General features: G+C 42.3%; 2 protein-coding genes across 7 annotated transcripts; both read left to right on the top strand.

Moving 5' to 3' along the window:
- The first annotated feature begins 2,986 nt into the window (after window positions 1-2,986).
- LOC125015341 (voltage-dependent calcium channel subunit alpha-2/delta-1) lies at window positions 2,987-62,913 on the top strand. 5 transcript variants are annotated; one of them, XM_047597101.1, is made up of 41 exons: window positions 2,987-3,307; window positions 9,857-9,938; window positions 10,124-10,240; window positions 24,411-24,470; window positions 25,233-25,268; window positions 26,156-26,285; window positions 33,034-33,165; window positions 34,034-34,103; window positions 34,543-34,593; window positions 34,799-34,898; window positions 38,900-39,058; window positions 39,799-39,903; window positions 40,306-40,384; window positions 40,830-40,879; window positions 40,980-41,069; window positions 41,169-41,246; window positions 41,360-41,440; window positions 41,781-41,855; window positions 45,726-45,797; window positions 46,068-46,139; window positions 46,755-46,816; window positions 47,150-47,226; window positions 48,078-48,089; window positions 49,431-49,439; window positions 49,707-49,767; window positions 49,858-49,949; window positions 50,922-51,003; window positions 51,550-51,612; window positions 52,222-52,325; window positions 52,784-52,873; window positions 52,962-53,029; window positions 53,137-53,175; window positions 54,178-54,249; window positions 55,300-55,452; window positions 55,643-55,695; window positions 56,078-56,133; window positions 56,264-56,393; window positions 57,013-57,125; window positions 57,868-57,950; window positions 58,307-58,386; window positions 60,919-62,913. In XM_047597101.1, exons 1-41 carry the CDS (start codon window positions 3,219-3,221, stop codon window positions 60,953-60,955), a joined length of 3,264 nt encoding a protein of 1,087 aa, XP_047453057.1. In that variant the 5' UTR covers window positions 2,987-3,218; the 3' UTR covers window positions 60,956-62,913. The 5 variants fall into 5 exon arrangements, with proteins under 5 accessions (XP_047453057.1, XP_047453059.1, XP_047453060.1 ...); XM_047597103.1 differs by lacking the exon at window positions 48,078-48,089; XM_047597102.1 differs by lacking the exon at window positions 58,307-58,386 and having other exon boundaries at window positions 2,988-3,307.
- Window positions 62,914-72,201: 9,288 nt separating this feature from the next.
- LOC125015538 (hepatocyte growth factor) lies at window positions 72,202-90,241 on the top strand. Of its 2 annotated transcripts, none has more exons than XM_047597498.1 (18): window positions 72,202-72,399; window positions 74,035-74,194; window positions 74,508-74,620; window positions 75,173-75,287; window positions 76,903-77,051; window positions 78,311-78,431; window positions 79,373-79,491; window positions 81,789-81,954; window positions 82,052-82,185; window positions 83,041-83,134; window positions 84,277-84,407; window positions 85,310-85,339; window positions 85,876-85,981; window positions 86,868-86,942; window positions 87,187-87,336; window positions 87,446-87,552; window positions 87,873-88,015; window positions 88,540-90,241. In XM_047597498.1, the coding sequence occupies exons 1-18, from the start codon at window positions 72,348-72,350 to the stop codon at window positions 88,717-88,719; spliced, it is 2,145 nt and encodes a 714-aa protein (XP_047453454.1). In that variant the 5' UTR covers window positions 72,202-72,347; the 3' UTR covers window positions 88,720-90,241. The 2 variants fall into 2 exon arrangements, with proteins under 2 accessions (XP_047453454.1, XP_047453453.1); XM_047597497.1 differs by having other exon boundaries at window positions 74,032-74,194.
- Window positions 90,242-121,896: the final 31,655 nt, after the last annotated feature.

The following is a 121,896-nucleotide window of genomic DNA, read 5'->3' as shown; positions in this document are numbered from 1 at the left end:
GGGAGCAGTTTAATCATATTTATTTCCAAACAGTATTCCTGTTATTGAATCAAACAAATCAACAAACACACAGTCAACAGTAACTGTGTGCCTATTGTCCCTCACAAAAAAATAAATCCACTGCAACACTTTACTCATTATCTTTGAAGCAGTTTTAATTCCTGTAGGTGCATTTAACAGTTGACTGTCTGTTCTCAGTGGACTCTTGCTCTGCAAACAGCCACTCACAGTAAGCATCCACAAGTGAACAGCTATAAAAATTATCCAGAGTACTTGAAAACCCTGCATAAACTGGCTCATGTGCACATGGAGTGGAAGATTTGCTGTTAGTTTGTGGTGGTGTAGTCTGTTCTTAAAATTTAATTGAGATTTTAATTGTGTTATAAGCTTTATACTATTGTTTGTATCATTATTTTCTAATTTTTCGGTGGAATTATGTTTAATTTCACAAGGTTTCAGCAGATTTAGCAACAAGAACTACATTCAGTGTGCTGCACACTGTTTACTACAGTCTATATAAGAACCTGCGATACACGCTCCCTTGGTCATACATTTGACTTATGTGTATTACAGGACATGGCCACTGAGGGGCAGCATTGAGTCAAGCTGTTGTACAGAACAGTGGGACGTCATCACAGGTGCTTCTTAATAAATTACAACATCATCGAAAAGTTTTTTCAAGTTATACCAAGAATTCATAATATATAGATTCATTATAAACAGTGTGACACAGTGAGTGATATATTTCAAGTGTTTTTTTCTTCTAATTTTGATGATTACGTCTTAAAGCTAATCAAAGGCTTACTGAGCCTTTACATGGTCTCTAAATATGGTTCAGTCGGCTACACAATCATGGGGAAGACGGCTGACTTGACAGTTGTCATTGACACCATTCACCAGGAGGGTAAGCCACAAAAAGTCATTGCAGGTAAAGCACAGCTGCACCTGCACATGTGACCTTTAGGTGGCAGTATCACCTGACACTAAACCTCAACATCCACTGATCCGATATTCCTTTTTTTTTTTTTTTTTTTTTTTTTGCATTTTATTCCACTAACATCATCACAGGTTCGGTAGATATTATAAAAGGGTACACACCACTACACTGTTGCCCATAAATGTGTAATAATTTTGTTTTTATAGACATTCCTCTTTTTATTACTATTTATATAAATCACAGTCATAATAATTTTACGAGGTAAAAAAAAAGTATTTATTACAAGTTTGCAGGCAACAGTGTAGTTAAATGTCATGAATAAATAATTGATATTGATCTTCATTTTTAGTTTGGTGTAAACAGTAAATGTAGATAAACCAAGAATATCTGTTGTTTTGTTTATTAGATGAAATTAATTATGTCTTACCTGATCTAACCATATAGACTACACTACACTGGTATTCAGACAAAGATACACTGTCAGGATTTGTCTCAAAGATTCAAATTTTATTCTGGCTTTCTTAGGCTGTGTGAGGAGAGGTGCAGAAGTACAGGTAACAGTCACGCTCATCCTCCTATTCATAATGTGGTTTAATATGTGCTTAATTAATAATTAAAAAGAAAAGTAGAATACTGAATGGGAATTTCTGCAGAAGAGGCCTCCGCTTCTCCATCCTCTCCACGCTATTATGTTCCCCCCTTCCACGCCAGCTCCCTAGTTCACACCATTCACTTATTTTTTTCTTTTTCCTCCATCCCATCAGCAGGTGCATCTAGTTCTCTGCTAGAGGAAAAGAGAGTGTGAGAAAGAAAGGTGTAGATGGAGACGATGTGGAGAAGGTGACGTGATGGGGAAGCGAGGAGATGAGGATATAGTGGAGGGGGTAAGAGCAACAGTGCAGTACAGTGAGAGCAGTGGATAGGTGGGGAGGGAGAAACAAAGAAAGAAGGGGGGAGGGAGGAGGGGAGGGTGAGAGGACAAGAGAGACGGTGTGTGGTTGCCAGGCAACGATTGATAACCAAATCCCCAAGCATCCTGCTTGTGCTGCCCTGCCCTCCCTCCAGGTCTGAATAACACACACAAGCACACGCACACACTCTCCCAGGGTAGGTTTATGGTCTTTTGTTGTTTAATTATTAAAGTGTTGATGCTCTTCCATTCAGAACATTGGCGGAGTGTAATTTTGTGTATAATTTCGATCATTTAAACAGTCGCACAGGGATGTGCAACACATCAAGCCACAGAACTTATAAAACGTGTATGACGGATGGCACTGAGATTTATTGGACCTTTACTACACTTTGCTCATAAGGTTTTACTCCGCGCGTGCGTGGAATCAATATACCTGTCACTCCAGCAGTCATTCTCGTGTGGGACGGTTTTCTTTGCTCGCTGCCTCTCATGCCACCGGGATAACTGATAACGATTGGCGAGGACCGTGCAATCAAAGCCAGTAAATTCTCCCCTCTCCACACCTCCAGCCAGGCTGTAGGCACTGGAAGGTTGGGAGGCATTTTAAAAAGCAAAGTCCGCATCTGTATGCAGCGTGCGTGCACTTGTGTGGGTGGTACCTGAATACAGACCCTCCTTTAAGCAGGTGTTACTTTGTAGGGAGGTGAAAAACTATTTGTTACTCTCAATGTGGGGAGAGCAAGAAATGGGAGAATAAGATTTTATTGATCTTAATGAACACTGATTGTGTGATTGTTTATTATGTGCCCATGCACTTATGTTTTACTTGCATGTTTTCTTATTTGATTGATTCACTGTGTTCACTGTTTTCTCTGAACTGTGAATCTATATAAATACAGTAGTGGAGCAAAACACATGTCTGAGATCATTTTGAAAGATCAGAGAAATTAAAGTGTAAAGTTGTATTTTGTATTTGTATAGGTTATGAGGTAGACAAAAAATATTGATATTCGAAATTTAAAGGAGTTAATTAAGGCACAAATGAGAGAGCTCCACATATGAGGGTGAGGAGAGACAGAGAGAGACAGAGAGAGAGAGACGTAGGGAGAGAGAGAAGGGGAGAGAGAGAGAGCGAGAGAGAGAGAGGCTGATGTATCCAGATCCAGTACCTGTTAGAGCGCCGGATGGCCGAGTGATCAGATTAGAGGTGTCAGGGTTCGTTAATCTGTGAGGGAGTGACAGACTGCCACACACGCCGCTTGCGCACATCGCTCCATTCATCGGAGCGGATCGGATCCTGACGCTCGTCGGGGAATTTCCCCCCTTGTTTTTTTTTTCTTTCTTTTTTTTTTCTCCCCCCTCCCCATAATGGATACCTGCACGGTTCGAGTCTGGGTGTTCCTGGTTGTGCTGTGGCACAGAGGTTGTTTGGCATCGCAGTTTCCGACACAGCTCATGTGAGTATCGCCACTGTAATCCCATATCGGGCAGAAGATGTTTCACGTGCTCATCGGTTCCAGACATTTATATTTTATTCTATTTTATTTTATTTTTAATGAGCCACTCACGGAGTGTATGGAGCTGCGCGGTACGTGGGTGTGAGAGTGGGGTGGGCAGGTCGTTTCATTCATGCGCCGTTGGTTATCTTGAGGGAGGCTCATTGAAGGTAGATTGAAGGTGTTTTATCCGGCCTCGGTCTGTTCGCTTGCAGACGTTGATTAATTAGCAGTTTTGTCGCCGGTGGCCGCAGATAGCCGTGACAGACCCTCTATGAAGTTGTAGAGGAGTTGCCGTGGCTTCGCTTGGTCCCACTGCTTTATAAAATACGATGAAAAGTTGGCCATTTAATATGGTTCTCACGAGATTGGAACGAGCAAACCTAGTGGTTGATGAATTCCCCTGTATAAATAAAATGGATATGGTAAAATAAGCCAATTACTCTTATTTAATAAAGTAATTTCACATAAAACCTTTATGAAACGCAGTTCAAATTCAGTGATGTCCAGAACTGCCTGGAACCAAAGGAGATCCCACTACTTTTAATGCAAGGGTGTGAATCCCAGATGGGAAATCCACATTCTGGTTTTTCAGTCATCACATTTAAATTCAGTTTGGGAGACAAACGACCTGTCAGTCCACTTAGGAGCAATGGCTGTTGGTCTGAAATTTGGTAAGACTGCAGCTTTATTTATTTATATATGGAACAGTGATTAATGCAGTCACAGCAGCCAGCCAGAAAAAGTGTTTTTATTCGTTTACGCGAGTTAAAAGTAAGTTTATTATCTTGTCAAACGTATTTGCATCACTAGGGGGAAACTAGATATTACAGATGCAGTGTGATTCGGTAGCACCCAAACATTGTAACTACTCTTGCTTATAATAAAACTAGGGCCGTCAAAATGACTGCGTTACTGCAGATTAATCCATCATCATGATTAATCTGATCAAAAATGTTCATGGAATTAACCCATCTCCAGCACAGAACAACACTGAACATCTCTGACAACGCATTTCAGGAAGTTTGAGTTAGAGTTATTGTCACCCATCAATGGGCAGTTGATCCGGTAGTGATAGGGAGCAGAAACAAACCGATAAAGATGGAAGATGTTAAACAGGATGTTGGCTCTCTCCGAGGAAAATTTGAGCACAAAAAACACAAGACTGAACAGCTGACCAACATAAAATATTGTGCACACTCCGCAGGATGGAGTTCTCTTTTCACTGAAGCATTTACAGCTTAAAATACCACATTAACGGAAAGCATACGTTTGTCAGGGATTCTGCTAGCACGAAGGCTAACGGGTTGGCCAGCTTGAGCCAAACCAAGACAAAGACAAGTCTGTTCCCAGTTGCAGGCAATATCGTAAATAAGAAGCGGCTGGCTCTCCTCTTAGACAATGTCAAAAAGTTAGGCTTAGTAGCTGAAGAAAGAGGAATAACAGGGCCACATTAAATTTTGCTGAACCTCTTGAAGGTGTTTAATAAATATGTTAAGTGCATATACATTCCCTTCTTTCTTCAAAATGTTTGCTCATGCAAAATGAAACGCGATTAATATAGATTCAAAATGAATGATATTTAATTGTGATTAATCGAGATTAATCCACAGAAACCCTGTAATTAATCTGATTAAAATTTTTAATCGTTTGACAGCACTAACTAAAATCCACACTAATAAGTTCAGTTGCAGATGGCGCTGCTGAACAAAACAGACATGCCTGGTGTAGCCAGTATTTCTGCAACTGAATGGGCAAAGCAAAGAAGAGCTCCTCGACAATGGCTGTTAATGTAAAATTTCAGGAGAAATCTGCTCACTGTATAAGGTTGCAAAGTCAGTCAGGCAACTGCTTGTCATCTTGCAGGTAAAAACAAAGAAGTACAAATGTCATCAGCAACCAAATGAGTAAAAAAAACCTCATGTTGCTCACGTTTCATCTCACGTTCTCCAAGTATAACAAACAAAGACTGGCAGTCTGCTTTGGGTTTGCTTTGGCAACCATTCAGTCGCTTCCCATGTTTATATTTCCACAGCCTCACTTCTCTTTTGAACGGTTGCTGAAAAAAATATCTATTAGAAGTAGAGGAGGTTATGAGGGTTTTTCTTTTGAACGTTCTTTTGAATTACGGCCTACCGGGAGTTCTTGTTTTTTATAAGAAAAAAAAGATACTATGATAAGATAAGATACTAACAATGAGTTAACAAACATGAAAGTAATCGGAAAATATATGACTGCATCCTGTGTGGGATGCAGGTAAGGAATAAATATTATAAAATGTGTTTACTCAACCGATATGCACAAACAAATTAACTACGAACATCCACCAGCTGACCAGCTGTTTTAGTTGGGAGTCGCTATTGTGTCCTTATCTGTGTTTCAGATAAAAGGTTTTGGCAAGAACAGCAACAACTGCTTTCCAGTCAATGTGCAAGTTAAAAGTCATTTGTTTGTTTTTCTAACTAAATAAATGACGCAAATCTCTATTAACATCATGCTGTAAGTGAGTGCAAGCAGATAAATAGTATAGCTTACAATCAGCACTTTGAGCCATTGAAGGTCAATTATAGCACCGTTTATATTAGGCAAACTGTAGTGAAGGCTATTGAGGGGAAAATGTTTGAATAAAAGTTTAAAGTTGGCTGCTATGTTAATTTAGTGGTGAGTTAACCGAAGGGACTACTCAAAAAATAATCAGCAGATTCATGAAAATATTAATATAAATCTGACTTTGTACCAGTCCTACCATGAAGTCCTGCACCGACAAGCATAATCTAAGGGGACAACTGTAGGAAAAAGGACCGAGGGTGATGAGATGATCAAAGTTTGCTCCTTAATTTCGTATCAAGGCACTGTTTAGCTCCTCGGTTCATGCAGAACAAGAAGTGAATCGGCCACCTGGGTGTTAGTGTCGAGGCTACAGAGTGTGAGCAGAGCACCAAGGGTTGTTTTGGTGCATTACCAGTTGGCGTTTCCGTGGCTCATCCTGTTCTTTCTGTCTGGGCTTTGCCGCTCCTGTCTCTTGCCTCTGTAATGATGTGCAATTAGACTGTAGTTTAACACAGACGCCCATCGAGACGCACACCGTGGACCAGCTCATTACTCTCTCTAGTCCTAAAGTGATTGTTCCACAACATCTGGCTCTCTTCCTTGTTTTGTCTCTCTGCCTGTCTTTGTTTTTGCTCTCATCTGCTCTTCTGGTGTCTGTAAAACAATGTAGGGCAGTGTCTGACCCAGTTGCCATTTGTATGTGCTTATATGTGTGTGTGTGTGTGTGTGTGTGTGTGTGTGTGTGTGTGTGTGTGTGTGTGTAATTACCCAGCATTGTACCACAGGCTGCAGTAATCAAAGCACAGCAACCAGAGCGGAAAAAAATAAGTGTTGCTAACTCAGCTTAACAACACTGACTTTATTACTGTATATCACAGGCATATCTGCATCACTGTGTTATTTTAGCCACTGATAAAAGCTTACCTTATGACATCTGTGAATAGTGTGAAAGATGAAAAGATAGTAAGCAGCTCTGTACTCTTCCTTCAAATGAGACACCTCGAAAGTGATCTGGCTTCATCCGGTGTGATGATTTGAGAGCAGGCCTCACCTCTCGGCGTTTTATAAAGCATTGCTATTAAACACTGCTAAGACTGATACTTCAAGGGATACTCATTCATAATTTGAGGAATTGAGGGTGAGGAATTCAGGTGCAGAGATTTCCCGTGCCTATAGATAACATATCTGATCGCTTAAAGATTTGACTACAAGTATCCCTGTCAAATAATAGACTTATGGTTTCGCAAGGTACGATTACGTTCCATTCCACTCTCCTTTACTGTAGATGTAATAGACTCTGCACTTAAAGCACGCAAAGATAAAAGCTAGTGAGTATCATGTGAGAGATGGGCCGGGGTAATCTGCAGAGGAACTTTTAGGAAGAACCTTCTTTCAGAAGAAAAAGCAAAAAGTACACGTCTTCTTAAATTAGATGTGGAGAAAAACACATGCACTAGCACTGCTACCTGCTGTACCGCAGCCTGCGTTGTCTCACGTCTTTCTTAGGACTTGAGAGTTGTTGTTATGAAGATTTACACCAGCAGCAGTAGATTTCACTGAAGCTGGAGAGGTGACCCTGTACTTCTCAGAATCTCATGTCCATGGAAGTGCTCAATTTGTTTCACTGACTATGTTGCACTGAATAATATTTCTAGAGCCACATGAGAGAAGTGTAAATTAACAGGTTAAAAATGTGAGTAATACACACTATAAATAATAAGATTAAAAAAAAATTCACACTACTTCTTCTGTGTGGTCCAAGAAACACTGTCTGTGTGTAAATGTGGGCGAACCCTCTGTAGGCTGTAGTATTTCTCCTGTTTTTTTTTTTTTTTTCAGCCTCAGAGGTTGCCCATTGCCTGAAACGTATCTGAAACACCTGCCTCTGTCAGTGTTCAACCACGTGATAACTAAACACAGCTATTTCAAAAATGACAACCCACAGACCATTTAAAACTTAACGTATAGGCATTGTTGTATAAAGAGACGTCCATCTTGAGCATTTTAGAATAGAGCTGCATCGTCTAGTGATTAAAAATGCAAAACAGTCAGCCACAATATTAAAACTACTGATAGGACGAGTGAATAACATTGACATTCTGGTGATAACGCAACATTCTGCTGGGAAACTTTTGGACCTGGCATTCATGTGGATGTCACTTAGACATGTAGCACCCACACCATAGCAGTGACACTCCTGGATGGCAGCAGCTGTCCCCAGGAGGATGCACTCTGACACAGACACACACACAAAAAAACCTGACCTCCAAACTCCCGAGATCCCAAACTGATCAAGTATCTGACCTGATCCACAGAGGCCCCTCCCCTCAACCCACTGGACCCAAAGGCTCCCACTAATAACAATCTGTTTCCAGACACCACAGGACACCCTCAGAAGACTCATGTCCGTTCTCTGATGATTCAGAACTGTTTCAGACACACAAGGGAGACTTACGCAATATTAGTCAGGTGGTCATAATGTTATGCCTGATCAATGTATATCTGTTGTTGAAATTGGGCCATACTTTTTTTCCACACTGGATTGCCCCTACTGGCAAGTTCAAGAAGCCCAAGGTCAAAATTAAAGAAGCGATGATCAAGATATCCACACTTTTACTGGTTTAGCTTTTTCTAAACTATTTCACACTGTGTTGTCCCCTCTGGTATTCACTCTCTTGTCTCATCTTTCTCCACAAGTGTACTTGCTCTGAGTTTTCCTCATCCACTGTGGATTTTCCGTCCCTGGTGCATCTTCCCTATTTTTTCACGGCCATTTGATCTTCTGTAAACAGAAGATTTTTCTCTACAACAGCCTCTCTTAGCTGTATTGAGAGCTGATGTTTTGCACAAAATGTGAACGGCGTGACTTTCACTGCGCTGCTTCAATGACAGCTTTGGAGAATATATATTTTAAATATCTCTTTTCATAAATTTATTCCACTGCGCATATGTATGTATGTCATGTACCCCGTGCTTCTGGGGATGATCATAACTGAATCTATGCTATTGTGGATGCAGGGAAGTGACAACATCTGTATTCTTTGCCAACCTGTTATCATTCTCATACAATATTAATAGCACGGTCTCATTACGGGCACTCACATAAACCCGCGTGTGTATGTGAGTGCATGGCAGCATACAGTACACGGTGAATTAATCCAGAGCTACCCTGCGAGACGAGTCTGATTATTCTAACAAGTCATAGTGTCGCTCAGTGCATAATGTCTAAGGTCTTTGTCATTCTCCTCTTGCCTGTCCCTACCCATGGACACTTTACTCAGGAGCCACACAGTGATACATCATGTCAGTACGCTGCATGTTGTGAGCTTATATTGTTTCGATAAGGCGACAGGAGGAGGATCCTCATCCTCCTCCTGTCGCCTATAACTTAACGCGTATAACTTAGTTATGTGGCAGTGTGTGGCACAGACATGGTTGGAGCTTTGCTTAACCAGTCCCAGACTCTAGGAAACGTATTTGTTAGCTCACACCTCGGATTAAACATTTACTATAGTCTGTAATGTGGTTCATACAATACATCCATGGCCCCAGCAGGGCGGCGCTGATGAGAGGACTGGTCCTTGGCGACCTTCCACCTCTCGCCTGTCCGCTCACATTGCTGTCAGCAGCCGCAGCACCGGGTGACGCGTCTGATTGGTTGACTTCACGTTTGAACTCTTGATAGTCACTGGCTGACACGCGGTGACATGTGTTTTATTGGACGATATTGCATTTGTTCCCGGTGATTCAAGTTCGATTGGTTCACGTTTTGCTCGACCTGCGCCAATGATTCTCTTTAGCCTTGTTTGTTTTGCTGCCATGTTGTGAGCGAGCGGGGTCGTAACATGGTGGATGTAAGGGAGCTTGATTGACAGTTTAATTTTGCTGCGAAACGTGTGTGATGTCTCTCGGTTGCGTGTCAGTTACAAGATCGGCTGTGTGCATTGCTTTGTCCCACAGGATTAAAGAATGGGTTGATCAGATGCAGAAAGAGCTTGTCAGCCTGGCAGACACAGCCACAGCTGGGAAGAGCCTCACCCAGGTATAAACACTCAAGCTCTTCACATACATGCACAGAGAGAGCGTGTTTAAAACAAACCTAAAACTGCTAAGGATACATACATTCACCAGTACATCTTGAACAAAGACATTTTGCAATATGTCACAAATCAGTGCACAATCCACTTCCTATCTCACGCACATTGTGTTCTCTCTTCGTCTGTCTAGATTTTTTTGAGAAACCAAAACCTCTACACTGTGGAGCAAAATGATGCAGAGGAGCTCGTGGCCAGAGCAGCCAGGAACATAGAACAGCTGCTGCGGAAGAGGTCTGCCGCCTTGGAGGTAAGACTCACTCCTCTCAGAGGAACTAACTGTCAGTTTGTAGTTTTATGTAGCTTTTGATACTGTGCAGGACAAGCTCTTTATTAACACGGGCCGTGACGGAGAGCAGTTTTCCATCTGTTCTTCATGTAGACTTGAATACGCATACACAATGACAGAAGTGCAACGGTAAAAATGTTGGAGATATAACTGAGTGCAGTGGGCGTGCTAAACATATTGACAAATGAAACATTTCAACTAAGTATTTTTTAGAAGTTTGGTTCGCAATAAGCCACTTATTAATTAATAAAGAGTGCAGTGAGCTCAAGTGTGGCGTGCGGACTTTATTTGCCTACATTTTGCGCCACAGACAGTGTTCTTTGGCTGACAATCCAACCATTAGTTATCCGATTGGATATATTTTTAGTTGGAGAGATGGAATAGGGTTAACAAGGACAGATTTAAATGTTCAGACGTTCCACTGGAAAATATGCCTGTTGTTCTTGGCTGTTTGACTTCTAAAAAGGGCAGGCCTGAACTAAACTAACAGCACTGAGCTGCTGTTCCTCAGACAGTTTGTGTTGGCGAAACTTCTGTGAAAAATGTAATCATACTGTTGAGACCAAACACCTTCATATCACGCATTTTCTTAATTTCTTAACTTCTATATAATGCGTTCAGAAGGAAGATGTATCCAGATAGGGAAGTTAAATCTAATACCTCTCAGCTACAATACAGTGTTTGAATCTCTTGCATAACCTAAAACAACACAAACTATCACTGTTACGCAATCATAGATTAAACTCAATCATATTCTAACTAAAACGGGATAAATCACAGTAGAATAATTATGTAAACAATAGTTGAGAGGCCCAAACCGAATAAAAATGCCCTCAATCAGAACAGACAGGCCCAAACCGAATGGAACTTCATACAGTTTCACAGGGGTACAATATTCCTTTTCCCAAACCAATCAAAAGTCATGTAAATGGCCCTAATGGTTGGAGTGTTAGCCAAAGAACACTGTCTGTGGTGCAAAATGTGGGTCTGTACACTGCACGTCAGCTAAATGCACTCTTTATTAATTAACAAGTTGGCATTCAGAAGAAGAAGAAGAAGAACAGGATGTTTTCATCGATCTCCACATGTCACACGTCTGTAAAACGGCCGTTCCGATAAAAAGTATTGGTACATGTAAACATCAGATCGGAACAGATCACCTCACATGTAAACAGCCGACCTGGAACCTTCAATCGGAATGAGAATGAATGAGAATGATGAATGAGAATCGGAATGGTCAAACCACCATCTGCATATTGTCTATTTAATTAGTTTTACAAGTGGAATTTCTGAGGCTTTGGTTGAAGTCCTTTTAAATAGAGAAAGTTTTTTTGAACAAATTAAAATGTGTATTTTTTTTTCTTTTTTTTAAAAATTATTTTGCTTAAAGAATGTCTGCCGCTTCTCCACGCTCACAGGTTTCCTCTGAGGGGAACAAATATTAGGAATTAACTGAAGTGAGGCAGAAAACGGTTTATTTGACAGAAACTTTGGGTTGGACAGCGATTGCATCATGGGGACATAAGAGAAGAGCGCAGGGACTGAGATCCGTCTTCTGCAGGACTGAATGTGATAATGAGGGCCTTGACCCTGGGGAGGTTCTTTATTTTTCCCCCTCTCTTCCCCCTCTGTTTTTTTTTTTTTTTCACTCAGAAGTGGGTCAGGGATGCTCGTGTATATCAGGAGTTTGAACTGTTTTTATACATTCACCGGGAGTTCACAGCGTCCCTTACTTTGGCTTTATAAGGCCTCACCATTGTTGTCTTATTAGTAATGGAAAGGGAGTATTTATGAATGTTCATAAACACATCTCCTGCCAAGTGTCTGTCTTGTGTATGTTAAGTAAAGACCGTGGTGTTCTTATCATTTTTCCGAGGACTGGTGCCACAAGATGCGTAAGCCTCGAAGTGAGAATTGGCTCTGGTGCAGGAAGTGATAGAAGAGAGCGACGGTCGCGAGGTTGGGTCAGCGTGCGACAGCTGATCCAACCTCCAGACATCGATCACTTCTCCCACTTTATTGTGTCTTTGTGTCTCACCCTTTCCTAGTAACATCGAGGCACACTGATATTGGATTCTCTGTTTTGAGATGTATGGATGGGGAGATAAATGGACGAATGAATATTGGGAAAGAAGGGCAAATGGACATGGACATGATGGATATGTGGACTGATGGACAACAATAAGGAGGGTGGTTGAGAAGGATGGGACAGTCTGAGTGGCTGAGAGAAAAAAAGAAATTTCTGAGCTCGTGCTGCAACAGTTTTTTTTTTTTTTTTCAATCTATTAATTTGATGATTGTGTTTTATTAGTTGATTAATCTGCCTGTAATCTTTTTGATTAATCTGTGGATTATGGAGCGGTTAATTGATCATTTCAAACTTTAATTTTACCTAATTATACATTCATCACAAACGCTAAGGTTAATGTAGTGTAGAGCTAAGTAGGAAAGGTGGGGTTTAGTATTTTCTGCTGTTAATTAGTATAGATAGTGTGAAGAAATGCACCTGTATATTTATGCGCAAAAGATTAATTCCATGGACTTGGATCATAACATTAATGGAAATCACCGTTGCTTAGTTCCTGTTATAGACGCCTACACTGGTAAGCAACTTTACTATGGTAACAGTTAGCATCTGCTCTAGAGAGTCTTCATCAAATTCTTGCCTGAAATGCAAGAGATGCAGACATGATGGCTTCTAGCAGACAATGGCTACTGTCCAAGAATCGGAAAAAAACCTCATTGCAATAGTCCAAACACTACCCAGCGTTTTCCTACGTTGAGATGCTTATGCACAGTGGCTGTGTTATACATCTTTCCACGTTTGACGGCGAGGTGCATCCCTTTCAGATAGAGTCTCATTTCTGGAACACGCCAGGAGCTGACATAAATGGAGATAAACATAAACAACAAAAAGGTGATGCTCCGCACAAAGTGATGTATGTAATTTACATTCTGTACCACACAGTGAGAGTGACCGTAAACACCACATGTTAAAAGAAATGCTTAAAGAAGATTTTCGCTGAAGTTAAGTGCAGGGTTTTCGGCCACAGAGTTTATTAGAGGGAATACAGGAAGAGGATCTTCATTGCAGCTGGGGCTTCTCTTTTTTAAGCGCCTTTGATATAAGGTTGAGATTGACTCGCAATGTCAATATAATTGGAGATCGCCCAAGGCACGCAAGTCATTTTCACTCAGCTGTCAAACAGTTTCGAACTTTCATCCTGCCTTTGCCTTTCGTCTTTCTTTCTCTCATCCTCGCCCTTCCTGTGTCTGATCTCTAACTCTGCAATGATGGATGACCTTCCAGCGGCCACAGTTTACCTAGCCACAGGTGTGTGAAACAAGTCCGCGTTCACGTGTGTGTGTGTGTGTGTGCTCGTGGTTTCATAAATAAAGCGCGTGGCAGAATGTAACATGCATTATTGATGAGTACTTGGCTGCCCACTGTTAGGAGAGATCGCTTTATCAAAGGTTTACAATGTATACCGTGGCTTGAGCTCAACAGGGAACACTCACACACACAAACTTACTCACCAACTGGGACACAACACATAGAAGTTTTAGTGGTTCTCCCTTTCCCCCTATCAGAGTGTAGTGCCCCTCTTGACCAAATTAATAATTATCACCTAATTAATAGGTGCGAAGCATACGCCAGATGGTCCAGTTTGGCCAGCAGGATGAATTTGCAAAGTACAGAAATTACATTGAAGACATTAATTGCAATGCGTCAATGACATTAACTGCTATTCCTAATTTATCCACTAGGAGTTCCACATTTTTTAGCAAGAGTTACGGACGCAACATGTAAACTGAGACCCAGAAATGAACAACACAGGGCTGCAATGTACTGAAATTTCCTTTTCTTAAAATAAACAAATAAATAAAAAATAAAGACATATGGGACTTGTTTGCATTAAAGACACAAAGGGAAACATTTGGAGTTGTGGTTAGATGAAGGTTAGTATGTTGCTGGTCTGGCCTGCTTGAAATCAAATTGGGCAGTAACTAAACTAAACATGAGTTTGACACCCTTGACCTAATTCATAGGTCTTCCAGAGGGGTCCGTGGAGGTATCTCAGGGGGTTGCTAAATCTTGGTTGATTAGACATTTTTATATACAGTATATTTTTTTAATTTTCCCACACATATTTCAATTTCTTTAAATACACATTAACATGAATACAACATATTTCAGTAAAGGGATAAATGTAGCCAGAAGACGTTATCCTTCACTCAGCACTTCAGTCAGTTTCACACGGAGCACCACACTAGTCGAGACCTGTGAATCTGAGCCTCCTGTACACAGTATGCCCCGCCCCTATCGCTGCTGAGCCAATTACAAGGCCATATATTACAAGCTGTCAAGTTCCTGCAATTGGCCAAGAGAGCCTATTCAGTCCCCAGGTGAAATTAAAACTTGAATCTGTCAATTTTTTCTCTATCTCTCAATTGTGTATACTAGTCAGTATGTATATGTTTAGGGCAGTTGCACCGTCACCCTACTGTTGCACATGTTTGAAATAAAAAAATGAATATTTAAATATGTGTGTTATTTGAATAGCTTAATATTAAATGCAAAATTATAATAATAACGCATATTTATAAATAGCACTAGTCCAAGCTTAATATAGAACACATATAGTAGGTAGGGGGCCCATATGTAATCTCTCTATCAGTTTGGGGGTCTTTGGCCTGAAAAACGTTGAAGACCCCTGACCTACAGGAATTGTTGCTCGTGGCTAGCTCAAGTTGGACAGGTAACTTATTTCTAAAGAAACAGTAGCAATACGTTTTCTCTCTCTCAGTGACCTAGTAGTCACAATTACATGTGATTATCTCTCAGCTCAGAAAACTTACTGTAAATTGGCAAAACAATGTTACGTTATTATTCCTATATATCAAAGAGTGCAGCGCGCATCTTTACACAGATGTGCATTACAATGGCTTTATCAGAGCTACCTTGTCAATGGCAGGAAGGTCACTTCTTACATGAATTACATCTCATACATAATACACACATGCAATAACATAGACACGCTTGCTGATCATCTCACAGTGTGGAACTGGCCAGAGTCAATATTTATTATTAGTCGGAGAGAGATGACCCTGAAAACATTTTGTCAAATGTGGTTGACCACTTAGTGAAAGCATGCAATGAACTCGAGGCTAAATCCAATTACTTCAACACATCTCTCCCTTTCACATCTCCAAACTTTTCTCTCTTTGTCTTGCTGTGTGTACACTGTAATTAAAAACTTAATTATTAATGCTATGGAACATTTAATACAAAAGGTGAACTAATAAAACCCCGAAGAAAGATCTCTCTCTCACTCTTTCTCTCTCTCTCTCTTTCTCTCTCTCGTTTATACCTCATTAACTGAACCATGAGAAGTGTTAGTTAGTGATGGTGAAAACAAAGCCTTCCGAATCACTTTGAAGCAAACGTGTTGAAAATAGTACACTGTTTCATCTCTAAAGTGTGCTAATGATGAGGCTGGGATGAAACATTATTTTTTTTTTAAGGAAAGCGATGTTCACTTCTTATAATAACAAGAAGATCCCTGATACAAAACCAGTGTGACACTAGGGTGATGCAAGGGTGTTAGGGTGGTGATGTGGTTTGTGCCTTGTGTATTGGGACTTTGAAACATTCAGCCATTATAATTGTACTGTTCTGAAAGGTCAAAAATGTGTTGAGAAGTCTACTGCAAGACTTATCACGAACAGAACCTGGTCGCTAAGGTCATCACGTTAACGCCTAATAGCCAGACGCACACAATATGTGGCTTCACATTACAAACTACATCCGCCATATTTATTCCCACTAAAACGCTTCAGTGCTTTTATTGTGTTCGATGGGATATCTACAAGAGCAGTGTGGCTGCTTGAGGTAGACGCAGGTTGTACTCACATTTTATCTGACTGGCAACAATAAGGGTTTGACTCATGCCCAAGAGTCCAATTTGGGTTGAACGCTGAAAGTCTTTACGTCCGGAAGCCACATTCCGGCTGCAGCTATTTGCTTTAGCTTGAACTGTCTGCGTGAGGTCAAAGTGTGTGTGTGTGTACAGAATGTGTGTGTTTGTGCAGTTCCTGTCTTCTTCCTATGGTGAAGACACTGGGCTCTGTCCAGTGACTAATGAGGCAGTCTACAACATTACTTAGAGTGATACCTAAACCAGCACCTCTAAAGCTGTGCCAGACACAGGTGGTCCATTAGCCTGTGTGTGAGACGGTACACTATGGGAAGTCTGGAGGCACATCTACGCTTTGTGGGTGAAAGTGTGTCTTAACAAAACAACATATCTTCTTTCTTCAACATTTGCATCATGGTAACTAATTTGCATTAATGTTACTGGATTGATCTGCCTTCAGGAAGATGTTATTCATGAACTCATGATATTTCAAAAAGCTGAAAATGTGTCTCCAGTAATGTGTTGCTTCACCTTCAAATTATTTTTTGATGACGGATTCCTACAATTGTACAAATTGAGACAAAGAGAAAAAGATTTTGATGACATTTGAGTGATCTGACACTGCTTCAGTATTCTGTATAATTTACGACATTTTGGTTGTTTAGAAGAAAAGAAAAAAAAATCCAAATCACACATAAAAAATTCTCTGTTAACACCTAACTTCCTCAAAGCTCAAACAGTTTCAATCCTTTCAAAGGTTTCATACCTACATGCAGCATCTTATACTAAAGCAAAGAAATTTCAACATCACGTGTTAGGTGGAAGCACGACTCATTCTTCTGGCTGCTATTCAAAAAAATAAAAATAAAAATCTTGCCACTTTGAAATCATGACAAGCTCTGCCCTCTCTCCACTATATTTAAATTAAGGAGGAGATATATACAGGTACACTCTGAAACCCAAACAAAGCATCTTATCTCATTTGGGATGTTACATATACGTGTGTGTGTGTTTATATGTGCTGGGGGTATATGCTGGATAATACTACCGAATTGTGAAACAATGCGATACAATACGATACGATAGAAAGGGATTTTCACAAAACTAATTTTGTAATTGGTTCCCATAGTGTGTGATTTGTTCTCAGAGGTGGATCCTCTGTCAAATTGTTGATCTTCTTTAAACATGGATAATTGCTGCATGGACTCGCAAGACTCGTTTTGCGAGACTGATTTAACTGCAGCGAGCGTCCAATGATAGGATGCATGAACTGGCATGTATTAATAATAATAATAATAATAATAATAATAATTATGAGAGGGTTTTATGATGCAGTGTCACAGGCTTTGCTAAACATCTGTAAAACTCTTTCACTGGATAGGGTAACGTAATTTTAACTTTGATATTGCTTTAGATAACTTCCAAAAAAAAATCTTTGCCTGAAATGTTTGCATTAAATTGCCACATTACATTAGGCACATTCTTTGTCTTTCTACTTAAGGTATGACCCAAGAAACATTAGTCCAGTAAATCTTCCAAAACGTAACAATTTGATTGAACATAATCCTCAGAAATATACGCTGTCTGCAAGGTATTTAGCCTTGATTTTTCCCAAAGCAGTGGATTCCGTGGACTTTATTGAACATCATGTGTACAGCTTAGAGGATTTTGCTTTGCAGACTGTTTTCTGTTGTATGCACAGGGTGTCACAGCCACCAAAAGGCACTTCAAAAGCAAAGCAATCTGTTTTATCATCAAGGCCCTGCCTTACGTGTGCTTTACATGACACAACCAGACACATTGGTCTTCTTCCTTCTGATTTGCTCTGCCCATGGTATTGTCCCAGTAATACGTTTTTTTCTTCCTCTAGGGCTTCTACTTATGAGCTCACCTTGAAGTCTACATTAAAAATGAACATAACGTGAAAAACTTTATCCTTGCATTAATCGAAATCGTACATGGTATGTGGGCTCTTTTATATAAATAGGTGAAGCATTTGTACAATTTCACAAATTCCCTCCAGTAACTGTGTTTAATAGACATCTTTCAAAACATTATCCCAACACTATAATCAAGGTGCAGTAATATCACTTTCATATTGGAATGACATCAACAATTACATGGTTTAATGGCTGTGTTTATGACAGAATCATATCCAAGACTCCCAGTACGTTGATAAACAACTCTATTATCCAGATTAACACACATCTTTACTGCGTTATTTTTGCAGCCTATGAGTCTATGTGCCCCAGGTGTTGGACCATATTTGTATTAATCTGTTGCCTGCTGTCACAATGTTGGGATCACAATAATGAGCACAAGATGTGACACTGTGATGTGTTCATGTGCGCCAATGTTCCGCAGTAATGAAGCGGGGCCTGTGATACGATCAGAGATATTCCGGTCTCCAGAGCAGCTGTTACTCAACCTCCCATCTCCGCTCCACACTGATCATATTAAGCAGACAAGAGGTGTCTGAGTGTGTTTCTGTCTGCACGCTCGCAGAGAAGGGACGGGGAAAGAGGAGCGCTGATGGGCAATTGTAACTAGACTTATGGTTGACGAGGGATGCGTGTCTAATGCATTCATCAAGAAGAAAGACAAACTGCGTTGGTAGACCACGGCATGTTTCGGAGTTACAAACTTTTCAGTGTCGAGAGATATAGTCTCTAGATATCTGATACTTTTCAGAATCAATATTGTCATACAATGTTATAATCACAGTATTCGTTTAAGAATTTGGTTCTGCTGTCTTGCGTCACTCTGAATCTCTCTGCCACGATCGACTTTGTTGTTTTCTGACACTTGTTGCTGTTTTCATTTCCATCCAGTCTCTCTGTTTTTCTATCTGATTGACAGCAATCGAGGTCCTTTCCTTGACACTCTTGTTATCGATCCACATACATGATGTGGATGGTGATGGTAGCATGGCCAATAAACGCATGCAAACAAGACTTTTCACGACCTGGAAACTCAGTCATTCGTCCAATTCACTAATACAATCCATTATCCAAGTCACAAATTATTAGCTTTTATATTTCCGTCCAGCACTGTTCTTAATGTCTCTGCCTCGTAGTGTGGACACACAGTGTGTCTTGGGTCACATCAAAGACCTCCTACTCAACAGGGGTGCCCTGCCTGAAAATATTTAAAATATTCTGTCCTTGTAGCTGTTAACTAACCAAATAATGAATACATCTGAACTCAAACAGACAAATGAAAGTATGTAATGTGACTATATTGTGTGAGACTATGTCATTAAATAACGTATTGGCATGTGGTTAATTACTGATGCGATCGTGTTGCAATATAATGAGCCGGGTGAAGTGAAGAGTATTTCTTCAAGCTCCTAACTGACACCTGGGCAGATATCAAGTAATCATAACTAGTAATAATGTGTGTGCCCAAGTTATGATCCACACACACACAGAAAAAAAAGCACTATTTGTGGTTCTGAAACAACAGTAGAGACCGATTCAGCTGTATTCCAAATTCCAAATGTTGGAGTTCATTTGCAAACAGAATGTGACACTGAGATGGCGAGGACACGTGTGGAGACGTACGGCAATGCGTGTGAACACAGGCACTGAGAGCTGGCTGCGTGCAATCGGATTTCCCAAGACGGATGTTAATGTACAAGGCCAATGTTTCAGTGCTGTGCCCAAAGACTCCCTTTGAAATTTGATCAGCTGATCACATCCCTGTGAGATACATGAGGGCAAATGAGATGGGGAGCAGCTGTAGAATTACCATTCCCAACAGAGGGTTTGGCCCCTGAGAGCGGTCATATGGAGCAGCGAGGCCCTCCCATGGGCTCTCACAGCTGCAGATACCTCAGCGCTTTCATTTTGCCTCATGGTGTCTTTCTCCCTTTTACTCATCTCACCTTGTTTTGTTTGGATCCGTGCATCCCTCCTACACCTTCTGTTCTCTGTCAAACTGGAATTTTAAACCCTTCTTTATCTCCTCTGACCCCTTTCTTGTGATATTCTTTTGTTGTATCTTTTTTTTTTTATCACTACTTTCACAGTTCCTGTTCTACTTTAATCTCCCAGTCTTGTGTTGGTCCTCTCGACACACACAAACAGGCTTCTTATTTATTTAGTAGGTGTGGAGGAGGGTGCATTTTTTTTGTCATATTCGCATGACGCAAACTGATGCACCGCTTGATAAAGCTTCCATGTTCCATCCCCGTATACGTCTCTCTGCATTGTCCCAATGTTTGATTTTCACAAACTAAATTTTAATGAAGCTAACTTTGAAGACTGTGATCATGCTGAGTCAGAGTACTGTTCTCCATTTTTTTTTTTGATACTGAACGTCTATAATTTATGTCCAACCCGCTTCCTTCTCAATGCTCCTCTCTCTTGTATTTCTTCCTCATACTGACCCCTCATACGTCCCCAGACTTCCCTTTACGAAGGGACTCATTACGGCAAATAGAAAACTAGTACTCGTGCACGTGGAAACATCAGAATCGGGAAAGGGAAAGACTGGATGTGGGTGTTAATGATCTTTTAGACCGTTACTACTCTGATGAGTATTGCTTTGTTGTCTGCAGGAGAGGGGCAGTGTGCTCTGAATGGCCCATTGATTTTAGGCGTGTGGAGCCTTCACACGAGCACACACACACATACACACACAGGGAGTCTGGGATGCTCTGTGAGGCTTAGCAAAGCCTGTCTCATCTTCCCTGTCTATCCTTTAAGCTGTGCTCTGCTTTCTCACTAAATGCATGGAGGGCTATTGGTCTGCCCTGGCAGAATGACAACTAAGACCGGTGAGAGCAGGGAAGAAATCCACTAGCAGGACTCGAATGCCATCCAGAACTCAGGCCTACCTCCAGGTCATGCTCTCGGTGGCAGCATCGTAATAGCCTCATACATCAGTGTGCGCGAGCGGCGGAAGGTTGCACGAAATGTTGTATGTGTCCCATTTGCCTGTTGGAGTATTGATAGGCACAGCAGTTGTTGCAGTCATCATTAGTTCCCTTTTCTGTTGACCTGGGATTAAGATATAGCAGACCATCAGCTTTCTACAACGCTGCTTCCGGACATTATTGAGGATTTGTGCTGTATTCCATTATTCTTATGAATTTCTCCTCCTCCGTGTGCCCTTTTCTCTCCGAGCCACCTCATTCTAAAAAAGCAGTCCACTTCCGCGCAATCACAGACTCAATTCCCAGTCTGCACGCAGCCTTCTTCCCCAATAAGCCTGCAGGGTGGCTCTTTTCAGGTCTCTAGTGGTCATCCAGTAAAAGAGTGGACTCATTACGGTGCAGGGATTTCACAGTAAGTGAAAGTGAGACTAATGAGCAGTTGCATCAAGCGTGTTATCAAGAGTGTTATGAACTCACATTAAGGAAACCATTGTAGAGCTGAATTTGGGTTTCAACAGAGCAACACTGCCTTCTAATCAATTGGTAGAGAGGCCAACTTATGAGAGAGGTTAGCTGTCTCTCATGGAGGTTTCCCATTAAATCTGGACTATGCGTTTTGGATTTGACCATGCCTATGCTTTTTTTTTTGGGTGGGGGTGGGGTGGGTATTCTGATAACCTCCGTGTGCATATGTGTTTAACAAAGAAAGACAGCGGGGGATACATAGAAAAACAGAAGGGTAATTAGGTATTATTCCTTGCACACCCATCTCCCTCCCCCCATAACTCCCAGAGGAGAGAGGAGCCACGTCAAAGCCCTGTCATGAATTTTTAACAACCCTGTCGGTCTGCTCTCTCAGGAGCCGCGTGTGTGGATTTGCATGTTCCTATACAGTAAGTGCGAGGGGAAAGGGCATTTTCGCACAAAATGTTGTAGCCTTATATTATCCATTAATGTCACACAAACTGCTTAAGTATGATGTATGATGCATCAAGTATTGAACAGATGTTGCTTATATTCACGTATCATATCACAGGCAACGCTGTGCCGAGAGAGGAATCCAGTAGCATAGGAGGGATCTGTAATCAATATCCATATGTTCATCCACTAACTTAGGCGTCTGTTTCTGCGTTTAGCAGATTGAACATATTTTGAGGGATGGCCATGATTTATACGCTCAAGCAATAAAGCTGTGTTAGGTCAATGATGTTAACTTAACATGTAGCGATGTTTCACTGCCATCGTTTGACATTAACCTAGCATGTGAAGTGTACCATTTCACCCTCAGGAGGTGCATTATTACAGTCTGAAATGATATGTTTCCCATGACATAATCGGAATTGTTAAATTACGTTACCTCAACTGCTTAGAACAGGTTAGAACAGTTAGAACAGGTTTTAAGCATATTTAAATTTACTAGTACACACATTTCATAAATGTCCCACATTACATATAGTGTGTTTATTATATACCACACACATTTCACCTGCACATATGCGTATAGTATATACACACGTGTCCCTACTCCTGCACTGTATCATATCGTGTCGTGTCGTGTCGTATCGTATCGTATCGTATCGCATCGCATAACTAAATCTGTCTGCCCAGATCTACTGAGGATTTATTCAAATACCCGCTTCGACTAGGATATGATTTTTCATATGGATATACTGTCTATGTACCATGAAAGGATGTGCATATAAGAAATATGACTACAAATCAAACGGAGTCTGTACACATCAATGTCTGGGGAAATAAAAACTCATTTAGTAATTGACGCAATGATAGAATATTCTATTTCTGTGCATGGTGTGAATTACGCATAATAACTTTTAAAATTACTCATTTGTGTTGCACAGCGTGTGTGTGTGTGTGTTTATGGCTGGAATAGGGTGTATATTTAGCCGCTGACATCCAGTGCAGAGGAGGTGGAGACAGGTCTGGAACAGAGCCCAGGACTGGAGGCCAAAGGGATGGGACTGTTGATCAAGAATGGAACCATTGCCGACAGCAGACACATGGTCACAGACGCACGCACGCACGTTCATACACGCACTAAGTAAAAACACAGAGTGACAGATACTATAAGCATCTCATCCAGATCCGACATGCCTGTTATACTTTCCTACTTGCACAGTCCAACAGATGGATGTCAGATGACACGGCTAAAAATACAGTTTGTCGTTATCTTTTCTAATTTATTTATTTAAATTGCTATGTGGAGTGGAGTTTCTGAGGCTATTGTAACCTTGAGACTGTGCAGGAAGTGAGTGAGGTTTATTTAAGGAAAATCCTTTCCTCCACGGGTTTTCATTACCCGGTAAAGTGCAAGCAGGGCAGGCCAGGGCCAGGTTAAGGTTCGCTCTGTGTGCATTTACTTTCATGAGCATATTCACAGTCTTGTGCAATAGTGACTGTTTCTGTTTGTTACTCCACCTGCTGTCTGCCCTGGGGATCTCAGTGTAATTTTATTCTAGCCACGTACCAATTCCATCTCAGTGCACATGATATTAGTAGAGAAACTTTCAGAAGGAGCTTTAAAAATGTATTCAGCAGCGTCAGAACTATTTTACACGTCATCATGAAGAATGCTGAAATCTGGTATCTGAGTCTCGTCCCTTTTTGTATGAGTCACGGTGTTCCTGTTAACACTTAACGCTTAGTTTTGCCCTCATTTGCCTGAAACATAAAAACTGAAGATTGAATCAAACTGTTCAAAAATCATGAAGTAAGCCAGTTAAGATATTGCTCATGTGGTGCAATATAGTGCAATAGTTTTTGCTTTCCCTTTTTAATATTTAGGGAAAAAAAATGTGATGAGTACTGTATTTCTTCTAATTGTGATTTTCTTTGTGTGCGCATGCAAAAAAGATGTGTGAAGCACAGTTGTTGAGGTTAAGCACATTTCTATCCCCTTGTTATTTTGCAGTATCCTCTGTGATTGACAGCCTCTCGGTGGGCAATCCATTTGCTCTTGACTTTACTCGGTGATCTGCCATTTCTTTCGGGGCCGACCTCCGTCTTAATTTCCCTCTGTGTTTCACTCTCGGTCTCGCTCACACATTCAAATCCACAGCACTCTTCCACAGTACAACCTTTTCATTTTGATACTTGGCCTTTAGTGGGCAGTGAATGCTGCCGGACCATAGTAGCCCTATGGTTTGGGCTCTGCGAGTGAGATCATAATTATTTCTCTGTGTCTGGGATGGTGTCTGTCAAGCTTTTTTAACGTACCCTTCGTTTGTTTGTGTCTTGTATAATTAGACAGATGCTGCGCGGAATGCATACTGAGCGCAGTTTCTGATATGGATCCCTGACATTTTTCTTTCTCCAGAAACTGGCTACAGCAGCTGAAAATTTCCAGTATCAGCATAGCTGGAAAGACGAGTTCGAGGTAAGAGAGAGAAAAAAAAATAAAAAATACAGACAGACACACAAACACACACACTTACAGGATTATCTACAGTATATGTGTGTCTTTATGTATGTGAACTATACTGTATATACTATGCAGTAGGGAATATAAAACACAAGACTGTAGTCATGCTTTAATTTCATTGTCTGAACAGGTTAATCTGTTCCAAGCTGTCTGTCATTAGCAGTGATTACAGCTCCATTAGAAAATAGGTTGAGTCCTCAGTATAGGGCGTGGTATGACACGTCGTGGCCCACATTTCAGATGACAGGTACTTTGCTTTCGAAGAACCCGTTTGGCAGACAATTATGACAGAGAGGGTAAAGTAAAGGGTAAAGCGGTGGTCAGGAAAAATACTTGTCACCGAGGCTGTTATATATACTCTATGTGTCTGAGCTGGGAATTACCATACTGTTCTCTCAGTGGCAGGAAAACACTTTCCTCTGGAGTATTGCAAATTGCTGAAGGCACACGGGCCCAAATGTAAAAAAAAAAAAAAAAAAAAGGAAGACTGCACACTCAGCTTAACTCATACAGTATTAATTCAGCTCGAAACACAGACGAGTGTCTTAATTAACATAAAACTGGAGAATTAACTAATGGTGTTGCCTGCCAACAAAATAAAGAACTGTTTAGAGAAGGATTAGGCATTTCGTGATTACGTAAATGTTACGCTTCTTTGTGTGACACCCTAGAGCATCCAAATAGTGATATTTGTGCTTCTTTGTGCCGTGTTTACAGGATGACGAAATTGCCTACTACAACGCAAAGGACAATGTGAGTGGGTCTATTTGTTCTTCTTTTCTTTGAGCCCTTGTAAATACACACTCAGACATGGGCCAGTAATATGGTTTTGCTACACAGCACCCACCCTCCCATCCTCCCCCTTACTGCCTCATCCTCTCTCCCCTCTATTAGTTTCCCTCACATATTCACTAAATGTATGTCTTTTTTTAACCCTCACTTTCTATCATTGCCTCAGCTTTATACTGCAGTACCCCCCTCCCTCCGTTTTTCCTCTTCTTTGGGCTTTTCTTCCCAGGTTGCTTCCTCTCCGCCATCCCTCCTCCCACCCCCTCTCAGGTGAAGAGGTCTCTGCCATGTTTCTCCTCTAATTGACAGATGAGATGTATGAGCTGGCTACGCTGTTGCTTTATTAGGAAGCAACTGTTCGCACCCCCCCTCCTCCCCCTCCCCCCTCTTGCTTTTTCTGTCCCTCTCCCCCTCCGCCTCACCACCCTGCATTCTTTCATCCATATCTCATCATTCTTTTCTTCATATATCTGCCTGTCTCTACTGCTCTCATTGATGTAAATTGGCGGATGCACGGCAGGAGTTATAAATCTCCACAAGGGGTATAGACAATGTGGCTGTCTCCTGCTCCTCCTCCCGAGTGAAGATGATAAAAAGGGAAAAAAGCAAGACATCATCAAGCAAACAGTCGCCACGTTTTTTTTTTAAACAAGCTGGGTGGGTGCGAAAAGTGCAGCAGACACATTAGTACATCCATCCTTGATGTGGATGCGTAGTCGTTGACTGTCGCCAAGGTCTTGTGCTTTGAAATAAACTGACAAACTGCTTCATATATGCTACGAGGCTTCTGCAAATAATATAAACGGGGCTCAGCCAGCACTACAATTTGCATCGGGATCTTCTTCCCACAGCTGGATGTGAATGAAACCGAGGGAAGAAAATACAGGATCCGGCCGGACTTTAAAGAGGACCCTACATTCAAACGTTTGACCGACCATAACCACACGGCCGTGCACATCCCCACCGACATCTACGACGGCTGTGAGTGCGCACGCACACACACGCACACACACACACAAAGTGTATTACCAAGTGGTAACCATGGATACAACTGACACACCAACCCATTATAAAATGTTGTTTACAGACTGTGCCTCTGGCAAACTAGCCCGTAGCGAAATGTTGGTTCAAAAAAAAAAAAAAAAAGTGATACAGCATAGCAAGATCTCCTCTGCTGTGTCTTGGCCAAGGGATGTAAGTGGAAATAAGACCCTCTAACTAGAATACATTTCTGTTCTTTTTTCAGCAAAAGTTTTGACAGTGTTTACTTTGATTGGCCATGTTTATTGCACTGCGGCTTTTAATTTATAGAATAAATCACAAACAAACAAACAAAAAGCAAGCCGAGCGACACCGTGTTGGAATGATTGCATCACAGAGATAAGGTTAAACCTGTCTTAGGCGTTCAACTTTCTGTGACAGCATGAGTTTCCTCCAGGTGCTCTGGCTTCACCACGCTGTCAAAAGGCCTGCGTGTTAGGTCGCCTGGATGATTCTGGGTATAACTGAAGGTGTGAGTGATTGTCTGTGACAGTGACCTGTCCAGGTTATATGCCCCTCTTGTCTAGAGTCGACTGATAACGTGATTTCTATGAATGAAGAACCCACTTTAAACTTGAGTTAAAAAAAATAAATAAATAATAATAATAATAATAATAATAAGTAAATAAATAAAAATAAACTTCAGGTTTTACCAAACGATACTATTCAACAAAAGTCCAGCTTTACTGAGCGTAATTACTTAAGGTGTTTTTACGATATTCATTAATTAGCATACACCAAGTGAACTGAACTTTAGTGGCTTGTGCTGATTGTAATTGTATATGCATCAATATTATCCTTTAGAGGTTCACCATTCATACTCGCATCAACTGTACATGCATGTCTGTCTAGCAGACTCAGGGAAAACATGTACTGTAAACTCCACATAGAGAAACCTACGTTAGCTGCGATGCTTACCACTGCTAAATGTTGTTAAAACCCACATAGAATAGACATGGACATTTGCATTGTTTAGTTTTGGAGGTCTATTTATGCAGAAACAATCTGCTACAACTTGTGAATGTGCTGGAAAGCGGCGCTGCCATCCTAGTGATTAACATTGTGGTATTTAAGTCGTTGAGAAGTTATTGCAGCCCTAGATAAGCGGTTATAGACAGTGGATGGATGGAGGGAAAAATCTGAAACAGTGATCCCACATAATACGTTTTTATATTTAATGTCTATTTATACAATTACTAGTGGATGACACATTTCGGAGTGCTGTATCTCTGGAATATATTGCACATTAAGTGGAGGTTTGGTTCCCGTAGTCCAGATGTTGGATGCGTGATGAATGGGCACATGGTGCCAACTAAGCAACTCCTAACAGCAGACCGCTCTTTCCTGTGGGTTGCTCCTAGATGCCGACGATCTAAGAAGGGACGAACTGTGTACCAAAAACACGTGTGTTGCTACAGAGTGTTTTTGCCCTGTTTGTTATAAAAGTACATTTCTGATCATTTCATCATCATGTGCTGACATTTACCTTGAGTGGTTCAGTATAATTTGATTCTCTAGTGTCTCTCTGACATTAACACAGCTCAAGTTGAATGTCAATGACTTAAGGATGGTCTGTTGAATAGCTTAGCTTTGGTCTGAATTATGTTTCATACTTGAGTGACTTTTCTTTTCTATTTTTACATTTTAAGCTCGGGGGTATTGGTCTTATTATAGTGTGACGTGCAATGAGAGCAATACACCAACCAGGGTTTCTTTTTGCCAAGATATATCACTATAGTACAGGTTCTGAATGAGCTTCGATTACAATAATCACAAGAGTGCAATGTAACTGTCTGATGTGTGCTTGTGTACCTTTATCTGTGTTCCTGTGACGGGATAGCTGTGTGTTTGTGTTTACATATTTAGCAATTAGTGTGCAGTGGGTTGCGTTGTGCGTCAGCAGTGACTTGGAGGCACAGCAGGATGAAGTGACTTCCTCAGCGTGGACATCACCCTGCTGGGAAACCGTCTGGCCTCAAGGTTACAGGCGTCACCTCTCAGCTGACCCCAGACACGGGGTCAGAAGTGAGGGACGGGGACGGGAATGGATAGCTGTCAGGTTTTGTTATCTGTAAAAGTGGACGTCTGGTTTATTTGCATGATTCTGAACTCCGTGTCATTTTTTCCCCCTGCGACACATCTCTAGCCATAATCTGGGCTTGGTGCCACGAAACTTTTTCTCTCAAGGATGCCGTTTATTGGTTGCCTGTAATGAGTATGCATAGATACGCTGAACTTCAGGGACCTATTCAGGGGTGAAACCTGATCTGAGTGAGATGAAAGAAAACATTGGTGTGTATGTGTGTGTAAGTGGTGGGGAACAATCTCTGTTATGGAAATGAAGATCCATTCCTGGCAGGTGTATTTTGAGGCTGAGACAAGGTTTTAGGATTTAGGTTTGAATAAGATTGGCTGGCTAGGACGAATTAGAGAAAAAAGCAAGAGCGGGTGTGGTACAAAATAGTTAAAATATTCAAAGAAGAATACGTGTGAGGCTCATATATTGTTCGAGAGATGGACACACAGAGTATGTAGTTTGTATGTCAAAAGGGAAAAAAAAAAAATAGAAGATTCATACGCTATTGAGGTTTCAACTTTCCAATTTGATCTCAGCCCTATAAATGTTCCAGGAATAGCCTTTGCTCAGCTAGAGAAAATTGGATTTTCTGGTTAACGTGGGTGGCAAGTTTATGAAATCAGTATCACGTGTGTGAGATGGGTGTTGGAAAAGATACAGACATTGGGGTGACAGAAAGCCAGATCTGTTTGTCTATTGAAGGGCACGGTGTATAGGAGGAAGACAGCGACACAGAAGAGAAAACAGTTTCCATTTTGCAATAAAATGACATACAATAAAATCCCTCATTATTAACACCCCCTACAGCCTTGCTATATAGAAAAAATCTGAGCTGTAGGCAGGTAGCTTCCATAGCTTACCTAAAGTGTGCCTTCTAACACTGTAAAGAGGGGAAACAATATGTCCAGGCACAGTTTTTAAAAACAGAGAAATATGACAGCGAGCTGCCCACCCACGTATCTGTCGCTAGTTTGGCCCAACTTTCACCGCCTTAAATTCCACACATTTTTATTATTGGGTTTTTTTAAACTAGCTTCCCAGCCTTAGGCTTGGTCCACTACGTATGTGTGTCGATATAATTAAGTTCTGGGGCATAAGTGTGCTGGCAGGGCTCTGGGGAGGGCTTCTCCTCAAAAAAAACAAAAAAAAAACGCTGCCCTTGGGTTTTTCTTGTCATGACACCAGAATATCAAAACATCATACTGCTAGTGGGTGATGTACCCACCAGCAGCATTCAGTGTCCAGCTTGTGTGCTCCCACAAATGGACTGTTCTGTCCTTGTTGTGGTCATTTCAGTTTGAGACACACTACATAGGACCAGATAGACAGACAGGACCAAAACGGTCTTCTTTTCCATGTCCTTGGTTACCAGGTGACTAGTTCTGTTCATGTGATTGACACCAATGTCCATGCCAGGACTTATTTTCTACTGAAAACCCCCCATCATCGCAAAGGGCACAGCTAACAGGGACTGAACCATCTCTGCTTTCACCCTCATTGTTAATGTGTTCCACTCGGCCACCATAGCAGGCGTGGAAGCACTTGTGACTGAAACAAATAAATCAATTAATGGATTTGACCACACACACACAACGTCCTGTTATGCAGGGTTTTCGTCCAGCACTTCTCTACATTAAGGGGGCTGCTGGGTTTGTCTATTTGATCAGCTTATTTACAGAAGCATGGCATTTCCAGCAAGAATGTGAAACAGTATTTCCCCAAACTGGTATGTCTGTGAGCCCTTCAAATATAAATGGTCTATTTAGTAGCCCAGAAGACTCAAATCAAGCAACTACCCACATGCAGGATAAAATCGTGATGAGGCTGGGGTTCCAAATAAATGTGTTAAATAACACAAAAACAGAAATCCAACAAAAAGCGCTGCAGTGGTGTCGGGACGATAGAAATGAAAAAACATGGAGGGATAACAGAAAACCGAGATGACTAATCATGAGTAACGACATGGAAGGGAACAAACATGGACTACATTCTATCCATTGGTCTTTTAATACTTTGAATTTAGCCATTTGAAAATTTCCTTTGTTGAGCTCTCTCCATATCAATGGTGTTTTGTGCTGGAGGCCAAGGGAAGCCATGCATCCTTTCTTTCCGTCTTTTTTTTTATCAGTGTAGCTGACATTAAATAAAAACATTCTTTTTAACAGTTTCATCCATTTTCTGTCGTGTCACTTTGTTTCTTCCTTATTTCTCTTCTGTAATTAATGAGGATTTTACAACGTGTAAAACAGCGCCCCTCTACATGTTACGTAGCCAAATACGGTATTGCACCGTTGTCTGGTGAAGAACAGGCTGCTGCCATGATGCTACTCACCTGTGGCCAGGACTGTTTCAAGGGAGGCCAGCCACCCGTTGGCTTCCCTGGGACTCAGGCCAACATAATACCGTCATCAGCCATTGAATGAAATAACACAAGATTAGCAAGTCTGTGTTGACATTTCGTTAGAGGAATGAGATGAGGATTTGGTATTTAGTGAAAAGCTATTTTTGCAAAAGTGCCTGTACAGGTTCTGATTTTTGAATTAATATTTTTATCACTATCAAATCTGCACTGTGCTTTAATCAGCGGTTGTGGGCGGCTGAGGAAACTAGTTATTTAAAAGTCAAGTCAAGAGGACGATGCATGTGTGCCAGTGGGGGGGAGGGTGTGTGTTGGTGTTCAAAGTTTCAGTTAGATAACATGAAATAGCAGCATACTTACATACACCCTGTATGTACATAGATTATAGTTTTTGTCTCACTTGGCTTCCTCAAAAAACAAAATGTCACTGTTCCTTATCAACAGATATCTATATAAACTGTCTTACCTTAGCAGCCTTCATGTCTACAGAAATAAAATACAAAGACCATGATGTGTTTGTGTGTTGTGTTTGTGTAGCACTTCTTGATTGGCTTCGTCAAAACCACGTAAAAAAATAATGGACTCTTTCATGTTCATGAAATTTGTTAATACATGTCGTTGTTCTCACGGTGCAGCCCTGATATTCCGCTGAGATGAAGTCTTCACTAGGTGAAGATTTATTGTGGCATCAAAGCCACTCCGAGTGCAGCCAGGGAATTCATTAGTGTCAGTGGCAATATGGGCAACCAGAGGATACTGTATCCCTTATGAAGCAGCAGTGGAGTTTAGCTTAAATATTATTGCTAACTGAGGAATACTAAATACATATGGAGACACTGAAAAGCAACACGTTTTACTTCTGCTTGCCCAGATGATGAGCTGTGTGTGTGTACATCTTCTTGATCAAGCTTTCTAGCTTTTTGCCTTTGAAGTAGTTAAATGAGTGGACTCGGTTGGAGATACTTAACTATGTGCCTACTTATCTGTCCTCATCAGCCCTCACTCAAAAATCATACGTGCCGGCTGCAATTTTCTCATTATTTGACAAGTTCTGTGGTTTCGGGGGGTTATTTCTTCTCCCCTTTCCTTTAAAAAAATCTGCGCTTAATGAGAGAAATATGCATAAGAGATTTTTTTTTCTTTCAATAATAAAAAAAAACAAAAAAAAAAACATGCACTCCTGGCAACCAAGGCTTCATTAACTCTCCCCTCTAGAGGCATGCATGCAAATGAACAGTGTTTGCTTTGCACATCAATGAGCCACGTCAGAGTCGACACAGACCCACACACATCTACCCACACGCGTGTGTATGTATGTATGCGCAGTCACGCAAAAACATATAAAGTATCACGTTACTGTAAAGGACAGGAAAAGAATGAATGGAAGATGGCGTGAAAATAATAAATAAAGGGGAGTGGCGGAGGGACAGACGGAGGAAAGACAGAGTTGGAGCAGCATGTGGTGTGTCTCCATCCATCATGGTGATTGTTATGTGGCTCTGAGCTGTCTGGGTGCTGTGTCATTACATCCATAATGCCTGTTGCCTCTCACAACACACACTATCAATCACACGCATACACACACGCACACATATAAGCCTACACATTCACGACTATATGGGGGGTTGGGGAAAAATTAAACCTAGTTTAATTTTCTTCTGTGTAAAGCTATTGCTTCCCTGAGAAAAAAATTCCTCTGTGTTTACCACTAAATATGGACACAATCTGGTCGCGCTGACCCATTGTTTACTCGGGTTTCCTGCTGGGCAAATGGACTGACACTGTCTGGGTCTGTGTGTGTGATGCTTAACGCTCGGTGGTGTCCACATGTCTTTGACCCTCTCCAAAAGTACAATAGTATTCTAACCTTTATGTCGTCTGGACATTATTGCAGCACATATGCCAATCAGGCATAACATTATGACCACTGACGGCTATAATGCAGACAATGTTCTGCTGGGAAACGTTTCAACCACCCACCTAGACCACACCAGACACCCCCACCCCATAGCGACGACACTCCTTACAAAAAAAACATGAAAAACCGCACAAGGTGTTGACGTGGCCTCTAAATTCACTAAATCCCAAACTGATCAAGTGAGATGCACTGAAACAAGCTCTGATGAGTCACAACTGTTTAAAAGGCACAAGGGGGAACCACACAATATTAGGAAGGTGGTCATAATCTCTCGCAGATCTAATCCAATCACACCATATGAGCTGTGTGCGTGCTTGTCTGTTTGGGTTTACAGCCACCATCGTGCTGAATGAGCTGAACTGGACCGAGGCGTTGGAGGACGTGTTCAGAAAGAACAGGGAGGATGACCCGACCCTTCTCTGGCAGGTGTTCGGTAGCGCGACGGGCCTGGCTCGCTACTACCCAGGTACAAACATAAATAACTCACACACCACTGTCCTCGCCTCCAAAAGTTGTTTATCCGCTGCTCATATCACACTAAAGCTGTTCGCGCTTCCTTCCTTATCAGATCACAACACGAGCCGATTACTATTCGACTGACCTGAGATAATCCTAATATTTTTTCACACATCACTTTGTAAACAAGCTCAGTCTTGTGCGGATTTTATGTGTGCTCACCGACTGCAGATCGCACTGTCTTGAAATGAAACGGTCTAGCGTTGCTGTTTAGTGTTTTCTTTGGCGAGCTATTTCTATTCATGAGATTCGCTGTCATCATTGACTCTACATAGCTTTATGGGAAGTGTTTATATTTAATATTCATATATTTGCGCTGGGCTTGAATGTATTCCCCTCCAATTCTTTTCTTAATTTCTTAGTATGCATGGCAGGCAGTCACACATTCTTGTAATGGCTTGTTTTCATGGTATCCTTTACTAGTAGTAAATAATAGGAAGAAATCAAGTGATAATTGTCAAAGCAAGTAAATCAACTGCTCTGCTCTTTGCCACTGGGATGAATGTTTTATCTTATTCTCCTCCTGCACGCAATATTTTATATTTTTTCACGCCGGTGTCATCAGTTTAGGATTCTATCCAACAAGCCAGCTGTCATTTTAAAAGAAAATGTGTCTTTTCTTGTCTGCAAAATGACTGACAGTGATTTCGCACCGCTGAGCTGAATGTGACATGGGATTTTGCCAGATACTGGAAGATGAACACCTCAGTCTGGCAGTCAGATGTGTCAGAATAGAACCAGAGTGGGAATTAGTGTTTAATCCCTAGTAATTACCATATAAAATAATATTTAAAGATGTGCCCGATCTCCTTCTATAGCTTCGCCCTGGATGGATGCCCGCAAGACTCCAAGTAAAATTGATCTGTATGATGTTCGCAGGAGGCCATGGTAAGAACAACTGTCTTGAAGAGCTCAACTGATGGAAACTAAAGTGTTTTTTATTGTGTCAGAAGGACTTCATATTAGCGTTTATGGAATAAGTTTGATAAATTCATCATGGCATTTAGTTTGAGCAGATATTTGGTCCAGTGTAATACTGTCGGACCGGAGCAGAACATCATTATCGCAATATGCATTAACTGTTTATTGTGCAAGCAATTCTAATAATTGGGAAAACAGTTTTAAAGGTCAGTTCTCTGTGATATACATAGTTTATTACATTTAACACCAGTTTTACCCTTTTCACCTTCCATTTACCTCAAAATGTGTCCTTATTAACAGCGTGATACTAAGTTAATAAACCTAACCCTATATAAATAACTGTGTGACCCCAAGCATTTAAAATTATATGAATATATTTATATATATAATATTAATATCCGTCTAGGTACATTCAAGGAGCTGCCTCGCCCAAAGACATGCTAATCCTCGTGGATGCGTAAGTTCCTCAATAATCTCATTGATCCATAACCTTTTCACATCATTCATGATTTCCCCTGATTATAACGCACGCCTTTCTAAATCTGACACATAATGCATTTCCCAAGACGGAAGCAGCTCTAATTACATCGAGTAAAATCTCACAGTAGAAGCTGAGAAGCTGTCAGGTATTTCTCTTTTTTTTCTTCTTCTTCTTCTTTTAGGAGTGGGAGTGTGTCTGGCTTGACTCTCAAACTGATCAGAACCTCTGTCAGTGAGATGCTGGAGACTCTGTCTGACGACGACTATGTCAACGTTGTTTATGTGAGTATTCTTAAAGCTTCCTCTCGCTGGATGTTTGCTCGTCTGTTTGCTCGAGGCGACCGGGGTCGCGCTGAGAAAAGGGACGGGGAGTGAAAGGTGCGTTCTTTTAGGCCGCGCTAAAGATAGGCTTCTGAATTTACACAAGCCCTCGCATGCGTTCGGATTTATTTTCACATGCCTGCACATACACAATACACGCCCGTACACACACACATATGTTTACTGGGAAAGGCAGAGAGCTGGATGGCAAGTAATGAAATATGGATTCCTCTCAGGTCTGGCCACCCTGAAACAGACCTTTAATGAAATACCCACTGCTCTATTTGGTGTACAGGATTAAAACTCTGCACTACATGCCCCCACCCACCCCAACCCAACCTCCAGTATGTATGTGTGTGTCCATTCCCACTGCTCCTAAAGGAATTAAAGCCTCTGACTGGAGTGAACCCCAGGAAACACTCATTCATCACCCTCCTGATCCCTCCATCACTTGTTTCTTTCATCACTGAGACGTGTAATTCCTCTCAGCGTTTCGCCACGTACCTCTATTCATCTCCCCGTGTCAATGAATGATCTCCCGGCACACTGTACACCTCTCGTCTTTTAGACCCGGTACGGCAAGGAACTTTTGTTTTTTCACTTTTCACCTTCTCTCCCTTCGTTTTTCCTTTTCGAGGACACCAATCACTTCCCTCGTTCACACCCTACACCTCCGTTCTCCGACCATCTATTCTAGGCCCTCCTAGTGCTTGTGATTACACTCAGAAAGATCCAATCAGGAGATGCCTAGATGGGTGTCCGTGGAGGTGTTTATTGAGATCGGTCTTTATAGAGATTGAAGCTGTCTGCGTTCCCCTTGCACAAAGACAGCCATTCAGACTCTGTTTCCCCTCTCTGGGGACCCTTTGTCTTGGACACAATGTATTCTGTTTCATGGTGGACTTGTGATTCGGCAAAGATGTGCAATTATCGGAATCTGCTGGAGAGCTCTGAGTGTGTCTGTGTGTGTGTGTGTGCTTGCATGCATGCATGTGTGTTTGAAGACAGAACCAGAGAGATTAGTTCAAAGAGTGAAATCCAATTCAGTTTCGAGTTGGAACTTTTGAACTTTTATTTTTTTTTGGAATCCTTTAAAACTCCAGAGCCGTGGGTGTGATATATTAATGGCCCTACGAAGCTGCAACGCACGGATGTATTAATGCGTGAAAAAGATACTGAAATAAGTGTAACACATTGTTATAGTTACAATGAAGTGTAGAAACAAGAGCAGCAAGACTATTAGATCTTAGAGTTATAAACAATTAAGTCAACAGGATAGTCATAGTATGCAGAGAATGTTAATACGCAACATATTTTAACTTTAATCCAGCCCTCATGAACTTTAGGTAGCAACCAAATGAATGGTATAGCGGGGGAGGAAACCTTTATGGAAAGGGGGCAGTTGAGGTGGTTTGGGTTGTATCTGCTGAGGATATCACCTTGGGCGTCTCCCTTTGGAGGTTTATTGGGCCAGCTAGGAGAAGACCCAGAATTTGCTGCAGGGGCTGTGTATCTCAACTGACCTGAATCTGAACTGGAATGATTGCTGGGGAAAGGGACCTGCTTAGTGTGTTGCAACTCTGACCTAAACTCTGATTATCGATGGATGGATGGGAGTCTTTTCAGAGCTCGGGGCTACTAGGGATGTAACGACGTGTCGCGATACAGTTCAAAATTGACAAAATTAATCGCAGTGCCCTTTTTAAACAGCAGAGGGCAGAATCTAGTTTTGAGTTCACTTGATTGATGTCATACACATTAGTTTGTTTATTTGAAGAGATTTTGTTCATTTGTATTATTCATTTACTTTGGTGTGGAATTTGTAGTAACAATCCATTTTTTTGTTTAGATGAAATATAATTTCAGTTGCACTTTTAAGGCCATATGCATTGTATCGTAGAGTTGATGCTACCTCAGAGAAATAAAGAAGGGCTATATAAAAAAGGGAGAAAATATAATTTGTAGCTTTTATATATCTAGATGTTTTTAAATATGCATTCACATGGATATTTTCAGTCATAACTTGTTTGCAAGCTCATTCTATTAAAAAAAAAATCGTATCGTTAATCAAGTATCGGAAATCGTATCGAATCGTGAGTTGAGTGTATCGCTCCATCCCTAATTACTACTAATAGTAGCATACATCCAAAATACAAAAATTTGACAAGGTACTGCTCCAAAAAAAGCCATTATGCTTTCTCCATGTCACCCTCTCCCTCTCTCTCTCTCTCTCATGCACACACACACTGCCCTATGCCTGGCCCTGGGGGTGTTGTTACCTGTCACTAAATCATTAGCCTCTGATATTACCCATAAATCCCTCCTCATTAACTGGAGCCCAGGGACTAAGTTGGCATTTGGTCACGGAAGATGCTCACACTCTTCCTTAACAGCTGGGCAGGTCAGAGATTGCTGATGGCTGCCTTTCTGCCTTTTCTTTCCTCGACTTTCCTCATCCTCTCCATTTACTTTTTTTTTTCATGCTCGTCTTCTCGCTTCTACCCCCGAACCTCTCACCTCACCGAGCCTCTGTCACTTTCATCCAGCCTGTTCAGCCATGCTAGCCCGTGTCAGTGCTGTTAGGCGGCGTCAGTCCAGTGGGCAGACTGAGTACTAAACCAGAATAGCAGAGTCCGGTGGGATTAGAGCTCGAAGATTAGCCTTCTCTCTTGTGTCACTGCTAATCCGTTCCCGAAGCCCTGGACCATCACACACACATATGAGAGCTGTTGTAATAGGATCACAAGAGAACAGCAGAATTTTCACTAGATTGCATTCAAATTTGTATGCACGGACCATCTCACAAAGCAAGAGTGTGTTCTTTTCGGTAATCAACACAAAATGTGCCGGTATATTGCTGATGTGTCACATAGCATATGTGCGCTCATTATACATGAGATGCACCTTCACAGATCCGTGCTCCTTGCATTCACACCATCCCCCCTTCTCTTTTGTGTCCTCTTCCTCACACTTTCTGCTCCTCGCCCTCCCACATTTTTGGTCTCACCTTCCTCATTTCTCCTTTTAATAGATTATGTGATATAAAGATCCGTCTTCGTGGGCAATTACATGAACTCCCATTAGGTTTTCATTTGCGCGTGCAGCCTCCGTGTGCCTCGCACGTGTTTACGCGTTCTCGTCTTGATTGAGTCCTTTTGTCGAACCGCACTCAAGGTGATACTGCCTTTCCAGTAGAGATGTGTCTGTTATTGTCATTATAAAAGGAACTTCAAGGCTACATACCCATGCACACATATGGTGAGGGCTCTGTTTGCCTCCCTGCCTGTCTATGTGGATCACTACCGGCCATTTCACAGAGACACATTGATTAGTGGAGATCGATGAGGTGCAGTATTGTTTTAGAGGAGTTCTGCAACACAGTAGATGTGCTGGTACATGCTCAGCTGTCCCATGCCTTTCATGGTACTAATATCACTATATATTCTTCTCTGTTATTGTCTGGGAGCTCTTTGAAATTACCCTTTCTTTTCACTCAAGGCCGATCTATATGGTTTGATTCATAAATTTGCTAAAAGAAACATGGAGCATGAGCTTAATTTGGAATGCAGCACAGCATGGAAGGCTTTTTTTTTTTTGGTAAATGTTGGCTGGAGTATTTGTGCATACGTGTCACGTGAAGTGGAAATGAGGAGGTCTCACCTCTTACAAAAAAACAACACAAAAAAAAAAAAACATGGTGTTGCTGCCTAACCTCGTTTTTATATAGCAGAATCTTGTTTCCATGGGTACCGAATCGTTGAGCTTCCGAGGATGTGAAGCAATTAGTGGGGCTTGATGAATGTGTCTGTTTACCACTGCCTGATAACAGCCAAGGCTAGGTGGGAGTGTTTTGAGTGTGTCCGTGCGTGCACATTTGTCTTATTTCTTACACATATGCGCGTGCACATGTTGTAATTATGTGAATAGTTCGCAGGTCATAACTCCTCGCCTCTGTTCCCCAGTTTAACACCAGGGTGAAGAAGACGGCGTGCTTCGACCATCTGGTTCAGGCCAACGTGAGGAACAAAAAGCTGCTGAAGGATGCCGTACAGAACATCACGGCAAAAGGGATCACAAACTACACGAAGGGCTTTGAGTTCGCTTTTGAGCAGCTCTCCGCAGTAAGCAAAGATTACTGTGTCTGACTTAGGTGTGACTGAGAGCATGAGGCGTAATACAAGTTCTGAATGGATGTTTCTTGTGATCCCTTGAAATTCCAGACACATCAGATTGTTGTCTTTCGCTGCCATCTGCTGGCAGAATGTGTCACCTCAAATCAGCTGTTTGTTGTAGATGAATGAGCACTCTCTGACCACCCCCTCGTCAACTCTGACCCTCTCAAAGTTTTTGTCTGAATTTTTGTCTGAATATAAGTCATATAGTTGGTTTAATTTACAGTAAAATTATATATATGATTTGAATTAAATCTAAGACAATAGCTTTGAGTAGCTACAGTGTCCATTGTGTCTGTGAAGGTTCTCAGTCATCCAGGTCATGGTATTCCAAAAAAGCGGAAATTCTACAAGTCCAGCTGACCTTATTACCGCTTTTTTTGGAATACAGTGTCCATTGCATCCGAAAGATTAAACTGGATCAAATAAAACAAATAGTGACACTTGGTCAGGATAGATGGATCATAGAAAGTGGCTGTAACTATGGGTTTAAACAATTTGTCTGAATTCGTCTGAATTCTTTAAATGGGACAACCTCAGCAGACAGTAAGCCAAAGTTAATGGCAGTGTGAGACACATTTTAAGACGTCAAACGTCAGACATGCCAATTGACCGATTCTGTCCTCGTGTGTGTGTATGTAAAGTGTAATGCCGTAATCATACAACCTTTGTTTTGTTTTGATGACCAGACTAATGTGAGCAGAGCAAACTGCAACAAGATCATTATGCTGTTTACTGATGGAGGGGAGGAAAGAGCTCAGGCCATACTGGAGAAATACAACGCTAACAAAAGGGTATAAAGGAGACACACACACACAAACTCCCACACACTGACACACATGTGGCCATCACTTCAGGGTACATTACATCGGCTTACATTCATTTCCTGTCTGTCTCGGCGATGTGACTGAGTAAACAGATTGTGTGCCCAAGACATGAATAATACAAGTACTGCCACACACACACACACGCACACACGAGTGCGTATGATACCTATCGGGACTCCTTTCGGATTGTGCACATCCTCTTTACCCGAAAGCATTTAGCATATTATATCAAACAAATCTATCTTCTTCTACCTTCATCAAATGCAAATGCACTCACAAGCTCATGCACACGGCAGTTACAAATGTGCACTTACACAAAGTTGCACGCACACTTTAGCCTCACTGTCAAAACGTCTCTTTCTCCTGGAGGTGAGGATCTTCACCTTCTCAGTAGGACAACACAACTATGACAAAGGACCCATTCAGTGGATGGCCTGCGCCAACAAAGGTACAGCACACATCACAACACACGACCATTCCAACAAACTCGGGGAGGGCATAGTAAAGTAATTCAAACGGTTAAGGAATTTTATAAGAGGGGTGACGAGAAGACGATAGCGGAGTAGCTGCCTTCAAGCCCCTTCATCATCTGCCCTTTTAAAACATCCTCTGCCAGATGTTTCGAACAGGGTTGACTGCACTTTAATTACGTTGTGGAGAAGTGCGGGGAGGAGAGGAAATTTTTATGGGCGATTCAGTTAAACTCCATCACACACACACACACAAGCAAAAACACCAGCTGGCAATTATTTCAGTTGTTTTTTTTTTTCTCCCAAATAACCCAACACAATGAAAGATTCATGATGCAGTTAACCACGACACCAAATGTCTTCCCATTAGATGCTTCTTTTTATCCATACGTGTAATCTACTGTTTCCTAATCCCATTGCTAGGATACTTCTATGAGATTCCTTCCATCGGAGCCATCAGAATAAACACACAGGTGAATGCATTGTTTCCAACATTTCTCTAGTGTTAAAGAATTCTTTCTATCTATATTGAAGGAATCTAACAAATGAGATGGTTTTGTGTGTCCTATCTAGGAGTACCTGGATGTCCTAGGGAGACCAATGGTTCTGGCAGACAAGAGGGGCAAACAAGTCCAATGGACCAATGTGTACCTTGATGCTCTGGTATGACAACATGCCATTTTTTTGTTAAGAATTCATAACCTTCAATCAAAAGAATTAACCTGTTTTCTCTGAAATATCACTGCTTTCCCTCTCCAACAGGAACTGGGTCTTGTCATCACCGGAACGCTACCAGTCTTCAATAAAACCAAGACCAGGGATAAATGGAAGAATGAAGAGGTGCAGTAAATACACCCATGGGCGCATTATGTGTGGAGCTCGATGATGTTTTCTTTTTTGTTGTTGTTGTTTTTTTTTTTTCCCCTCATCTTTTCTCTCATACTTCCCATCAGCACCAGAATCAGTTGATTCTTGGCGTAATGGGGATTGACGTGTCTCTTGATGACATCAAGAAGCTCACGCCACGCTTCACAGTGAGTTTAACACCCATATGTGATCACAAGCCTCCAGACAAAACCATCAATCACACCAAGTTTTCTAACTTGCTCAGTTATAAAGCACTGGTATGTCACCATTGGAGATGTTAGTAAAGAATCATTGGAAGCCAGTAGATGATTCTTTTCTGCTGTCTGTTCAAAATCACCCACCAGAGAGCACATCCTTGTATGTAATTGCAGCACCTCTGTCTCATGTTATACTCATGTGTTTGGTACCACTGAGGCTCTCCTTATTACACCAGGCACGTAATGGTACCAAGGAGTTTTCTCGACACGAGAACTAATGTCCTTCTCCCCCGTTCATCTTTTGCATCAGATTGGTCCAAATGGATACTACTTCGCCATTGATCCCAACGGATATGTCCTGCTGCACCCCAACCTCCAGCCAAAGGTATGGCATCTGGCCCTGCGCATCACCTTGTGCGGCTCAGCAGGCCCTTGTCTTGAAGCATTATATAATATTCTGACGATTCCACGTGTCGTCTCAGTAACTGCTCGGCGAATAATACAGGGCCTAGCAGATGGTGCAGGCTCTCTCCAAACTTTTTCATATACAGTCACCTCATCAATCTTCATAAAGAGAATTCATTCCCTAGTTAGACTATGACTTGATATCATCAGCTAGAAGGTCACTTCTGCCATATGGGATCGAATAGATATGTAGACCTGGCAGTGAACTGGCATATATGTTTAAGAATGAAGGATATAAAAAGAAGCACCGCAGCATAATGTGTTTTAAAGAGAAAATAGCACGAACCAGACTGTAATTTTATTTTCCACTCCACGAGAATACATCATGGTACTGCTATTTGTCTTTTACAATTGCATAGATCAGGTTTTAAAGATAAGATATAGAAAGGGCTTTATGGAGAGGGTTTATATTCGGAGTGAACAGATTTGTTTTCATCATAAGCTGAAATAGCAAGAGTTCTAGCCACTGACCGGTATTAAGATGCAACCCTCCATGAATTAGCCATGACCCGACAAGAGACGCCTGTCCACTTTTGAGCACACCCCACTGCAGCTCATTGCCTTCAGCCCGAGGCAAGATAGCGCTGACAGGCTGCATGAGGGGCCATGTGGAGCCCAGAACTTCAGAACCCCCCTAGATGTGAAACTCTAGATCCTTAAAGGCACACACTTACATCCTATCAATCAATGCACCTCTCCCCTATCAAATCCATGAATTTTCATTTTATTAGGTTTTATTGATGTGGTAATCCACATGAGACCAATGCACATTACATTGGGTTTTGGTATATAACTACAAACCTATGCTCTTGGAAGTAACATAAAAAGAGATGTGAAGACTGGTCTGTAGATAATAAAGAAGGAAGTGTTAACCAGACACACCTATATATCTCTGTATGTTTATATGTTTTTGGTTTGCCCCATGAATACAGTGGCGGAATATACTGCGATATTACCTTTTTTCTTTTTTGTGTTGCAAATACAAAACAAGTCCTTGTCCTCAGACTGGAAGATTTGAATCTGTTAGATTCCATGTGTTGTAAAATGGTCACCTGGGCATCACCTGGGCGTGTAACACCTGGGTGTACTGTAAGCATTTAAAGTACTTTAGTGGAACTCGGTTCATCACAGTGTATCTCTTTATAATTTTGCATTTTCCCAGAAAAGGATACGTAACAGGAAGCTCAGGCTCAATAATAAGTATGCTGTCACTTTCCACGAGGTGAGATCAAGTAGTGTAAGTAGTGTACTCTAGATAGCAGAAGTAGTTTGTACAGTAGTGCTGTAGTTTTCTATTGCAGTGACACAGACATAGATTTCATTTTAATTAGATAAATAGTAGTAGGAGCACTTAACTATCATTCTTTCACGCATATTTCTCAGGGTATGAAGCAGGGATCTGTTATCTTTGAACCCGTTCAAACTTTACTTTACCTGGTTAGGGAAAACTGTGACTGTTTTGTAATTTCTCATGTCTATACGGGTATATTTTAGAGTGGTTTCTAAGAAAATGTGCGTTATATGGGGCGATCATTGTCCTAGTCTCAACCTAATATAATGTATTGCAGCTCTAATCAGTACTTTTTTGAGAGGAAACCTGACACAACAAATGCATCAAATCTCAGTATAGCATTCAACTTAACTATTTTTCATAGTGACCTTGTGCCCTTTCAGTAGTTCCCTCGTTAGTCTCTCTTTCTCACTGTACATATTTTGTATTCGTCACACAAAGCTCCCCGGCTGCACCAGTGTTTTTATTTTGTTCTCACACCCGACATCACCTCAACACATCTCCAGTGGACACGCTCATTCTTTCTTCTTGCACTTATTTTCTCACCCCTTATTTCTCACTTGATCTTTTTTTTCTCTCTTTGCCGCTTCCACCGTCCTGTGTTTCCATTTTTATCCTTCTCATATTCTCTGCCGTCTCACTGTAGGCTTGATGTTTCGTTCTGTATCACCCAGTGTTGTGCCGCTTGATCTTTTATTCTTTCTTTTCTCATTTCCATGTTGTGGTGCTTCATCTTCATCATCCTCCTTTGCTGCTTCATTTCATTTCACTTACCATCAAATGTAAGGAACTCAAGTGTTGCTTTTCTTAACTTTGTGTTGTTTCCATTTTCATTTATTGCAAATTGATTTTAAAACCGTTAGAGGACAGATATTCCTCTGTGGTTTTGATCCTTCAAAATCAAAATGCGTATTCTTCAAGCTGCTGCTTGATAATTGTGAAAGGCACCACGTGGAACCCTGGTATGCTCTCGGTGCGCTGCGCTACATTCTGACTGAATAAACACTGTGTAGGACAGCTCGGTATCAGATTCCATGTACCGCTGTTTTATAGAGCACCACTAGATTACTGCTACTATTTTATGCCACCATAAAGCCACTCGGACGTATAGGGTTTTTAAGAGTGGACATTAATAGAGTTCAGTGTCACTTTTTATCAAATCGGATTCAGCTGTGCGTGGTGTCAGATGTGTTGTCAAAACGTTGCCACATGGCACCCTCTGTTTTTAACGTGCTGGATCTAATTAGACTCATGTGTCAAGGAAAATGACTGTCATTGCTCCTGAACTGACTACAAAAGAACATTGTGGAACGAATACTGAGGTCGTCGCCCCAATTACATATTAAGTACTCAAATCCCTGGCATTTGTCAGATTATTAGGCTTTAATACTGCACTGAAAAAAAATCTGTACCTAAAAACAATGTAAAAGGGCTGCTGGCTAAGTTTATAACAATATGCTGGATGATACTGATAAATGATGAGGTGCAAAATCATTTACAGTTTTATGTCGAAGTGGTATTACTTGAGTGTTTCGGTAATAAAGTGCATTGAATTTGTTGTCATAGTAACGTGCCGTTCAGAGCTACATTTTCTTAAATGACAAAGGATTTCGATGAAAACAAACATGAAAACGAAGATGTACTCAAGCATACTTATGATGAGAAATCATTCTGCAATAGCATAGCTTTGACCTCTTAAAGGTGGTTAAAATAATCGTTTCCAATAGAAGTTAGGACTAATGAGGGAACTTTCCCCCAAAAACAAACACGCATTTAGATACTGTGATCAGAAAAGAGGTGGCATCACTTCCCACGGCTGATTAATACTCCTCCAACCTCAAAAGCTTTCAGTGATTAACGGTTATCCACGAGAAAGGGAACGGGACTGGTGATTACCCAGGGGACTAATTTGGGCAGCGTCACTCAAGTTACTGTTTCAGACTGTGTGCAAGATAAAACAGTAAAAATGTCAAAAATGAAATCTATGGAAACATATTCTTTTCATTTATGAAACTCTGATATAACTCTGATAAATTCTGATATGGTTACAAGCAATACGTTTTTTTTTTTATATGGCTCAACCTGCTTTATATCAATGCCATGTCGCTAGCGACCCAATGTATGAAACAGTCTCAACAAATGACCCATGGATTTAAGGGTTAAATACATCGGCAGTACTAAAATGCAGAGGAATAAACCTCTCCGTGGTCGACTGATGATAGGAACCCATCTCTTTACAACTGTAAAACGGTCCGTTGCATTTTATAACCCTTTCCTCTATCAACTCAGCAGGCTTTAGATGAAGAGATATAAAAGAGGGGGTTTATGTAAGAAAAACTGCTCTGGGCTTAACTCGGGATAAGCTATAAGTAAAGGGTCCTTTTCAATTTGATCCTTTTATGTGTCATTACATTGGTTTGTGTGTAATTTTCAGAAATTGCGCCACACTTCAGCGTGAAACATTTCCTTTCACATATGTGGAACATATCCTTTCCACAGAATCCTAAATTCCAGGAGCCCGTGACGCTGGACTTCCTGGATGCAGAGCTGGAGAATGACATCAAAGTGGAGGTAGAGTATTTGATTTATTTATTGTTTTTATCAGTCCCTGCAAGTGATTTACTGTTCCTAAGTTGCAAGTGTGAGTTTATAAGACAATAAGTAAATGGCTTGATATAGAGATTTTCTACCAATTGGTATTCCAAGCACTTTACAGTCACAATGTCACATTTACCCACTCCGTTCCCAAGAGCATACTGAATGCACTAACCCTCTGGTTCCTGGGCAACTCGCTTTACCTACTGAGCCACAGCTGCCCCCCGTTTGTTTCTCTACCTGTAGATCCGGAAAATGATGATTGATGGTGAGACAGGGGAACGCACCATTCACACGCTGGTAAAAACTCAGGATGAGGTGAGTCAGGCAGTGTGTGAGTGTAGAGTGTAAGTACTACAAATGCGGTATGCTGTTTATATACCGTCATTATAATAACTAAGACATACTCACATATTAATACAGCAGTTAGCGTAAATAAGTATTACCTGGGATTTGTCTAAAATTTACCAAAATGTTACGTTACAACACATTCAGATTTATGTTACCATGTACAAGGACCCAATGTTTGCCTCTTGCAGTGAGAGTTGATTTTACCAACAGTATCGAGCTCATTTTAGTTCAGGGCCACATTGTGAAAATTATAAAAAAACAGAAATTTCTTAAGAAAACTAAGTGGAATTTTTGCACCTTGCTGCCATCTGCTGCATAGTTCAGTGTCTCAGTTCAGAGCGTCGTCACATCCGCTACTCTGACTAAAACAGTGCAATCCTTAGTGGAAAAAATTAGGAAACGGTGATCGTCAAGATTATACCCTCTGGTGGGCCCATTTTGGCCTGCAGGCCAGATGTTTGACACCCTTGCGTTAGACCCTCTATCCGCCGACACCGAGTGAAGTCACAAACCAGCTTTCAGACTCCCTCATTTGGGAAAAACAATAGCAATAACATTTTTTCTGTGTATCATCTTTGGCAGAGGTATATAGACAGAGGGATCAGGACTTACACGTGGGCGCCAGTCAACGGAACAGATTACAGGTGAGACATCTCTTATCTAAAAAAAAAAGAGCCATCCATTTTGTAACGCTTGTTTAGCGTTCATCAAGCTCAACTCTCTGCCGGTTCACTCCCACTGACTCCCGTAAGCGCTTGAATTGATGGAGGATGCTCTTTAAACCAACAGGGGTCACTCTCCTGTTTCTTATATCACACTGTGGTTAGTTCATTGAAAGCATATTTGTTTCTTTTTATTTTTGCATTTGCATGAATATGAGTTCAAGTTTGTTCATACTTCTAAGAAAACATGTCTCGATTTAAATTATATTTGAATAACATCAAATACAACTGTGTCTGTCACTGTGTTTTCTGTAGTCTGGCACTTGCTTTGCCTAAATACAGCGAACACTTCATTCAAGCCAAACTGGGGGATGATATCCAACAAGCCACGTGTGAGTATGACACATGCACATGCACAGAATGCAAACTAATACAAACAAGCATACTTTCTTGGGCTTGTACTCTTGAGTGTCTCTGCTTGCTCTGTATTACCCGCTCCTAGCTGGAACCACGGCCACTCCTTTGTGTTTGCTGCTCAGATCAGCGAATCCCCACAGTGCCTTTCTTTTGTAGTGTAACCCACTGGTCAGTCGCCTTGCACTCCCACACAAACTCTTCCACATGCTTTCCCCCTCTCCCATACCCAGCCCATGCACTCGATCTTTTGATCTTGTCTGCAATTTGCTCCTCTGTCTCCCCGTCCTCCCTTCATCTGGCGCTCCGTCTGGCTAAGGAGACGAAACCTCCCTCATCTCCTCATTACCACCTCTATTCTTAAACATCTCTTTTGCACTTTACCCTTTTAAATATATTTCTACAGCCTGTTCCGTGTGCCGTCATGTCTCTTCTGTTTAATGAACTAGCTTAGTAGGCAACATTACTGTTTTCTGTCTGTCATTCTGTTTTTCCTCCGCCTCTCTATCTAATCTGTAAACCTGTCCTCACCTCATGCTCTTTATTCTTGCTGAAGTCTCTCTCCTCCCTTTGTATGCTTCTACTTCAGCCTATTCATTTATGTATTTTTTTCACCCAGTTTCCTGCTCCCAAGGCTGCCTCGCTGTATGATGCGGCCCCAACAGCCCAGAATATAGTGAATATAATGGCTGCTTGTGAATCACATGCTCAAAGCTCATCTGTATAGACAAACAGTGTATGCGCAGCTTCGCTCTTTGTTGTACTTTGCATTTTTATTCTGATGCATCTTCTCCTTCTCCTGTCTCGCTTCCATACTGGACCTTTACAGCTTCTTATTGGGGCAAGTACTCGCTATTCTGTGTCCTCCGCCTTCACGTTGCACCGTGATGCTCCCCCGCTGCATAAGCATGTTTGTTTTCTATATGTTTGCATTTCACACACTTCGTTTCGAAGTAAGGGACGGGCGGATCGCTGTATGAATGCTAATGGTGACTTCATAGAAGCATGGGTGGGCCTGATCAAAGGATATAATTAGCAGAAAACACCGCATTCAGCGCGTAACCATCTGGCCTTGGTGGATTTTTCATAACTTTGATGTGACGCCACGAAGCGTAAACAACTAATGGCGCAGTTATTTCAACAGATGAGATTTTGACTGAGTGTTTCAGCCCCTGCATTGCTCCCTCTCCGCCATAACGAGTCTGTCACTGTGCCATAAAGGCTGTCAGAACGTTTACAGGCCTGTTAAAGAAAGTAACACACCATGCCTTACTGCCACAGACTACTCCGATAGGGAGTTCGGGACCGTAAAGTTCCCTGTACAGCCATATAGAGTTTCACATTGGAGCCAGACCACCAGAACCTCAATCCATCTTACCACGTTCCCGCAGTAGGCGGATTATGCAGCCACTTGTCCTCCTAATGCATTAGGGAGCGTCTCTGGCCAAGGATGGACATATAGGACGAACGTTGTATTTGTTGGATAAATGACCTAATAATGGGTTGAGGAGATGGTGACGGATAAAGAGCAAAGACAGATGAGGAAGGATGGCGCGGAAAGCTGCTGGACATATAGACACCGCGCTCAGTCTATAGAGACAGAGCGACAATGAATCTGCTCGTTACGTTTTATGCGAAGGCCGTCGTTTCATCCTGCACCAGATTTCCACGACCCAGAGGGAACCCAGTTCTCAGTAATTGTTTTTGCAGACTGCACCACACGAGTCAGTATATCTTAAAGCCAATGTCCAAGAAGCCTTCATTTTAAGAGGCCAGTGAATGATAGCCATTGATGCCTGTCATGTCATTTATGAGATAGGAATTACCAGAAAGTATTTTAAATGAAAACCAGAGTCCGGGCAAGTGAAACACTGAAATGCACTGAAGTTTCTATAATGCTGCTGTGTATTTACATGTTCTTTTCTTTGCATACCCATGCACCGGCTCCTCTTTCATCTTTTCATGCTTTTAAATAACAATTAATCTTTATATATTTCTGGCTTGACATAATATTTGTTTAAAACTTAAGTATTTTATCAGCTACTCTAGGACATGTTCAAAAAAATCTATTTCTGCATATTTTCCCAGACATCATGCGCCGAAACTGAATGTATTTTTATCAACCTTTGTCTTTCCCACTTTCGCATCTCCCCAACACTTTCTCTCTTTGGGGTCACAACAGGGCAAGAAGGCAAGTATTTCTCAGTCAGTTATTCTCTCATGCCTCCCCACTCCATGCGCACTCTCTGCCTTAATCCATCACCTCATATATCACCTCCATGTATCAACCAACAGACTCGTTTATACGACCATCTGCTTGTGTCACGTCATCTCACGGCATCATCATTTCATCAAGAGCGATCACACTCCTCGCACATCCTTCTCCTGAACTACGGTTATAATATAGATATTATTTTACTTCTGAGCGTAAACCAGGCATTTTGTGTTCTTTTAAAAGCCATGGAGACCATACAGCTGGAGAAGTTTGATGAGTTCGGTTACACCTACATCGCTCCAAGGTAAGTGGCCCGCACATTATTAAACCCCAAGTTTAACCGTAAAGGAACAAACACGGGACAGATTCAAACTGATCAATGCCTTTTGTTCAGGGAGTACTGCAAAGAGCTGAAGTTGTCACTCAACAACACCCAGTTTCTCCTCGACTTCAACCAATACATTGACAGGAACACTCCAGATGCATGTGAGTCATGCATCTTGTTTTCACTTGACACATTTTAACTGGTTGTTTTCTTCACTAGACAGATAAGGTAGTACCACTGACGCACACAGTTTCGCATGTACGTACGCACACGGGCATGGTATATTTCCCTATAAGTCCCTGTGAAACTTTCCACTGTGATGGCCGGCATCTGAAGGTCAGAGTACGACTTTGGTCATTAGCTAAGTAGGCACTAAGCAGGGTGACATCAGACTGATCGACTGGGTTTCCTAGAAGCCCGATGCTGTCATGCTACACAATGAGTCATGATCTTTGATTTGTCATCATCTAATGGATCTCACCTCTGGTATGGCTTACCACCATCATCCAGCTAATGGATGCCTGATCCATTTTAACACAAGGTCAAGTCATATACTTTGGCATTAATGCGTTTTGGGCAGTATGCTGAGTCTTCATACAGATCTGTGACTGTAAAACTATAACCATGAGATGACGTGTTGAACCTCAGCGGATACTTTGGAAGAAATGAGCTTTATTTTTGAAGAGTACTTTTCTTGACATTGTACCTTGAGATGACCTGCCTCCTAAAGCTACAACAACCAGTGCTTGACAGTCACAGTGACAGTGGACACACAAGCTTGCAGAACGATTTCCTGACAGAAGTTATGAAAATCTGGTCAAATTTAACCAGAGAAGAGAAAAAGGCCTACCAATCTTGCTCTTTTCAGACCCTAAGTTTAACCTTCTAGTCTCCCTGGTAATCTCACACTTAGCCAATGAACTACTGAAAAATGCTGCTAATAGTGCATTGGTTACTGAGACTACAGCGATATTTCTTCTACAAGACAAAAACGTAACTTATTCCTATCTCTACCCAGATTTGTAAACAATTGCCTGTCATTGTTTCCATTATAATCATTTTCCTACAAAGTCTGTTACTGTGTTGTAGTAATGTCTGCAATATGTGGAGCACATCTTGTCTTTAATCCACAGGTAATGTGTCCCTTGTGAGTCGACTGATCTTGGATGCAGGTCTGACAGCTGAACTAGTTAAGCTTTGGAACGAGCAGAAAGTGTGAGTGCCAAAACTTGTAGCTTTTCTCTGTTTTCAACAATGCACATATGTATTATTTCCTCCTTGCCATAAACATAAAATATACTGCTGAAACAAATAAATATGTCTTATGTAAAAGGTCTGCGCTGCTATACCCAATGTCTACTTCATGTACGGTTTATTGACTAACTGAGCCAGAGTTTTTGTTTTTTTTATTTCTTCTCTTCTATGGACGATTTGAAACACGATGAAAGCACGGTCCAAAATGCATATCACACCCAGCCATACTGAGCTCTGCCAAGATGTGTTGTTATGAGTAGAAAATAAAGTAATTACATCAGTGTGTGTCCTTTTATAGTATGCCCACTTGTCTGAAATAATCTGATCACACGTTTACACACAGTGAAGGGTATCTGTTTATCATTAGGGCCTACAGAGACAAGTGACCAGGGCATAAAACAATTTGTGTGTGCAGCCTGGTCTTATGGTTCAAAACTACTTTTTTCTGTTACTTGAGAGCGTGATTGACTACATTGTTTGACTGGCTGTTGTTTTCCATGTTCTCAGGGATGGGATAGTTGCCAGATTTGTAGCAACAGATGGAGGAATTACAAGAATCTATCCAAGAAGGTACTATTTCCTCTTTTCTCTCCGTTTCCCTGTTAGAGTTAACACTGATGTTGTAAGACGGCATGGCAGGCGTTTCCCCAAATATCTGGTGGTGTAAATGTGTGAGATGAAAACGGATACGCACTGCAATAGTCATAGGTTCAACACTTCTGGCTGCTTTACTCACCTGCTCCACTGGGTTATTTTTCCACAACAGAGAGGATTAAGCTCTTTTAGTTGAACCCCCAGAGCTTGCCAGACCAGTACAGTACATGGGTCAAACCCACAAATGCTGCAGCCAAGTGCTGCAGATTTTCCACAGTTCCCTCACTGTTACAATTTGAATGAGCTACATTTGGCGGTTCCACCTTGTCTAGGTCCAACATGCTAACTGCAAATGGATGGACATTTATTCTCACGACAGAACATGAAATACAATCAGTTGTTGCTTTTACTGGATGATGTCCTTGTCATATATCAGCTGAATTGGGTGTGACTCTTGTTTTTATGACACACATTTGGCTTTAGATTAAAATATGGATTGTCTGGACAGATCAAACACATTTTCTTGGTGTTTTATGACCATAATGGCCCATATATCATATAACAGGGCTATATTAATGTTTTCAGTGCTGGGGAAGATTGGACTGAGAATCCTGAGACATATGAGTCCAGCTTCTACAAGAGGACCCTGGACAATGAAATTTATATTTTTACAGCTCCATCTTTCAACAGTAAGTTTTCTGAAAGATTTGAATATGTGTGCACTTTTCTGTACGTGAGGATCTTCAGTGTGGTCTGGCACTGAGCCTATTCTATTCTCTGCCTTTGGACGACATCCCAAACCTCCTGGCAAAGACCAGACTCTCAGGCCTCTGATATCACCCTCTTTATCCTTCTCCTTTTCCCGCTGTGTGTTTCAGTTCTCATCCCCACCCTCCCTCCTGCCCTGTATACTTCCTGTCATCTCCACTGATCTTTCTAACAGACATCAGGACAGGCAAACGTCAGTGTAATGTAGCCATGCTTACAGCTGCAGTACACTTGACCGGATTAACACATGTACTGGCTTCGCAGTCTCCACTCTCATAAATTACAGCAGCTAAAAATGCATGTTTTTTTTCCACAGAGCGTAGTAATTACTCACATTTAACTCCACGTCTTCCCTTGTGTATTTTCTTCTGATTTACAGCCGAGGGCAGGGAGTCGGCGTCTGAGTCAGGTATTCTAGTGAGCAAAGGAGTGGACGTGATCATCGATGAAGTCACACTCAAACCGGCGGGTCAGTCTCGCTGATACCAGATTGATTTCTCCTTGTGATGAAGAACACATGAAAGATCTGTCTGTCTGTTTTGTGGTTTGTTCTGTAGTGGTGGGAGTGAAACTCAATGTCTCATTCTGGATGAACATTTTCATGAACGCTACAATGAAACTTAATGTAAGTTGGGCTAAGAGATTTAATTTGTTCCGTATGCAATATCTCTAACACATTTGTGTGTTGCTGTGCAACTCAATATGTATTTATCTGCCCATTTTACTTTTTAGTGCAAGGATGAGATCTGTGGCTGTCTGAGGAATGACAAGGTACAACAATGTAGAGAATTTTGTTGTTTCTGTAAATATTCCCTGACCTGCAATGTTACTTGGGTCTCTCAGTTTGATTATTTATTCACGTCTGGTGGCATGGAAGCCAAGAACACTGGCATCCAGCGGTCTAGGTTCTGGGGGGCCCCTGGCAAATATGTACGTGTGCTTTCCCCAAGTCTAAACTAGTAAAACCTGTTGAAGGGTTTAATGGGGTTTATGGGGTTACATACTTACCGTATGCTTTAACTTAGTTATGGGTTCTCTACAAAATTTATGACAACAATCTTGGTGGTATAATTCAGGTGTGACCAAATGTACAAGACAATAACTTGTCTGTGAACGCTCTGAGTCACTGAAGAGTTTCTTGTTGATGATTCGCCACTCATTCATGTAGCTTCTTCACTTCTACGTCTTCAGGTAACTCTACAAATCCAGTCGCCTTCTTAAGTTCTTGCAAAAATAATAATTAATAAATAAGCATCCCAACCTTACTGGAAAAATAACAGTGGTCAAAAATTTAAGGCGATTGAAACAACCATTCTGTACATAGTTGTGCAGATGGGAGGAGTTTGCCTTTAAACATCTGGTTAATGTTGTAAAATGTCTTTTTAAATCCACTCCATTATCTTTTTTTTTTAAAAAAAAATACCTAAGTAATTTAGTTTTTTTTTTTTTTTTTAAACTAAGGAGACTGAAAACAAAAGTGAAAAAGGGGATGATCAGTCACTACATGCAAACGCAATAGTCAACACAAAACACAATGGGCCCATATAAGACATGAACCCCAGTTTCCTGTGTGAGAGTCTCCGCCGTACGTGGACGTGGAGTGTCGGTTTTTATACTACTTCGTCCAAACAATTCTATATGTCGTTTATGTGCAGCATGGTAGTTCTGAGCTTCCATATGATATAACTGTTTTTAAACTATTGACACGTTATTTTCACATCTGTAAAGTCTGTCTTCATGGCATGTGCAATTGTATGTCGTCTTATCCTATAGCACGTAGACTGTGTGATACTGGATGATGGGGGATTTCTTCTCATGTCCAATCAAGATGATTATATCACCCAGGTGAGTTATTATTGGCACTAGTCTTTGCATTATGCTATGGCTCATTTCGGGCACATCTATAGTCGCAAAGTGGTCAGTAAATCATCAATCAAAAAAACATCTGTAGTGGCACAATCAGAATAGGTGAATTCGCAGGCAGTCGTATTTCTTATTCCTTCTCTTTTCTACCTCTCTCTATATACATAACTCCTCTTCCCTTTGTCACGAGAATTCATCAATCTCATATTGAGGTCAAATAAAGGACTTTTGACTCGGCTAAGTTATGGCCCTATCACTGCAGTACACCCATGTCTCTAGTAAAGCAAAGCCCTCGCCACTGGAGAAGGATCAAAGGAAAAGCGCTGATGGGTTTTAGGCAGTCATGGTAGCTGTGCTGAAGGGTGTCCCCTGTGTATGGGAAGGCTGCTCTCCTGCGTTAAGTCCACCCTCGTACGCTGGCTTCAGCCTGCGTCTGTCAGTGCTGGGATATACAGTCGGTTTGGAAACATTTTATGCGAGTCGAGACGGGACATCTGCTGTCTTTGATCAATCCTACCGTCACAATTTCTGACTAACAGTTCATCGCTTCAAGCAGCAGAATAAGCATCGCGGTGCCTTTTTCACCTCGTGATACACTTGGTGCCTGCAGGGAACACGCAGAATGTTTTTTTTTTTTTTTTTTTTTTTGCTGCCTTTGTGCTGTCGAAGAACAGCAGTTATTTATTGCAACGTTAGTTCTAAAAGCACAGCTGGAGCGCTTTATCAGGATTAAGCCGCTCCTCTTAAACACTTTTATACACATAACATGATAGGATCAGACAAAGTGGCACAATACTGTTTGTTAGATAGATCTAGTCAATAAACTATAATCACTGTACTTGTTTCTATTGCCTTAAGTATAACATACAGCATACAGCAACATTCCCAACACATTCCCTTTAAAAATAAAATTAAATGAAAACATTATATAAAAGGGTTTGGGTCATTTTGGGACAAAGTAACCCCAATTTGACACTGCTGTTACTGACTGTTTTGTGGTTTTCTTGTGTGCATGTGTGTCAACTCATCTAGATAGGTCAGTTCTTTGGTGAGGTGGACCCCGTGCTGATGATCAACCTGGTCAACACCTCTCTATATTCATTCAACAAGACCTACGACTACCAGTCCGTCTGTGACCCAGAGAAAGACAGCAAGGCTGCAGCAGGACCCCGCTCCGTCTTTGTGGTTAGATTACTCACATACGCTTCAGACAGCTATCTTTCTCTCTCTGAGATTAATATGCATTTGGAAAGATTTGCAGCCGCAACATAAAATGGCCCAATGGAAAAAGTCATGGCTGAATTAATTTGTTATTCCTTACTGGCTTTATTTTGGAATTCATTCCACATAAATTTGTTTTCCTGTCCTTCTCCAGCCTACCATTGCGGACCTGCTGAGTATTGGCTGGTGGGCCTCCACCGCTGCCTGGTGAGTGTACAGGTTTTGTTTAGTGTTTTGTTTACGAGTGTGTGGACTTCAGCGTGGGAGTACTCCTGTTCTTTTTGGTAGGAGCTTGTATGGGAGTGGACTTGGAGGTCGTTGAGGGATAAAGCTCTGTCACTGTTTGACAAGGGCAGTTACACAACATTCTACATCATAACTTGGAGTCCAACAGCAATATAACAACCTTTTAAAATAGAATGGTTGATACTTCCCATGACATTTGCATCATCAGCAACTCTAACCTCACACAGATGTGTTGCTTTTACTAAACAGCAATTGGTGGATTATTGTAAATAAGTTTAAGATGTTCTGAATATCCGCTGACTCACACGTGTGACTCATTTAGCCTTTTTCTCTGTTTGCCCAGGTCAATACTCCAGCAGCTCTTCTTCAATCTCATCTTTCCTAATCTTCTAGAGGCAGGTGAGCAAAATAAGCTGTGACTTTACACAACCACCAGCCTTGTTTAGATTATCCTTTTCTTTAGCTGGAACGTCACCACTTTCTCACTAATCCTTTTCCTGTAATCTTTATTAAACCTGTTTATTTCCAGCTGAGTCAGCAGATGAAGACATACCAGATGCCATGTTTAAAGAAAGCTGTATTACGGAACAGACTCAGTACTTCTTTGACAATGACGAAAGATCCTACTCGGGTGTCCTGGACTGTGGAAACTGTTCCAGGTACCGTGTATCCATATAGACTCCAATCTCAGTGGCCATTTCCAAATGCGCTATAAAGGGGCTGTGTTGTTAAAGATTTTCCACCTTTTATTGTATCTCCTGTCTGGACATCCTTCTGTTTATCGGTCTGCGGGGATTGCTCCATAATAGTTTCAGTTTCCTGACTTCTTTCTGTTTTGCAGCCTGATTTCAGGCAGCTGTTTTCTGATGAGTTCTGATCAGCCACAGATTACCTTGATCTGTCAGTGACCGGAATTGCAGAGGGAAGCATAAAAGCTCTTTTATCTGTTTTTCTTCCTCCACTCGCTGGCCGTACTTCAAACTCCCTAACGCACACATTCACAGACCACAGCAAATTTACTTTGCTCCAGCTTCCTTGTGTGTCAATTTGAGCTGTCTGAGGGGGTTAAATATGGCTGTAATTACAGGGTGTTACGAGTCCCACGTGTCTGAGGCTTTACTCCCCAAAAGTTAACAACTGTAGGCAAAAAAAAAAAAAAAAAAAAAAAAAACTTTAATGACTGCTATTAAAAGGTAAGAGGAGATATCAATTTGTTAGGATTTAGTACTGCTGGAACTACACGAGTACAGACTGTTTCTATTTGTGTGTGTTTTGCAGGATGTACCGTGCCGACAAGCTGCCGAACACCAACCTAGTGTTTTTGATCACTGATGCCAGGGCAACATGTTTGTCGTGTGACCCAAGGCCTCTACGGCAGGCCGAACAACCCTGTATCCTTTCACTCAACTCGTAAATATCAAACGCAGTGCTACACTTCCTTTTTGCTCTCCAATCCCCCATCCATCACCCGTATTACAGCGGCGCTTTAAACTGCCAATACAAGGACGCACACCTAAGGAGGCTGCAGTAGGTCCCCCGTGAATGTTCACTGGTGAACAGTAAACCAGATGCACGGTATATGAAAGCTGGTCTCCTGTTACTGCGGGATTAAATTTCTTTGCTTAACCTCATCGGGGCTGCAGGCTGCCATCAGGTTGAATTAGGGTCAAGAGCAGGGTGTGTGTCGGCGTGTGTGGACAGTGTATGTGTACGTGTGTTCGGGATATATGTTGGACAGATGTGTATTGAATGTAGATACCTGCTGATGTAACGGTAAAGGTGTCATTATCAGAGGTCGCTGTGGGGTCACAACAGGGGCCTTAAGCTATTAATAAAGATCCCGCTCAATTCATACATAGAACACAACCACAAGCTTCAAATAATTCTAAATACGTATGCACAGATTAATTTAAATTTCTTCATAATAATGCAGTGTTTATGTAATCACAGACACAATGGCAAAATGACTTATTGGCTCTCCAGTATTGCTGGTCCACAGAAAGATCTGGCTACAGAAGAAAATCAGGTATATCTAGCCAAGTGTAATGAGTCTGAACTACATGAGGGTTTAATCGCTTGGTGTATTCCAAAATAGTAAATCATATTTTCCTGAGTGCCCTCCCCCCCATCCAGCTGAAGGTCCAGATCCATGCGAGCTGGCTCAGAACCCCAGATACCGCAAAGGGCCGGACGTGTGTTTTGACAACAATGAAAATGTAAGAGGAACAACCGCACATGTGCCTTCGTGCCGAGGATAACGTTAGAAACAGCTCAGTTACTGACAGTACAGTTATCGTCTCAATTTCACTCTGGTTTCCATCACTTTTGATTTCGGTGTAGATTCAAACAACTGTTGGCTGCACTTCTGTCTTTTTTTTTTTTTACTTGACTTCCTTATCATCACTCATCATTACTCATATTATCAAGAATTTTGAAAGCCTTCTCATTTATTTCTTCACTGTCTTGCTTTGTGGTGTCGTGTTACTAATCTTGTTTCATTCTTGTGTTTTTGTTTGTTTTTCTTTTTTCTTTTTGGTTGTGCATCCCAATGTCTGCTGGTCTTGCATGGTAGGATGAGCCCTTGTGCCCAACCAGCAAAGACTCTTCACTAAACTCTACACCTTTCTTCTTGCTTCTGGTTCTGACTTCAGGGTCAGTGTCAACACGAAACCCCATTACTGACATATTAAGCACTGTAAACCCTTACAAGACCGTGGCCATTGCATTGCAGGTTTTTCTAATATTTCACATTTATTTATCACACATATTTAATTGGCGAATGTACTTGGACATAAAAGATGGCTCATACTGAAGTAAATGACACTTTAAAATATGCACAACAATCAGCCACAACACTGAAACCACTGTCAGGTGAAGTACATAAAAATTTGACCATCTTGTGACAAAACAGTGTTCCACTAGGAAACTTCATGTGGATGTTGTACCACCCACCTAGACCAGACACCCCACCCCCATAGCAATGACACACACACACACACTCCAACTTCACTAGATCCCAAACTGATCAAGTATCTGTGGGATGCACTGCCCCCTCCCCTCAACCCATAGGAACCAAAGACCCACTAACAACGTCCTGTTACCAGACACAAGGCCCATGTCCATTCTCTGATGAGTCACAACTGTTTTGGAGGTACAAGACCTAGACCTACTTAATATTAGGGAAGATGGTTATAATGTTATGCATGATCCGTGTAGCAATATAACAAATTGTTGGTGGATTTGTTTCTTTGCATGCATGTTTCACTAACAGAATGCTTCATCTTTACCATTTTGACCTTTTTTGGTTTATTTTTATTTTTTACTCCATCTAAGAGAGCAGTTTAATACCTGACAGATAAAATATCTGATGATTCCATCCCTTCCTTAAGCACTGCTAAATGCCATGACATTCAAGTTTAGAAGAATCCTCTAGGACTTTCTGTATAACAGAAAAGCATATCATGAAGATTCCTTTGGAATGTTCCAATGGAAGTTCAAGTTCATGTATTGTGCCATTTGTGATAAATCAGTAAAACAAAGGGGTAAAGGTGTATAAACTCAATGTGAGATCACTGCATCACCACCCAACTTTGAACAATTTGCAAGACGTCTAAATATTTGGAAAAAAATCTTTTCCATATCTTTGTGAACTCTGCCTTTCATTGTGTTTTAAAGGCGTAGATCATACACATAACAGGCCACCAATTCATGTGCCTGCGTGTTTATATTAGAGAGAGGCCATGCAGGGAAGCAAAGGGGAGGGGAGGAATGGCTGAGGAAGTAGATGAACAGAGTAGAAGTAGGCCGTGTCCCTCTCCCTCTTTCCAGCTGTCCCATTACTTTTGGCTCAGCTCCTCATAGGAAGAAAGTTTGTCTCAGGGCCAGTCCATTTTGTCACTGGAGTAAACAGAGGAAGCTTCACGTGGCTTTCCTGCCCTTTGAATGCAGAAGGTTCCCACCTCTTTTTCCTAGGCCTTTGGCATGCACGGATATCCCGAATACTCCCGAATACCCATCAAATAAAAAAAAAAAAAAACGTCACACACTGAGGTGGGCAGGTGCATTTATACAGACATAAATGCACAAGAAGCAGAGCATTTAAAATATATAAGTTAAATGAGAAAATTGACTTGATACCAACCACCAACAGACAAATAGCTGACAAGGACAGGACACAGAGAAGAAGCTAGCTTGCTCTGCCCATATCCAGCTAGGAAACACTGCAGACATACTTTGCTAATTGTAGTTAATAATAATCTGTGAATTCTAATTCTAGCAAACCACCTCCTGGCTTAGCAGACATGAGTTGGCAGATATGTAACACACTGTTCTTGTTCTACTTTCTGCAAGAAACAGAAAATTGTAGTTACTAAAATGTCCAAATATACCTTGAATGCAATGCGTGAGGAATCCCATATGACAGGTTACAGTGCAATCACAAACTGCTCGTCATTGTTAGTGGCAAAAGTAACAATGACGGTGGTAGTTAAGGGTGCTCCGACCAATTGCCGGTCACCGTTCATAATCGGACGTAATGGCCGATCCAAAAAATAGATCGGATGACAGAAGATTTGCGAGATGATTTTACCAGCACGCATTCCAAATTGACTCAAGCCCCAGAGACTCTGCTTGTGCCGTCATGTCCTGGCCGCTGGACAGGAGCAGCAGAACGTAGCGGCCCCCCCCGGTCCCAGACATCATCTACCTATTGGAGCCAGTCGTCCCTCAAAGCAGACAGCCGCTTGTTTTTTTGGCACAACAACAAAAGCTGCTCTTCCACTCTGGCCCAGGCAGCAACTTTTCACTACGCATTGCAGACAGGAAGATGAATATTTTTGGTTTCTTTTATCAGCCTAGTGGAATTTAATTGAGGAAGGAATCAATAAAGACTCTCTTTTCATTATTCTGTCGGCCTACTAGAATTTAAAGAAGTAAACATAACACAACATAATACTCTCTATCAACCAAAAACAACGAAAAGACAAAAAACAAACACATTGTAGTGAGATTTTAAAACCCTTATTGTGACCATCAACTGAGTGGACTGAGTGCAGACGTTGTGACTGGTGATCAGTGATCAGTAGTGCTTCCCATGACCAACCATCAGCTGCCATAATGCTGATCTGAATTTCAGAAAAAACGTCAATTACCGACATTTACTGACAAGTCATTTTGTTCCAACAGGAGGATGATTCTGATTGTGGAGGAGGAACTTGCCTAAACCAGAGTCTTTGGCCAGTGTTCGGACTCCAACTGCTGCTGCTGTGGCTGATCACATCTTTACAACACTCATGACCCCTACACACACTCCTACAACTGATCATCATCTCATTTCGCAGGAGGCCAGAAGACGCTCCACTTACGCCATACAGGATGTATGCAGAATATTTACAAGACTCTTTTCTTTTTCCTGACAGTACGAGTATTTCCATTCTCCAATGCCAAAGGGTGCTCATTCATTTCCTCCTCATCATTGTTTCAAAAATAGAGACAAGTTTATTGCGCACTGCTGCACTCATTTCCACGATTTAATACTCTACAATGGTGCAAGAGTAAGAGCTAACCAAACCCTTTAATTCTGCCTCATTTGTTTCTGATTTACTTAGCGGAGGTTGAGGAGCTATCCCACTATGCCAACTAAATATCATTCAAAGACTGTGTGTGTTCACTGACAGCATTGATTCGTGTAATTGTCAATATTGTTTGTTGCTTATTCTATTTATTGCGTATGAATCCTTATGCTGTAATGATTGTTCATTTTGGCAACTAGTGCAACTATTGGTTTGAGTGTTTTTAAATGTACTTTACCTATCTATCGTTTTTATTTTCTTTTTTTTGTATTCGAGAGTCAACTAGCATTTTGTGACTAGCTGGGTGTTGTATTGTAGCAGCATGTGCTCGGTACAGAGCAAAAGACAACACCAACACTTTGACACCAAAGCTCCACTCAGTATCAAGGACCACAAATACACAGAAACCTAGAGAACCTGCAGGCTAGTTCATTTTAGAGATTCCTCAGATGTGGGTGTCCATCAGTATTCAAGTTACGGCGCAGGACAGACAGTGAAGTCCGGATGCACCCAACGTGAAAATCTATTAGGATATAACAACTGCAGATATGTTTGTACTTGGTCTGACAGCCCTAGTTGTCTTCAATTTGATGCATCAATTCCCAGTGCCTACACAGTAGCTCAGACAGTCTGGTATCTGAATGAAGCAATGCTTCAGGGTTGTATTCTTACCATGTATGCTTCTTGGTGCAATATGGAGTGGGTAGCCCTTGTAGTAATGTGATATGGAATGAGCTAAATCCTGCTGCAGTTGTTCCAATTCATGTGGCCAGGGCAACAATAGAAACCACCGGAGATTATTGGAGAGGAGTATTATTTTTCCTCCCTGGTCAAAACAAACCTAAACCAGGATGGAGCTTGTGTTCCAACACCTCTTTATTAATCCTGTTTCTGTTCCCTTTCTGGATCACCAGACTCAGGAGCCAAGATGACTTGTGAATGAGATCAGCATATCAAAATGACTGTTTCTTTGCTTTCTTCTCCCAGCTGTTCTCTTCCTTATGCTTGTTTCCCCTTTGTGTTGCTCTATAAGTGCTGTGAAGCAGACGCTGAAGGCTCGGCGTCCAAATGCTGCAATGTCATGGGATGAGCTTGTTCTGTGTTTGAACACTGTCTAGGCCTATGATCAGCATCAGGGCCTGCTGGAGAGAACTTTGAAAAAAACACTAACAGTGGGAATTTTGCATTGCCTTACTTTACCGTCCGTCACAAAGATCACACAAAGGTTGAGCCTTTCCTTGATTTTCTAGCTGTTTTGACAGTAACGCTACGTTCTCTCCACTTCGCCTTCATGGTGATATGCTGATGTTGAGTGATCAGGTTATGCTGTCTATCAAAGTCGCGTGTTGACTTGTGTTTTACCCCGGAGGTCCTGTGTCGATGTGCAGGCATGTGTGTGTCCCTCCGATATCTGATTGTGCTTTAATACCGTACATAAAATACTCTTTTGTGGAACTTCACTAGCCTGAATAAATTTTGTATACATTTGTACACTAATACTATTTACTGTATAAAAGAGAAAATGAAGGAAAAGAAAAATGTTTATAATATGGTGTTGATTATTGTGCAAATATAATATATTCACAATAAAAGTGTCGTATTGTTATGACCTGAGCTTCTCAGTTTTAATCGCATCTGGCCAGTTCCTTTGCCTCCTCTGGGAGGAGACGAAAACATGTCGTCCTTCCTGCTGAACGACACAGCTGTTGGAAAAGGACGGAGCGTTATCACAAACCCTCCGTGTTGTCAGCTAGAGCACTTCTGAAGAGCGGTTTTGAAGCTCAGTGTGAGCGGCTCTGTCCGTCGCCATCTTGCCAGTGCTGAACTCTGCCTAACATTTTAAAATATTGTGTTGAGTTATATGAAGAGTCACCTTCCATACAGTGATTATAAAAGGGCCAACGTGCTACAGATACCAAAACTGTTTCTGTACCGGGCTTTTAACATTTCATTTCTAGTTTCTAGTTTCTGGTTTCATTTCCTCAAGGAACTGCAGTTTTTTGGTACTCTAGCTTCGATTTTCTGGCAACTTTTTTAAATTTACGGGCAAAATTTGGCCATGATTCATAAGATATTATCGTATGTGCATTTTTACCACGATATTAAAATGTAATCTTTTAATACCACAAGTATTGTTAATACCGGTATACCGTGACAGCCGTAATCTAGCAGGTTTAATGTCTGTGCCTATCTACCGGTCCAAATACTTTCCCTGCGGCACAATCTTGTCTGCCCGTGTCTCCACCATTTTCCTCCTCTGTATTGTTTTCTTTTTCCTTCCTCGTTCTTTTGATGCAAATCACCACGCAAACCGTTTCAATCGCATCCACTGTTAGACGGGAGAGCTCTCATCTCATGCGGCAATTTCCTCATTCAGGTGTCAGAAGTCTGGCAACACCGGATCTGATGTGTTTTTGTTGTTAAACACAGTTTGGAGACCAGAAAGACGTGAAATCTCTTGCCAAGTGCCTGTTACAGGTCACTTCTGTAATATGCAAACCTCAACTACAAGAGGTCAAGTTCCGGCCCAACTACACCCCGTGCAGTGTCGACGTCACTGCAGGGATGTCACAGCTAAAGTCCTTGCTGCTGAAGGTTAACGCTTAAAAGCGTGCACAGTACGTAATTTCATTTTCCCACATTATATAAAACACAATTTTGTAATTTTATAAGTGGATTAGTTCCATGCGCACACACACACACACACAGAAAATCCCTAATTGCTCTTTAAAAGAGAATCCAGGAAGTAGGTATTTCCTGTTCGCTGAGACTCTTCCATGCATGGGTAAAGGCAGCTATAAACACATACACACGTACACATGAGAAGCGCAACACAAGTTCCCTCAAAATATAAGGCGCAACTGTGTGTTTGATGACAAAGAGGGTGGCAGACAGTTCCCCAGTGAGGTCCCATCACTGTGTTTCTAATTTGGCAGTGCCTGATGTAACATAACTGGCACAGGAAGCTCAGCTATCCCCTGCCTATAGAGCAGGAGTGGAAAGCCACATTCTAACACCGGAGTAGATAAGTTTCCTCTTTACGGGATGGTATTTGCGCTTATCTGATGGTAACCTTAGGACCAGCAGGGCCACAGTTCGGAGTGGTAAGGATGTAAAATTGTTTGTTTTTTTCTTGGAGATGTGTCAGACTGGGAGGTTTTTGTTTGTGTGCTATCGGTACAGACATTATCTAGAAGGCAGTTTGTAATGGGATACTCTTGTAAAGGGACGGGGTCATGCCCTTTAACATGCCTGACTTAAGAAGTTACAGACACATGAAAAGAACAAGAACAAGTTGTACATCTCCTTTCAATTTGCAATTTGGAATAGTTTGAGTAAAACACTCAATGAACTTCCCTGTCACCGATCCCAAAACAAATCCATATTTTTTTTAATATTTTTTATTTTCTGCTTTAGCTCAGTGATAAACACGTACTGCACACATGTGCCCTGTAGAGATACAACTCAAAGTTTATTTACATTGGATTCTTTAGCCCTGGCTCTACACCCAAATGATTTGGAGACTTTGATAACTCGGTTAAATTTGGGATATGTTTAATAGTTGTCCGACTGGGATTCTCCATTCTGACTAATGCTGAAGGAAATTTGTAAAAAAAAAAGAAAAAAAAAAACAAAACAATACTGATGCAATAGTGGTATGTCTGTTTGAGCTGTGGGTAGTTATTTTCCTTTTCCTCAGTTGAAACAAGACTCTTATATGTGAACAACACCATTAGTGTTAAGTTCCCCAAAGAAATGCATTTCTTTGAATCTAAGGCCTTTAAAGCTTGAACTGCTTGACTCACTGGTGGATAAGTTGAAGTCTCAGAGTGCCTTTTTGGGTTTGTTCCACTAACAGCAGGAAGTGACACATGAGAATGATGCTGCATCAACAGCATGACCCGTGACTGGAAATGCAAGGATCAGCATGTCATTAGTGAGCCCTTCTACAGCTGATTAACAGTACTGTGTTGGTACTATAACATCCTTTTTGCGCAGACATTTTATCAGCACATGCTATTTTTGGGACAGCATTACAACTCACTGACACTAAGTTTTGCTTCAACACCCACAGCAGCCTCTAGGTCATGAAGCTCTCGGGGCAATCAACCCAAGTCTGAATAAACTTCCCTGAATCTGGTAACTATAATGTGGTTTACATTAGCCGCTGCGTCTTTCATTGGTACCAGTTGTTTTTACTATTAAAAAAGTGCACTTCCTGTAAGCAGTGACAGAGAGGTCACAGTTTTTCCGTCACCATAAAACATTGCAGGGCAGGGGCAACAGGGTCACTATGGTTTTGTAGTAGAGTGCTGACATCCCGTAAGAAACAGTATCTTCTGTAATTACTTAGTGCGTGGGTACATTTACACTGGGTTTTTTTTTTGTTTGTTTTTTTTGACAGTTTCCACAAGCTTGAATCAAAGAATGTAGTTAGACAAATCTTTACGTCTTTGCTAACCATCATTAAAGGGCAAATGGGTATCATATGTGCAAAAGGAAAATACAGATAGGGTTGAATAAGATGTTAATCCCAGAAAAGGGCCATAATTAGGCTTAAAATATTTTGTGTTGTTGTTCAATTTTGTGCACCTGTTCTTACAAACTCCCACCTGATCCCTCAGCCAAAGAGAACCCTTAAAATATATTTGATGAGAGGGAGAGAAAGCCGCTTAAAGACAATCTGAGGGTCGGGAAGAACACCAAACACACACTTGGAATGTATCATCAGGAAATGCCACAGTCTTTTCCAAACCCATAAACATGACCACACTCTTGTCAGTTCTTACTACCTTGATTCCCCCCCCCCGCTTCTCCCCTCTCAGTTTGTAAATGTGCTGTACTCCGTGCTTGTGTGCATGTGCGTGCGTGCGACTGTCAGACGTGACACTGGAAAAATATGTCCAGGTGAGCAGTCTCACCAAGACACATTCCTTTCCTGTCCAGATCGGGGCTTGATTTGTGGATTTTCTGTGTGTTTAGAGTGGGCCGTTACATATATTAACTGGTAACATGAGGTGTTAGGTTTGTGGAGGGGCATGTGCATTCACAGAGGTTAAGGAGTGCATGTAATGCTTTGTACGGAACCAGGTAGTCTCCTTATATAATAGAATACATTTTTCATGAATGGCAGTGACACTAGAAGGTTTGTATGTAGTAGTGTAGATCCTTGTTTATTTTGTTAATATGGTGCACTTTCGCTAGGACATTCCTGAATACGTCTTCACATAATTAGAGATATTGGTGGTGGCGCTGAGGCGCAAAGCAATGTACACCTCACAGTTAAGGAATGGGACTGCAGTTAGGTTGCACGAACGAAACAAATACAATGCAATCTTTCAGGAAAGATTACACATAAGTATCTGGTTGCTAAACACACTCTTCAAGTGACTCTTAGGTAGGTACCACCCACAGAGGTTCCTAATAAAAACTCTGGACTACTGAAGCAGCTTTGAGGCTGTGAGGTCACAAGTTCCCCTGTGTACAGAGCTGCCAAGTTTAGGCCCGAGACACTTTAGGACAAGAACTTAAACCCCTACACTGCACATGTAGCAACAAGTGTACACACTGCTGTGTAAAGGAATAAGTGTTGATCTCTGACCAGACATAGCATCATGACCATCTTCTCAATATTGTGTAGTCCTCCCTTGTTCCTCCAAAATAGATGTGACTCATCAGAGAAAGGACATTGGCCTTTTAAGGGTACCCTTTTTGTGTGTGTGTCTGCAGGCTGCAAACTGCTGAGAATGAGTGCTGTCATCGAGGAGTGTCATTACTACGGGTCTGGGCCTATGAGCCGATGGGTGGTACATGTCACCCAAATGAAAGTCAGGTCCAAAAGTTTCCCGGCAGACTCACTTCTCCTGTCAGTGCTGATAACGTTATGCCTCGTCATTGTTTCACTGACCTTCAGTCACCCAAGTGACGAAGGGACCACTGGTACTGCTTTGACTAAAATTGATATAGCATTTGCTGTGCGTCATTTCTGCTGTATCAAATTTTAAAACAGATTCAGTGACATCAGTGTTTACTGACTCACTGTCTCAATGTTGTTATAAAATTGCATGTTTACTCCATTTGACCATTTATGTTCAGGTTTTCCTAAATCTTGCTTGTATCGAGTGGTGAGCTGGGAGACTTCCAAAGTTTCCCAACAGTACCCTATTCATAGAGCTCAAGATTGTTCACTTTCTCCATTGTGTTGCTGTTGCTTACTAAATATCCAGCCCTTCCCAGATTTTTGTCTGCTTATCCAAAGCCATGTCATGGTAACATCAGGTTAAGCTAGGGTGCATCTGGATCAGGTGGCCAAGCTGCATCCTTTCAATGAAAAGAGGTGGTCCTGCTTCAAATTCCCTAACCCAAGTATTTCAATATATCTGAGGCTGAGCCCAACCACCCTGTGGAAGAAATCAATCCCAGCCTCTTCGATCTGCAATCTAATTCTCAGTGAGAGCAGGAAAGCTTTGCCTCCCCCACCTCTTTACCTCAGCTGTTCAATAAAACAGTTTCGTCACTGCCATCAGGAAGGCATCTGAACCATATCAAGCTAAATCTGCAGCATGACAACGGGTCTAAATATATGGCAAGTCGTGAAGAATTACCTTCAACAACAACCGGAATGGCCCCACATGAGCCCTGATCCCAGACAGCCTGGAATCACTTGAAGAAATAGAAGCAACAGAGACAAGGAAAATCCACACAAGCCCTCCTCTAAGTTCTCCAAGATGTTTGAAACGAGCCGCTTTCCAAGTACCTTGAAAAACTGTGTTTTGTGAGAGCATCCGCAACTTTTCATTTAAAACTTTTGGTGACCCGTGCGATCACAAAACAGGCAAACAAAGTGTGAAAATTAGATGAATCAACGGGAAGGAGAGAGAGGCAGTGAAAAAGGTAACGGATGTAGAAACTTGAGTGCAGTCCCACTGGCAAATTCGGCGTGCAAGCCTTATGCGAAGAGGGGGTGGAGGAGTACAGTTTAAACAGTTGGTGCCAGAAGACCTTACAGAGCTCATTTGTGTGTGTTTGCTTGAGTGTGTTCATGCTTCATGTTACTTGCGTGCGTGTCTGGCAAATCACTCAGGTGGGCTCTGAACAGGCGGGCTGCTCGCAGTCTGGGGCTGCCTTATGCCATGTTCACCATCAACACGTTAATTACAAGTATGAGATCTGACACGGACATATGTGGGATGAAATGTACCTGCAGCCCCAGAGCAACGGCCCCTCCCCACCCGATCGGTTCTTTAATTTTACCCGACCACCTTTCTCCCCATGTGCGTCTCCAGTTCTACGTGAATCACGCGGGGGCAAATTAGCGGTAAGCAGCAGAAAAAGAGGAGCTGACTGTTAGCAGATGTGCAAGAAATGAGGAAACACAGGTTTAAGCACTATTTTAAAACCTGCTCTCCCATTTACCCGTGTCCCGAGGCAGTGTTTGGTTTCCCACCTTGGCCGTGTGTTGTGATTGTGCAGCGGCAATTCTTTTGTAGTGAAAAGATGCTTGGAATTTGTGTGTGTTTTGTGCATTGTGTGCAACTGCAATGCTGAAACAGTAATTACTGTACTGAATTACCTGGTTACACTAGAGTTCATGGAATTTAACTAATCTGAATTTCAAGCTCTAATTAAAACGCCCTAAAGGGACGCACAGGCACAACTATAGGCCTTCAAGCTCAGGATGTTGTTTCAGAAATAAACATTTGTATCAGAACGCAAGACAAAATAGTCATTACTGCACAATAAAGGTTGTGTGTGTGTAAACATGACCCATTTGTGTGCATTTTCCAGTTTCTTTCAGTGCACTTTTGCGTGGCCGCCGTCAAAGGGCCGGCACAATAGAGTGCGTGTGGGATGTTGACGTGTTTGTGCGACACCATGCTAAAGGATGTGTCATTTAAACAGTTATGGTTTGTGTGAATATACAAACTCAACGGGCCATTTTGTTCATGAATTGTTCCAAGGTTCAGTCTCAAATGTTCACATCAACACCCATAAACACAGGAGGGAAAGACAAAAGGCAGAACAAGGACTGCGCAATGTGACCTGAACGCATTCTGCTGAAATGTTTAGTATGTGTTCAGACTTAATATCGTTCAGTGTAGGAATTAGCTTGACGGACATTTTCGGTTTCAAAAGTTGCTCCCTGACAGGAGATGGGCTGCTGACAACAGAACATTTCTTTTGCTTGTTTACCAAAACAGAAGTTTAAAAGGTACATTTGCTGAAGTTAAATGATGACTCAGATCATCATAAAGGTGAGTCATCATAAAAACCTTGGTCTCTAATTTCTGTAATCAATAAAGATCCTGTATATCACTGACTATGACAGAGGCACTTGTTTACCGTCAGAAGAGAGTAATCTGAGATTAATTAGTGGTTTACATCTGCATTAGCCGCTGATTCTCTTTAAATCTATTTTTTCACCACTCTCCAGAATTTCTTTTTTCCCGCAATCAAGCTCAGAAAAAATAAATACAAATTGACTACAGGGCTGCGACAGAAAAAAAGTCTGGTATTGCACTGTGAAATCAAACTGTTTGTACAGACAGATTGTGAGTGTGCGCAGTTTATTTGTCTTGCTCGTAACTCTCAGCAGATATCAATTACGGGCAGTGACTACAAACACATGCACTGACAACAGGAAGTGTGTGTTTGTTTAAAGGAGGATCTCTTGACACAGTATCTGTGTTTACAGTGTCTAGGCCCACCACTGTCATCGCTACCCCAAAGCACACTCACACCAGAAACAACCCCGGACGTCATTGTTTTCTCATTAGAGTATAATACCTGCGCCACATCTACTCCGTACGCACACAATTCCTCATTCTGCGTCCCTTCCTACTTTACTCATCTCTCTCTGTTCCACTCACGCTATTACGCCGCCTGCCCCCTCGTTCCTTCCATCACTTCTTTCTGTTTCCACTCCGTCCGCTTCTTGTAAATAAGGTCATACGGCTGAAATCTGGTAGAGAGGCTGGAACAATTAGAGGTCATGACGGGGTCCAACTAATTTGCCGCAGATGAAAACGGGCGCATGCGAAAGGCACGCATACACACACACGTGCTGAGAAATAATAGTATACAACGCAAAGCGCTCAAGACTTCCATACAAATCTGCAGGAAGTCTAATAATAATACTCCACGCAGTCCACGAATAGGCACGCGGGCAGACCGAACGCCAGTGCTCTGCTCTGCATTGTACCTCGCAGTAAAAGCATTTTCTCACGCCGCTCTTCACCCACTCTGTCCATGTCTTCATCCTCCATATCACCTCCATCTCCCATTGAAATTCCTCCCTCTGTTACCAGCTGCATGAAGATGGGAAGTTTCTGGCAATAACCAGGCGCAGATGTGAGGAGTCTTGAATGGTGACGGCACTCAAGCGAGCGAGGCAGCGGGCTACTGGGTCTCTCTAATTTCCATCTTCCAGCAGAAGCCGCGGCTCTCAGACGCAGCAAAAAAACACCCACTGGATTCTTGCTAGGAGAGTCAGTAATGAGATTGTGGTGCTGAGGGCTTTTTTGTTGCGAGCTCCAACTGTTGAAGGTTATCCAGTCATCTGCAGCTCGTTATGTGCGAGCATGCTGCGCTCACACGTACGAACGCGGGGATAAGATGCATGTTTGCCTGCAAGAGATGTGGTTTTTCGTTGCATGTGTGTGTAGACAAGGAGAGGTAGGAAAGGGGAAAGAGAGGGGAAAACAGGGAGACTTGCGCTCCGCTCCAGTGAAAGTATCTGACTCATGTGTAATTGTTTATTATTGCAAATGACTCTGTAGTCCTCTCAGGAAGCCACAGGGGCATTACTCACTGAACGAGGGAGAAAATAGAGTCTGTCTCCTTTTACAGATTTACACATCTATTGCTTTGTTTTGCACACATGGTGCAAAACAAAAATACCGGGACAATACCCGGAATTCCCTGGATGCAGTAAATCGCAGCCCGCGTCGTGATGAACTAACACAATTTCAGTTTGCTGTGCTCCCCATCGGCCCCATCGGACTGTCGCCGCGGGACCGGAGTGATGCTCTGCAACTGCTCTCCGTCAGGGATGTTTAGAGAAAATGCTACGGCCAGCTAAGTGTCAATTCCCGCTATCTCGTGCTGTCATCACTGGCAGCGGAGTTGACACTCGCGAGATGGATTGGGATGTCTTGTCCTTGTCCACCCCCTACCAGTAACTTCACTTCTTATCTGACACAAGGGGAAGAAGAAGTAGTAACCCCCCCACCGCCGCCACCACCACCACCACTTTACATCCCTGCTGATTTTCCCGTCGCTGACAAGTGCCTGCCAATATCTGTCTCACTGTATGCACTGGTGAGCTTAGTAAAAAAACAAATAAATAAAAAAAAGACACAACGGGATGATTGAGTGGAATGCTGCCCTGTGATGGCCACACAATCTGCTGCTGAATATGCATGCACTGTTATTGCAATTGTCCTCTAATCATTCCATGATTTGCAATGAGTTTCTATCTTATTATTATGATTATTGTTGTACAGTGTACAACCCAACCCAATCACTGTTTGCAATTCAATGCTTTTTGTTGCAGTTCAATACTTTACATTTGTCATTCAATACTTTTTGTTAGATGCAGTTACTTTTGTTGCAATGCAATACTTGTTGTATATATGCCAATACTTGCACATTGTTTATTCAAATCTCTGCTTTTCCTTAAACTATAATTGGTTGCATGAAGAAATAAACAGAAAGAAAGAAAGACGTAGATTGGTTACATTATGCGTGAAATAATATATATATATATAAGTGAAGATTGGTGTGGGGCGGGAGGGTAAGGACAGAGACAGAAAAGAAAAGAGGAAGAACAAGAAAGAGTAAGAGATAGGCGTGCAGCGAGAGAGTGAGAGAGTGAGAGACGGGGGAGGAGGAGGGGGAGGAGGAGGAGGGAGAGAGAGGCGAGGAAGTACTTAGAGAGGAGACGCATCCTCTGTGCAGTGGTAGAAGCTACATCTCTCGCTTGAATTCCGACGGCAAAGAAAGCCGCATTTCCAGTTTGCTCCGCTGTTGCGTGGTGAGGCCATGTGGATTTACGAGGTCATTGTCGGACTCGTCCTGGTCCTCGCTTGTTCTGGTAAGTTTGGCCGAAACTATTTGAAAGTGCTCGGGTCGCTGATGTCCTGGTCGCCACCGCGTCTGAACGCACTGGTTTGCGCCCCGTGCAGAGCGGACGAGATTCTCATACACGAGTTAAGAGAGGCTTGAACTTTGTCACTGTTGCGTGCGATATACGTGTAGGCTTTTTGCTCTGTGTAGGCTTTTGTCTTAGCATATAAATATATATATTATTTTATTTTTTTATTTTTTTTACGCAAAAACGCAGCGTGGACTAGGTGAAGTGTTACTCGTGTCCGCACACTGCCATAGTAATGCGCTCCTTACACAGCGCAGGGACGCACGAACGCATAGCCTACCTGTCTGGGTAAGTGGAGGAATAAATGATGACTATGGTAAAGTAAATAACTCACTGTACTGCAAAACGAGCAACTAATATGAAATTAATCGTCCAGCCCTGGCTCTAACGGAGCGCAACCTTCGCGGTTCATCGCTTCTTACTGGCACCCGGGCAGAGAAACTGCTGCGCCTGTCAACTCAAGTTGAGAATCGGACAAACAGCCTCTGGTCCTCTGTGATCCCCGGTTTATTGGGCATATTGGAAACCATTCAAACTGAAAGAAAGAAGAAAAAACAGCTCTGACTCCTGTTGCTTACATGATCATTTGGTGATTGCATTGTCTTGGTGCTTCTCGGGAACAACAGACTCGGCAAGTGATTTAGGTTGCGTGGTTGTGTGTTGATGAAAGGATAAAAGCACTTAACTCTACTTAAGTGCATATGAGCTGACGGTTAGTTGAAATAGGTAGGAGGAAGAGAGAAGGAGGGAGGCCACGTGATTGTTCTCTCTAAATGTAAATGTGTGTCCAAAGTGTTTCTCTGATTATGCAGAGGAACCTGCCAACAACTGAGGCAACATTGACACCCTGCAGTTATTACCCCCCACTTTGTGTGTGTGTGTGTGTGTGTGTGTGTGTGTTTATTTTACTGAGGGTTAATACTTGTTTAGACTTGTTTAGACTTGGCTATGGGGTAGTTATTACACTTAGGTGATTGTTAGGCAGTTGGTAGAGATGATTAGTTAGGGAGGTGCTACTGATTCCATTATGCCAATAAAAGGTCCCCATGCACATAGGAACAGGTTAGTGTGTGTGTGTGTGTTGCATTTATCTGGGGCCAGTGAAAAATGACCTAGACCTAATAAGGATGCAGAGTCAAGGCAGACTAATTCACACATTGTAATGTTGATAATGTTTGTTCTAGCTGGACTCGTTCGCAGATTGTACACGATGTCTACCAGAGGAGAACTTGTTGTCTTATACGTGTTTGTTATAAATACTAAAAAAGATAATAAATATTCTTTATATATTATAAGGAAGGGGGTGGGGTGGGGTCTGTAATAATAGTAAATGCTAGAACACCTAATTGCTCTCAGAGTTATGGGCCTTGCAGTGGCAAGTCTGTCAAAACCAGTTGCCGTCGACTGCTTCTGTCATTTTCACTTTCTAATTTGTGTTAAAAAAAAAAACAAACACACACAAAAACCAAAAGAAAAAAAAAAAAAAAAAAAAAAAAAGGTTGACATTTGATATGTAAAATGTCACATTTATCCCCGGATGAATGGGCATGACCTTGTCTTCTAAATGTTTAGCAGAGGGCCGGAGAAATGCCCTTCAGGACTACCAGAGAACTGATGGCATACAACTGCTCGCCTTGTCTCCTGATTCCTCACACCTGACGAAAAGCAGAAAGCTGAGCCTGTCCAGGTGTGCCAAAGCATGCAGTCGCAACAGAAAACTCAACTTCACATGCAGGTTTGTCTAGTGGAACACATTACTTGTTCATCTGCAAGATTCTTTGGTGTCACTGTAAAGTAAGACTGTGTGAAAGCGCTGGTGGCTCCACGACTTCCTTCACTTTGCTGACATAATTCATTGTCGTTTTTCTGGTTGAGCAGGCCTCTAATTTGCATGCTTCTGTGGGCCTAATAGTTTTGTCAAAGTGACTGGTGAACTGTTTGTTTTTTTTTGTTTTTCGCCTGTTTGTTTTTTTTTTTAAACTAATCATTAGAATCTTCTCTTATCTTCTGTTCCATCTGCCTCCACTCCCTGTCCCTGCATTCTCTAGAGCGTTCGTGTATGATCATAAAAACAGGAAATGCGAGTGGCTGTCATTTGACAGGAACTCACCAGGAGCTCAGAGTCACCAGAACGTCAACTACCAGCTCTATCAAAAGAAAGGTGCCCTCTGCTGTTCCTCCTTTTCTCCATGTTAGCCAGTGCTAAACTAGTGTCTCTCACAGTTCTCATCACATTTCATCAGAAAAAACCTCTATATAGTCCAGCTTCCAAAAAGTAACATTGTTTCAGTGGAGCCCCTGTACACAGGAGAGCTGACTTACTATATAAATACTCATTTTCAGGGCAATCTTAGCTTTGTGATGCTTGCGACCCTCAGGGGGATGACAAGGAAGGGCATGGACCATTGTCGTGTTTGTAGTGTTGCAGCACATTATGGTTCATTTTCTGTCATTAAGCGCCGTTTATGAAAACAGTGGAAATTCCCACCCCATTTCAGTCCGTCTGAGCACAACAGCGAGCGTGCAGGTTGTGTAAGCTAGCTCGCGGATTCCAAAATTTGGAGATTAGGAAAACAGATTTGATTTTTGGCATTGTCGTGTCCTTGTTAAGGCTCAGCATTGTGACTGAACATCTCCTTCTGGCTGTTTTCTTCATCATCCATACGCTGGCTCACCCATTTTCTATTGTGTCTCTTTGTCCCCCATCTTCCAGACTATGTTAGAGAATGCATAGTGGGAACAGGTCAGAGTTACAGGGGGCGGAGGTCGGTGACAGTGACTGGGATCCGGTGCCAGGCCTGGGCCTCTCCTTTTCCTCATGAACACAAGTAAGAATCTGATGTATTTTCCAGCACAATGTCAAACAAACTGGTGTTATAAGCTGCTTCCTACTCTTACTGCTGGCCCGTTAGTGGTGCAATTAGGTAGTAGCTAGAGGCTACCCGTGTCTATGAGCGTATGTGTATATGAGTATGATATATTAGTGGTTGATTAGGCTCCGGGGAGCAGTCATTCATCAGATCTGACCTCATTGTAACGCTTTACAGAGTCACAGATCATTTCCTGCTGCGGCCCTACTGTTTATCTAGGTGTGTGAGAGTACAAATGTGTGTTTTGCTGGGATTAGGATCATATCTAATATGCAGCCTTTTGGTTTAACTCTAAGCACATCAGCCATCTAAATTTCCAGATAATTATTTTTCAACATGCAGGCAGACTTCACAATGTTTCCCAATAGGAAGGGAAGCACTGATTTCTGGTGGTTGACCAGTAGGGAATGAGATAACTGCATTAGCGGTCGCAAAAAAAAAGTACTTTCAGTGAAACGTTACCATCGTGGTTTCTGAAACATGACACAACTATCTTCACAAACACTAATAATGCAAATTGACCCAAGGTAGCCAAAGGGTTCTCTTTAGAAACACCATAAATTATTGGCTCATCTTCTAGTATATTAAAGTTTTATGGTGGTCATGCATTCCTGGGATCAAGAAACTGAGAACTGAGAAATAAATACTATTGAACAAAGTTTACTATGGGCCTGATGTCAAGCATCATCTATTTTTTGTTTGAGCGAACGCTGTGGGCTTTCTTTTCATCATTGACCTTCATTATTTAGAAACTGCTTTATAAAAATTGTTTAATATTTGCAAATAACACATTTAATATTTCCATGAGAAGGAAAAAGAAATCCAGATCCCTCTTTCCTCAGAGGTATTAAATGACTTTGAAAAGCTTTGTAGTGAGCAGCAGACGAATCAAAGCAGGCAGTGTACTTTTGTACCTCCAGTGAACCTGCTTTATCAGGCCGCTATTAATGCCTCTTTAAATCAGGTAATTAAACCCAGGCACTTTGTATGTTTTATCAGTGGCCTCACAGACATGGGAAACTGACACACAGACAAGAACAAATGGCATTTTTATCAGTGAAAGGTTTCCTGTCTTTTTTGATTGCCCAGCCAAGGCCTTCTCGTTCCTGTACCTGTCATTACGCACTCGGCTCGAAAGACCACGTCGTAGCTTTATCTTTTCATCATCGTGTGGAAAAACACAGCCTGACTCAAAGGCTGCGCTCATGTGCCGATCATCTTAACTGGTGACCGCAGCCATGTGCGAGCCGGGTGGAAAAAAACAAGCCAGTCATTTGTCAGTGTGTTTACACGACCAACTTATGAAAAACTAACATTGCTTTTGAGTATTTATACATTTAAATATCGTGTCATCAGTGATTCAGTCTCACTTCAGTTACTCCCACACTTTTCATTCGTCATATTACAAGCAGGTTTCAGTCCATCAGCAGCGCTCTTGTGAAGGAGAAAGGACGCAAACTGTGGCCTTGAGTGTTTTTTTTTTTATATTCTTTAAAAATATAGCTTTACGTGTGCCGTTTATTACTGTTACTGTCAGGTTTTTGCACATACTTTTTTTTTCTGCTTCTGACAGATTCATGTCTAAGAAGTTCAGGAAGAAGGACCTCAGAGAAAACTACTGCCGCAACCCAGACAACTCCACCGATGGCCCGTGGTGCTTTACCACTGACCCCCGGCCGCAATTTAGACACCAGGAGTGTGGCGTACCACAGTGCTCACAGGGTAGGCTATACACACACACACGCACGCACGCTCAACGTATGTCTGCATGTGTCTGAGCCGACTCATTCGTCATTGTAAACTATTCCACCAAGGAGCCTTGATTGTCTGAAATGAGCTGCAGCAACTTAGGCAATCACATACTTGGACCAAGCAACGGTCGCTCTGCTGTAGCCCCGCTCTGCTCTGCTCTGCTGTGTATCCGCATGTACATGTGTGCGAGTGCCCAGGTTTTCCTCATTTGTTGAGGTCAGCTGCAGCTGTTTCCAGGTGTGTGGCTCAGTTTTACGCTGTCCCCTCTCATTCCGTTGGGCTCGGGTTTTGTAAATGGTTTGAACCCATAGAAGCGAGTGTCGGAATGTTACAGGATATTAATCCCTCTGTCGTCTCCTCTACATAAATTGTTCGCCAATTTATCCACCCCTGTGGCACACATGTGGTTGTGATGAAAGACAAGGCTCCTTTCTACGTGGGTTTCAGCCACTCCGTTATATCACACGATGTTGCAGTCGGGCGCTGATGTCTCCCTGAAAGAAGGGATAATAATGACCTCTGTTATCTAATCGCTGGGGATTCGGGCTGTCAGAGGGGTCGTTTCCTCTGCATGCATGACACTGGATCACTTTAATGAGGAGCCAGGTTGGGGTTCGATAAGACAAAATAGGAATCCTTCTCGGGCTCCAACTCGCATATGGTGTCCCGCGGGGTTATCACAAGTTGTACAGTGGACGTAATGACTTTTTATTTTGATAGAAAGTCTGTGCTCTTCCAGACCGAAATGGCTGGAAGGGTTTCTCCAGAAATTAAATGGTCCTAATAAGAAACATATACACAGACACACAAACATGGCGTGTACAAATACACAGGGAGCCTGTGGTATTAAGCGTGGTCTGTCATGACAGGGCTGGACTCATGAGCATCTGTTTTTAATCTACATCCTGTCTGTTGTTTACGTGGGACGGCCTACACTACTCACCACGCATCAAATGGTGCTTTCTCTTCCTCACAGACCTCGTGCCTGCATTAGTCTGACATAGTGTGTGTTTACACACATACAGTGTGTATAATGTACATAATTGGACTCTGTCAGCTATTGCATTTATGGCATTATTAAGCAAAAATTACAAAGTGAAACGTAGTAAATTGGAAGTTAATAGCTCCGTCAACAGATGGCTCTTGTACTGTGCGATTGTCTGGATATACGATTTCTGATCTCTTCTCCAACTCTAACAGTTTTGTCCCGCGCGTCCTTTTCTGTGTAGTTGAGTGTATGAACTGCAACGGGGAAGATTACAGAGGACCAATGGACCACACAGAAAGTGGGAGAGAATGCCAGCGCTGGGACCTGAGCGATCCGCACGAACACCGATACAACCCCAACAGGTGAGGCGCACGCGCATCCGCGCAAAGCCGCGCGCGCTCAGCCACACTCACACCCACACACATCGATGCATATAATAGCTGTAAACTAACTTTCATGCAACAGTAAGTTCGCACAATAGTTTTCTGTGATTGTTGTGCACTTCCACTAGAGATGAAGTGATTTGGAGTCAACAAGTGAAAACCTCCCCCAGAGGAATGCCATTGGCTCGTGTGATTGTGTATTTTTAACAGCGGTATGCTGGGAAAACTATTCGTCCTGACTTAATTGGCATAAATTCCTTTAAGCTCTAAGCAGACTTGTGCCTAATCGGTTGGATAAATGTATGCGTATTTCGGGGAGGCCATATATTTTAATCTGTATAAGTATTCCCCGCGCGACCTCTGTTTGTGTACGCGGGTGCGCGCACAGCTGTGTGCGTCTGTCTCAAGTCCGTTCCCGCTAGCTGGATGGCAGGTGGTCCGGATTAGCGCGGACTCGTTAACACATCCTTAATCATCCCACTGTTTGTGTAAAGGAGGTCCCAGACTGCTCGTAGCGCCGATGCAATGAGAGGGTCCCGAAGTCTGATGCTGCGCGCCTCGAGGCTGCAGGCCTGAGGGGATGTGGGACTTACGGGATGACTCATTGTAGAACACCTGTAGTGGTGGATCTTATTATCGTCCTCAATCCCCCTGAGCTGTGAACAGATTCACAGATGGAGCCTTTTGCTGCATCGACTGCGTGCAGCATAATCTCTCGACTATTTCGCTCTATTGGGGATATGGGGGGAGGGATTTAGAAAACTTGATATTCCATTCAGGTACATGCGTAATTTAAAAATTGTGTTATGCGCCCGAATTACATGATTTTATGTAAGAGCAGCGTGCTACGTGTGTAATAGCTTTTCACTCTTATGCAACTTCTAAAGATGAAGCTAATCGGCCTGCATGTTTTCTATTAGGTACCCCAACAAGGGCCTAGATGATAACTACTGTAGGAACCCAGACGGACGCCACAGACCCTGGTGCTTTACCACAGATCCAAACACACCGTGGGAGTACTGCAACATCAAAGTCTGTGGTAAGCACGTATGCATGTTTGTTTATGTGTTTAGCATTAGTCATGCGTGTTAAGCGGACATCTACGCATGACTGTAAACACCCGCTTACGGTCATGCGTAGATGTCCGCTCGCCAGCACCGACTTCGCAACATCCTTTCATTTTACCACCCCTCTCCATCTCATTGGCCGACGCTATAGAACAGACACACGAGTTTCCCCTAAAAGGCTCGGCTCGCTGTTATGTCTTCTCTAAACAGAATGTTTGTTTTTTTCTCCCCTCGCACCACTGGCTGGCTGTTTATTGTTCTATGCCAGCCCAACGTGCGGTAGTCAAACTTCACGGGGCTCAGTTACGGCTCCGCATTAACTTCCTGTAACACATACAGACACGACAGCGGGGTCACGCACACTACAAGCAGATCGCTTTCATTACACCTCGCGCACTCAGTGCGAGCGGTGTGATTGATGCGAGCGCTTAGCGTCCCGTCTGGCTTCGTGGATCTTTGCACTCGTAGTAAACTAGCAGATAGCGCACGCTTGTTGTTGACCCTGCAACCAGCGAGCAGCCACTGTGGGTCTTGGGAAGCAAAAAAACCGAGAGAGCACTGGCGGTGTTGTTGTTGGGCTCAGCTTATTTCTCTCGAGCCTGGCCTGCTAGAAACATCAGCAGTCCTGGCACCATGTTTACTAGATGGCACTCCTCCACGCGCTCAGTGATTCATTGTTTCCCCCTGGTTCTCTCCCCTCTAGAAACCGTCTCCTACCCCGTGCACTCTACCCTTCTCTCACTTTCTCTCTGATATGGGAGGTTTTTGGGAAACAGACCAAGTTTACGGCCCAGTTAGTCTTAATCAAAACAAGGCACAGAGGACAGAGCAACAGACAGAGAGATAAAGTATTCTTTTGACGCCGCCGCCTCTTTTGTTTACTGTCAAACCAGTGCATATCTATTTTTAGACACATTGCATGGGCAGGGGATGAAAGATGTTGAATATCTGCAGCTTCACACATTTCTGGATACAATCATGTACAATGTTCAGGCCACTGAACTCGCGTAACTTGTCCGTAATGAGCAGCCTTTTCTGCAAAGAAAAGTGGAGCAGATAAGATTTCCTGCCTTATTTTTTCCAGTTTTGCACCCAGCCTCTTTAAACCAGATATCTTCAAAGCTCACAGAGGAAGTGGTATCTGTTGGATACAGGTATCCAAGACAGTGAAGCAGTTCAGCGTTTCGTCATGTCATAGTCACAATGCATATTTTCTCTTCATTATTACTGTTTCTATGGCACTTGTGTATGTTGCCACAAGAACTGTGTATGAAGATAGAGTGTGATTTTCAGGTCAACTGACTTGGCCGCCATCAAAGCCTGTACTATTTGGTGACAGCTGGGAGATAAAAATCTAAATGGGAACAGTCTAAATTAAATTCTGGAGAGGCATTTTTACAAGCCTGAAAGACAAGTTTCTGTTCTCTTGGACTGTCACATTATGCTACACCAGCGGGTTTCTTTGCTGAAACTTCCTTGTTGTACAGGTGAAATGCAAATCACAACTGAACTGGTGGAAATTCTCCTCCTGGGCATTTTCCCAGCACTTCCGCAGGGGGAAAAACCTAAAAAAAATATTCACAAATGGCAGGCAAATGGAGATATCTGTGGTCCGTATTATTTTCTAACCTACAGTGCAGTTCACCAATGTTCCAAAAGGTTCATGTGAAGCTCACACACACACACACACGCTCTTTCAAACGTTGCCACAGTTCAGAAAGAAATCTTCATCCATCATTTCAGTCCAGCTGGGCTCTTATGTATTGTTTTCCTTTCCCATGCAAATCGCAGCAATAATTTCTATGGACGCCATTCTCTTTTAATCTACAATTGCATGCGATTTAAGCCGATTTGGAAGTTGTCTGCAGTTTAGCTGTCATTAAGTATTTATTTATTCAGTGTTTGTGTTTGCAGAAGGCATGTTGGAGGAAATACGTTATTAAGGAAGCGGCTTTCATAGGTGTCTTCTATAATCTCACAGGGCCATGCTCTCGCATTTGAATGTTTTCCGACTTGTATTAAATTTCAGTTGTGTCTCTTCCCATTTATAGCACATCCCTCAGCCTGCTTTTTGTCTGCGTTTTTATTCTCCCCATGGGCTTCAGAGGCCATTTAGAGTGTGTGTGAAAGAGAAGCGAGAGGAGAGAACGTAACAATAAAACCTAGTGGCTTAATTGTTTCTCCAGACTGATAAAATCTTAAGTTATTTGAGCGAATACGTTGCAAAGTATGTTCATTCACGCCATGCAATATGCTTTCTCTCCCACAGAAACGCCGCATAAAACTAATGTGGTGGAAACGACCGAGTGTTACCACGGCAGAGGAGAGGGTTACAGGGGGGCGGTGGACGTGACGCCCACTGGACTCACCTGCCAACGCTGGGACTCTCAGCATCCCCATAACCACACATTCATACCTCAAGCTTACCCCTGCAAGTGAGTCAGAAACTCACATGAGACGGCCATGCACTCGTTCGCCAACATGCAGTCACAGACAAGCAGATTACAGCACGGCTTTCTCTGTGTTTTCCAGAGACCTGAGAGAGAACTATTGCCGCAATCCAGATGGTCAAGAATCCCCCTGGTGCTTCACTACGGACCCAAGAGTCCGCACGATGCTTTGCACCCACATTCCTCAGTGCGGCGCCCACAACAAGCCTGTCAGTGGTGAGAAACTCAACAGCTTTATCAGACACTGAAAGCAGCTAGGGAAAAGCATATTTTCTTTGCGTCTGAAGCGAAAATATCTGGCACTGTCATATTCGGTGGACTCCGGAGTTCATATGAGACCCTGTAACCGCACATATCTGTTTGTAACCACGTTTTCTCCATCCCCACGGAAAACTGTAGCCTTATACGACTGTGGGAAGGACTGACCACCGCGTCTCACAGAAATAAAATTTGACAGCAGCTCAAGATGGTCATGTCTCACTGGACAGCGGAAGACGGGGCTGAAGGATTAGTGTTGGTTGGGATTCTTTCTGGGGCAGCGAGAGATTTAGAAGTGAAAGATGTAGATCTGTGTCTGAGTACGCAAATTCAAATTTCCCAAGAGATCTTAGGGATACTTCTTCTTCTGAGATTGTGTGGCCTTGCCTTGAGATTATAAACCCACTCAAGGGTTTCTGTTGTGGTTTACCCTTGGGGGTTGAGTACATTCCCATATAGAAATGAAATGCAGAGTGACAGCTTGAAAAAAAAAAACGTATTTATGACCTGTAGCTTTCTAATGCACTACTGTGGATGACTTCTTTTTTTATTGTTATCCTTGCAAATATTCTGTGATGTGATAGATATAAAAAATAGTCAGGATTGTTGTTATGTTTGTTTGTGTTTTTTTTTTGTTTGTTTGTTTTGTTTTTTTAAGTTTTAGTTCAGTAGCTCTATATACTTTGAACTGGAAAAGAATTCCTGTAAAGCCTGTATTGCAGGTTTTTTTTTTTTTTTTAACTCCAAAGCTCTTTCTTCTTTGCATGTGATGCATGTGTCTGATTTTATTTCCTCATTTGTGTCCAAATCCAGAATGCTATGAAAGCTTTGGAGAGAATTACCAAGGGCAGCAGTCAAGGACGAGGTCAAACCTGCCCTGTGCTCCCTGGATGAACCACAGCAACAGGTCAGCTCACTGCATCCCTGCTACTTCCCAACTTATTAACTTCCCAAGACATGCACCATCAATAAGTAAGAGACAATCGCCTCTGTCTAAATCTGACATCACAGTTCTAAGACTAGAAAGTTTAGAGCTAGGAGGAATCAAAGAAAACCAGAAATAAGGAGCGGGATACATGCAAATTTTATGGGTTTCCAAAAGATCTGAGAAACAAGCTTGTGTGTGACGGCCCCACTGTGCAGGACAATGTGTCTGTGTTTCTGAGAACCATGTGTGCAACCCTGAATGCAGACAGGCACCTTATTATTGACCTCTTGTTAAGTCTTATTGTTGTTAGCGGATCAAGTCGAGCCTCTTGCTTCTCAGAGGAGAAAACGGCTCCTGCGGGTGCCATGACTAGCCTGTACAACATCTACTAATGGCTGGATGAGTGTTTCCCTGAAGATGACCTAACTCAGCAGGAATGACTCCCAGTGATAACTTGGCTGGGGGATATACACTTCATTCCCCACCTTTGACACCAAACCCCCAAACCCCCCTCCTCTGTAGGAACACTTCAAAGCCACTCCGCTCCACTGCTCGGCTCCTGCCCTTGGGTCAAAAGTCAGGGTTAGGGAGTCACAGTGAGACCTGGGATACAACATGTAAACACTGATTTCAAACACTTGATTTCTGTAATTTTGCACCAAGAACTCCCTCTCTTGTGTCTGCCTTCCTCATTACAGTTCTGTATCTTATCAGTTGTGAGAAAGGATTGTAGTTGGTAGTGTTTTTGAAACGCTTATGAGAATACAGTGATATGTGGGATACGTCTGCATGAGCATGTTTTTGATATGTGAATGTAGGTGGGTGCATAGCGTCTCAGTGAGTAATTCCTTTGCAGACCACCTCCTTGTCTGTCTGAAGGGAAAGAGCTTATGCAGCTGTGTAGTTTGGCTGCCCAGATCTTATCCTGAATTCATTCAGCTTTTACTGATAGTCATAAATCACTGGGGAATCTTTTTAATCTGACCAAAAGCCAAATTATCTGTTTAAATACATAAAAACAGCCGTATAAATCCCTTTGTCTTGAACATTGCCTTTGGGACATACTACACGATGATTAGAGATTAGTTAAGGGGTCTTTTGTGTTTCTCTTTTTTGTCCAGTGGTGAAAGGGGCATGCTGATGGCTGGCCTGGAGGGAAACTACTGCAGAAATCCCGATAAAGACAAACACGGTCCCTGGTGCTACACCAACAATTCTGCCATACCCTGGGACTACTGCAATGTCAAACCATGTGAGTGCACGGATTTCTGCACACCCAATATGCACACAGGCACACACACAATCAAACACAGAAAAGGCACATTTAGAGAAAACAATGCGTGCGTCTGTGTGACATTGAAGGTTTATCTATCTTCTAGATCAAAGAACAAGCCAGCGTAGATTTGTTTTCACTCCGGCTGTCTACATCAGTTGCACACACACACACGCTTTATTTGCAGTGTGCGAGTCTGTCTACACTCGCACGTCAGTGTATTTCACAGGACATCACAACTCATCATGGAGACTGGGGAGGAGCCGTCTTTCTAAGTATTCCCACATGGACCGAGAGCTAGAGGCATTATGACTGTGTGCATGTGGCTAGTAAAAACCTGTTAATCTGTTGTTACGCAAAACCTTAAAGCAGATGCTCTTTGCACCCAGGTGTCAGTAGCCAATAACGCTATTTGCAACCAAGTGGAACAGTCAGTGTGATCGTGTGTGTGGGGGGGGGGGCATGTAGCAAAGCAAAGACCAGCATCCAGATGTCCGTTGCAAATAATGCAGAATGGCTCACTGGATGTTCTACAAAGGTGTATTTCTCCCAAACCAGATTTTCCAAAACATTACCAAGCAGCGTTATCACCTAACCGCTAATCAAACCGTGGCTTAAGAGTGAAAATGATTTTAACACCAGAATATTACAAGTCAACTAAAAGAAATAACTCCTTAATATTGCTGGCAGTGCAGTGCTGATATGATCTGAATTACGTGCAAGAATGTGAAATGTTAACAAAAAATGGACACCTGGTGTTCATTATAAACACATTATGATTGATTTTTTTTATATATGAAAGTCCCTTGTGGCTACAGGTGTACGCACTCGTATCTCTTTATGTGCCTTGATCATTTAATCGTCTTCCCTCTTCTCTGCAGGTGATGCTTCACAGAACAACATCCCACTAGGTGAGTGTCTCTGCCTGTCTGTTGGTGTTTCAGATGTAATAAGTTGCCCATCTGTATTTGATAGACTCCAAAGCCAATAGTGGGGTTTTTATTCCTTTTATTTATTTTTTTGTCAGAACTTGTTGGAGCCCTTTTTTTTTTTTTTTTTTTTTCATATCCAGCCATTATGGTGCGACACAAGGCATTATGTTGTTGCGGTGACATCTGTTTCTGTGCGTGTCTTTGTGGGACTTGTTCTCCTGCACATAACTCACGAGCAGATATATTGTAGTTCAAATTACGCCCATGTGTTCAGTTAACATATTCAATAACAGACCTTAATTAATTGCCTCATCGGAATAACAGGTTCTGTTTTATATATAATGACGGATCATTAGGCAGCTCAAGTGCCTCCTCTATCGTGACTGTGTAAACAACATGTCAACATTAAGTGCAGTGTCTGCGTGAGGGTGCGTTTCTATGGCTTAAATGAAATGTAGACTTTATGACACATTAAAACAATTGGTCGTGTATGTGTGTGTTTTTTTTTCTTCTAGGTGAGTTGTCCTCTGTGGGATGTTTTGTCCATAAGAGAACTAGGATTGTGGGAGGAGGTCCAGTGGGCATATCAGACGGCAGCTGGATGGTCAGCATACAGAAAGGGTACGCTAATAAATATTCTACACATTTTCCCCTGCCACTGAAACAGAGAGTAGCAGACCATGCTGCCAGACCACGGCTGAATCCATTCTTTTGTTTTGGTTTTTAGTTTCTATTCTGTTGACAAACTTGCATTCAGACTCATTATAGAGGCACATTCATCACTTAAGGATCAGTCTGTATTTCCATGCAGAAGAAAACTTGTGCAACTCTAGAAGAAAGTAATTGTTATACAGAGGCTGTTTTTGCACTAGATGCGTATTGTGCCCAGTCGTGTTTGACCACATCCAGTTTGTTTGACTAGTCTGATTGCTCGGTAGCATGCCCGGCTGGTTCAGCATCTCATGCCCTCAATAACGGCCTTGAAGAGATGGCCAGGGTTCAGCTGGACTAGAGCACGGCATGCGTCTCACTGCCAGCCGCTGGCAAACAAACCGTGTCTGCTGTTGAACCCAAAAGCCAAAGACAAAATTGTGCAACAAAGATCTACTATTTTCTTAATATTTTCAAGATATTCGGGGTAACGACACATCTGGTTCTCGCTTTACTGTCATCGTCGAGCAGAGCTGAAATGTCAGCTTACCGAAAGTCACTGTGTTGACTCATAGATACTGTACATCTATGAGGCATGTGAGAAAACCGTGTGTCACCGCACCCAAAGAAACTCCAAAGAAGCCACAAGTTAAATACAATCATGATCTCCATTGTGCTTTTTTTTTTTTTTAAACAAAAAAAAGTTGCAAACTGTCCTGGGAACGGAACGTGATTTTATGGACTGTCATAGTTCTTGTGTTCTAGTGATGACAGAAAGAGGTTATACAGTATTTCACAGCAGCTGCTATATTCGATTAATCCTTTGTATGTCATTTGTGTTTTATGTCCCTTCCAGATCAGTGCACTGGTGTGGTGGATCACTCATACGAGAGAAATGGGTACTTACTGACAGACAGTGCTTCTCCTCATGGTAACGTCAATGCTCGCTGTCAGTTCTTTTGTTAGTTTTGCTGCTTAAACCTTGAACTGTCAGTGCCAAACTCTTTCTTTTCCCTCTGCGTATTAAAAGTAAGATTTATTCCCTCAGTTCGCATGTATTTCTCTTAATTCAAGCATAGCTGCCTTCAGTTGCTGCCGTCTGTCTGTAGCGGCTCAGAAAAGAGTAATAAATGCTGAATCACTTTTGAAATGTTAACTCTGTCTTGTGTGTTCAGTGTTCCAGACCTCAGTGAGTATCGAGTGTGGCTGGGAGTCTCTGATATCCAAGAGGGCGCTCCTGACTGGACCAGGAGACAAGAAGTCAGCATCGAACATGTGATATGTGGCCCAGAAGGCTCCAGTTTAGCCCTATTAAGACTTTCAAAGTACGTGCCTTGACGAATAAACTCAATGTATGTACAGTATAAAGAATATATTGTGTGTGTGCAATGTTCATCATGTTTTGCACTTTGTGTGTTCATTAAATACGTCTAGGCCTGCCCTCCCTGCAGACAATGTCCACACGATTCAGCTGCCCGTGGCTGGGTGCTCCATTCCGGAAAGAACAATTTGTAAAATGTACGGATGGGGAGAGACGAAAGGTACAAATATTCTATATTGACCATTTACTCCAGCTGTTGTACGTACAGCAGCTATTCTCTTGGTCTCCAGGGTTTTCAATATATTGCACGTCTCCTGCCGCAGTCACCATTATTTTCAAATGGTACAGAGCTGAGATGCAAAAGTAAATAATAACGGCCCTCTGTATAACTTGAGAAATATGTTAACCCTGGGTCAGTATGGTTTGTTGATTCAATAAAAAGAAGACGAGACTGCACACAGTTTTGCAGCCCAGAGGTAACATTTGTATTATATACGCTGCAGAACACATGCAATAAAGTGCAACTTTCGTCTCTTTCAGGCACCGGCCACGAGGACGTACTGAAGGCAGTGGACCTGCCCATTGTCAGCAGAGACAGGTGTAGGGAGATGCACAGAGGCAACATCCACATCACCAACACCAAGATTTGTGCAGGAGGGAGGAGGAATGAGGGCGTGTGTGAGGTAAACAGCGCATTATGTTCTTAGTGAGTTGTTTTACTATTTTAACATAGGGTCAAATGACTAGATTAGAACAACAAGTCCACACTAGAGTCTGTTCAGTGCGGCAAGTCCTTGTTGGTAAACAAGAATTAGTTGTAACGCATTTGTATTAAGTAATTGCTCCCAGTTTGTATCTGTTGAGATATTAGCGCCTTGGTTGAACGCTGAGCTTTCAAAGCCCAGTTTGATCTAAATCTCAAACAAGTGTTATGTGAATCAGTGGGCTTAAGCATCGAGTCTCTTGTAAATAAAGCAGCTGGAGACTGTTGCGCTAAATTTCATCAGCTATCAAAAACTTGAGTTTGTGGTTTGTAGCTTCGGAAGAGTGCTGCTCATGTTCACAACGCGATGGTTCTGTCTGTCTCCGAGGGTGCCACAACACATTTTTTCTTTCATTCACCCCGTCAAAAATGGAACCCTTGACGTTCGCCTTTTGTCAGCCACTGACGTAGAACAATGTGCTGTCTGCTTCTCCAATTTTGCAGAGGGATTATGGCGGCCCTCTCGTGTGTCAAGACGGTGACATCAGGGTTATTGTCGGCGTGAGCGTCCACGGCAGAGGCTGCGCTCGGGCCAACCAGCCCAGCATCTTCATCAACGTGCCCTTCTACACGCAGTGGATCTATAAAGTCTTCAAATATTACCCGAACCCCGAGATCATCTAGAGGCGCCACGATCAAGGGAACTAAATCAAATCTAGAGCCTCTACTTAATGTGTCTTAAGCAGCGCACTCAGGACATGTGGTTTCCACGTTCTGCATACCTGCGTGGCCCAGAGATCAATAGGAAGGTGATCTGATGATGCACTTACACTATCCATACTGATTCTGAGAGTCGTTGATTATGAAAGAAGTGATACTGTTCATGTCTTAGACATAAAAATATTGCTGGAGCAGCTAACAGGCAAAGAAGGGACCCAATAGAAGCTGAATGTTACAGAAAGGACAAAGCTGTGTCTTTCATAGAGTTGGGAGCAGAGCAGGTAAATAAATATTAGATTTTCACCCATTTCATTTTTTTTTTTTTTTTGTTTTGTTTAGTTTTTTTATTTTTGAGTAGCAAATTTACCAGAGCTGCATGTGTGTATGTGAATACTCTTGATTCCTGGTATTACTTGAATGTTTTGAACACCAAATGCAGCAGTTCAGCAGCTCCCTTTGTAGAGTACATCGATGGGCCACTTAGAAAACTATCCAGTGGTAGGGCAATATGAAGGGCACTCTTACCAAGCTGCATGCATCTCCGGGGGCTTAGATAAAGTGGTCCTTAGTGTACATAGTATTTTAATGAGTGTATTTGTGACACTCTAAAGGTAATTTAGGTCTTATAGATCTACGATAAAAGAACACGAATGTCGAGGCAGGTAAGCGATGTGGAGTGTGCTGTCTTTCAGTCGAGGTTCTGTCTCGTTGTGGCGTGACATGTACGGCAATTAGAATAAATTCAGTATTGTAATGTTATCACAATACCACTGTATATATGAGGATGACGTTTGTTCTGCGTGTAGATACAATGAATGTATGTGTACCCGGCCTTTAAATGATACAAAGAGAAATCTGATGACGTAAAATGTGTACACACGAGCTCCTACTACACAGCGTTGATTCAGCATGGGTGTGTCTGTGTTTGTATGTTTTTTTCTGCAGCGGTGTCTGTATGCAAAAAGAAAACTGCAGAGGGAGATGGTGTGTGTGTGTGTGTGTGTGTGCGTGTTTGAACTGAATGAATTATCCCCACTCTCAGACCTTGGCAGACCCCCAATTCCATTCCACTCTTGCTATTAGTGTCACAAAGTCTGCAGCTTCAAACTTTGCGGATGGGACGGTCTTTGTAACGGCACTGTCTGGAATGGGCTTCACTGTGATGACTGAACGGCCTTTCGAAAAAATTAACCCACCTCTTTTAGCAGCCGAAATGATAGAGATGGCTTCATGTCGTAGCCACGTTATGTTTGTGCGAGCGTGAGAAAATGATCGTCCCCTCCCCTGCCCGCGCGTGGAAGTGTGTGCACTGAAAGATGTCGCAAGCTGCTATATTCAACTAGTCGTACAGTGCTGCCTTATGTCTCCATTCATAATGTACATTATACTAAAAATTTAATCTTGTGTAATATGCTTAATGTTAAACCCAATTCCAGCAATTATTTGAAAGGCTTTTGTCACCATATTAAATGTTCTTTGTATTCTACGCTTTTACGTGTCGTGTCTTAAATGCCGCACTTTTTTTTCCCTTTTTTCTTTTTTTTGAATGGCCTGTTTCTACTCTGAATGCAAACGTGCACCGCCTCATGCGAGTCCCTTGTTTGCTGTGTAATTAAGGGTGCTGTGCTTTACTGCCAGGAGATGGCACCACAGCAGCACAGAGGCTATAAGGATCTCTCGGTAATCTCGCTAATCTCTCTCTCTCTCCCCCCCCACTGCACACACTCCCACATCTATGGCCACATTCTCATCCACTTACACATAAAGGGAACATTCCTACGCACACAAAACCGCTCCTGCCTTGAAGCTGCTCCTGAGCGAACACTACAACAGAGTAGCAGCGTTTCGCTGTCGCCCCATTCAGAGTTTTAAAAGACCAGGGGTGAGATACAGATGTGAAGAGCGTGAGTGCGTGTGAGAGGGGGTTGAGAGGGAGAGTGCGTAAAGTAAAGGTGAAAGAGCGCAGGAGAGGGGCGACTCAGAGCTGGAGATTAAACGCTGAATCCATTGATGTTGCATTAAAGAACTTATGGAGCAAGCAGAAAATACACCGGGATCGACATTTTCTGTTGCAGTGCACACTTTGTGCGCCGATGCTGACACGACACACGGTGCAAACGCACACTCTGTGATAACAGATACTGTGGAGGCATCAAAGGGAGATGACGTGAAGGGAGCTCGCTTTCATCTGTAGGTCAGGTGGACGGGCGGAAAGACAAGAAAACGCCGGCACAAACAAGGAAACGGACGCAAGGACGTCACCCCGCCCCTCCCTGCCTCCGGCTAGTGCACCGTGAGATCTACAGCATCCAGGAGGCTAATGAGCCGCTGAACGCGGCGTGAAAAGCGCCGTTTAGAAAGACAAGCGATAAAAATATGATTAAGGGCAATAATTAATTTTCACTGTATTTCCTTATAACCGCAAGCAAAGGCGCCTCTGACTGAATGTTTTGTGAGGACAGAATCGAGACCGAATTTGCGGCGCCGCATTCAGAATGAATACAGCAGCACAGATGGTCTTCCTGTGGCGCCCCAATTCCGATTTTTCAGGACGCCGAGACGACTTTATTCCTCTCAAGATGGTTGACCATTGAGATTCAAACAGTGTAGCAGTGGAGTCACACATGCTCCCACAGCTGGCTGACAATTGCATGCAGAGATCTTCCTCTCAATCCCCGTGGATGCGTGTGTCACATGAATGAGAGTGTGGCGGGGAGAGAAAGATGGAAAATGAGAGAGAGACTGATTATTCCAGGGAAGGGCTTTTATAAGCCACAGGACTCCCATTACAGATCATTGAGTTTCAGCCTTCGTTAAGAATATCTTTCATAATCTAATTGGGTTGTCTACGTAATGTCATCTAACCTCTTTTTAAGCACTTTCTCTTGTCTCTGTGGAAAGTTTCAGGGCTGTGTTGTGCCCGTGTGTGTATTGCCAAGCGCTATGTGTAGAGCTGAGGAAGAAGGGAGTGGCTGAGACTATAGCAGCTTTCACAAGCTTTCATAAGCATCCTTCTCCTACCCGCATTTCATTCTGTAACCTGACACACTGTTCTGCCCTCTCCCTCACTTTACTTGTCAATTCACACCTCAATAAATTAAATTCTAGCCTTTCTTTGAGGGCTTCGGTATGTTGTATGCTTTTCCTCACAGCTTAAAATGTACTTTCAGACTAGTGACTGTGTTCAGTGTTGTGAATCCTATCGATTTAATACAATAAGTAAACGTGAGTATGTGTGCAAAAGTGAGTCTGAAGTTTATTCCTTGAAGGATTTTAAAAGCTTTACATCAATAATGAATGAAATTGCTAAGTATATTATGAAAGGGGTCGACGCTGAGCTCCACAGTGTTTTCGCTGGTTCAGTATTAATATTATGAGCCCACAAATTTAGATGTACACTCACTCGCCAGAACATGTTCAGCGAATGTCGGAACAGCACGGGGAACGGGGCTGTAGTTTGTGGTGCTGTTACACTGGATTAAACGCAGTGCTCTTGACTAAAACGGGGTTGTCAAAATAATACAAACATGTCTCGGTACAAAGCAGTACAGTTCAATATCACCACACAGCGCCGCCTCCAAAAGGAAAACACGGTTTTAACAAATGCCCAATACCACAACACTCAGGAAGATTTAGTGCAGGGCTGTGACATTAGAAACGATTCATTTCCACTACTGCACTTAATGAACTGGAATTCATTCATTCGGTATCTGTTCCCACTTATCCTCTAGAGCGGGGCATAAGTGATTGCGATTGATCAGTAGATTGTGAAGATAGTGGAGGTAGATTGTAAAAAAAAAATGTGTTTTGCATGTATTCTATCATATATCCTCGATATTGCATTTTAAACTTGGTTGATGTACAATACAATGATCTCCCTCCACATGAGTGGTTAAACGCAGGAGCTGCTGTAAAACTCTAGCGAGCTAAGTAGTTAGCCTTCCAATTTGCATCAACTGAAGACGGAAAAATATAATTCAGTGGGGTTGCTGGACCATGTAAGAAAGCTAAAAACGATCACTCCCATTCAAAATGAAAGACAGGCTTTTTTTTTTTAATTGTACTGTGCCACAGGGGAAGCTATGCAGGGTGTGCAAACTACTGTAAAAGTAGTTTGCAGGCCCCTGCTCTAAAGGGGCCTGGACCCTGTCTTAGCCGTCATTGGGCGAGAGGCGGTGGTACACCCTCAAAAGGTAGTTTACAACATGGCTATCGCAGAAAGAAAAACAACCACTTACGCTCACATGCAATTTTGAAGCGCCAATTGACCTAAGGAGCATGTCTTTGGACTGTGGGAGGGAGCCGGAGCACCTGGAGAAAACCCACATGGGGAGAACATGAACCAGAAACAGAAACCTCCTTGCTGTGCTAACCACTGCCCTCATAGACCTGTAACTGGAATCTGCACATGGAGCGTGCACATGTCTGCTGCCGAATGTATAAATATATGATGTATTTTACAGATAACCTATATAAAACTTGCAGTAATAACTATTTGTGTAGTGTTTTGTCGCAACATTTTTTTTTACGCAGACACGAGTATAAGCGCCGTTTGGCTTGAACACAGGTTGAATCGTTTATTCATTTCTTTTCATTTAGTAGTACTGTCTTAAAGTATCTGCTAAGCTACGACAAAGAGAAAAAAACTAATGGCAAAAAAGCTCAGTTATACATACAGCGATGTAGTATGAGCAATAACTTACATAAGACAGTAAGGGGAGTTAGAGATATTCAAATTGCATTACTTTAATAGTAATGTATGCAGGGATGCAGGGAAGAGTTTTCAATACTGCAATGTCTTGCTTTATCCTGTAAATGTTTGTCAAACTTGACCTTGATAAAGAAAAATAATAATTATATCCGGACAAAAAGGGTTTCTGTTCACCTTTCTAGATTGAGAATAACTGACAGAGATAAGAATGAGTAAGCACTCGATGCATATTTGCTCTGCAGCAGCTTGTAAACACCTCGGATAGAAGACAGATAAGCCAGAACCGATCAAACGAAGCTGCAACAAACTGACGTTACATTCACACTGAGCAGCAACCAGGTGCGAATGCACGCAGAATCCTACAATTATCCTACACTCTTCGTGACACACCTGGTCAAATAATGGCTCTGAAAAGTTGTCTCGTGGTGTGCTTTTGCCAAGCACACACGGAGCAGAATTTTGGGCGTCGAGCTCAGATAATTTAGTCTCAGAAAACGTAGCCCGCGGTTCATTCTGCATTTTTTTTCATGACATCTCAAGGTCTGGATCAATGGATGCAGTAAATCAGTTGCTGTGGCAGTAGCTGTGTTGATATTAATCATTAGTTATTCAGTCAGGTCCGCAGGAGGCAGACAGGCAGGCAGACACACAGCAGGGTGAATCATCAGAAGGTGGGGGAAAAGGCTGGGGGACATTAAACAGCATTGCATGGGCTATCTCCAAGTCTCGAAACGACAGCCAAGTTTAAGCCCCGAAAGGTTTCACATCAAAACTTTCCAAACGGATAAGACGATGCATCTTTGATTCTCTGCTGATTAGATTCTCCTTGACTGTTGCATATTGGGAACAAAAACACATTAACGTTTGAATATGGTGGGAAAATACATACATCGAGTGCGGCGCACTCACGCCCTAAATCTCTCGTGTGCTGCGACACGATGCCACCTATGTCTGCACTAGCCGTCGTGCGGTGCAAGTTTTCATACGCGGGCTTGTCAAATTGTGATGAAGCATTCAGAGTTATCTCGCCCATTATGCTGCAACATGCAGTTTTAAAAAGGAAGTGATCAGCGATTCCACCAATCTGTAGTCTGTCAAGCTGTCTGACAGTGTTTCTGCGTCTTTCCTTTTCACCTTGCCACTATCTGTCTGACTCTTTCTATCAGAGACACAGGGATGTTTTATCTGGGTAAAGTATACCACAGTGCAGTAACATCTCCCAAGACAGCCAGGGAGCTGATAGGTATCACTCTACAAACAGGCTGTTCCTCCCAGGACTCTACGCAGAGATAATGCGCTGCTTTCCCCTGCCTTCCCATTTTCTCTTCTGTCTGTCTCTTTCTTTGACCCCGTCTCACTCCTTTCACCACCACCCTGCTCTGCCTGTGCCTCTCGACGTCTCCCCTCCCATTTCTATCTATCTCTCCGTGTCAGGACGATCTCATGGGGATAGAGGTGTATTACCTCTCCCAGTTGGAGATCTTGCAGATATTAGCCTTCTGTGTTCTCTCTAACCCCGGGATGGAATTAGAAAAACGCCGCCCCCATGTGAGCGAGACATTAGCGCGGTGTTCAGGTGCAGCGAACTTAAACCGGTGCATTTGCATTAGCGCGCATTGGCGTTGGGTGCCAGCCGCCCTGCGGCGCGCGTGTGTGTCTAGTGCGTCACCCTGCTTTCTCCGGCCCAGGTTCCCAGTGGTGTTCGGCATATGGTAACCATGGGATACAGGCCGCAGATAAGGCTATGTATGCCACCAACTACCCTTTGACGTCATAGACCACAGTCCTCTCTTATCCGCTCTTCCTTTTCAAGTTACTATGTTGAAAGCGCTTATAGCATGGGTCAAGCTGACTAACTACACTTAAAATGCACTCACAATCAAAACGAAAATTGGTGGAAAAAATGTTGCAGTTGGTTTGCCGAGCTAAATGCTTACGATAACAATGCTATGAGTTCTGAATGGACTGCATCAGTGTATCACAATGTTCACATAAATTCTTCCAATACCAGGAACACTGAAAGTCAGATTAAATCTGAAAAGGCCAGGACCCAGTTGTTAAAAGTGTGGGACATCTGAGACCTAATAAAACGGACACTTCTGTAGAAATGAAATAGCCGACCACAGCAGCACTAACACAGTGTATGAGCATTGCAAAGGAAACATCCTGGGGCTTTTTAAACTCAAAATAGTGTAAAGATTATTATTATTACAGTTTTGTCTGGTACTTGGTTGGCGTTCAGTGCCTGGGAGTCTACACGCGCCGTGTCTGTGGTGTTTCAGGCAACAGCTCAACAAAGACGACGCTGATGACTGGTGCGGCAATGCTGCCTTTCGAGTGCATTTACACGTGTAAGCGGTTTGTTGACGAGCGCGTGGACATATAAAACGAAACAAAGTAGACTTCTGTTAACGTTTAAGTGTGTGTTAGAAACCTTTTGCTGAAAACCAGCACAGATGCTTTTTCAAATACATCCTGCAAATGAATTACAGAGTGTAGAAAATCACAACTTTACTAATTAACCCTACGCTGCTTAAATTTTGACTTTTGCGATGAAAAGTCTAATTAGCTAATAGAATATGAGAAAATAGGATTGACTGTAGAAGGTATGGGTGTTTTCTTTAACCAAAGGCACAACCGACTACTAAAAGATAACAAATATTATATTCTTTTAAACTGAATTGTAATTTTTGGACAGATAACTGTGTAAATATGCTGCTTTAAGATTTGTGTGTATGCCTTGTCCCTGGGCACATTTTGAAGCGTACGCACTAATCGTTCCTTTTAGATAAGGTCAAAGAGTGCTGGCCCAGCACTGCCTTTTGAATCGGCTCAGAGCAAGACACTTAAAGTAATTTGTGTTCTGCTCATTTATTGAACGATGGCACACAAACCACTTCCTCTCATTCAGTCTCCCCTCCTCTCTCTCTCTCTCACCAAGCCTCCCGACTGGGCCCTCAGCCCCTATGAATAATGTTTGTTTGCGACCTTTGAGCCCGTGGCATAAAGTTCTGAGAGAACTGCATGCCTCCTGCCCATCACTATACGCAGCATAAGCGCTTTTGGTCCAAACAGCCGAGCAGATGAGACGGACAAGTGGGACACCGCAGGGTCTTGTAGCAGTCACACGACCACATCTCCGACTAAAGCAAAGGGGACAAGCTATGGATCGAACTGCTCAAAGCCATTATGCACCTTGTCTATCCCCATAGCCTCAGCAAAAATGGGCCAAATGATTTCAGCTGTTAATATGATAATCAATTATACATGTGTCAGAACTAATGGCCTTGGCCAACACAAAGGGACATCAATGTTGGACTGAAAGACCAAAGGAATTATTAGAGGAAGGGTTATTTCCCTCTCAAGGATACGAGACAGGATTAAACTCCAGAGCCTGTGGGAGACTGGAATTGTTTTTCCTCTCCTTGGGGTTATCTCAGGTAACAACTATTCCCGTATTATTAAAGAGCTAAAAATGGCCTATACAGTAATAGCAACCTGAATTCAGGTACCGAGGGGTATTTGCCTGCATGTGTGTGTGTGTGTGTGTATGTGTGAGTGCGTTTAAGCATATGACATGATTGTGTCTTTGCATGCATGTGTTAGAATGGCCTTTGAGACTTGCGTTCGCTTGCTTGTGTGTATGGCGATGTGTGTGCTGACGGAGGCAGTTGGTGGCTGGGATGCGTGTCTGAGAAGAAGGCAGGGTGAGAAGACCTCCTTAAATCTGCACAGCTCTGCAGAAAGCAACTTTTGCATTTTGTGCTGGAGCACTGCAAATACGCACCTGATAAGTAGGTCTATTTTGTCATTGCAATCACTGCACATATTCCACCGGGTTGAGCAGTATTTTTCTTCTTCTTCTTTTTTTTTCAATTATATTTTCTTCGGAACACGCAACCTGCTCCAAATGTGGTTTGCGTCTGTCACCCCCGCGTGTTATCAAATCCCAGTTTTATCTATCACTCTTCTCTGTCTTTCCGCAGCTTTTTTACGAAAGCCGTTACACCGTGCCTCTTCGTTACATTTCTCCACTACAGGGCATCCACCATGCCTCTCCTCGTGCGGGCTGACCTCTTTCTTTTTCCTCCCTACTCCACTTTAACAGCTTCCACTTTCATTTCATTACGGCATCCTCTCTGCTCTCTTCATAGGCAAACAAGATTTAATGTCTTTTTATGTATGTTCATGCGTGGCGGTCCGTGGAGGCAGAGTGCTCTCGACAAGAAGGAAATCAGGTCAATCACCAATACTGCTCATTATCCTGTAGTATAATAGCGGACATCTACAGACATGGATGACATTTATTGCAACTCTGATGACAGTTAGAGAGCAGGCAGCTGTGTCTTTGTGTCTCCTGATGCTTGTTTGATTCATTAAGTGTCTCTTCCCATTGATGGCCATGGGAGCTTTGGACAATACGGTTAATACAACTGTGCAGTAAGTACACGCGTGAGCGAGTCCCCCCCCCTCCCAATCCTGTTAGTTAAAGTGGTTACAAAAATGTGCACGTGCTTCATCATGCATGCATTCATGTATCTCAATGACCAGATGCACGCCGAGTCCTGGTGACCTTGTGCTCGGTCGCTGGTTGCGCACTTTTTATTCCCTCACCACTGGACGCGCAACCTGCCCATCGTATAAGTAATTAAATGGGCTGGTCGGAAAAGTTACGAAATAAATGACTCAAGTTCAATAGTTGCTGTGTAATCTGTCTTACATTAATCATGAACCCCTCCGTGGGTCGGTAGGTAGCAGTGTGTTCCACTGGGCTCCGGCTGTGTGTGATTGAAGCTGATGTGTGCATTACTCGACAGCTCCACGGTGACCTGTGTTCTTGTTCGTCTTCCCTGGGCTGTTCGCTGGTGAAGGCCAGGTTCAGCAGAAGTTCGCTGCACCCTGTGAAACCTCGTCTGTTGGCATTTGGGCTGCAATTAGCCTGCCAGGATGCACAAAGTCTCAGGCCCTTGAGTGCTGGACTGCATTCCCAATTAGCTGCCTCTGTTACTTTCTTCCCCTATTCCCTTTCTACTCAACTTCCTCTTATGATTTTAGTTCAGGTTCCATGTTTTTAAAGTTGTGTTTGTGAAAGGAGGTCTTTTTTGTTGTTTGTTTTTATTTCGCCCCTCTGAGACTGTCATTTTAGTTCACACTACCAATGGATTGGAGAAATGCCTGGGTGTTTATCTCTCTTAGCAAACGACTGGGGAGAATACAGGAGAAATAAACAACCAGTGCTCAGACTTGATCATTTTCATGCAGATCAGATCTGAGCAGATGCAAATAACGGAGAGGAAAACAAATGGCTTCATCTTTCCGTTATTCATCATTCAGGATGGTAAGTTTTGAATGTCAGCGCTGTTTAATATGTGGGAGTAGGCGAGCAATATACGCACATAACAGAGACTGTGAGCCAGTGGCTTTAAATGAGACCAATAAGCTGTCTATTTCAAAAACATAAGCTTTGCACTCTAACTCTAGTTATGGAAAATTCTCTATGAGGTTCTGTCTGCCAGCACAAAACTATACTTCCCTTCATGAACGAATGGGGGCACAGATATTTGGTGCAACTTTTTTTTCGTATTGCTGTACTAGCTGCCCGCTGACCTATATGTAGGGATGTGTACCGATACTCTGTACCACGAGGGCACCATTGCTGATGCAAACGGTAGTAACCAGATTGTAAAGCAATGCAGATTTCGGTGCTTCATTTCGGTGCCGCTGAATGTTTAATCACCGCCCCTTAGCTCTTTTATTCCTCCAAGAACTTCTTTTTCTATTGAAAATCTGTAAAGTGCAAATAACAAAAAAAAAATCACTCCAGTTCACGCGCAGTGTCAGCACGCACACGTGCCGACACGTGACATCACGTCAGTTTCTCGCCTGCATGGAGTGAAGGGAACCCTCAAAATGCCTAAGGTGAAACGGTCAAAGGTTTGGCTGCACTTCAAAAGATGCAGACTCGGCAGCCAGCAACAAGTGCTCTAAGGCGATATTGTGCAAGGGAGGTAACACCTGGAATTCGACTAAACATCTGAGCGTAGCATTTTTTTTTTTTTAAAAGCTGAGAAATGTACTATCTTTGATAGCCTGTGAGACCCCACGGCAGCAGAGTTAGCAGCATCGCCAGAGAGGAGTGCAGTTGATACACTGTTGTTTTTAATATGATAATTATGATGGTTTGTTGTGCATTTTATCCTATATTGGTGAATTTATTTCTTAGTCTTGGTTGTAAACTAATCTTCTGTTCAACTTGCACGACACAAAATGCCTTAAAAATAAAAAGGCACTGTTTTTGGACAAAGTTTGCATGTTTTACATTCTTTAAACACCGGTTCAGGCACCGTTCAAGCACAGGTACTGTTTCAAAAGCACAGATTTGTCATCAGTATTGGATAAAACCTTAACGGTACACAAGTACCCATAGCTACCTGTACGTCACTTAAGTTTTCCTATGGGTGACCTGAATGCAAACACACAAATTTCTCTCAATATTAGGTACAGTATGTAGTTTGCAAGAGAGCTCTGAAGTGGGTAGACACCCTCAGAGTGACCCAACAATATTTCGGTCCAAAAGTGTACATTTGTGTGAAGAGTGTGAAAAGAGATCCCTAGAAACACAATCACACCATCTGCCAACACCTGCTGACAAGCAGGAAGGAGGTGACATATGTACAATGCTGAACATGACACGGTGCTGTTTCCCAAACACAACAGACGTATCTATGAGCGTAAGAAGTGCGGTTTTCAGAAAGCTGCAACCTGCAAACTATTCAAGAATTCACAACCCGTTTCACTCCGTAACGAAGGGAGATGGGTGGCACCAGTTTGAGCACCAGTTTGAGCACTGGTTGTTACAGCAGATATAATGGTTAATAGAAGTATGACAATAATAGAGGTAATGATAATTATATTAATAACGGCTGTATGTCTGTGAAGGTTCTCAGTTATAATCCACAACTCCCCACCAGTCATTGAGAACTGTAGGCACTAACTGGATGTGTGGCAAAATGTGTTCAAGAACACCCAACAAGTCCAATTGTCTTTGTTTTAGCTTCCCTTTTTTTGACAAAGGGAGCTGTTATGAGCACCAACAATGGAAACAATGACTGAAGGAAATGCCCTCACAGGCACTGAATGAGCTGTGCTTTTGTCACTGAGACAAATGAACTGCTCCTCTGAGCATCTTAAAGAGGCTGGCTGTTCCACGTAGCACTGTATGTTCCGCATTGCTCATCTGTCATTTTGAGGTCAAGCGTGGATGCGCAGGTGTAAGATGTAATCTGATGAAATGTATTTTAGAAAACGGATACCAGAAACACAGCTAAATGAAAAGGTCCGGCGTGGCCTTGGCGCTATGTGGTGACGCACGTAACTGAAGGTAGGAAGCTGGGCGTTCTGCTCGTCCTCTGAGTCACTTTTCCACAAGGATCACTATATCAATGCGTACTTGTATGTATGTCGCTGCCTTTGTAGCCCAGTGGTTGGGATTGGCCAGGTCTTTCAGTTTATGTTTATCAAAGTAATGCTGGAGGACACTCACTTCCCTCTTCTGATCAGCCTGCACCCATTGCTCCATTTGCCTGATATCATGCCGTGTATGTTTTTGCCAGTGTCTCGATATTAAGTGCAAGGTAATATAGAATATATAACAGAAATATCACCCAACATACGTACGTGACCTTCAGCACAAAGAGAGGGTTATGCATGAGATAAAGAGACGGATCCATCTGACTGCTTATGAAAGCTAAAGACAAATACAGAAACTATTCAGTTCATCAGCTGCTTAGACCTCATTCAGATTGACTTTTGGTCCTTGTGAAAAAAAAAAAATAAAACACACAGCTCTCTTATAACCTCACAATTTTCTCAAACAATATTTTTTCGAAGAGAGGAGATAAAATAATTTGCACTGTGAAAATCTAATCTCATAGTTTTATAAAGCGATTTCCTGTCTTTGGTGTCTGATAGTCCTCTGATCTGTTACTCAGACAGGACGTTCTGGATCTCATCTCCCGTCTTATTGGCACGTAAAGCAATCCGCGCCGCAAGAAGCGGACGCTTGTTTTAGCTATTTATGCTTATTACTTAAAACACGCTCAGAGGCAAATGTCTAACATCCTCTAAAATCATCGACATCACATCTAAGTTCTGAGGCCAGAAAAGCACCAGGTTGCAGAGCAGTTAACTGGATGGCTTACTTATAGCGCAAGCGTGGACTGAAATATGAGACTGAAATGTTTTGTTGGCCCTAATGGAATTCCATTCTTCATATTAAACAATCTGTGGTGATTAGGGGTGGGAATAAATCAGCACACAAACACACACGCACTAATATTGTCATCTGCGTCACCCTTTGGGGCCGCGCGACTGGGATGGATACATGGTTGACTGCGGCAGTTGCCTAGTAACGGGGTTGATCCGGGGCGTGTGTGCGCACTGGGTGGGGTGTGGCTGGGGGAAGGCGAGGGTCAGGTCATCGAGATAATGAGTGTGCTCGATAGTCTTTACTCTATCAGCCAAATCTTGTCAATTATCTCTTATCTGCGCTTCGGCACTGCGTAATAGAAGGTTTCTATTGAATATCACATAGATATTATGGGATATATTGGTAAATGAAGCTGAATTTTCTTGGCCGAAATTAACAAAGAAATGACACCAGACCGTTAATTAATATCTGATCGCAACATCACACGGTAGATTGAATCCCATTCTACGACACAACGACTTAGCTACATGAGAAATCATCTGCATTGATTGATTCATGTTCCACCATCTCAGTACATCACCCAAATGTTACAGAAATGTCTTCTCAGATGGCCTAGAAACACAATTAATCTGTATCTACAAGGGAAATGAAGCCAGCGCGCACACATCTAGTCAAATAATCTGCCCCGACGAGTAATTTTAATTCGCCCTAAACGCTGTGCAACAATCGATTGTAACACTCAAATACCGGATCGACAACAGGTAGTCAGTCAAGTAATCACACAGGAAACACCTCAGTCACTCAGTATTTTCTTGGCTTGATTAACAGGAAAAGGTCAGCGTCATTCAATTTACTTGGCTGAAAACGAGCAGGAGAAAAAGCACGACTTACACGCCAGCCTCAATTCAAAGCTTCCAATTACTGGGACACAGTCTGTAGGTCAATGATGCCTTTTTGGTTTGTTTGTTTGTTTGTTTGTTTGTTTTTGCCCCACTTAAGCTGGGCTTTAAACTAATAGTGCAGAGGAGATTGGGTTTATAAAGCCAGATAACTACAAAAATGGTCTAGTAATACTGCATGTCCCGGTGCTCCCGATTTGCATCGCTAATGTGAAATGTGAAATGTGAATATTAGCTTTAGGAGCATGATTCAGTCATGCATATTGATGAATGATAACAATAATCTTGCTAATTCTGCTTTGTGAAATACACCCTTGGGGATGTGTTTTGTTTTTCATAAGTATGGTTTCTCGGGATACAGCCAGTGTTTTGTTTTTTTTTTTTTTTTTAAAAAATGCTGTTTTAGCTTTGATGGTTCCAGCTGAGCTACTTTACGCTTAATCTTCTAATACACACAGACATTATGTGTGACCTCGCATGCCACCTGCACCGTGCATGTACAACTGATAGAGATAAGCCTTTTAACCTCAGAGTGGAGTGGAGTGAAGTGTATAAGTGACCTTACTCCTTGATTTTGTTCAGCAGCTCCAACATCACGGATACTGACGTGGGGGGATGACCTGCCTTCCCTGGATGGATTGTTCAGGGCTGTTATCTTGGTCTTCATTCGCTGGTGCCAAAGGCTGGAGCTGGATTGAGCACACTTGCGCAATCATTAGCATGCCCTCTATAGATACATCACACAGAATCAATAACACATTTATATACGCTCACCAGCCAGTACACCTTGCTATTAAAAGGTTGGACCCCCTTTTGCCTTCAGAGCTGCCTTAATTCTCCGTGGCATAGTTTCAACAATGTGTTGGAAACACTCCTCAGAGATTTTGTTCCATATTGATATGACAGCATCACACAGTAGCTGCAGATTTGTTGGCTGCACATCTATGATGTGAATTTCCCATTCCACAACATCCCAAAGGTGCTCTACTGGATTGAGATCTGGTGACTGTGGAGGCCATTGGAGTACAGTGAACTCATTGTCATGTTCAAGAAACCAGTTTGAGATGATATGAGCTTTGTGACATGGTGCATTATCCTGCTGGAAGTAGCCGTCAGAAGATGGTACACTGTGGTCAGAGAGGGATGGACATGGTCAGTAACAATACTCAGGTAGGCTGTGGCATTTTAACCATGCTCAATTTGTACACCATTACACCACCACCACTCTGCCCATTCTCCTCTGACCTCTCACATCAACAAGGCATTTTCATCCACACAACTGCCGCTGACTTGATATTTTCTCCTTTTTGGACAATTCTCTGTAAACCCTAGAGATGGTTGTGTGTGAAAATCCCAGTAGATCAGCAGTTTCTGAAATACTCAGACCAGCCCGCCTGGCACCAACAACCATATCACGTTCACAGTCACTTAAATCCCCTTTTTTCATCATTCTGATGCTCGGTTTGAACTTCAGCAAGTTTTCTTGTTGACCTCTACATGCTTAAATGCATTGAATTGCAGCATTGTGATTGGCTAATTGGCTGATTAGCTATTTGCGTTAACAAGCAATTGAATAAGTGTAACTAATAAAGTGGCAAGTGCATGTATAATTTTCAAGTGAATTTGAAACAAACAACAAGAAAAAAATGTGGATTTCCTTCTACTGGAGTGAATAAACAAGGCTGCCTAGTGCTGTGAGAGGGTGATGATACAGGTATGCGCGATGGTAATAATGTCAAAGTCGTAGAAGGTGCAAACCGAAAACAAAACTAAATCTTGAAGAAGATAAAAAAAATGGTCTTGGCCATTATGAGAGACGAATGGAGGCTTATACAATATTTCATGTCAGCTTTTACTGGACATGGGACGAAGCCATGAAATGATTGTAATCCATGCATGGGCCATGTGACAACCACTACCATACATATATGAGAGACAATATCTTCTTCTTCTTTAGAAGCTGAAACAGCTGATTAGCTTCAGCTGCTGCAGGTTAGGACATATTTGGGAAAGGTGTTTCTGCCCACCATTATCTCTTTTCACCGTGTAACTGACAGAAACTTGACTTTGTGACTTGCTCTGAAACTTTACTTCTACGTTTAATGGTGAAACCAGCCCCTTAAGAGTGATAGATCTATTATCCTTTTATTTAAAAAAAAAAAAAAGAAAGATTTTTTTTAAAGGCCGCAGCCCTAGCCCCAGCATTAGCGAACTGAATTTCTTATGCAGCTGTCTTTGCTAAAAATACATCCAGTCATATTTTAGTTCAGTTCAAATGAAAGCATTCTCTAAATGGCTACCATTATTCTAATCATACACTCTCCTTCTACCTCTCTTTGCTTGTTGACAGGGGAACATAAAAGAGAGCTTGTTTTTTGTGATCAAAGAGATTATTCTTTAAAAAGTAATGGAGACAAAACGGCTTCAGATCTTACAAATGCTAAAGATGTCTGCAGCAATGATTTGAACTGGAACATGCGGTCGACATTTCCGACGCCGGCTCAAAGACGCGTCAGGCACCGGGACGCTCTACCTTCAGACCTGATCTGTGTGCACAAGAAGCGCGCGCCGCTCGCTGCAAACCTTTTGTGTTTGTGGTTCGAGGGGATGCAGTCGATACGCGAGCGCACTTGCGCTATTGTGTGCGCGCGCACGGTGTGTCATTGACAGAGGTCGCGTCAGAGGGGCGATCCTTATCTGCGTGTGCATCGCCCCGATCGTGTCCACCCGCCTGCGCTTCTGTGTCACAATTAAAGATAGCCCCTATCTATGCCGAGGAAGCCGAGGCGTCTTGGGCTGCATTCATAGATCAGAGAGCAGAGGACACCTTCGATTTATCAAGATTTATAAATGTATGTGAGCCAGCGTTTAACCTTATTATGTTTGACATGAAGAGAGAAGGGTGGGGGGGACGGGCCTAGGGCAGGGGAAACATTTTAGCTGAGGTAATGGTTCAGACAGTACATCACAACAGCTTCTTTGAGATTGAAGAGTTGCACCAGACACACACACACACACACGCGTCCACGTCCCAAAAACAAAAGCTCTGTTGTTGTTGTTGGGTGTTCCCGTGCATCGGCGTTACAGGAGTTCTCATGTCCTTGTTAACAGTAATGAAGAGTTATGAGAGTGCGAGTGGCAGTAATGACTCGCCTACAAGCATTGATGTGTTATTAGGCCACCAAATGACCAAGGATAATATGAATACAAATACACCTATCAGGCCCTCGTTGCTACGGCGTGACGATAATAATCGTATTACTTTTCTATGGGGGAGACATCGAGCTGCCCCGCCGTCATCAAGTGACCACTGACCGGGCCTCAATGACAGATGTGAGTGGAGGAAGATATACGGCCTCAGCGGACACAAAACACCACTGAGAAATAGAGAGAGAGAGTGGGCGGAGGGACAGAGACCGAGAATGTTTTGAATGAAACAGAAATGCTAAATTGCAGCTGAGCCTTAGAGTCCTGTGAGTCATACACCTAGACAAATGCAGCGGGAGAGGAGAGAAATGAACCTGGAAGCGAGACAAAGAGAGCATAAAGAAGAAGAGAGGTAGGTGGTAATTTGGAAGAGGAACGTACGTTTTAAGAATTTCAGGTGGAGGGTTTTCCCTTGGGCGGCATAGCCGTAGCCTTTTTCTTTTTTTTTAACAAACCCAAACAAAAATAACAATTCAACTGAAGCACCTAAAGAGGCTTTTTTGTATCCCAACAGTGTATTTTTAGTTTTTCAGTTTGGTTTGGGGTATTTTTCATTTTTATTTTTTTTAACTTGGAACAATTGAGAACATTTGAACTTTTTCAGACTGCAAAAATCTGCAGGAAGTGGACATAAAAAATCTGGAATGGCTGCGCCTGTCCTTTGATGAATAATAACTGGCAGTTTGTCATTGTAGTTATTTATTTATTTATTTGGTTTTCCTCCAAATACTCTCAGTTCACTCTCTCAGACAGATAGTCTAGATAAAAGCATCGGACAAGAGGTTTGGTAAAGATTACTTCGGCTCTTTGTTGTTGTGACCTAGCGGCTGGATTTTCCGTGTGGGAGGCACACAAAGTAAACTGAGGAAGAGACAGGAACTGTTTATTTAATCCACCTGAAGGACGAAAGGACAGTAAAAGCTGCAAACAAGCATGTTTTTTTTGTTTTTTTTGGAGGTTATTTTCTTACTCACAGGGTGAAATAAACACTGTGTAACGTCCTATAATATGTATCTTTATGTATCGTTTTACTTAAATACAATGTATTTGTTGTAATATTTTTATATTACCGTGCATTACTGGAGTAGCTATAACAAACCCAATTTCCCCCCACGGATTAATAACCCATTTCTGTTTCTGATTCTGATTTTGATTCGAGTTATTCAGAGAAGAGAATTGGTGTAAAACATATTGAGGAAAATGTGCTAAATAACTGATCCGGATGAGCCAAATGAGTCATTCATTTCAGGCTTCCCACAGCTCACTAAATGTCCGACCTCATCTGTACTTTCAATACAACTCCATCCATTTCAGTTAATGGATTTTAGCAGGAGGGTGAGACAAATTAGATATTTAGATTGGATTTATTTAGAGAAGGGAAAGAGAAGAAAAGAACGTAATTGCACAGTTACACAGACATTACCGGCGAACATAGTTTTAATATTGTGAACCAGTCGTTCATTTTGCAATTAAGCCTGGAACAACATCTAATTCCTCACCTAATTGAAATAAGTACAGATACCTACAAAAAAAATTGTGCAATGCACACTTTGTAAAAAGTAAAAAATAAAATAAGCAACTGCACAACTGCTTTGCACGAGAATCTCGTGCAAAGCAGTTGTGCAGTTGTGCAGAAACTACTGTGGGGCTTACCGGGCTTACCGGGCTGAAAATAACAAGAGGTCGTGTTTTATTTATTTAGTTAACCTACTCAGGGACTGCTACCAGCTGTTATTTGGTGTACCTTTATATTAAGCAAGTCTAACAAATGAAACGATTGCTTTAACATCTAATGTATTTCATCATTAACAACATGCATCTAGCTACATGCGGTCCAGAACCAGGCCGTCTGAACGACTTGAAGAGAACTCGTCTCGCGGGATGTCTGAAATTCCTACAGTGTTTGAGATCGTGAATGCAGCGCTTGAGTTGCGCTAAGATACGTATTGAAAAGCATGTCCTCTTCAACTTGATTGACAATGAAACCCGTCAGGCCTGATTTAAACCTGTCTGGACTGACAGCTGGGGTACTGAAAGATTACAACATCCAGAGGCAGTACATCTAGAAACACCCGACTCCCCAGATGTTCTGTTCAATCAAGTTCAGTTGGTTTTAAAATTTGGCCCAACTGAATTTGTAATTGAGTAACAGAGTGAGCCCAAAAATGTAGGGATAATATCTTTTGCACTGGGCGTGTGTAGAACTGGGTAAATGTTTGTGTTGGTGTGAAATTAGTGAATATACTGAAATCACAAATAACCAAAGAAAGAATGTTTAGGAGACTTAACAGTTTGTTAGCAGCAATTAATTTTCATCATCCCTTTTAAATGGAAAAAGACCCAGTCTTACAGCATTATTACCAAACAAATAATTCTTCCCCAACTTTAGCCCCCGTTGGCATTTTTTATTTTTTTTCCCCAAGAGTCTACAAAGTTTCAGGCCCACCTATTTTTACACACGGTACCGCGGTTGCAATCTATCTCTGATTACCTCAGTTATTTTTCAGCTCAAATATTACGTTATGCTGCGATTTAGACTTCTCTGTGGTTGCCATAAGAAGCCGAATGTCCCAGTGAAACTTGGGAGAGTGTGTGCGTGTAGGTTTGTGTGAGGCAGAAAGCAATACAGCGCTATAACTTGGGAAGATTTGGCCACTTGGTTGGACAAATGGCACTTTATGCCTCACCAAGATATATAAGTGATATATGCGTAAGAGTTACTTTGCGCTCAGCCATCTCTTTCTGCCTCCCTCCCTCTCTCCTTCCCAGCGATCGTGACTGTACTGACAAAAGCTTTCATCTGGGGAAGATGGTTGCTCTCCATGTGCAGACACCCTGGTTGCCGGGGAAACCAGTCTAAAGTTGTGAGCGAGAGGAAGCGCAGGCCTCTGCAGTGCAGCAGAAAAACAGCAGCACAAGCCTGAACTTGGAGTGACGGCATACACAGCAGCAGTGATCACGATACACACAGTTACACAATTCTCCGAACTCTCTCCATGTCTCTCCCTCTCCCTCTCCCTCCCTCTCACACCTGAAGATATAAAACACACACACACACTCAACAGCTCTGTTCTGTGTGTAGGCGGGTTTCACTGTGGCTGGAGCTGTTTGCTTCTTACCATCAACAAGTCAAGTCACAGGGATATCAGAGTGAGAAGAAGTCCTGGAGTAAACACTTCGCTCTTCAGTGTGTAGCTGGAGAAAGTGCTATTACACACGAGCTAGGCCAAACAAAACTGACAAATACGCACAACACCAGATAAACATATTTAGCCAACAAAGACAGCAGCAACACATAGGAGCAATTAGGAGTTATTCAACTCGCAAAGTGGTGCCTCGTCGGTGGCTGCTTCCTCAGCATTTCTTTTTTTTACCCCCACTCTTTTCAGAGCTTTCACGTTACTGTTTAAAATGATACAAAATCTATGATCTGACAGTCAGACATTTCAACCGCATTTCACCCTCAAGACAGTGACTTCACTGAAGTCACGGCTAATCCAAAAATGGGGGACGATTGGGTCCTATGGGTTGAGGGGACACATTTAATGTTTTAAACGTTTTTTTTTTAGTTGTTTTTAAAGAACTTTTGTGTGTGTGTCTGTTTCAGGGTGCATCCTGCTGCCATCAAGGCATGCCATGGAATGAGTTGCGGGTGCCTGGTCTGGTCTGGTGGGTGGCACATGTCTAAGTAACTTCAGCATTAAAGCCAGGTCTAAACGCTTCCCCAACAGACCATTGAACTGTCACAAGATGGTCATCGTTAGTCACTTCTCCTTCCCCTGTCAGTGGTTTTAATGTTGTAGCTGATTGGTGTGTATTATTATGTAGCAGTGTCAGATATCCGTTTATTGCTACATATTTCCCCTGAAAGTGCTTCATGTGGAATTTTTTGTTAATACGTTGTTAGGGACCTGCAAATGTCAGTCTGAATTAATCTTTCACGCGTTCTCCATATTTGTATTCAAGGATCTATACTGTCCAGCAAATACACAAAGCAGATGCTGCACTGAATGGGAGGTTACACGTTTAGATTCAGACGGGGGTATAATTGTTGAATACATGTGTAGTGTTATGACCAGTAGATGTGGCGCAGTCTCAGCTGAAGCAGTTATTATTTGTCCACCCTGAACGTAGCGGCGCAGTAACAACTGTCTGCCTAAACGGCCCATTTATTATCGTTTCACCGGGCAAACTGCACGCATACATTTATTATTATATTTTTAATTATCCTAGTACAACAGTCCATGCAAATTTGCAACCTTTCATACCCAAACTGTGATGGTAGCAGAGGAGTTTCATAAAAGCCGGTTTAATTACACGCTATAAACCGCGTGATGAATGAAAAACCAGAATGTGGCTGTGTAAGTCTTAAATTCAGCCAGACGAGTCTTATGATCGTGTGCAGTCATGAAGAATCTAAATGTCCTACTTAGCATTTTCTCAAGTTTTCCAGGTTAATGTTATAGCTTCCCGAACGGCAGTGTCTCCTGAAGCCACATTTGCGTCTGTAGAACAGTGCCATTTTAAATAAAACACTGCACGTAGCGCTGCTAACCACTGGTTTACTTAAAAGCGGTATAAACCTGTCTATTTGTAATGTAAACGACGGGATTATTGTATGTAATGAATCGCCCCGTTGCACCATCTGCTGCTTGTCACTTGTCAGGAGTCTTTTTGTCAGTTTAATATTTAACTATTTTCAAACGTTACACTCTGCCGCGGTAAGAGAGAAAAAAAAAAAAACAACTCATTGGAACAGTCATCACCTGTCCTCCCAGCATACATAGTGATGTTCAAGTCCCTACTGTAAAGAGAAGAAAGTTTCTGTTACAGTAGCTTAGAGACATTGTGTCAGCTAAAACTCGAGGCCTCCTCTCTTTTCCCTCTAACTTCTCCCTTCCTGCTCCTGTGTGTGTGTGTGTTCATGGTATGGGACTTTATAATGCTGACGGGCAGAATGAGAGCAGAGGGAAGCTCCGAAAAATGAGAGACAAGAAGGGGGGGGGGTGTGAGAAGAGGAAGGGAGGGAGGGGGCGAGGATGCGGGGAAGCTGGGTCGCTTGTCAGTCAAAGCCAGAACCTTATCATTTCCAAATAGAGTAAGAAGACTGCATGTGTGTGTGAGAGAGAGCAGAAGAGATAGAGGGAGAGTTTGTGTATAAGTAGGGGAGTGGAAAATTAATAACACAAAAACAGAGTTAGATCTAAATTAAGTCTATTTGTCAAGAAATGCCAGTCACCATGGCCCCGGGCATTGCTATTGTGAGAAGTGTTGCTTTGCATATTCTAGCTGGGAATGATATTGTTTGCGGAGATTGAGATACATGGGCCTTGTTAGGCAAGGTTTGCCTCCCTCTCTCCTCTTCTGTCTCCTTACATGATCATTCAGCTCGACAATGAGGCAGAGTGAAAAAGAGAAAACTGCAGGCGCGATAAGATAAGAGCTCTCAGCCTCGGCTTTAATAAGTTAGGTGTGTGCCGTGATTAATGGATCAGGAAACTCTGACATCCCTCAGCACTTTTCATTAAAGAGGCAAAAACTATGCACAGTCCCCCCCCCCCCTTACAGCACTGTTTAGACCGGCCGAAACACAAGCTCCTGTCTCATTCAAGGTGAATTACGTACCGTTCATGTACCTGCCAAGCTTTCTTAGCGCACCTGTGTCTTACAAAAAAAAAAAGAAAAATGTTCCCCTGTCCCCGGCTCCTGTTAGCAGCCGTCTTGCGGCCTGAGCAGGGCATCAGCGGCTGTCCTTGACCTTTTCTTGCCTATTAACATCCACTCCTCCTTGCCATTATGGGCACGGGAACGAGATGGAAGAAAGGGCAGCTCGGGGGAAGATAGGTTGAGGTGTGGGCGGGTGTGAAATGGGAGAGAGGATCAGTGTGTCGGGGTGTGCGCGTCCTGCTGATCTGCGGTGTTCACTCTGCAGGAGCCCGGAGTGAACAGCGTTGCCTTCAGGAGCGGCGTAATATATTCAGCTGATGAGCTTCGGCTGTGCACTGTAAAGCGTTCGCTCCGACGTGCTCCTGTGCGCTTTCCCAGGGTGCTACATGAATAAACACTCTCAGGGCTCCCATGACTCTTACTTCCAGGAGCTGAATATTTTACACAGTTTCTCTTCTTTCTTTCTTTTTTTTTTTTTTTTTTTTCCAAGGATAAAATGCTAATCTGATCAGCTGCAGATTTAAAACAATAAATATTGAATATAGTAACTCGCTGAGAATAAGTGGTTGAGTTGTGTGTGAGCTTTACGGATGATGATATGTGTGTGTGTGTGTGTGTGTGTGTGTGTGTGTGTGTGTGTGAGTGTGTGAGAGAGAGAGACAGAGAGACAGAGAGAGGGAGGCACAAAGGGCTGGCTGTGTTTCATGGGCTGGTCCTTATTTCCTGAATGTAGCAAGCAGCAACTTAGAATATCAATGGCGCTTCATTCCCCACAGCAAAGACTGCAAAGAGAGCGACTTTCTATGTGTGTGCGTGCGTGTGTGTGCGTAGCCTACTGTACATTATTCCTCTCTAGCCCGCAGTCTCTGCCCAGGTACCTGCCATGGGCCAAGCACCAGTTTACAGTTTATATACAAAATTACACACATACACACTCTGGCTCGGGGCGAGCTCTTAAATTGGATTGAGACTACAAACTGATCAAAGCAGTTTGTAGCAGGACTGATGCTACTGGGAGTCCTAACCTGCTTATAAGAAAGCTTCCCAACCCCAACCACCCCAACTTCTTCTCCCCAAACACACACAAAAACACACAAACACGCACACAATATAACGTTTCCTCGAACCTCCCTTTCGGGACTGCGTCGGTGTGTGATTCATTCGCCGTCTGAGCGAAAAACTCGTACGTCTAAACAAAGAGGCGGCGAGTATGTGTGCCTAGCCATGATAATGATTAATACTCAAATCAAGAAAGCCAGCGTCTGACACCGAGGGTGTGTGTGTGTGGGCATTTGGCTTCACACCTTGGTACACAAGTTCATGATGGATTTTGTTTACATCTATTAGACTAATGCTCACCTAATGAGTAGCATTTTATAGAATCAGAGAATCAATCATTTATATGAAACTGCTGGATAATTATGTATATTACAGGGTAAAATAAGATCAGCCTCCGGTGTAAATATGCACTTCATTTTAAATACCGCAACCTGCCAAAAGATGTGCACAAGTATAAACACACACACGCATAATCTCTCCTTTGTTCATTAAAAATACACCATCGCTGAAGCAATATTGAAATTAAGACGACAAGTCTTATCTTCACCTGCCCACCGAGACAGCTGTGTATCTCAGCAGTCATCGTGTAATAACTTCCCATTAGGACTATCCTCAAGCCCACATATTATTATTACTACACACAATGCTGGGTACACGCTGCATAATTTAAAAAATGCAAAGTGAGTGCAGAAAAGAAAAATCTCTCATCAATCGTCTCATCAATATTTGGTGTTGCTACCCTACCCTTTGGTGTTACTACTACTAGCCTTCAAATCAGAATCGAAATTGGAACATGTCCACCAGTGCCATCACCTCAGAACTGCCAGAAACCAGTGGGACCCGGTACCCCCATCTACTCTCCGGGGAAGTGGTCTTCATGGAAGAGTTGCAGCCAAAAGCCCATCCCTCTGACACGAAACAAGGCCAAGAGACTCAGCTATGCACGGTTGTGCAGAAAAATGGCAGCAGGTGCTTTGGGACTGATGAGTCAGAATTTGAAATATTTGGTTGGAGCAGAAGGCAGTTTGCTCACTGGCTGGAGAGCGATATAATAATGAGTGTCTGCAGGCAACAGTGAGGCATGGTGGAGGTTCCTTGCAAGTTTGGGGCTGCAGGATTAATGATGTCCTCAATGCTGAGCAATACAGGCAGATACTTATCCATCATGTAATACCACCAGGGAGGCGGCCACACATTTATTCTACGGCTTGACAAAGAGAAGAACTATCTTCAATGTAAAGAAGAACAAGTGCTGGAAATTGAGGATTTGAGGAAGCCTACATCCACAGAAGATCTGTAGTTAGTTCTTCAAAATGTTTGCAACAATCTACCAGCCAAATTCCTTCAAAGACTGTGTACAAGTGTACCTAGAAGAATTGATGCTGTCTTAAAGGTAAAGGTGGTCACACCAAATATTGCTTTGATTTAGATTTCTCTTCTGTTCATTCGTTCAACTCTTTAATTTCTGAAAACATTCTTAGTTTACGGCATTTTTTTTTCCACGCCTGCCTAAAACTTTTGCACAGTACTGTATATGTATCTGTGGGCCTGAGCTCCTGCCCAAGCCAGCATCTCCTCAGTGGAACATGGCCAGCTCAACTACAAGAGCATGAAAGTTAGCCTCTGTGGCACACTGTATAAATTTACAGCAAAGACTTTATTATACAGGCTTAGGAGCAGTTTCAGTATACGCATAGTAACACTTGGCATGTTTTCAGTTTAATTCAAAATTTCCATTTGATGGCAGGGGGCAAAATGTGTGCTTCAGTGAACAGTGCTCGAGGGCTGCAGGGAAACAAAGACCAACCTGAGGAAATTCATAAATTTGTCTTTTGTCTCGTCTGAGATTTTTCCTTGTGACAACGCTTCACAATTTTGACAGAAAAATATATCGTTTTTTTTTTTTTTGTCACTTAGCCAGACCACAGAAGTCACAGGATGTGAACTTCTCAGTATGAACCTTTCTAAAGGTAGAATTGCTTAAGAACTTCTCCAGGCAGCTGTTAAGTCTGCATGCATGATGACGAATCCACAAAGAGAATGTAACAGGAAAATACACTCCGGTGGTTGTGGGGGAGATATAACACAAAGCCTCAAAGAAACGGAGAAGGAGGGGAAGATGAAGAAACAAGTAATGGCCAAATTGGAGGGCTACGGTATTAGGGCCACCCATGGAAAAAAAACCAAAAACAAATAAAAAAAACACGAGAGGAGGTAAAAATACAAGTATAACAAAACTAGCATTGGTTCATTGAGTGCGTGGAAATACTTCATTTAAGATGAAGCCCATCTTAAGTGAAGTACTATTAATTGCTATGGACGGTGTCAATTTATAGTCTTAACATATCTGCAGCGGACAGTACTGATAAGTGCATGTGTTTATGTTCAGTTCTATTGTGTTCTATTAGTTGACATTGTTGTTGTAGTTGTACAATGTTTTGTTCATTTTTTCTTTTTGTGTGTTTGCGTGGGCTATGGTCGACAGTAGCCCAAGTTTAAGCTTCTGTTACCTTGCAGAAAAAGCCTCTTTTGTGTGAAACGCTACAATACGTATTCAGGTCCAGAGCATAGATTTCATTGTTGCAAAGCATTCCTTTCTTTCGTTTGACGTGTGACGTCATCTACTAGCCGACATCGCCTCGACATTCATTCACAACATAATGTGGACTTAAAAAATCCAAAGACGTTTTCGGCAGGAGTCATGTTGGTAGGAATAAAATCTGAATGCCTGATAAGTTGGACACCTTAGAGACCCATGTTAGACCCATGTGTGGAAGGACACTGTGTCTTGACTGTCCCCTCATGTTCAGAGCCCCAAAAACACATTTTAACACCGAGAATCAAAGATCCTTTATATGGATCTGGAGCACAGGTCTGTTTTTATTCTAATGCCCATTTCTTAGATTAGTTCAAGTCAGCCACATTCATAAAAATAAAGGCCGACCTATTTTAAGTGCCTGAGAAATGACTTTTGAGAGTAGCTGGATATTTAGAGAATTCATGACTGCAGGACCTTTGAGGTCATGCAAAGAGGCACCCCTATTAAACATTACATTCTATTAAATGTGAAATTATCACTGAGCAGTGCTGTGAGGCTGCATATTGATCGCTAAGGAGTAGATCCAACTACAAGAGCTACAAGAGACTCAAGTTGTACATTTTTTGCTTAAAATCTAACTAAGTAAAACCACAGCAGTTAAATTTGTAGATATAAACGTAAAAAATAAATGTAGATGTCAGCTAGACGATCCACTCTGAGCATTTTAATAATTTACCATCAAATCAAACCCAGCATGCACCTGTTGGTCATACAGCATTATGTGTGTGACATCGACAATCGATGCCAACTGTATCCCATCAGTCAGTCAGTCAGACATAGAGACAGATGGATGGACAAGCTTCCTGACAGGTAGGTAGGTAAGTGTGCACAAGGCAGGGTACAGGATAGAGAGGCAGCACGGAGCCAGGGATGATGTGTGTGTGGTTAATATGATTTATTTCTTATTATATTATTCGGCATACTTACACATAACCACACACTATGCTCCATTTCCCCTCACCTACATTTAATATCTAGGTGATATGCTATGGAATATTCCAAGAAGTGACTTTTTTTTTTTTTTTTTTTTATTGTATTTGCAAAGTTTCATATCCGGACTGTCAAAGAAACTCGGGAACACAGAGACAGCTCTGTCAATTAAAGCCGGTGCCCAGCCACACTCCTACACATACACACACACACACACACGGACGGACACACATGGGCGCACACACATCATTCTCCCCTTAATTCTCACTCTCTCTCCCTGCTCTGTGTTAGACAGATGCGTCAGTGGGACAATAATGGAGCGCAGAGGCATATGAGTGAGTCCTGAAATGACAGAGAGCCTGGCGTCCCCAAATCCCCCTCTACTGCACCATGGCTCTTTGTCACGGCATAATCCTTCTTCACTCACTGAGAGGCTAAGAAGAAAATTCACAGACAGAGAGAGAAAGAGAGAGAGAGAGAGAAAGAAAGAAAGAGAGTGTGGGGGGGTAAAAGACAAGAAATACTATATATATATATATGTATATATATATATATATTTAGCACATCTAATGTTATAACTGATCAACAAATGGCAAAGTTAGCTGACAGAAGAATGGATTTTAAAGAGGTGGACTATGCTGAGAGGGAGTCACCGAAAGAGAACAGCTTGAAGGAAGGGTTATGACTCAGTTGCACAGGCAATTAGGACAAGGTGCAATTCTGAGACACAATCCAAGGAGCAGAAAGGCATTAAGAAACTGAGCAAGAGAGAGAAACAGACAGAGAGAGAGAGAGAGTCAGTGGCCGTTCTGTGTGGGTGGGAGAAGAGGGAAAGAAAGAGAGGCAGGGAGGGAGCCAAAATGAAAATACGAGTGGAAGACTAAAGCAATTAGCTCATTTGAGTTGACAGAGCAGAGCCAGAGTGTTCGGAAGTGATAAGGTAGTGAATGTGCAGCACAGGCAGAAGGCGAAACAACTGCATCTTCTCATCCCCCTATTAATACCACCGACACACCACCCAACACCCGCTTCCAACATAGTCGCTTTTGAGCAAGTGCGCGCCCATCCGCACGCATCGGCCTGAAGCACATTTGCCGGTGCTAATGGCCTGCGTAATTCAAACAAAACTGAATTAGTGTTGAAATAAAAACACATTTGTGCCCCCCCACCCACCACCCCCGACACCACCACCACCCATGTTTGTCAGCAGGTTATTTCCAAGCTGATGGTTTGAATTTGTGAGAGTGATTTGGAGGGTAATCTTCTGTGTATTAAGATGAATGCTTCTCTTAAGAACACATAATTATCCCCCATACAGAATAAAACCTGCGCCCGTAACCTCTCATTCATATTTTTTCCTATGCTGTGAGTAAATTGGACTTTGTTGTGTAGTCAAGTACACAATGTTCATAATTGCTGTTTATCGTGCTTTCATTCCCAGGCTGTGTGACCGGGCTCAATTTAACATTCGGCCAACACAAACAAACATGCACACAACTGCACAGTGCTGATTTGTTCTACTGAGCACATTTAGACCACTATTGACCGCTACCGAACAGCTGACCTCCACTTTGCTCCAATGCTGCATGTTGCACCGTATTTTGAACACCAAGTTCCTCACACTATTCAGAATCAGTCAACCTTTATTTGTCCCACAAATTTGGGAAATTACAGGAAAAAAAAAAGGTGCAGAGTGACATGAGGAGAGGGGAGGAGAAAAAGCAACCCCCACACTATGCTCCTGTGGGGAGGACAGTGTGCGAACATAAAAAAAACACCTCAGCAACACAAGCACATAATAAGCAGACTTTACAACATGAAAACTCGGGTTTGTATCAGGCAGGGGGGGTGAGGGGGAAGGGGTGCAGGTACGGGGGTGGGGGAGGGGGTTAACCAGTGCAAACGAACGGCCATCCGTTCTACAGCCAACTACGGCGCATCCCGGCGCCGCTCGTCACTGGCGGTAAAAAGTGTTCAGGCGTGATTTGTTGTCATTGCATGAATGAAATCCAACAATGACCAAAGTAACAACACACCATCTTTTAACAAGTGGCTAAATATTCAGTTAGTTTAATGAAATCATGTAGAATACAGACTTTATCAGAATTTTCTTTCTCTAACCCTTTGACTGGCAAAAAAAAATTGTAACCATATGGTTGATCTTTTTTGTGGTAGTAGTAGTAGACAATAAAATGCTTTATTTCTCATTTTGTAACCATTTTCTAACTCATTTTCTAAGGTATAGTGCTTTTGAACAGATGAGCATAGCTCGAAAATATGCATCATACAGATTCAGTGTGTATATTGTATGAATCTGTACATCGTATGGACATTTTAATAATGATGTGTCAAAATACCCAGCTTGCAGTGTGCACACTATCAATATAGATTAAAAATGCATGATATTTAATCGCGATTAATTGTATTTCTTAGTGTGGGAGTCAAAGGGTTAATATTGGTCTCCAGCTGCATCCTGCTTGTAAAAAAAAATGAAGGAATACAGCTGAAAATGTGAGTTAAAGTCTTCGTGTTTCCATATTCATCGGCTGGGATCATAAAAGAAAAAGAAAAAAGAAAATTGTTTCACATGCAAAACAAGCGTGTCAAATTGTGTGTTTCAGTTATAACAATGGGAAAATTGAGTGACAATGTGAACCAGGTTGCTCGTCATGATAAACCTACATCAACAAACAAAGCTTTATGGGACTTTATAGCGAGCTTCTCTTTGCTTAAAAAAAAAAAATCCAATTCACAAGTTCATTGTTTGAGTTTAGCGTCAAAACATCATTTTCAGCCACAGCAGGGAGCTGCCGGCTCAACACGCAGCAGACAGACAAGGTTAGCAGCTAGCCGTTGAACAACGTGGAGCATTTAGCAGCTAAGGAGCTTAATATTTCCCCCAAGACTTGGTGGAGGCCAAAACAAAAGAAGGGCAACTCTTGTTGAATGTTCAGTGAATGCTAATGTAGCTCTGTGGCGCTGGAAGCAATGACATAACAATGGTGTCCACTCATTATTGCCATCCAGTAATTTTATTTTTCTTTATTGTAAAAATTCACAAGATGTTTTGTGAAATCAATGGTCCCTTCCGTGAATGATTCTTTGATAGCATTAGTTTGCAAGATTGTGGCTATTTGAAGTGATTCTATGGTCGTACTTGGTGACAGAGCCATCTTTAGGCATAGGAGATACAGGCACTGCTGCAAAAATGATAATAAAATAAGAATGATAATAGTAATAATATGAGTGGCGCCATTTCCTTGTGGTTTGGACAAAACAACAACCCTTCCCCCAAGCCTGTCATTTCCCATTATTTGATTTACATAGACCCGAACCTCTCCTGCACCATGCACTTTGGAAGAGGGAGATATCGTACTGATATTGTCATCATGAAAAGGCCGTCCAAGGTGCCGCTTTGAGAAAAATGAGAAAAATTAAGAAGTGGAAAACAAGTCCCAGTGTCGCTGAAGTAGGTGTACTAGCTAGAGGCTTACTAAGATGAAATAAAGCAAAGTTGCCTAATAATGCTTCTTTGGGGACTGGGGCACTAGGGCACCAATATGGCTAGAGCCGGCACTGGGCATTAACAAATGATAAATCTACTACGCACTTGAGCACAGATATAGGGTAACACAAACACCATTTCCACCACTTTCGAATAAAAGCAGGACATTGCATGTACTCTGTTCCATCACTATAGTACCAATATTTCCTTTGTGCCTTTGACAACTCTTATCTTTTCTGGTATAGTTTAAATGCGTGTTGTTTGGTTGGTACAAAAGATACCGAAATAACTACAGGGGGGGTTTCATAGCGGATTAACACTTTAAGTGATGTTATTTTATTTAAATGAACTGCTTGACTAAATAACTATCATAAATAATTATCATGAAGCATTGAACTTACGTGTTAAAGTCACCCTTCTGTCTCACACGTACCAGCCGATGAATAGGCCCATTGAGCTTTATTTCCAGTGGCTGTCTAACCAAGGTCCTCAAAGTAAATATGAATACAGTACATTCTGTCAGGGTCACAGTAAGCTCCCTATTCACACAGCTCTACGTCTACCACAATTTCCTCAACAGCCAATCACCATTGCACTGGAATCCAGGGAAACCATAGCAACCCCGAGGCCTTGGATGTTGTTGGCAGGGTCGATGGAATGAAAGAGAAAAGAGACGGAAGTCAAGTTTAACGAAGAAAAAAATAAAATAAAATAAAATACTGAATCCAAGCAACTGCCAAAACCGCTGCGGAGCTGCGGAGATTTCACAGCGAGCGCCGTTGACGAACCCATGAGCTCAGAGAGACGCCTGTTGACTTGATGAAGCTCGAATTTTTATGTACCATTTCAATTCTCACTTAACTCAATTTCGGTTTGCTTTATTGGCGTGGCCATCGCATAAACAACACTGTCAAAAGGAAGGAAGGCGTTGTGTGTGTGTGCGTTTGCATGCGAGTGTGTTTGATGGCTGGCTGGGGCAATCTGCGTGCGTATCGTATATCTATCCGCTGTGTAACGAAATAATTAATGTGTGTTCAGGATCAAGAAAATTAACAACAATTAACAACAGATCATATCAGACGTGAAATATGCACATCAAAATGCAGAGCGGGAGCTGCGAGGAGATTAACCACGGCTCCCGTGTGTTGTTGTGCTGGTTGTCTCTTGCCCTGTGACATTGTTTTTGCTGCTTCTATCGCGCTGACAGTTATTTCCAAGCAAACGTTGAATTCTAAATCTTACATTAAGTTTACGTTTTTTTTTTTTGCTGTACGTGCTACATGGCAGCAAGAAATGTTGCCCTGTCTTTGCTTCTATCCGTGGACAGAGTAGATGTACCCTTGTCCTCGTTGGGCAGCCAGGTCTGCCTGTGTTGGTCAGTTACTCTCTTTGACGCACACACACACACACACACCACCTAAATATGTCCGGGCTGGTCGGAGGTGAATCACTCATCTTGTTCACTCTGAGAGGAGGAGACCGGTGCCAGGTGTGTGCGATGTGTTTGTCATGTTTGGATATAACAGACTGGTTTCTTCTGCTGACTGAGGCAAAGTCTGCAAAAAACGCCGCACACAGACAAAGTTCAGAGTTTCTACTACCAGGGGCTCGACGGCACAACACAAGCTCCTGTATTGCGTAACAATCAGTGAAGCCTCCAAACTGTTACTTGTGTAGCTGCGAGAGACATGATATACTTGAGACGCATCAGGCACCTCAGCTAAAATTAAAATTTAAATAATAAAACTTGTTCTAATTAAATCAGAGTTTGTTACTCGATTCATTTATTTCATCAGGACTGTGTGGGTCTGGTTTAATAGTGTTGGATTACACCAGAGGCTCCCAGGCAACGGAAAGAAAACCCAAATCAGATTCCAATTCAAGTGTTAGTTAAGTAAAATTAGTTTTTGCAAGTTCATTTTTTCAACAATTTTATGTGGATAAATTGTTGAGCATGTGAATGAAACTTCTCTGAAGGTTAGATTAAACCCTTTTCTAAAGAAAATGTATCAAATATCCATTTTAAAACCACTGTGTATGAAGTGGAATGTATATTTTTAAACTTTTTACCTCTCCTATAAAATGTGGAGGCTAAGATGTGAAACACTTTTAAATCAGAGGAGCTCCTCTTGCACATATCACATCCCAACCAATAAATCACTGCAAAGGCCAGGATGTCCCCTACATGGCACGACAGGTTTCAGCTCTGCAGCTTGTACACTGATCAGCCACAACATTATGACCGCTGTCCTAATATTGTATAGGTCTACCTTGCAAACAGTTGTTACTCATCAGAGAATGGAGACTGTATTTCCAAGAGCAAACTTATTTGCTTCCCCTGTCAGTGGTTTAAAT

This window comes from Mugil cephalus, chromosome 10 (assembly GCF_022458985.1).
Source record: "Mugil cephalus isolate CIBA_MC_2020 chromosome 10, CIBA_Mcephalus_1.1, whole genome shotgun sequence".
NCBI lineage: Eukaryota > Metazoa > Chordata > Actinopteri > Mugiliformes > Mugilidae > Mugil > Mugil cephalus.
Note: the sequence above shows the minus strand (reverse complement) of the source record. Positions and strands in the feature narration are given on the sequence as shown.

Coding starts and splice junctions, on each gene's coding strand:
- LOC125015538 (XM_047597497.1), top strand. CDS start 72,348: ATGTGGATTTACGAGGTCATTGTCGGACTCGTCCTGGTCCTCGCTTGT. Junction 79,492..81,788: donor CTGCAACATCAAAGTCTGTG/GTAAGCACGTAT, acceptor TCTCTCCCACAG/AAACGCCGCATAAAACTAAT. Junction 81,955..82,051: donor CCTCAAGCTTACCCCTGCAA/GTGAGTCAGAAA, acceptor TGTGTTTTCCAG/AGACCTGAGAGAGAACTATT.
- LOC125015341 (XM_047597101.1), top strand. CDS start 3,219: ATGGATACCTGCACGGTTCGAGTCTGGGTGTTCCTGGTTGTGCTGTGG. Junction 33,166..34,033: donor CCTGGCTCGCTACTACCCAG/GTACAAACATAA, acceptor CTCCTTCTATAG/CTTCGCCCTGGATGGATGCC. Junction 56,134..56,263: donor TCCTAATCTTCTAGAGGCAG/GTGAGCAAAATA, acceptor GTTTATTTCCAG/CTGAGTCAGCAGATGAAGAC.